The sequence below is a fragment of the Ambystoma mexicanum genome, chromosome 1p (genome assembly GCF_040938575.1).
Source record: "Ambystoma mexicanum isolate Mex_15411 chromosome 1p, UKY_AmexF1_1, whole genome shotgun sequence".
Lineage (NCBI taxonomy): Eukaryota > Metazoa > Chordata > Amphibia > Caudata > Ambystomatidae > Ambystoma > Ambystoma mexicanum.
This window is the reverse complement of record NC_090921.1, coordinates 1,416,865,693-1,417,009,871: the sequence shown is the minus strand read 5'-3', so window position 1 is coordinate 1,417,009,871 and position 144,179 is coordinate 1,416,865,693.

Below are 144,179 nucleotides of genomic sequence, written 5' to 3'. Positions count from 1 at the left end.
CTTTCAATACTGACTTTTGAAAAGCTTCCAATATGCAGTTTTTAACTGGAGGAAAAAAGTTGCTCTTCGATTTCATTTTGAGGAATTCGGATTGTTGTCTGGTTTCTGCTATTTCAATGGAGTCAAAAAATACCTTTAAGCTCAATTTTGCACATCATTTTCTTTCAGTAAGGTCCTTGTGTAATGAGGTACAAATGAAAGATCTTTTTGGAAGGTTTGTTGTTCGAATTTGCTCAATTTATATTTCGAAATGTTAACCACTAGGTCTTCTTCGCTGGTAGGTTCACTTTTGTTGGTGGATTTCTTTTTCTTGCCTCTTCGGACCTTAGTTGGTATAAAAAGGAGTATGATGTCATTGGAGCAGATGCAGATCCCTTCAAGGTGCTTGGGGTTTGGCTTCTGCCTGTAGGGTCTTTCTCTGTTTGCACCACGACAAAGAAACTTCACAAGCTCATCAGACATTTGTCTTTGCTCTAGCCTGGGACAATAGCAGGCTGAAACTCTCACCTGCCAAGTGTGACAGCAATAAAAACCTTCAATCAAGAGAGAGTCCCCTCCTCCTGCTTCAAAGGAAGTGACACTTGACAGCAGTTGGGGAAAAAAGAAAAAAAACTGATCAAGTGACACTGGACTTCCTTTTGGTTTTAAATGCTATTTTGTAACAGAACTTTAAAGACGTTTAACTTTGCACCAAGAATTAATAACAATATGAAGAGTGTGCAGTTCTAAATCTAATGTTACACTCTTTCGTTGCAAACTTGGTAGAAATCATTACTGCATAAGGAACAGAAGTTATAAAAAATGACAGATTACGGGCAAAGTATTGATGTTGCGAACACATTTTGTACATACATCCCTGGGGTAAATGCGCATCTGTGTACAAAATTGGAGAATTATATTCCAAATCTTTCATGTTTAGAATTAACAAAATGTGTCAGCTAGGCGAAACCAGGTCCACAGACTTGGGGTTTGGATTGAAATATGACGCACACAATATGCAAACTGTGTATCTGGTTTTCTCAGAGGTTGCAACTGCATACATATGTGTTTGTGGCAAAATTAGATTTTGGTTCCAGTAGCTAGGGGAAGTTTCTAGACATTGTAAAAATCACCCCATAAACATGACATCCATTTTCTGTGATCCAATCAGCGAAGAGCTAGGAGGAGACTTCTAACTTGCCCAATCTTGTTATTAGAGGTGGAAGTAGTAAGCCTGCCCCTGCCATATAATGTAGTGATGTCATCTGGCATGATAAAGAAGGGCCCCTGACAGCACACAGGGTACACTGATTCCTGACCTTCTTCCTGAATTCCTGTGTGGCGTCTGGTTCCTGATTTCTTCATCCTGTTTGATCATCATTCCAGATTTTCATCACAAAGCCAAGGCCTATGCATTGCTGACCCCAGTTTCAGCTAGGCCTCAAATAAAAAAAAAAATCCCAAACACCCAAGGGAAGCATCCTGATCCAGCCTGGCTTGCTGCTACTAGATGCATGCCTGCTGCAAACATAGTATCCAGTATCCAGAATTGTCAGTCCAGTGCAGTCCAGTGACCAGAACGGCCCAGCTGATCCTGTCCCGCCAGATTTGCCCAGCTGTCCTATGTTAAACCAGAGCTGTGTGGTGACCAGAAGCCTTGACTGTCCAAAATCCTAAATTAAAGTGGACTGTAAGTATTAATAGGAATCATAGAAAACCATAGTATACCTTGCCTTGACTTGTCCTATCCCAATCTCTAAACCACACTATCCTTACCCTAATACTTTTTAACATTGTCAGAATCCTTATTGCAATCCTGTCCCTGATTTATCTTGCTAAGTGCCATTTCTTTAGTAATTTTTATCTTGTGTAAATCCTAAACTGTCAATCCTATTTCGAGTGATCCAACTGGTTCCTCCAAGGACGGCGCTGGGGATCTGGGGTTGACGTCATGAATCAACTTTAGAGCTTACTATGTCCCTCTGTGGTATTCTAGCCGGATTGCTCTAGTATAGAAGAAAACTATTCTTGTCCATATTGAATTTCTTTTCTGTTTTCACTACCCGATTTTTCTAAAAACGCCTCTTATTCTACAGTGAATTTCACCCATTTTTATTGAAAACTGTTTGGTTAATTTTAGGCGGGAATCAACATTTTTGCAAAGTTTTACACGTGTTATTTTTATTCTAAATTATTTTCAACCTTCCATTCAAATTCAAATTATTTATTTTTGCTCAAACTATTGCTTATGACTGCTAGTATCTTTCCAATGTTGCTCCCAAAGAAATGTTTACTGATTTAGGGATTTTTGCACACTTTCAGTGTTTTATTCAGCTATTTTCAAGTGTCATTTTATCATTGTAAGGTTTCTAATCCGTTTTTCCCTCTTGTTTGAGGAGGGAAGGTTGGATTCGAGTTTTGCTTATTGTTCCTCATTCCTGGTTACCTGCTGCTTCCTTGTATCTCTTTAGAATTGATTATTTATGCGTTGAGGTATATTGCAGGGGGAAATTCTAACTTGAGTGTTATCTTTCCCAAACATTCAAAGTGTTCCTATTTCTCTGGTGTTTTTTTATTTTGTGTTGCTAAAGAGTGAATTTAAGTACATTACTTACCTTCCTTTTGGTTATTGTCACCACATTGGTGATTGCTGCCCCATATATTAAAAAGTATATATTTGATTTTAATTTTAAATACATAAATGAATATTACCTTTACCAACCAGCCTGATTCCTGGTCCATTGTGACCCTGGGTATTTGAAAGGGGTGTGATATGAGTGGTGTATCTCTCAAATATTGAACCTACGTATACAACAAAATAAGCATTCTGGTTGTGCGCCGCATACTAGGCTGAGACCAGGGTGTATCGCCTGATTGAAATCCCTAACAATGTAGATCTGTTCATTGAGCAGGACACTGTGCTTATTGAGCATTTTGTCCCACCTCAGATCAAACCTGATGTTGTTTTGGGAAATAAAATAAAATATGCCATAGACATTATGTAGAGGATGGCTACATCTCCTACTTTCCTATTCTTCTACTTTTTAGGAGTTGAATTATATTTTGGCAGTGAACAATAAACATCTTCTTATTGGTTCAATATATCTTACTGGTTAGTGAAGTGAACCTTTTGGTATCTAGTCAGTTACCATACATTTAAATAAATTCATTCTTACAATGATTTAATTTGTGAAAATTAACAAGTACAAACCGTAAATTAAAACCTTTCTATTTCTGTTAAAATTTCAGAAAGAATATCCACAATATCATTACCTGAAGAAGGGTGTAACGCCCGAAACTCATAGTATTAGACTGGTAGAGTATCCACAAATCCATGCATACAGTGAATCCCTGTCCAGATATTGTGATAAATCTCACAAATTAAAATCATGAGTCAATGATCCTTGTTTAGTTATTATTACAAAATGAGTGGTTATGAATTCTGTAATGCAAATGTTGTTCAATGTACTGCATATATTACATATTGTCTTTTTAGATATAATTTCTTGTATTATTCATTGCATTTAATAACTGTGTCAAGTAATACTGTATCACTATTTAATTTTGAAAATATATCCTGAATGTGACATTTCTTGAAATGTATATTTCTTCATTAACTTTATTTACAACTGTGTGTTGTATTGGTTGTGCCCCTATTTGTATCTCAATGTTTTTTGAGGTACCATTTATTTTCACGTGAGACATGGTATGGCCCATTTCCCTTTCATAAGGAATTAAATGTCTTCCAGGATTTCTATGGAGTATTGTCAATTCCTTGCCTATTGTGTGAACTATCTCCCAATACATACCACTTTGGTACTGAGACGAGGAAGAGAGCGTCTAGAAACCAACTTTGAAGGATTCTAACTGGGCGTCACACTGGATCAGGACTCTTGCCTAGGATGCAGCACTCAACTAGAATACTTTTCTTTATTTTCAACAAATTTCAATTGAGCTGATACCCAACCTGTCTCACACCCCCTTTTACAAAAACCCTGGGTCACAATGGACCATGAACCAGACCGGTTGGTGGGAATACAATATTTATTTATTTTAATTTCGAAGGAAATCACACAATTTTTATATGTGCAGCAATCACCAATGAGGTGATAATTACAATGAACCCCACTGAAATACACTGGGGTAACCTTCTACAAAAACACATCCAAGGTATAAATGAATAGGAGGACTTTTTCAATTAGGATAGATAGTACCAAAGTTAAGGTGTCCCCCTGCAAGGTTCCCTAAACCAACAATTACTCGAATTCTGAGTGGATAGAAAGAAGCAGCAGGTAGTCAGAGATATGAGGCAGCAAACAGAATCAAAATTTGAGAGGCAAACCCTTTGCAATTGCCTAAAATGACATTTGGATTTTAACAAATAACTAATTGTATATGTGGTTAAATAAGGATGTACATATGTTTTATCACAGTATCAGGGATGTTATATCACTAGCAACTATAAGGTAAGGTAGCGTAAAAGGCATACGGTTCACAAAGCAGGTTGAAATTGAGAAAACAGTGCAGTCAAATCCCACATGGAAAAGTTGAATTTTTCTCTTTTTCCACTATAAATGTCAAAATATTTTTCTTTTTTTAAACGGTTGAAATACATAGAATCGGAATGCGGTTTTTAGGCTGGATGATAGATGCATATCACAGGGATCATATAGAGGTGAAAGAGTGACTACAGCTGAAGAATTGAATGAGATTTTCAAGGTGGCATGAGGTTCGATTTTAGGAAAATAAAGCAGTTAAAAAGAAAATCGGTTTTAAAAAGGGAAGGCAAGTTTTACTTAAACTAAATTATCTAGACTATATGGTTAAAAAAAGACATGGTACGTTCCAAGATTGATTCGCGATGTCAACCTTTTCACCCAGCGTTCACCTTGATGTGGGAATTCATTTGATTATTCCAAATATGACTAAGGACTCATGATCTATGCAAGACAGAAATTAATAGAAAAGTGGCGCTAGCGCTTGGAGATCAATGACAAGATGCACAGAGGATTCTAACAGTTTTAACAAGGAATCAGAGTATGGATAGGATTACTTAAAAATTGAACAAAGACAAAGTATCAAGATGGGGTTGGCTATGTGTGGCTATGGGATGGGGAAATACTCACAATCCGCACTTGAGTTTGGGGATTTGGACCTGTTCTGGACTCAAAAGCTCTGATCACAGGATAGTGGCGGACACTCCTAACAGCAAGCAGCTGCGCAAGTCTGGTCACTGGCTGGCAAGGATACAGCAGGAATGCAGGTGGTGGGTAAAGAGCCGGTCTGGTCACAGGATGCTCCCAAAAGGGTCCACAGCTTTTCCCCTTTGTTATTGGGATTATAGTGGAATTTCTGGATCAATGGTCTTGCTGGGATAGGATAAGCTATGCTTTGGCCTTGCTGGGATAGGATCAGCTATGCTTTGGGCTTGCTGGGATAGGATCAGCTATGCTTTGGCCTTGCAGTAGAGTCTGGAATCTTGCAAAGGTGGATCTGGAATGTCAGGATACAGAGGCGCTGGAAATTCAGGAGAGAGTGTGTCCCTGTGAGCTCCCACCATTTATATAAAAGCGGGTGACATCAACAGGTTTATTGTTGGGCAGAACTGATCTGGACCTACCCCCACGAACTGGATTGGTCAGCCAATGTTGGCTGCTTCCTCTAGGAGGGGAATGAGTTTATGGGGTTGTGTTTTTATGAGGTGCAAAGCCTTCCCACAGTCCTTTTTGCCAAAATCAATCTTAACATAAATTACACAGTTGTACTGTTGAGGTACGTTTGCAAATTACATAAGCAGATTATATATATAATTTATATAGAGCATGGTGTTCCCACTCCCTGGTTTGTACGCCATTATTTCGCCCTTCAAATTGTTTTTTGGGGATTTTAGTGAGAACCGCTTCACCCAAAATCACAAAATCTTAGTTGTGTGCATATTTTCATAGGGCATATATCTATTAATTTTTAATGTTCCACCATATGTACTTTCCCCATGATTTATATTTTCCTGGTGTTTGTGTCCCATCCATGCTATGGACGGACGCAATATCTTGTTTAGAAGCCACGAAAATCACATTTAAACTGTACAACCTTTACATTTCTGCGCTGTCCGGTTACAAAATTAACAGTCTTAAAAGTTTATTCATCAAACAGTATTTTGAGACAGATGGGGTTGGCCTTTGTCCGTTAACCCGCCCCATTTTCTTTCCAGCTACAACTATTTCAGCCCAGGGTGGCCATGGGGGTTTCACAGTTTGATTGAATGTGTATTACCACTTCACACGTAGGTGTCCCATAATCTATTGTCTCAACCACTTTTCTGTCCTGGAGATTCCACAAGTCCAGCCACTGTATTTCATTCTTTATTTTATTTTATTTTGTTCTGAACCAGAAGCAAGTCTATTGAAATAAAACCCCCCATATATGTTTCCCAGCACAACCCCCTTTACATTGCTAGGCCAAGACAGGGCCTTCTTTCAAGATTACACTTTTAAAACAGGCATTTTTCCTTATTTGCAAAAGCACATTTTAACCCATGGTGAAGTTGCTGGGATGACCATTTCAAAAGGTTTTCTCTTCCTTCTGACTTCCCAACATTGTTTTACCCTAGTCAGTTTTACTTATACAGCAATCTGTTTAAGAGACAGGTTCACTGAAATTGACATATGCCCTTAGAGCTAGGGTTTCTTTAGAAGCAGTGATTTTGGACATTTTGTAACCCAAAAGTCAAGTGTTTTTCCATGCAGCTGAAAGTAAAGCTTCTGTTGATTTCCCAGACTTGGTCTGACAGAGCCTGCCATTCAGGAATAATGTTCTCTCCTGCTGGGGCACAATCTGAATATGGGTGGGCATGGCAGGGCCTCACTGATAAAAGCAGAGTAATGTAGCACAGATGAAAAGAGCATCAGAGCGGCATCATTTTAAAAGTAAAACATTTCCCTTTTTCAAAGGGAAACTTTGGGCGAACAGCAAAGAAGCAGAGATGAGTTGAAGATGACACCAATGTTTTTTGCCTCACAGGAGGGTGAGGGGAGGGGGGCCGTGGAGGGCAGCCAGAGTGTTGGGAGGCAAGAGGGAGCAGGGCTCCCAATGAGAAGGATGTCCGTCTTACTGGCATTAAGGCAGAGATCATGAGCCATGTACCATGCCTGAATAGCAGACAGAAATGACAGAGGAAGAGGAGGAGGCAGAGGATGAAAGCGTGAGGAGAGCTGCGTGTCAATCATATAACACTGGAGCTTTCAATCAATAACACAGGAAGTTAGGAGAGAACGTGGGGATCAAATGGGCTAGAGCAGCCAGGTAAATATTGAAACGCCAAGGTGAGAGGATAGAGCCCTGAGGGACACCCCAGATGGAGAGTGAGATGGAGGAAAGAAAAGGGCCCAGTTGAACCTGGGAAGGTCGTTCCAGGAGAAAGGAGGTCAACCAGTCCAGATATAGTTCTGCCAAGGTGATCACATAGCCTATTTATCAGGGTGGCATGATTGACCATGTCAAAGGCAGAAGAAAGGTCAAGAATGATGAGAACAGAAGGAGAGCCTGAATCACGATTAGAGAGCAAGTCTTGACTAGTGTTCAGCAGAAAAATGTCTGTGCCACTGGCAGCTCGGAAGCTAGACTGGTGGTCGTGGATACAACTAACAGATTCAGTTTGGTGGATAAGCTGAGAGATGGCCAGCTTATCTAAGAGTTTGCCCAGGAAGGGGGTAACAGACATATGGTGGTAGTTAGCTGGACAGGAAGGGTCAGCAGTAGGCTTTTTGAGAAGAGGGTGCACAAGGGAGTGTTTGAATAGAGAGGGGAAGGATCCAGTGGCAAAGAATTTATTGCAGAAATCACCCAAGGCTGGATCAAGGGAGACAATGTTGTTTTTGATAGTTTTGGAGGAGATGGGGAGTATCTGTTTGGATGAGACTTTCATAGAGCGGACTTGTCTGGAAACTGCATCAGGTGTTATGGGAGAGAAAGAGGAGAGAAGGAGGGGAGCAGAGAGGGTGGCCAACGGAGGACTTAGAGCAGGTAAGGGAGAAAGGTGAGAGTATAGAAGAGTGAGGACAAGATGTCCTGCATTTTAGAAATGAAGTGAAAGGCCAGAAAAGTGCAGTGGGCCAGGGAAGGCAGAGGAGAAGTGGAGACTGCAGAAGGGTTGGCAAGTTTCTTGCAGATTTTGAAAAGTCCAGCTGAGTAGTTAGAGGCCACGGAGATACAGGATTGGATATAGGCCCTTTTCTTAGAGCCGATGGAGAGTCTGTATTGCCTTTGGAGCAGGCAGCCGGCCAGTTTGTCAAAGGATGCGCTTGAAGCCTGCCACTTTCGGTCAGCAGCTCTGCATCTGTGTTTCAGAGTGGCCAGGTTGGAGTCATGCCAGAAGTTGTACTTGGAGGGAGCTTTCATGAGGATCCTCATGACAGGGTGAAGGATGTCCAGAGTGTTGGAGATGGTGAGTTGAAGGTTAGTAGGGACTGTGTCAGAGTGAGAATCAGTGGCAGGAGCAGGAGGGGGAGTAACTGTGGCCGCAAAAGCAGCAGCTGACACTCACTTCATTGGTCGATGATGGAGAAGCAGGCTGGTAATGAGGGTGGGAGCTTAGCCGAGAGTCCCAGGAGGTTCTGGTGAGAGGACAGGAGAGCCTGATCAGACCAGGAGAAAAGAGTAGTGAGAGGGCTGTAGATGGGGGGATTGAAGAGATGAGAACAACCAGGGTGTGTCTGGCTGGGTGTGTCAGACTGGAGGGAAGAATGTAGAGGGAAAGAGAGTCACAGAAGTTGCGGAAGAGACCAGAGATTGCATTAGGGGAGTCAAGAAGAACATTGAAGTCTCTGAGGAGGAGAAGCTTGGAGGAGGAGGCCAGGAGTGAAGAGGTGCGGTCAGCCGATTCTGAGAGGAAGTGGTAGACCTGGCCATGGAGCCTGTAGATGGTGGCCAGAGTCAGAGAGAGGCCAGGAGAGACACCAAGCCTGAAGACAAAGCATTTGAAAGAGGAGTAGGCCTGAGTAGGTATGATAGTAGCAGGGACTGTAAGGAACTCATGGTGGCAACAGTAAAGACACAAGTGATCACAATTCAAGGGTGTTTATTATACTTTGTAAATGGGTGAGAAAACGCTTAAACTAAACTTAAATCTAAGTTGGGAGCAAGCTAAAACCACCAAATAATAGTAAGGCAGTCCTAGTGGCATATTGTCACATAAACAAACATTGCCAATCCTTACCACTAAGTTACAAATTAGTGTGGAATAATGTTCACCAGAAAAGAAAGAAGTATTCACAAAATGTGTCCGGGTGGTATAGTGGGGGTCTCCCTTCCCCATGTTTTTAGCACGGGACAAGGCGGGACTCCTGAGGACAATACACAGCTGGGCTTCTCCAGCACAAGCTTATAGTTCTTTTTAGCGATATCAGGAGCTTGGGTGGCCAAGTCTCTTTCATACAAAGTCTCTTACCTTTGAGGGCCTGATGTATCATCGGGTTATGACTTTTCCCCCCGTGATCCGCCTTAACCGGGCTCTGATCCTTCTTGAATGTTAGCATCCCTCCGTCGGGTCCACTACAGCCTTTCACTCACAATATTTTCACCTGTAGTTTTAACGAGTCTCAATGTCTTTTTAAACAACCTTTCACTGTTGACATCCCTCAACTGGGTTCACTCTTGTCAATACAATGTTCACAGGGTTATTGTGGTTCACCCCAATTTTCAGGCCTCCCTCAGCCGGGTTCACATTTGCCAGATACACAGTTCATCAGAAAGCAGGGTCCTTTTTCCTTAGCTTTCTTTCGGCATCCCTCTGTTGGGTTCACATTTCCCTTAGTTCGCAATTTCACACTCTTATCAGAAAGTAGGGGATCCCTTCACCTAGCTTTCTCTTGACATCCCTCCATCGGGTTCACACTTGCAACAGTTCACTCTACCCCTTAGGTACTTCTCTTACCTAGGTCAGGCTTCACATACTTCTATTCACACAATGTTCTCGGGGTTGTAACTGGTCACCGTAATTCGTAGGCATCCCTCAGTCGGGTTCACATTTGCCCCAGTAACCAACGTTCAATTTGTTTTCTCAGCGTGTCCAAGACCTTCAATTGTACACAGGGTTTTGCTCGACCCTTGTAGGACCACTTTGACCCCTTACGCCAGCCTCTACTAGTGCCTGTTGGTATTTGCAGTTTCAACAACAGGGGTGGGACAGCCAGAGTCTTTCGAATGACCACCCCGGAGCACCAGACTACTTTTCAGCTGGTCTTTCCCTGGTGCTTTAAAAATTCAGTAACACACAAGTTCTTTGTTCGTAAATTCTCTCAATTCATATCTTGCTGCCGTTTGCAAACTTTGCTCAACGCAGTTCGATTTACTATCAGTTCTCCCTCCGACTCACCGGCTGTACTGAACCGCTTGGCGTTTCTTGTATCTGGAGTCAAGGATGGTATCATGGTAGCAAGTGTCTATCCCCACCTGCTTATCAGTCTAGGAGGGTCCCGTGAACCATTGACATCTGTTACACCATACGGTAGCTGTAGTTCCCGGTCTTATGATTCCTTTCACAGAGGCTTTGCGGTTCTGGGTCAAAAAGGCCAAGGACATTTCCCTCCTTGTCTTCCTTCCTGGTCTTTCCTCATTTCTCATCCTTTTGAACTGCTGACCTGGAATAGCTGTCTTCTTGTACGGTTTGCCTTGCTCAAAGTGTGCTCTCGTGCTCCATGTTTTACCATTGTGGGAAAGGGAAAGGGTCATCATGTGTGGCTAGTTATTGTCAATTGCCTGACTCTGCCTGGCCCTTGTGTTGGGACATGTCAGGTAAATTGCTCTGGTGTTAGCCCGTTGTCTTTTATGGTGTAAGAAAGTGTTTGTGTTGGAAAGGGGTCAGGTTGAAGCTTCTAAATATCCTATGAGGTAGGATGGGGTAAAGGTGTTACAAGGAAGGGGGTACTGCGTCTCACCCATCGGTGTCCTCCCACCACTCCCCAAGTACCCCTCATCCAGGCGAACCTCCCGCACTGGTCCACCCCCAGGAACTGGATCCAATAGCGATGACCATGTCCTGGTCACCTGGATCACAGATCCCTGGGGACTAGTTAGTTAGACACCTTTAGGTTTCTCACAGGACCCACTCAGGGAAGACCAGGGGCACTCTGCTCCTGGGCCGTTTAGGTCTGGGCTTAGAGAGAATCTTCTAATTCTCAGAGAGGAGAGTCTCAAAACACGTGACAGAGTTTGAAGTGAACCACGTCTCATGAGAGGGAGGACGTCTAGGTCAAGGTCCTCAAGGAGGTGGTAGATGTCAGAGGAGTGTTTGATGGCAGAGCAAGAATTCAGGGTAGCTAAGTGGAGCAGGTGGCCACTTTTGAAGGTCTTCTGAGGAAGTGGACGGGCATGTGGTACACCCGTCAGAGGTTCAGAGGAGCCAGAGGGGTGGCAGAAGGATGAATGGCAGAAGAGGGAAGGAGGTTGATGAGCGACAGAACACACCTATCAGGAGGGAGGTTGGACTGTGAGCCCTGGGCCATGACAGTGACATTAATGATGACCCTAGAGGACACGAAGGATGCCAAGAGTACCTCCCAATGGATGCCACCATGAATGGGATAGGAAGAGAAAGGGGAGCTCACAGAGACCACAAGTGGAATCCAAATGCCTGGAGAAGGAACAACAAAGAGGATGTTGGTGAAAATCTGCCTGGGTGAGGCATTGATATAGGTTATACAAACTGATGCCCATCTTTTACCAAGGACTGATGAACTTGAACTAGTGGATAAACTGGGTCCAGCTAAATTCCTCAGTACATTTCACTTGACAAATGTTTTTTGGCAAATTGCCATGACTGTCCAGGCCAAGGAGAAAGCAGATTTTTCTTCCCCAAAAGGCCTGTACCAGTTAAAGTTCATGCCTTTTGGTTTGAACAATGCACCTGCAACTATTCAAAGAATGGTAAGTCCTCTTCTGAATGGGTTAGAAAACTTCAGCATGTCATACTTGGATGACATAGCAGTGTTCAATCCTACCTGGGAAGATCATATTATTCATCTTGAACAACTGTTGCAGGCTATTCATTAGGCCAATCTGACCATCAAGGCAAGTAAATATCAAGTTGGGCAGAGTAAAGTGGTCTACCTTGGGAATGAGGGAGGAGGTGGTGAGATCAAACACTAACTCAAGTACAAGCAGTACAACACTGGGCCACCCCTGCTACTCAAACACAAGTGAGAGCCTTTTTAGGACTCACAGGATATTACATGAACTTCATTGGGAACTATGGGGCCATAGCTTCTCCTCTGAATGTGGTGTCTTCTCCTAAATACCTCAAGAGCTTGAAATGGAACACTGTGAGAAAGCATTTTAGAGGCTGAACGGTGCCTTCTGTAAGGCGCCGGTACTGAGAGCTTCAGATTATACTCAGTCTTTCTTAGTGCAGACTGACGCCTCCAATGCAGGTATTGGAGCAGTGTTGAGCCAAATTGATAGCAAATGCAGGGAGCCCCCATCTGCTTTTTCAGTAGCAATCTAAAAGAAAGGGAGACAAGGTGGAAAACTATTGAATGTATGTGCTTTGCCACAGTGTGGGCTTTGAGGAAGTTTAAACCATACTTTTATGGATCTACTTTCAGATTTCAAACAGAGCATGAGATGGTTAACGCAGATGAAGTCCAGAGTTTTGTGTGGGAGCCTCGCATCCTTTACTTCTCAGTACAAAACTCGGACCAGGTGCCTCCAGTAGTGGGTTCGCCCCTTGCCCTTATGCGATGTCGACTTTGGTTAACATTCGCATAGATGGGACCACTGAGCAGGACACAGGGCATCCATTTTTGTACCCCCTTTCAACTCCATCTTGGTAACTAGGCCTCACTGTGATAGTACAAAACGCTTCTCTTCCCTTTCTCGCAACGGCCAGATGCGCAGGGCACATGGCCCCCACCATCTTTCCCACTCTGACTGGAAAACTCCACGGCTTCATTCTCATGCCGCAGCCGAAGGTACTCGTAACAGATAATAAATGTAACACATCACTCTTCCTCTGAGATCACTGTCCTGCATGTGAACCAGCATGAACTAAGCACATAGCTCGTTCATCTCCACAAATGTGTCCTTGCCCCCGCACCCTCACAAGTGGAAACTTACTGCCATTGTGACCCTATGTCTATGCAAGGTATTCCTTTCATGTGCCAGACCACTGACCACACCATGATGCCCACCCAACAGATTCCCAACTAACATTAGACCCCTGCTGCAGTATATTGTTATCTACCACTAACAAAATGTCACATACCAGAGATTCTTATGAACACAGACCCTCACTTCAACTGGTGTATTATGGTGGTCAAGACCCTTAACCTAGGGCCTGTATAATCTGATGTTATTGATAGTATAGATACATGTGTGAAGTTTTATGGAGACATGATAAGTTGTTCAAAGACTTCGAACAATTATTATTTAGTGCATGCATTTTTGAGAATATATTATGTTAGCTTAGCTAGTGACCACCCTGCTTCACAGCGACCTGACCTTCACCCATTCGGAGTACAGATACCTGACGTCCATACTCCCAACAACCAAGCAGCCAACCCGGAGGAAGAGATGCCACCCACACCATGGACACCACATGGACTGTCCAATCCAGGACCAACGTAGTATCCTATGTTAGTTGCGTCATTTGCCCTATAAAATGTATTGTAACATTAATTTTGGTCAGAGCTCTCTCAGAGGCAACTGAGATCTTTGAATGCCAGTTACTTATATAAACCTTGCCTTGAACTCTCGCAGCCCGCTCTCTTTGCCTTATTCCCCGTCTGGTGTGTGTCAGTTTTATTCTTTTGCATGAGAAAGACGGGGAGGGCACAAACATTTGGTGACCCCCTGCAACGTGATTTGGAGAGGTGCCTCGAGGCCCGCACCGTGCGGTGAGATCCGGGACGCCCCCCAGCAAAACCATCGCCTCCGCGGCTGACCAGCCTGTGCGCACTACAAGAAAGGGTCAAGGGTTCCCGGTTGACGAATACCCAACTAAAAAAGCTGCTCGCCGAGGTGGGCCATGGCTTGGTTGGGGTGTGGACCTGACTGGGGTCAGACCGTGAACAGTGACCCTCGGATTACCTGACTGAACACGTGAGTGCCGGTTGTGAAAGTTCCCAAGGAAAAGTAAGGGGGAAAATAAGGGAACAGGGGAACAGGTGGTAGTGGGTTAAAGCCAAGAGTAGGGGCTGTGTGAGTGATGCTGAGGCTTTTCTGATCTATCCTTTATATGGCCATTAGGTTTTGTGAGAAATAAGCAAGAAGAGGAGAGGTATACTAGCCCAAACGGGGTAGAAGGCGGCGCCGTGTAGCATTGTCTCGTCCAGTGCAGATAAATAAGTGAAGATAAAGAGAAAATAGTAGGGGTCTCGTATATTGAGTAGACTTGGAGTAGTTATTAGAATATTCTTTTTCCGTGTGAGTAAGAATTCTTGGGCAAGAGTAAGAGGGTGTAAGAGGCAGGGATTGAATGACAAGAGTAGCCAGCGGGGGAGGATAAACAGTGTTCAGTAACAGGAACAAGGGAGAGATAAAAGCGTGCAGGTAGTACATGTTATGTGTTCTATGTCTTTTTGTTCATTATTGTCGCGTATGTCAAAATGTTGTAAGCGATTTGTTGGTAAGGGGATATATATATGCGAAAGAGAACTGTTGAAGGTGAAAATGCAATGATACAAAGGTAACGTTGAATATTGATGCATAATAACTGTCAGTGATTGAGAAACGCATAATATATTGCTGACCTATAAAAAGAACGGTGGTTGAAGGGAGTGATTAGAGAGAGGATCAAGCGAGAGCGCACACACAAAGCGAAGGGAGAAAGCGTCGTCATGGGGGGAATAACACCATTAGCTCACATTTGCCAACATCTCCCATTGTATAGTGACAGGATACAGAAGTACCACAATCAATGGGTGACAGAGATAAAAGGGGACAGCGTGACACCAATTTGGCCAGAGGGAGGGTCATTTGACAAAAGGGTGTTAGATTTAGTGTCCACACATTTATTGGCAAAATATAAGGGAAAACAGTTGCAGAACAGAAGAGAGGTATTCGACCTGTGGCAAATGTTCCAGATAAATACAGAAAAAACAATAGAAAAACAGAAAACACTTGGAGAGGTAAGCGGAACACCAAAGGGTGAATGCACAACAACCACAGTTGATAATAATACAACCAAAATATACCCCTTAATGACAAGACCAGCAGTAGGATACAGCGAGCCTCTGTATGTACCAGCGTGCCCCACCCCCACTCCCCCAAGTGGAGCGGTAGTCACTGCGCCACCGCCATATGACAAAGGAGGCCTTTAAGGCCCAACAAGTACATTTAGGGCAATTAACCAGAGATTTAGATCACCAGTTAGCGCATGCACAAATGGAAATAACACAGCCAAGAGCACTGTGTGATGGGGCCAAATGCTACCGGGGAAGGGGAAGTACCACCATTGTCCATAGCAGATCTCACACCCCCGCTAAGTGTAACAGGGGAATCAGCTCCAGCCACACCTGTACCAGTGCAGTCTGTATTGTCTCAGGGAACACCCACATCACAGGGGCGAGAGAAAGAATGGCGATCAGGAAAATTCCTGTTCCATCTGAACCATAAACCAGTGAGAATCATACGCCCAGCCACCCCAGAAAGTCAGCGAGGGGAAGAACAAGAGGAGAATGGCGAGCAAGAAGAAGAAATAGAGGAGGTGTGGAGTGATCTAGATGAATACGAGGAAGGAGTGGCAGATGTGGGATCCCCACTGCCACATCATTTCGATGACTTAGATCCACTATCACCCCCACGATGGCAGAGCAGATTAAGGCAGCGAGTAGGGAATAAGCTGGTAAGTAAGACAAAGAAAGGGACGGTAAGTAAAACAGGAAAGAAACATAACGTGCAGATGCCGTTGATACATAAGGGAGCAGGTAGGCCACACTATATTCCGTGGGCCCAGATGGACAAAAACAACCTGTTGAAACTCCTCCCCCCACTTGCGGGAGGGGCAGGGAAATGGATACATGCGTTCGAGAAGAACATGGCAGCAGTACCGTTGGCGATCGGTGATGTAAAAAGTTTGCTAGTGTCCGCCGTCGGTGATCAAGCAGATGCGGTGTGGGAAAAGGTGGGTTTCCCAGGATTAACAATGAGCTGTGACCGCCACGATGGATCACCCTTCAACAATGTTCGAGCACAAGTATGGGATGCATTGCGGTGCATCTTTCCACATATTCCAGACTTACATTTGGTAATGCAATGTACAATGGAGGAGAATCACGATCCTACGCAGTTCATACTGCGGGTGCAAGATTTGTGGAGAAGTGAAACTGGTACGGCGTGGAACCAATCCACCGAGTTGTTCTATTTTATAATCAAGAAAGGGCTCCTGAAGGAGGTACAGAAGGCCTTGGACAAGATAGCTGGCATAGAAGCCAAGGTTTGGCCTGAAATTCAGAGCATAATTGTGCACCACTGTAGGAGGATCAAAGAGAGAGAAAAGGAGATAGCACAAAAAAGGCTGGCACACGAAGCAAAACTGGTACAGAATAAATTAGTGAAGGTCGCTGCCATAAACGCCAGCGTAACATCAGATAGAGAGAACAAGGGGGATGAAAGTGCAGGAAGCAGGCCAGTTGGAATAGCAGCGCTGTGGGCAGCAGGAGAACAAGGACCGTGGAACGTAGAGGAGCAACACAGAGGACCACAGTGACAAGAAAGGCCAGCAAGAGGACGTTGTGGGTACCGTGGCCAGAAAGGGGGGCTTTGAGGCATGAGGAATAGAGGATTCGGTTGCCAAGGGATGAGAGGAGGGCATCAAAGGTCATGTTGGAACTGTGGGAGATGGGGACATTATTCAAGAGATTGCAGAATGCGGCCCTCAGGGTATTTCCAAGGACAACCACCCATGGACAATGAACAGGTATGGGGATGCCCACGCCCAGGTAGCCCCTATGGATTACCAATGGGTGTGGGAAGACCACAAGACCAGTGTTACAACGAACCTCAAATGCAGCAAAGACAACCACCCTCACAACCACATCACATTGCATCACAGCTCGTGACAAGACAAAAAACGTTAGGAAATGCCAGCAGCAACAGTTTCGCGACAGCTGCACATGGTGCACCTGCACCATTCCGTGGCGCAACAGCAGTTGCAGATAATGTTTTCTCAGAGCCCGGACAAGAAAGGTACGCAGATTAGGACAGCCCACAGGGAGCACTTGCGTGTCCAGTCCTATCCACCACCCTACGTGCAGAAGAGGAACCACTAGTGGGGGCAGAAATAGGAAATAAGCAGTTTATCTTTATGGTAGACTCAGGAGCGGAAAAATCATGTCTTATGGAAGGGTGGTTTCCGCTCTCAGGCAGGAATTTGGAAACGCAGGGGTTCTCTGGGGCTATTTTAAAAGTTCCTTACACCAAAGATCTTGATATAACTGTAGGGGGAAAACAATGCGCGCACCCTTACTGTAACACGAAGACGCGCCAATCAACTTGCTGGGTAGAGATTTGCTAAGTAAATTGAACATGACCATTTTGTTTACCAAGCAGGGAATAGTGTGTTCCACCCCAGGAGTATGTCCAGTGCGAGCAATGTTAATGATTAGCACGATGATGAATGAAGTTGTGGTGCGAGGGATACCCATTGACATAGACATGTTTATCTGTGGCATCAAAGTGTTAGCCCAAGTAGTACCTGAGAGAACGAGAAAAGAATGGAGGACACCATCAGACTTTATATTCCGCCCAATTGCGAATACGGACGTCGTGCCAGGCACTATAATGTCCATAGACATCGAGGCAGTTCAGGTATCAAGTAAACATATTGTGGTCATAGGCTTGGACACGCATGGATGCGAGTGGAGGACTGTGTTATGCATAGAACCAAACATAATGCTCAAAGAGCTAACTGACAAAGAACTATTCACTGACAACGAAGATGATGGAGAGATAATAATGGAAATAAGCATACCGTGTGATATTATGATCCAGTACAGAGAGGTACACAACCCACTTATGGCCATTGTTAATGCCCCACCAACAATATTTGAGGAAGACTTGGCAAAAATAGCACCAGAAATTTGGACTACAGGCCCACATGATGTAGGGTTATTACATGAAGTAACACCAATAAAGATAAAACTCAAACCAGGTGCCATACCGCCTAGAGTGAAACAATACCCAATATCCAAAGAAGCAGAGGACGGAATTAGGGAGACAATAAATGCACTCCTGATCCAAGGTATAATAGTGCCATCAAACTCCCCATGTAACACAGCCATCTTTCCGATTAAAAAAGCAAAAGGAGGGGCGTGGCGGATGAGCCAAGATCTCCGCCCACTTAATGACATCATTCAAAAAGAATTCCCGCTAGTGCCTAACCCGGCATCAATACTGTGCAGTATACCCAAATAATATACATGATTTACTTTGGTTGACTTGAAGAATGCCTTCTTCTCCATACCACTTGACCCAGGATCACAGTACCTCACAGCGTTCACACTTGGAAATAACAGATATGAGCATCGCAGACTCCCACAGGGATATTGCGAAAGCCCAAGTATCCTTAACAGAGTATTACGAGAGGACATTGGAAATATAGATATAGAGAGCACCATTATACAATACGTAGACAATTTACTCGTCTGTAGCAAAACAGAAGAAAAGTGTAGAGAAGACTCTATAACACTGTTAAACGTGTTAGCTACCAAAGGATTCAAAGTTGATAAAGGGAAACTACAATATTGCCTTGCTGACGTTGTATACCTTAATATCGAAAGATGGAAAACAAATACTCCCTGACAGGGCAGCTGCTACACGTAACATAATAATACCAAAGACAGTGAAGGACATGCAGAAATTTCTTGGCATATGTAGCTATTGCCGAGCATGGATCCTTGATTATGCAGCATACACACACCCATTATTGCAAGCATTAAAAGAAGCACAAAAAAGTAGAGCCCCAATAAAATGGACACATGACATGATGGCTCAGTACTTCAGACTGAAAGACCTTATCGCTGAGGCTCCAGTCCTCGCGAACCCAGATTACGAGAGGGATTTTTTCTTGTTCTCACACTGCAATGGAACACTGATGACAGCAGTGTTGACACAGAAAACATCATTAGGCCACAAGCCACTGGCTTACTACAGAGGAACACTGGATGCAGTGATGCAGGGCAATGTCGCGTGCGAACAGGCCCTTGCAGCCGCAGCCTTCACCATTGAAAAAAGTGCCACAATTGTAATGGGATGGTCAGTAACATTGTATGCAGAACATTCATTATTTGCGATTCTTGAGCGGACAAAATCAACACTGACAACACAGAGGGTTAACCGCATATGAGATAATAATTTCAAGCCCCAACGTGCATGTGGTCAGGTGTAAAACAGTAAACCCAGCAACATTCATTACAGAGCCATGTACTATGGAGGATATGCAGGAACACGACTGTGCAACCTACGAGGGGGAAGGTGATGATATTCCTAAGGCGAGTGAAAACGGCCTGACAGATGGAGAAATATACTTCATAGATGGTTCAGTGTCAATAAGCCCAGAAACAGGAGAGAAGCATGTAGGGATGGCAGTAGTATGAATGGAGGAAGATAGCTATGAAACAATCATCCAAAAGCGTCTTCTGTCCAATTACTCCGCACAAGCGGCTGATCTAACTGCATTAATTGAAGCATTACGTACAGCCAAAGGATGCACAGTGACTATATACTCAGATTCAGCATATGCAACTACCACTGTCCATTCAGGACTATCACGCTGGCGCAGAAGAGGGTTCAGACGAGCAGATGGCTCACCAGTGCAGCACGCCACACTATTGAATGAATTAATAGAGGCGTTGGCAGAGCCATCGGTAGTGGCAGTGGTGAAATGCCAAGCCCATACCAACAACACAGATGCGATCTCATTGGGAAACGCGGCAGCCGACACGGCAGCAAAGGAGTCCTTGTATTTCAATATAACACCAGCGGCTGAGTGCATTGTTAAAACCGCCGCCGTAGAACCACTAGAAGAAGCCTATAGTAACACGCCCATAACACAACTGATAGAGTTACAGAGGAGAGCACCATTAGAAGAACAAGAATTATGGAGCAAGCAGGGATGTAAACAATCGGCCACAGACCTCATTTGGAGGCAGGAGATAATGGTGAAAGTAGTGATGCCGGTAGAATTATTAGAGCTAGCATTCCAACAGCTGCACTTTCCAGCCTATACAAACAACACATCGCCACAGACATTCAGGAACATTGGTTTGTCCCCAATTTACAGGAACATCTGTCAAAATTTATCATAGACTGTACAACATGTCAAACATACAATTCAGGGATGACATTGAGAACATTGCGAGGTACTTTGCCACAACCGGCAGGGCACTTCAGAGAGCTCCACATAGATTATGCAGATATGGGGGAGAGATGTAACGGGGCAAGATATCTAATTGTGGTAGTATGTCCTTTCTCAAGGTGGGTGAAGGCGGGTCCATGCCCCCACCCAAACGTGAAGTGCGCAGTGAAGTTTCTGGTGAGAGAAGTGTTTTCCCGGTGGGGAAATATGTGATGTGATATGGTCGGACGATGGCACGCACTTTGTGAATGACCTCTTCAAAGAAGTAACATCACTCTTAGGGGTGAAGCACAAACTGTGTTCCATTTATCATCCGATGGTCAATGGAGTGGTGGAAAAGATCAATGGCCTGTTCAAGAGTAAACTATCGAAATTGTGTAACACACTGAAGAAAAACTGGGTGTATTGCTTGCCCCTAGCACTGTTCCAACTCAGAACGCAACCATGCAAGGACCACCATTTGAGCCCCCATGAAATTGTGACTGGGAGGCGAATACACACACCACTCTCCCTGATTAGGAGAGCATCAGAGGCACACAGGGCTGCCACAGTGCTGGGGGAAGAATTCAAGGAATACTTCACTCAGCTGACGCGCGCAGTTCGCAGCATAGCATGACAAATAGCACAGCCTTTTACTGAAAAGGTGGCAACTGATACTACCATGCCAGCTACAGATAGCTCAACTGGGCCACTGATGCCAGGACAACAGGTATATGTGAGGCGTTTTGTCAGGAGATGGAATTCACAAAGCTTTCATGGCCCATATGAAGTGATTTACAGTACGCCGACTGCAGTGAAAGTAAAGGGACTGAAATATTGAGTGCACCTCTCAGATGTGAGGAGGGCACGCGATAGTACACTCCCTCAGAATGAACAGGAATGTGCAAGTGGTACTACAAGTGAGTTTGGGAAGCAATGACAACCTGATCAAATGAAACAAGGAACTTGTGAGGAGCAAAAACAATGATGTGCCTTCTGATCTGCCTTGCCCTACTTCTCTATCTTTCTCCTTTTCACTCTCCTTTCATCACTGTATCTTTCCCCCTGCTATAAAAATGCACAGTAAAAAAGAGAATATAAGTGAAGCGAATAACAGGAAAATGTATAACTACAGCAACCATAAAAGAAACAATGAGTAAACATGATGTGCAAATATATATATAATGTACATATTCAGGTGACTTAACAAATTTGTATCGTCCCTCCAGGTGACAAAATAGCCCAGCGAAGTGAACTCGCAGAGAACACGCTAATGTTAGATAGCAATAGGGATGCCATCAGGGCTAATAAGTTTAGTAATGTTGAATGTGTTTTGAAATGCGCTGCTGTTTTGCTTTCTGTGATGTTGTTCTTCATGACCCGGTATTACGTTCTCTTATCTCTGGTTAATGACATGCATAAAGGGGAGAGCGGGGCTAAGATGATACGAGAAGAGTCAACCCTAATATGGACTGGAGTAAAGACAATATGGGGAGAAACATATATCATTGGTATTAACGATACAAATGTAACACAAACTTCAGAACACGCTCCTGCTGATCCAACAATTGTCTCCTTGTCACATCCTGGCATAAGTATGAGTAATGATTATGAATTAAATGAATATGATGGCGACTATTATTGGCCGAGTAACTTAGCCAACTCAAGTATGCATGCACAGACAACCATAGAACCTACCTCATATTATACTGCTGCTACCAACGAGTATACATATGCCATATTCAACAGCAATGATACTGCCTGGGTCGGAATGTTCCCAATACATTATCAAAAGGTGAGAAGTTATAAGGAGGGAGGGAAAAGGAGAGATAAAAGGGGGGCAGGAAGGAAAAGATACGACTTTTATCATGACCTGGGATTACATGAAATAGAAGACCCCCGCCACCCTCATCATTCTAACAAATGGTATTCAGACATGAGTGCTACGGCAAAGCAAGCAACAAATGAAAGCTGCTATGTCTGTTCACTCATATCGCATGCATCAGGGACACCCAAAATGTTGGTACCACAGGAAGTGCCCTTGTCGGAGGCTCAATGTTTGATTCACTTAGTTCTGTGTAGGATAAAAAACACCTTGCAGGCACACACCGTCAGCCAGGAAAGACTGGAAAATGAGAGAACATGCACAAGCCGGAGTCAAGGAGTAATTTGCATCAGAGAGCCATTTCTTGTCATAAAAGGAACGAGGTACGCAGAGAACAAATGGCACAATGAAACCATTGAGTACAAAGCAGAAGCACTCCAGGGACTATCTGAGAACAACTTCCAATGGATAAAGGAAGTGTGTGCCCCTATTTGGTCGCAACACGTCACTAAGCTAACATGGATCACAGCACTGGAAAAGCCTATAAAAATACAGAAAGAAGTACAGCACAAACTATGCTTCCATGGGGAAGGGAAAGTGAGCTTGGGGGAAGCAAGGAAATGAAACAAGACAGTGATGATACCTGATATGAAGAAAGGCACCGCGGCACTCATGGACATGTACTGGATTTGCGGCAAACAAGCCTACCTGCATCTACCTGCATCCTGGAAAGGTACTTTAGCCACCCTCCATACGGCCCTGATGGTAATACCCGAAAGCCATATCCAAGGGGCAGCAGGAGAATCGGCTGGAAAATCGGCAGCAGGGCAATCGGCTGACCCATCGACAGCGCCCCAAAAAGTAAAGACAGAACCTCCAGCTTATGAACTGTTGTCAGAACACGAGTTGAAAACAAAGTTATCGCGAAGAAAAAGATCATCCAACTATATTTCGTCTGAATCATCAAAACTCCTTGACGAGATCCCACAAAAATACAAGCTCTTCTCATCCGCAGAGACATTTTTTGCATCACTCCTAGCGCCAGGGCTCTAAGCACGAGCAAATGGCAAATGGTTACAAATAGTGCACTGGGAGCTAATCCAACTGGCCAACGACACTGAAGAAGGATTCAACATTATAAAAATAGAGCTCTGTTCCTTGCGCCTAATGACAATGCAAAACCAATATGTTCTAGATCTCCTCACGGCGATGGACGGTGGTGTTTGCCGAAAAATAGGGGGAGCCTGTTGCACATTCGTGCCATCTGAAGATGCAGATAACGGGACACTCTCACATGTGATAACAGCAGTTCACAATTTAGGAGAGATGATGAGAACAGAGGGCGGAGCAGAAGAAAGCACATGGTTTGACAACTTGTTCAGCTGGATACCATCATGGGTAAAAGTGATGATGAAAATAATTGTTCCTGTCATCGTTTTTGTGTTGCTGTTCTTCTGCGTGTGCCAATTAGGACTCCGGTGTTGTGCAAAAAGTATGCCTACCTCAACTATGATGATGGTAACAATGGGCTGACCGACAACGGTAGCAACTATGATAGATGCACAAATACAAACAGGGGAACATAACACTCCAAAATACAGGATGACTGCCATCTATAGGCAATATGCGGACAGGGTTGATAATTTATACCACCCCACCATCAAGGAGAATTGTAATTGTACAAAGAGTTTTGGGTAGACCTGGATGGGGATGGTGGGATATATCTAACATGCACTCCAGATGAATATGCAAGAAGAGGTAATAGCTTGAGAAGTGTATGCAGAGCATGGATGCCAATAAAGGGTACCCTAGCCTGGGAAGAAGCAGTTGCTGAAGCTGAGTACTACCGAAGGGAGAATGAAAGAAAACAAGTGTCATAATTCGTTACTTAGATGTAACGAAAGGGGGGAATGTGTGGGAGCGAGGGGCCAGCAGGCCCCTCGCATCCTTTACTTCTCAGTACAAAACTCAGACCAAGTGCCTCCAGTAGTGGGTTCACCCCTTGCCCTTATGGGATGTTGACTCTGGTTAACATTTGCGTAGATGGGACCACTGAGCAGGACACAGGGCATCCATTTTTGTACCCCTTTCGACTCCATCTTGGTAACTAGGCCTCACTGCGATAGTACAAAATGCTTCTCTTCTCTTTCTTGCAACGGCCAGATGCGCAGGGCACATGGCCCCCACCATCTTTCCCACTCTGACTGGAAAACTCCACAGCTTCATTCTCACGCCACAACCGGAGGTACTTGCAACAGATAATAAATGTAACACATCACTCTTCCTCTGAGATCACTGTCCTGCATGTGAACCAGCATGAGTTAAGCACATAGCTCGTTCATCTCCACAAACGTGTACTTGCCCCCGCACCCTCGCCAGTGGAAACTTACTGCCATTGTGACCCTATGCCCCTGCAAGGTATTCCTTTCATGTGCCAGACCACTGACCACACCATGATGCCCACCCAACAGACCCCAACTAACATTAGACCCCTGCTGCAGTATATCATTGTCTACCACTAACAAAATGTCACATACCAGAGATTCTTATGAACACAGACCCTCACTTCAACTGGTGTATTATGGTGGTCAAGACCCTTAACCTAGGGCCTTTATAATCCAATGTTATTGATAGTATAGATAAACGTGTGAAGTTTTATGGAGACATGATAAGTTGTTCAAAGACTTTGAACAATTATTATTTAGTGCATGCATTTTTGAGAATATATTATGTTAGCTTAGCTAGTGACCACCCTGCTTTACAGCAACCTGACCTTCACCCATTCGGAGCACAGATGCCTGACGTCCATCTTCCCGCCAACCAAGCAGCCAACCCGGAGGAAGAGATGCCACCCACACCATGGGCACCACATGGACTGTCCAATCCGGGACCAATGTAGTATCCTATGTTAGTTGCATCATTTACCCTATAAAATGTATTGTAACATTAATTTTGGTCAGAGCGCTCTCAGAGGCAACAGAGATCTTTGAATGCCAGTTACTTATATAAACCTTGCCTTGAACTCTCGCAGCCTGCTCTCTTTGCCTCATTCCCCATCTAGGGTGTGTCCATTTTATTCTTTTGCATGAGAAAGACAGGGATGGCACAAACAGTTTCTCAGTTGGTCCATTAGTCTTTAAGGCTTTGACTGCATCATTGAGCATTGGTCAGGTACCCAATGTGACTGACTGAAACCAGAGATCCATCCAGGAGTGGATTACATGCTCCTATCCCTTAGTCTGGGGGGGACAAGTGTTAGGGAGATTTATCAGTTTTATGCTTAATCCCCTCGCCTAGTGAGACCCCAACAATTTTTGCTGGACTTCTGGACCTTTTTTCTTGTTCTCCCGAATGAGGGAAGTCTTTTGGCCCACATTCATTCTTACTGCTCTATCCATGGGGACATTTGTTCTTTATGTTTTTACTTTTTGTATGGAGTCAGTATGTCTCCATACAACTTAAAGGCATCTGGGTTACACTTTTGCAGCACACAGCATGCTCTGTGCAATGTTGCTGCGAGAAACTGTGTGTTCTCCTCTTATATTCTTTCATTTTCCCTAAGAACTACTGTTCTTGAGGATAGTGGTATACTTTATATCTTCCCTAAAATGTTGACTTATGATATAAAAGCACACACCACCTTCTGTGGAGTGCTAAGGGGATACCTAGTATCCTCCTTCTCTCTGCTCCTGTGCCTGTTTAGTCACAGTGACAACCCTATAGTATTGGTTGATGACAGTGGACATGTTCTACCAATTTTGGTGCTATTGTTTACCGCAGACTAAATTCTCAGCCTCAGTTATGCACCAAAGGCACACCTATGTTCCAACATGGTGGCTCCTGTCTTTGTTTTGCTATTTCTTGTGTGGTTGTCCTTTGCTAGGCATTCTTCTACCATTCGGTGAGAGGGAGGTCTGAATGTGAGTGTTGCCTTTGTTGGGAACCCTTGGGTGTCCCTGCCTAGACTCCAGTGTGTCTGTGAGGACAAGAAGCAGGGGAGGAGTTTAACACTCCCATGTGCTTTGTCTGCTAGAGTGCCTGAATGGAACCAATTCCCATTGGGGGGCTGGCTGTCCTGGTTGGAAAACCACCCACCTCTTTCTGTAAATTGCAGGAAGTGTTTGCAGAGGAGTGAATGGGAAATCTGAATAAAAAGTGAGGTTACTGAGGCTGAAGGCAAGTTGACTACTGAAACAAAAGAATGAAGCTGAAGAATGACCAGAGATGCCTGCAGACCCTTTGACTAACCGTGAAGTGACCACTGATGTCCTGACCCTCTTTTCTTATCAACAGAGGAGCTCCAAAGAGGACAACTCCTTCCCTATGGCTAGTGGGACTAATCAGCCTCAAGATGAACTGCAGATCAAGCCATCCCCCACAGTGCTGCAACCTTCCAGTGCTGTACACCATAAATACAAGGGGACCTCTGACCCCTTTGAGTGCAACGTCTTTGTCTGAACTAATCCTCCCAGAACTTTGGTGAGCTCCTGATGGACCTCCAGATGCATGATCCCACTCATCCAAGTCCCCTCATCAAAGTGTAGGGCTTCAGAATGGAGGAAAATCGACCGGGTGATAACTCTTCATTGTTGGACCTGATAAAAAGGCATCACTATCGCAGATTGATGTGTGAGACTGAAGAAATCAGTGCTAAGGGTCCTTTCTCATGACTGCTGCTGTGACATCCCATTCAGAGTCCTTCCTGTTATCACCAGACTGAGGAATCAGAAGACCAGTGTGGGGGCAAATCTGATGCTGATGGGGAGGAGATTCCATAGTCATGGGGCATAGGCAGCAAAGACTTGTTTTCAGGTCCTTTGCTTTTTGCAGCAGTGGATTTCAAGTCTGCACGTGTCCTGGATTCTGCGGGTGCCATGTCTGCCAGAGGTGCTGGGCGACTTGAGGGTCACTGCCGTATAGATGATGCAGCAAGACATGTAGGTGATTTGTGCATGCAGTGGGACCCAGTATAGGTCGATGAGGCCCGGGGTGATGTGGTCGTATCTGCATAGACCCTTGATGAGGCATGCAGCCGCATGTATGACACTTCCCAGGGGCACATGGATGAACGACGGTAGGCCTCTGAGGGGTGCATTGCCTCATCCAGATTTGATAGGACCAGTGCTTGAACGGTGGATATAAAGATGTCCAGAGGGAGGACAGGCTTGACTTTTCACAGGAGGGAGAGCTGATGCCAAGCTGCCTGAGTTTTCTTAGCTATGTGTGTCTTGAAGGAGAGCAGGTTGTTGATGCAGAACCTGATCGACTTGGTGCAGGAGGTTAGCTCAGGTGTGTAGCTCTCAGAGTTCCTGGTTGATAGCCAGGTCTTTATGTCTGGGTGTTTGGTGTTGTTGGTGAAGAATAGGAATTCGCTCTTGGAGAGGATGAGCTTCAAGTATGCACTGGACATACAAGACTGGATCAGCGAGAGGCATGTTTTAAGCCTTTGAATGTCCTTGATGGAGTCAATTTTGAGGCATACCTATGTGTTGTCGGTGTATTGGTGAATGTGGACGTTGTGTGTGGCTAGGAGGGCTCCCAGCAGCTCCATGTATAGATTGAGGATCACTGGGTAGAGGATTGGACCCTGCAGTGCTCCACAGGTGACAGGTAGCATTCGTAATCCAATCCCATAGCTTCCTCTTATCCCAGAACCTCATATCAGGATCGGGAATCTTTGTGAAATGGGATATTCATTTTTCTCAAATCATCCCTTCAAAAAACTCTCAGTGCTAATATCTCTTTAGTCATGGTCTGTTGAAATCTTGCAGGTATGTGAACCCACATTTCTGAGTATGTAGTGTAGCAACAGATGCAAATATAAGCCTCTTTCCATCCATTTACTCACACGACCCCTCTAGATGTACGTTACTGTGAACAAAACACTCTCTGTTATCTTGTCTTCCTCTCCATCCCTGCTATGACTCTGTATCAGGTGGTCTGTGCATAAGCAAGATGGCACAGCTCACCACAACTTTGAAGCACTGCTCACAGGGGTGGACTGGCCTATCAGGAACTCTGGATATTTCCCAGTTGGCATCTGCACCCTGGGCCTTTTTTGTGTGGTATTTCCACAGTTTCTCATAGGAAAATGGTTCGACTTGCTGGAAATGTGTAATTGGCACAACTTTAAACATTATTTCCAGGGCCTCTTTTGGTTCCCAGTCCACCCCTGACTGCTCAGTGTTAGTTGCCACCCCAGATTGAGTTTTCCGTATGCAGTGGGGTTTATGGCAGCCTCATGACTGCATCCACCGTCTTATAAGAGGTTCCTCTAAGCAGCTACCGCGCCATGATGCATTTGTCCCCTGCCTCTTTCCTCCGAACATCCAAGCGAAGATTACAAAACCCATCAATCAAAGACTCCCAATCCAGTTATTATGTTATAACATCAACTTTTAATCCACCCTCATATCTCACACCACATATGGAAAGCAGATCCTGCAGATACCATGGTGGTCGTCAGACATGTGGTCTTTAGATGGCACCTGCCTCTCAACTAATTCACTAGTGCAGAATCTTGCAGATTTCCAAATAACCCCTTAAGTGCCAGGCTATTAGGCAAGCCTATGCAATACTCGTCCGTTAGTGTAGAGATCATTCACTTTTACTGAGTAGAAAATAATGGCGGCTTTCAAAAAGATATTTAAATTCTGAAGAAACCTCCTTCACTTGTGAGCTGAATATTGCTCCTTGAATTTTTGAGTCTGCCTTTGGTCTGGTCTGTATATTGAAGTCTGCAGAATATGTTTATATGCTGGACATAATGGCGAGGTGGATGTGAAAAGGGTGATGGCATAAAGATGAGAAAAAGATAGTATGGTAAACATAACGTTTTTGACACACCAAACAGATACAAAAAAACACTGACGGCCTTTAGCGTGGCATTTCATTAATGTGCAGTCTGGACCAGTGGAAGGAGGTGGCAATAAGATTAAAAGAAAAGAAGCCCGCCTCTTCAGCAGAAAAAGCCGGCAGCCATTTTCCGCAACTGCCCCGTAGGTGTGGTGTGGCCGCCCTGTTCCCCCTCCATCCCTAAGAGACGGTAGTCTTACTGACACTTACTGGAAGTGTGTGATGCTAACACAACAGACAATACAATAATCTTCTAACATTCGCAATTGTCTGTACAGAAATTGGACCTGCCTATCCACAAGGGCTTATTATTTCAAATTAAAAACAAAGCACGTTTGTATGATGGTGACACTTATTCGCAAACAAATATGTGTTTGTCGTAGGTTGTGGTGCCAAAGCAAGGTTTGCATTATATGTGCATTGCCCTGCTCTTTACTGTGACAGCATCCCTTCTTTATTGCCAGGCTGTGGGAGCCCTGGAAGCAGACCCCATGCTACAGCTCGGTGATCGCTCCCATTAATCTGTCCCTGGCTATTTTAGACTTCCGGGGACTCGAGGAACCTATTATGGCAGGGGATGGCATGCATTAATCACTGGCTTTTAGCTCCTAGACATAGATCAGTAACATTAGTTGTGACAGACCTAAACACGGCGACGTGGCTGCGTCCTCACCCTGGCCGTTCCCTTGTCCCCATTGACTGGTCGTCTGTCATTTTGTTATTTGACTGGCTACTCGCCTGTAACGTGCCTATTTGGCTGTCACTTGGTTTCTAGATTGCCACCTATCTAGTATAATTCCACTTACTTTTCTTTTTCAGAAAATAAACACAAGAAGCATTACATATTTAAAAAGAATGATTTTTACAATGTCAAGTGTTGCAGCATACTTGCACATGACATTCGGGAGACACGCACGAGACGTTAAGCGAAGAGGGAAACAAAGGCTATTAAAAGTATATCCCACACTGTATCTCGAGGTGAGAATTGATATGAGGTATTTGAAAGAGGCAATTATAATATAACTGAAAACATTGTTTGCTAACCAGTCTGACAACCAGGAAACAGATGGAGAAAGTCATACCCGGGTACTATACATAGTAAATGGCGCATGAAAAAGACTGTACATTCGGACATAAAACTGATCTGGTTCCAAGGATTTCTAGAAAAAATAATGATTTGCTGTCAATTCAGCCAGTGGCTACTTGTTTGATTGACTAAATACAGGAGGAGCAAGCCTCAACAAACAAAGCACGTTTTCAGCTTATTGTTTATTTTTTTATAACCTGCTCAGCAATTACTGAATGTTTTCAGGGGCGGAGCCAGCCACAAAATGTTGCGGGGGGGGGGGGGGGGGGCTGGATTGTAGTTTTGAAAGCTGGCAGTAGGTGGGGCCATGAAACCTATTGCACTGTTGACCCCGCCCTCACCCCGCAGTCCAGGACGCTGAATAGATATAAAGCCCTTCTTTATCGCATTAGATGCATCTTTCACCAAGGGCATAGCCAGGATTGTGTAACAAGTGAGTCCTTGAGCTAATGTAATAGGGTGAGTGGGAGCACATACTGGGAACTAAGCTTGCTTTGCCCCCCCGGCTGAATCCACAGGAGCTTCCCACAGTAGCAAGGGAGAGCAAACCACTCAATGTGGGTTTAGAGGGGTTCTAAACATGGGGTTAGTATTGTGCACTTTACAGTCCACTTGCTGTAATACATTAGGTACAAAGCCACACAGTTTAGTATCGGTTTTGTAGGGCAAGACATGAAAGAAAAGCTATCAGAACCCTAGTCACAACAATGCACAGCAGTATTTTCAAACACATTGTCATTATGCATTTGCCCACTATATGTCAGTACTCTGCAAGTGTAAAAAAACATGTTCATACTGATTGTGCCTAAACATGTCCATTCTGTTGCTCCTATATATACCAGTATTCCGATTTAAGAAAATATACTCATGTTTGCTTTGCCCATAATGCCAGTAATGATACTATAAAAAACATGCTCATGCTGGCTCTGCCACAAGTTGTCATACTCCACTGCCCCCTCCCTGGGCACCAGCCTCAAATATACACTCACACAGATGCAGGAGATACACATACACACACAGACACAGACACACGAAAGATACATACACACTGATAGACACAGAGTCAGACTCCCATACAACTTAAGTCAGTCACATGCATGTATGACTCAAAGTGAGTATGAATGTTCAGGGTTCCAGAACATTCGCACTCACTTCATTGTCACACGCACATTAGCCCCCATATAGACTATTCACACTGTATTCATTTGTATGCATGCACTTACAGACACCCCTTCGCATACTAACACACTCCCTGGCATGCATGCACTCACAAAAACCCTTTCTTTGCTTGTTACCTGTTTCCCTCTGGACCAGCTGAGCCCCTACCCTGTTTACCCTTCTGAGATCACAGACTATTTGTTAAACAAAGCATAGTCAATCATTGACGGCATGCACCAACTAAAAGTTGAGCCCAGCCGTTAAGCCATTAACATCCACACAGGGGATCTAGTGGTATCATCTCCTGGGTAGGCTTTTGATCTCCACACGTTTGCTGATGTCACAGTTATGTTAACAAATGTTTTCTCAGCTCAGAGCGTCGTGTATTTTCTTACTTTTTAAATAAGTAAATACGAAGTTTAAAAGTAAAGTAAATACACCGCTCTCTGAGGTGAGAAACATGACGGCTTCTTGCCGTCTGATCCCCGGGCTGGGTATCACAGCACAGTGATGACTGTGGGAAGGCTTTAGCTCCCCCAAGCCCATGCCTGGCGCCGCAACATTATGTTTGGTGAACGATTACATTAAACTATCAAAGTGGTGCTGGCGAGATCACATTATCTATTTTCACCCATGCAAAATGTTTGGTTGTCGGCTTGTAAGGGTTCTGAGAGACTTTGTGGGTCAATCCGAATGATGAATTTGCGATTCAACCTACTCGTTGGACCTTGATAGATCCAACTGAAGCCCACAATCGTGTTCTAATTCCAGCAAGTGTTTGCCATGTGGTCACACTTCAAGAGTGCAACACAACTGTGCAGCCTCTGGCAGAGATCCAGTCAGCCAATCAGAGCTCTAGATCGTCTAGGCAGGTTTGTTAGCCATATAAAGGCTAAGCTAATGTCTTGGTTCTCTGTGATTCAAGCTTTCTGTCCGAGGGAGGAGTGTGTCTAGTCAGCATGGGAGTCAGCAGGAGAGTTCTTGTTGTCAGCATTGAGAACAATATTTCTGCATCTTTTTCACAGTTCATTATCTCTTGGATTCGCTCTTTGGGAAGCTATTTATGAATATGTGTTTGTTTTTTAATTACTTCGCTCATTTCATCCCAAAAAAGAAAAACATAAAAGAAAGCCTTTATTGAGACCCTCCGTGAAACCTTTTTATCTATTGTTTTTTTTGGAATGCCCGAAATTTAATTCTGATCCTCACAAAAAAAAAAAAAAAAAAACCTGCTTTAACACCCTTTTCCCTAACCTTCCTCGTTCCAGAGGACAAAAACAATTCAATTGTAAAACTATTTGTAGAAAGCCCTGTGCAAATATTTCCTGCAGAGTCCCAAACAACTTCTATTATGAATATTGAAAAGGAACACTTGAATCTCTTTGGCAACATATAATTTTCATAGGAGAAGTAAATGATGGTTGATGGGGTAAATGTAGTCACCATTTGGGAGTAACGCTGACACCTCGTGGTAGGACCTAGATGTGCAAGCTTTGGAGGATTAAAAAAGTGGAAAACCATGAAATGTTGGACAGGAAGAGTAAGAGGAAGAGGTGAAAAGGGGGAGACATAGAACAATAGCATTCAAACATTCTGACCATCATCCTACGACTCTGTATGTATTTCCAGACGTACTTACCCACACCAACCTTCCCCAACATATGCAACACCATCCACGCATGCACACTATCACCTTATACCAACAGATGAACTCTGGTTCCATATATATATATATATATATATATATATATATATATATATATATATATATATATATATATATATGTTATACCCTTCCCCCCCCATCTGTACTCTACTCTGGCATCCCAAAAGCAACACGATGCCCCATTCCAATCTGCACATGTCTCCACAAAACATACCCTCTACCATCATCCATAACCTATTCCTTTGCCATTATACACACCAACATCCACACATACACTGCATGGCCCAATACACACCTTATGCCAGCACCCACACCACGCCACACATCCACCCAGAACATCACACCTCTTTGTCACAATCAGCTCCCTTTGCAGCAATTCACAAACATACACAAAGTCCATACTCTTTGCGACAGCACACTACTCCACAATAAACATGCTCCAGGACATGTCACAACCTCCACCACAATGTGCTAATTAGCACGTTTGCAGTGACCTCGAAAAGTAATAATAGAAATCAGTGGCTACTATTCATTGAAAAAAAAGTCTACACACGTTGGAAATACCAATGGTAATATTAATGTATACATACGTCAAGGAGTGTTTATTGAGGCAAACAAGTGTTTTTATAGATTTCACCTGGCTCTTTCTTTCCAATAGACTTCTCAGCCGAGGAATCAAAACGGTGACTGGAGCGCGAGGCTCCTCTTAAACCAGTAAAGAATGTTAAAGCGTCACGTCAGCGGTGTGGCAGCGACGCGTGTTGCACACGTGAAGCAACCAAAACGCGTCGCCATCACGCAATCAGATGGTGTAATGGAGACGGGAGGTGACCAGGCTGTAGAAAACCGTAATGTTCTCGTAGTGTCTGCTACATAGCTCTTTGAAGATGAATAGCCAGTCGGAATTGTTGAAAATACTAAGTAGATGGAATCTGTGGAAAGTATGTACTCATTAAGACATCCTAGAACTTACATGCTGAAAACTATCCGGGTATCTGATGTTCAAAACAAGACAAAGGGCTGTGCCAAAATCACTAGGTTTTTCTCCCCCACGTGAAGATGGAGTAAACTGAGGTTTCCCTAGAGACATTTGTTGGTGGGCCTACCCGATAAGTCAAAGGGCCCACCAACCAATTTACTTTAATCGCGCCGGTAATCAATAACAGGCAGAGACTGAGCAAGGTCTCACATGTTTTTATTCATCTGCCGGATCACACTACCTGCTTCTTCCCTCCTACGTCACTTCCCACCCGGCTCCCTCTCCCACCCGTTTGCCCTGGAATGGTATCTGTTAACATGACACCCTCCTCCCCCAAAATAAACAGTTACGTGAGTCTTGTACAATGCTCTCACACCATCTCTTCGATGAGTCATCGTGGTTTGTTTCTGGCCCTCTGCAGCCGTTCTCTCGCCTTTTCTCCCAGCTCCAGCAATTCTGTAGAGGAGCAGCTGAATGCCTCTGCAGGAAGTCTCGCCCCCATCCTTCCGATATGCTGGAAGTCAGAAATAGCGAAATCCACAACACCAGTGATGGTGCCTATTCCACAGAGAGCCTTCGAGAAAAGGTTTCCATTGAGAAAACCCTGCATGATGTATCCCAGTAGAGATGATGATCTCTTGAAGGAGATCCCCGAAGGAATATGAAGAGGAGAGAAAGAGAAGTGGTGACATCACAAGAAGCAAGCGTGACACACTGAGAAGAGTTGCTGAAGAAAAGTATAGACTTTATGGAATCTGATGACAAAATAAAGAATCAAGTAAACTTTCATATGCCGAATGAAGATTGCACGTGTGAAGAGCACTGCAGAAAATGCAAGTCATTTTATAACTGTACAGATGCAGCAAGGCAAGATGACTAAGTGATCTTAAAGGCTAGCTATATGTAGTGAATAGACTGCAGGCAGTGCTGCCATTATATAGAATTCTGGACATTGCTGTCACATATTTAGTAAGCTCAGACCCACGCACAGGGAAGGAACGGAAAGCAATGTTGCAGCAGCATGAAGCTAAGAGCATGGAAAGGCCTGGAAGAGCTCTCTGACCTGGTGTCAAAGGATGAAGTAGCCAATAACTGGTTATCTATCTATAAAGAAAAGGAACTGTGAGACGCTGAATCTTCTTTTTTCAAGGTGCAAGGAAAGAACACCATGAGTGTCAAATGTGTTAACTGAAGACAATGAAATGCTGCAAAACATGCCAAAATATGGTCTCCTGTCACGTGAGCCAAGGATGGAAGTAGGAGTTGGGCGTGCAGACCAGAACTGTGATAAGAGTGTGCCTATACTCCCTTATATTCCCATGAGCAAGGATACTTTGCAAGGCAAATTTCAAAGACAATCTGAATGGCACAAGGCATGAGCGTTGAGAGATGTTGGGCTAATTGGGTGTGGAGACATGGTCAAAGTCCACCCACTGGCACCTGGGGTACCATCTTACGCGCTGCTAGTGAGCCGAATGTTCCAGAAAATTACGAGCTTGCCAACCAATTATAGAGGGCCATATAACAAAGGGCCATTTCGTTTGAGAGCCAATAATATACGGTGCATCTAATAACTGTTGAAGATAACTTGTACAAGCAGTGGGCATAAGTAGTCTACCTGACTGTAGAGACCCAATCACAACCTGTCCCTATATAGAAAGTATACTTAGATGTTCCCCTTGAACGTATCACAACCCCTTTTAGGTTTTTCTTGTTTGCCACGTAGTATGACATCACGTATGACACATTTTTAGTATATACATGTGTTTTTTATGCAAAATAATTGAGAGCTCGAGCGAACGTCCATCGATGTCCATTTTAACTCCCTGTTTTAGATAATTGATAATAAAACAGTTAAACAACACTTTTTGCCAACTTCCTGAGTTGGTCTTATTATTAGTGTAAGAGTTATTCTGCATCCCATCCATGCAAGAGTTGTTACTGATTCAAGGACCTCCTGGGTTCAGTTCGGTATTCATCAGATCACCCCCTTCAGCGGCATCAGACTCTTCTCCATCCCCTTGATAGGAGTCATCCACGGAGTAGTAGTCTTCATGCTTGTGACTAGGATGTGACCAGGGTTGTTCATTCAGTGGTAGTCTTTTGAAATGTGATGAGTTTCTTGTTGTGTGTCAATTATCCCCTTCTCCTGTGATCATCAACCTGTTTTGGGCTGTTATAATAAGCAGGTCTTCACAGAAGGTGGCCAGGTGTTTGCTGGTCTGAGGCTGCTTGACTACTATCACTTCTTCCATCACCAGTGATGATTCCTTGGATCTTCCTCTTGTGTCTGCAAAGTCCTTCATCTTCTGATTTGCATGCATGTCATTACTTCCTATTTCTTCATCCCCAGTCTCTCCCTGGATTAAGGGCTCATAATGTGGCAGCCCTATGCGAACGATCCTTCTGAACATTACTTCTGCGGGGCATTTCCCAGTGGAGCTATGCAGGGTGCTCCTATAATTCCACAGCAACTGTTGGAGCACTTGCTCGTAAGGTTGTCCGGTGAGGTGTGCTACCTGGAGCGCTCAATTTAGGTTGACCATATAACGTTTGATCATCCCGTTGGCATGAGGCCAGAGGGGAGTTATCTTTTGATGTTGGAATCCCATGTATTCACTGAACATCTTGAAGTCTTTACCCATGAATGGCAGTCCATTGTCTGTCTTCACTTGTCTTGGTATTGTGTATGCAGTAAATATGTGATCCAACTCCGGGATGACATGTTGGTTGGCCGTGGAGGACACTAGTTGTGCTTTAGGAAAGCAAGAGTATTCACCCATAATTGCGAGCATGCATTATCACCCCTCGATGGCTCGAAGAAATCATCTGCCACTACTTCACAGACTCCTCCTGGCAGTTCTGACATATTCATGGTTCAGGGTGTCTATTGGGTGTAATGAGGCAACATGTGCACATTCGCGTAACATCTCTTCTACTAGAGAGTCCAACTTCGGGAAACAGAACTTTTGCCTCAACATCCGTTTGGTGGAGACAGTATCCCTATGTCCTTCATGTGCAATCTCCACAACCTTCTTTTGCAACGTGGTTGGTATCACAATCTTGTGTCCCTTCAGTAGTATATTTTCTTCTGAGAGGGCCAGTTCTTTCTTTACCTGTAGTAGTCTTTCCACATCCTTTCTCGCAGCCACACTCTCCAGTTTGCTCCTTTAATTTGCTCTCCACCACTGTCCTGTTCGTAGAACTTTACTGATGATTTGGCAGGCAATCTCATTCTCGACCACTTGGGTCAACTTGGCAGGGTCTATTCCTGAGGGACGACATGCTGGACTAGAAATTTAATGTATCAGTCTGACACCGATGGCTCGGTCGAGTTCCCTGTTCTCAGGTGTCTGGATAGAAAGTCTGCCGGGTTTTCTTCTTTTGTCGGGTCTGTGAATAATGTCGATTGCATAGTCTTGCAATCTGAGTGCCCACCAGGCGATGCAGGAGGTATTTTGGCCTGGGGGTTGCCGTATAGGAAAAGCAGGGCCTGGTGATCAGTGATTATTTTGAAAGGTTTACCATATAAAAACAGGTGTTAATGTTTGCAAGCCCATACAACCGCTAGGCTCTCCTTTTCAGCCTGTGAGTAGGCCTGCTCCATTATCGACAGGCTCCTGCTTGTATATGCCACTATGTGTCTCTGGGCTGAGTTGTCCATATCTTTTTGTGCAAGGATTGCCAGAGCCTGACCGGGCTCGCATGCACCGTCAATTCCGATTAGCGCTCAGCATAAAAGTAGGCCATGTTGTCCACCTGTGCAATGTGACTGCGGATGGTCATGAAGGCTTGCTGGCATTCCCCTGGCCAGTGGAATGTTGCGTACTGTTTCATCAGAACTCGCAGTGGTTCACTAGCAGTGGCACAATCCTTGATGTACCGGGTGCAGTAGCTTGCAAGCCCTAGGAAAGATCGGAGCTCCGAGACACTTGATGGTGGTGGTGGCGTCTCGTTGAGCGGGCTATCTTTGTCTGGATCTGGAGTCATGCTGTTCTCTGAAAAAATATGGCCAAAGGACCTAAGTGTTCTTTTCCTAAATTTGCATTGGTCCTTGTTTAAGGTGAGGTTGGCTGCTTCTAGGGCCATGCACACTCTTGATAGGGTGTTGTCATGTTTTTTGACATTCATGCTAAATACTAGGATGTTGTTGCTGTAAATGATACAGTTCAGAGTATGTTTGATCACATTGTGTATTTACGCCTGCAATATTTCTGCCATGGACGACACCCCAAAGCTTTACCTCTTATATCTTTACAATCCCATATTCGTTATGAAGGTAGTTATGTTCCTGATCTCTAAACTCAGTACTAGTTGATGATATCCTTTTTGTAAATCCAGTTGGGAGAAAACCTTAGCCCCATTGAGAAGGTGTATCATGTCCATGATGCATGGAGCCGTGTGTCTCACCCTTTTAATGGCCTGATTAGACCACCTCATGCCAACACACAGGCGAATGGTGTCCACCCCTTTAAAATCCGCACTTGTAGCAGAACGTTTCCCCTTGAGCTCTCTGCTCATTCTGTAACCTGTGAATTGTCTCTGAGTGTGTCATCGATCACTTTGGGGTGTTGAAACTCTCCACTTGTATACCCACCACCAACTCTGCTCTGGCTGGCATCAGAATTTCGTCTAGTGTCCTAGACGTTTGTGTCAGTTTGCGTCGAAATGCTTGGGATTTGCACCCTGCTATGATTTGAGACTGTAACGCCTCTGTGTTTTAGAAATTTCCAAAATCGCAAAGCTTCATTTTTAAGTGCAATCTTATGACAAAGGCATCCGTAGTTTGCATGCATGCATGCCTAATACTTCAAAGGGGCCCACCGTCTGATTTACTTCAATCACGCCAGGTGAGAATAACAGGCAGAGAGAGAGCAAGGTCTCACACGTCTTTATTAATCACACTAACTGCCTGTTCCCTCCCACGTCACTTCCTGGCCCGCTCCTGCTCCCACCTCTTTTCCCTGGAACTGTATCTGTCAACATGACAACATGTCAAGTCTCTCTACATCTTTAGCAAGTCTGGGGTCCAAAATGCCTGAGAGAATTATTAATAGTCTCAGATGTGAGGAGCTCTCATTACTTTTGGGCCTGGTGGTGGGTAATGATATAGTGATTAGTTATTTAATAGATGTGCCTGTAAATGGACCCAAACTGAATATTCTTCATTTGAATGAGAAGTCTATTGCTCCTAGCTCTGAGGGAAGGGGGAAGGCTGTAATTGATAAACAGCCTAACTGTATGCATGAAGTTACTGGTTCAATTGGTAGATTTCCATGATATCAACAGACTTTAGTCTGTGCTTACATCAGAGCGGGTCCTAACTAGTTAATTGCCTCATGAAGTGGATGAAAACATGTCCGACATAGCTGAGACTGTTGGTAATTCATGGTTGGCTAATGGTAGCGCATATAGCCATACCCCTACTTCTATCTTCTTGGCCATAGAAAACCTTTTAACAAGCTTAATCTCCAGATGTGATGATATCAAGGTTAAACTAGAAAAAATCTGAATTATTGTCGGATAGACGTGTCTTGGAAGCTGATAAGCAAAAGCATGTTAATGGAGAAGGTGGGATTGGTGGGGAAAATAATTTTGATTTTGTGCAGGCTACAGCCACTGATTTAATAGCAGTGGAAGAAGCAGCCAAATCCACATCGGAGATGGGTGGCTCTTCCACACAGAAGTGATGACAATTGTGTGGGAACAGATGAAAAGTCATTGATATTGGGAGAAGGTGTTCGTACCACACCCAAAGTATGCATAGTTAAGGGTTTTATGTATGCCACTAGTAAAGCACATAAGAAAAAGGCTCATTATGCACACAGAAAAAGTAAGCTTTTTGAGAATGTTGAGGGAGTGTTTGAGCCTAAAGGATTAATAGAACTGAACAAAAAAGACAATAAGAGATGTAGAATTAATTCTAATGACTCTCAAAGGGTTAGAGATATCTGAGTGCTTCTTACCAAGCAGGGTAAAACGGGTGATGGACAGGATATGTGTATCCAGGTGGGATGCCCGCTATAATGAATAACCAATAGAAGTGTGAAGGGTTGGGATTGTTGAGGATTTATATGATGGGTTACACTTTGTGTTTTCATAATCACGGGAAAATACGGCACAATCGTGTGTACCCCCTAGTGCTACTGTATCTAGGTCAACAATTTCATGTCAGAGTGTGTTGGAAGCAAGGCCTGAGGGTAGGCATAGAGAATCAGAGGAGATGTTAAAGGCCTTGCCGATTCAGGTGTTTGTAAATCGCCCGGGTCATCCACCTTTAAATGGTGCTACCTTTGTGAGTATATTGCACAGTGTTTTCCACTTAGAAGCATTACTTCAGGTCATATCCTGATAGTTGACCAAGTTGAGGAATTCAGACAACGTTAGACTAATTTACTTTTCACTGCAGATACCATCATTGGGTTTATAATGATGTATGTAGGTCAGCTCCACAAACAGGGGTATCAATGTCAAGCTGTATTAATCACTAAGATTAAACATGGTACCAGACGCCCAATGCCACATCAGGTGAAATTAAGAGGACCTAAAGGACATAAAGAGGACCTAAAGCATAATCTGAGTCTATTACTACGGGCATCAGTAGGACTTGCACATCAAGGAGTAAAGGATGTCACACACTAATCTAGAGGGGAACTGCATGATGCTAATACTACTCAAATAGAATTGGGGGGGTATTGGCAATGGCTCCCAAAAGTGTTCAGGCAACATTTTATGAAAACATTGTGAAACGTTTAAAGAGACTTGTAAGTTGTGCTCTTGGAACACTCAGGGTTTCTCACATTATGGTGATACAGATGGGCTACTTACAAATGTAGTCTTGTTTACTATTCTCTCACTACAGGAAACCTGGATGGTTAAAACTCCAGCGTTAGATGGCCATTACCATATTTGCACCTGCACTAAAGGGGCCTTTGGACTGACCTATAGGTGGACTTTTAATATCTATGATATGATAGAAAATGATATGGCATCTATAACGCACCTATACACAAGTGTTTCAATGTATTAATAGCCATGTATGTGTAAGCTTGATTGCAGTACTAACACAGTGCTGGTGGGACGGATATCAAGAACATCAGATGTGACCAATGATATGTTAGTCATTAATAAATACGACCCGCCAGGTATGACCATGCACAGAGAAAATGTTTAAAGTATTATGCATTTTTATTAGAATCAGTTGTAGAGAATATACCTATATTTATAGATGGAGATTTTAATGCACGTTTACCAGCTGGCATGTAGACTTTTGTCCTTGATGTATGTTCTTCTCTGGTTACAAAAAAAAACAATACAATAATTAAGTGCTATCTTGGGTGGCTGCCTTATACCAGCAATCGTTTAAGATGTTGAATGGCTCATTTTCAGGTGATTACCATAGTGGGTTCACAGGGATTGGGACTGTCAATGCAAGTATAATTGAACATATATTTGCAAACACAGCTGCCTTCACTCTGAAAATGATTTGGGAATAATAAATCAGGAAGAGAGTGATCATTTGCCTTTGTTTGCTCAATTGGGGATGGGTGTAGGCCGGCAGACATGTGGGAGAAATTTTTTTAATAGGCTGTGCTGGGCTCCCACAAGGCCCGACAAGGTCAACCAATGCGCTTCTGATATTATGGCACAAATGTGTAGCAAGCACTGACTCCGGAGGAAGCATTTCTCCTAGATTAGTTATTGTGGGTTTTGTGAAATGTTTGATAACAATTAGGCCCATGTTAGGCAAAGCAGTTCTAAGAAGGGAGGGAGAGAAGTCACCTCCTCTGGTGTTCTACGAAAAAGACTGTTTGATAGAACTGTCCAGGAAAAGAAAAAACACTTAGGCAATCTATTGGTAAAATTCTTCAGAGCGCTAGAGGAGGCTATGAGACATCACTGATTTGTGTAAGTGGTATGATTAGAGAATTTAGACTAGACTTTCAGCGATGGCTGGGCAGGTATTTTTGACAACAGGAGAAGGCTATTTGGATGCTGTTGGTTACTTATAAAACCAGTAACGATAACAGAGGCTTTTGGCAAATGGTGAATTAAAAAAGGAATGGGTTGGTCGCTCCGAACTGTGTGGCAGCAGAATATTGGATGATTTATGTGGGACCAACCATTGGTGCCCCTGTTGAGAATGTAGGTTATCTGATGTTGGCAGTGCAGGTGTACTTTACTAGAGTTAGAGAACATCATTAAGTCACTTAATGTTGTTCTTCTTGTGCTGCTGGCCCTGATGGGACTTGAGATGCCTTGTTGAAGCTGAACCTGTGGGGAAATGCATTGCTTGTTTTTCATAAGGTTGTTAGTGTCAGTTCCTTTATCTTGGAGAGATAGTAAAATCGTTCCTATCAAGAAGACAAGCTTCCATAAGGATCTGAGGAATTACCATATTCAACATGTTAGATGTATCTGCAAATATACTGGCTCGAGTAATATTAGATGAGTTGAGAAAACGGATGGTTCAAGAGGATATTTTGCTTTTTAATCGGATGGGCATCCGTTCTAAGTCTGGTACACTTGATAATCTTCTATCTTTGGTCACCCTTGCACAGCTAACTTGGTCACGTAGACAGCAGACAAGATTGCCTACATTGTCTTTAGCGCTGCTTTTGATACTGTGATAAGGGAATGATTATTGCAGAAACTTGTGGCCTGGAATTTGGCAGCAGGGCTATTGAGGCTTATCCTTGTTTTTCATACTAACACATGTATGAGGGTTGGGTTGGACATATTTGGTGGGGTCACGGGTTGGATCCCCACTGGTAGGGGTTGTCGGGGGGAAATTCTGCCGGGGTCGGCCGGGCCGTCCGCACACCTACAGGCAGGGAGGCCCCAACTCCTCCCGTGTATCCCAGATGAGATAGAGTATGAGACACACACAAGGAGCAAGGTGACTCTGCTGTTTATTAGACAAAACGGCAGGGATGGGTCAAGGAGCGTACGCGTCCGTCCTGACACACACACAATCGTGGGGCTCGCAGGCCCTTTTTACTGTATTATGACGCGCTACTTGCGTCACTTCAGAAAGTTAACAAAAAACCTATCGCCACTCTTAATTGGTTGCTCGAGTGGTAGGGTTAGTATAGCACACATATAGAGGACAATGTTAGTGGACAAAGGGTAGTCAGGTGATATATCTGGGTTGTCCCTACAATTAGATACATGAGAATTGATACATGAAGACTCCTGAGGATTGGTTAATATTACTGGCGTCAGTGATAAGAGCCCCATGTTCTGATTGGTGCGCCCGTGAGCTTCCCAGCCTGGGACCACCACTGTTCCCAGCTCTCGGTGTACCTGCAATTTGCAACAATGTTTCACTATGGGTACGTGCAGACAATGTGAGGATTTATTCATAGCTGGAAGGCTGACCGCTCCCACTGTCGCAGATGTCCATTGAGCCTTTCAAGTGTATCTGCCTGTGTCTCGTAGCGAGGGATCCAGACGCCTCTTCTCTCCTGGGTTTGGCATCTCGTCAGGTTCGGCTTGGTCACGTGGGGAGGGACCGTGTTTGAGGCAGAATTCTGCACAATTAATATTGCTTTTCCACTGTGTGTCTGGTTTAATTTGCAGGTGTGACCTTAACGTTGGTGCGCGGAGTGCGAGGTTGCAACATCGTGCCTTTGATGATTTGTTCTTGGAATGTGGGTTTGCAACATTGCGACCTTGGCTGGTTGTTTCACCGGGCACATTCTGCAGGATCAGCAACCTGACTCTTGCTTTGTTAATGTCCATGGGAGCTCTTGTTTGAGGCCTACTTGGGCCTGGTGCATAAGTGGTCCGTTTGGTGCATAGGTGCTTTAGGTTATAGTAGCATATAGTTCCATGACCAGTATCGTGTCTTCATTATACTTCTCATGGTGGTAACTGGTTTCAAGAGAAGCGTGAGCAAGCTCTGTAGATGAGTTCATGACGCGTCTTGCGTTTCTGCATTCTGAAAGCCTATGTAAAAATAATAAAGATGCACGTCCGTGAATATGCCTGTCGCCTACGTCATAGCACTGAGTATATTCTTCGTGTAGATCGGTGTGGGAATGTCCAGTGTGTATATTTGTACAGATGTGCTTCCCGTTGTCTAGGTCGTCATGGCATCTCTAACGACGTGTAGATTTTAGTCTAGTTGGTCCGTGCCGCAGGTGTCGGCATGGCCAGTGCGGGCTGCTGGGCAGGCAGATGGACACATCCGTATGTTCCTGTACCAGGGTATCTGGTCGTCTGGTAAATGGACAAACTCTTCTCGTGGCGGGTGTCTGGGTCGTGACCCTTTAGGCCAAGCGCGAGAGGTGAAGGACGGGAGCCTGGTCTTCCATTCTCCCACTTCAGGGTGTAAAGCAGGCATGTATCCTGGCACCAATTCTGTTTAACCTGTACCTGGCAGACTTGGGCAATGCACTGAATCTTCCCAACACTTACCGTGTCAGGTATGGCAGTACATCAGTAGCATAGTTGTTCTATGCTGACAACCTGGTCATACTTGACTGTACCCCGTGGGGTTTGCAGATAGGTTTGGAAGCTCTGGGAAATGATGCAACCTTAAAAGGGTTGAGGATAAAATCAGAAAATTAAAAACCCAGGTCTTTGCAGCCTCCCATACTAAGCCTAAAAGCTTCAAATGGAAGATAAATCAAATGCCTTTGGAGAAAGTTTTGATATACAAATATCTTGGAGTATTGGTTGATGATAGGTGGAAATGGAAAATGCAATGACATTCACCATATTATAAAACATTGCTGCAGCTTGGTGCCCTTAATATATTTGTAGGTAGGCAGGGTGGGTGCACTGTGAAGACAGTGCTGACACTGTATAGATCTTAGCTGCTTTCTTACATGACCTATGGCACAGAAATTTGGATGGACAATTCTGTCGATGCTTTGAAGAAATTAGAGGGTAAGTTATTCAGATCACTTTTGAGACTGGCTAAATAATTTCCCCTTGAGTATGTGCAGTTTGAATTTAATCTTACGTGAACACCTACTTTGATTGTGCGCAAAAAGCTATTACTCCATAGGAAACTTGTATGTTCTGCTCTGAGCTCGCGGGTATATAGCCTCACACAGTCCTGTGTGAATATAGTGATCGCTGCATGGAATTCTAGTCTGAATCACATTTTTCAGACACATAAATGGGCTATGGTGTTGGTTGTAGATCCCATGCAGACAGAAATCTGATTTAATATATACATGAGCGGTAAAAAGGACTTTTTTGATTTATGATATGTTAATGTTAATGTTAATGTTAAAGGATATTTGTACCGTGCACTATCACCACCGGAGTGGTCCCCTGGCGCTCTGGTGGCTCTGAAAGAGGGAGGATGGGTGAGTTGGAATAAGCTGGAAAAGTGCAAGAGAGCAGTGATGTGCTGATGGCAGCCTCAGCCCGGTGGGTCCGTTGTCTGGGCTTGGGGTGTTTTACGGTCAGTAGTCGTCGTGTGCTGTTGTGCAAGTCTATGTGGGGTTTTTTTTGTTGTTGCAGTGTAGTGAAGTTAGCGCGTATTGCTGCGTTTTAGGCTTGTGGTTGTGTTTGGTTAGAGTTTGAGAAGTGTATGCAGAGGGATGAAATTGTTAGTGGATTGGTTGGTTGGCATTGCTGTCCTTGCAGTTATGTCTATGTCTGATGTTTGCTATCATTCACTATTCCATCGTTGCTAATTTTCAATATTCTGTCTAGATGTGAGGCAGGCTAGTGATCACAATTCCAATCAAGTGTTGCACTTACCATCATTCACAGTGTGGCTAACCATCTAAGTGTGGCTAACATTCACATTTCTATCTAGATGCGACGCAGGCTAAAGTCAAGAATTCCATCTAAGTGTGGCGCAAGCTAACATTCACATTTCTATCTAGATGTGACACAGGCTAAAGTTAAGAATTCCATCTAAGCGTGGTGCATGATAACATTCACATTTCTATCTAGATGCGACGCAGGCTAAAGTCAAGAATTCCATATAAGTGTGGCGCAAGCTAACATTCACATTTCTATCTAGATGTGACGCAGGCTAAAGTTAAGAATTTCATCTAAGTGTGGCGCATGCTAACATTGTTACACCTGTCTAAAGATGACGCAGGCTAATCTTAACATTTCTTTATAGGTGTGGCACTAGTTAACAAGTGTGGTTCATGCTATCATTCACAATTCCATCTAAGTGAGGGATATGCTACAGTCATAATTCTATCTAGCCGGGGCACATGCTATCATTCACAATTCTATCTAAGTGAGGGATATGCTACAGTCATAATTCTATCTAACTGAGGCACATGCTATCATTCACAATTCCATCTAAGTGTGGGACATGATATCATTCACGATTCCAACTAAGTGAGCTATATGCTACCAATCATAATTTTATCTAGATAAAATGACTTTTTTGATTTATGATATGTTAATGTTAATGTTAAAGGATATTTGTACCATGCACTATCACCACTGGAGTGGTCCCCTGGCGCTCTGGTGGCTCTGAAAGAGGGAGGGGGGGTGAGTTAGTGGGAATAAGCTGGAAAAGTGCAAGAGAGCAGTGATGCGCTGATGGCAGCCTCAGCCCGGTGGGTCCGTTGGCTGGGCTTGGGGTGTTTTACGGTCAGTAGTCGTCGTGTGCTGTTGTGCAAGTCTATGTGGGGTTTGTTTTGTTGTTGCAGTGTAGTGAAGTTAGCGCGTATTGCTGCGTTTTAGGCTTGTGGTTGTGTTTGGTTAGAGTTTGAGAAGTGTATGCAGAGGGATGAAATTGTTAGTGGATTGGTTGGTTGGCATTGCTGTCCTTGCAGTTATGTCTATGTCTGATGTTTGCTATCATTCACTATTCCATCGTTGCTAATTTTCAATATTCTGTCTAGATGTGAGGCAGGCTAGTGATCATGATTCCAATCAAGTGTTGCACTTACCATCATTCACAGTTTCATCCAAGTGTGGCACATGCTAACATTCACATTTCTATCTAGATGCGACGCAGGCTAAAGTTAGGAATTCCATCTAAGTGTGGTACATGCTAATATTCATAATCCCGTCTAGATTTGACGTAAGCTAGCATTAAGAATTCCATCTAAGTGTGGCGCAAGCTAACATTGACATTTATATCTAGATGCGACACAAGCTAAAGTTAAGAATTCCATCTAAGTGTGGCGTATGCTAACATTCACATTTATATCTAGATGCGACGCAGGCTAAAGTCAAGAATTCCATCTAAGTGTGGTTTACATTCACATTTCTAACTAGATGTGACGCAGACTAAAGTAAAGAATTCCATCTAAGTGTGGCTAACATTCACATTTCTATCTAGATGCGACACAGGCTAAAGTCAAGAATTCCATCTAAGTGTGGCGCAAGCTAACATTCACATTTCTGTCTAGATGTGACGCAGGCTAAAGTTAAGAATTCCATCTAAGCGTGGTGCATGATAACATTCACATTTATATCTAGATGCGACGCAGGCTAAAGTCAAGAATTCATGCTAACATTGTTACACCTGTCTAAAGATGACGGAGGCTAATCTTAACATTTCTAACATTGTTACACCTGTCTAAAGATGTTGGTGCTCGGAGATGTGTTTGTGCATGGTTTACAACAGTATGCTCAATGCAGGCATGTTGCAAAGAACTTTGATGTGAAAGGAGTGGAGGTGGTGTGGAGCACTGTGCCTGATTGCAATGTACAGGGAATTGTACAAGTTTGTGAGGATATGGCCACGATGAACAGTCCGCATGTGGTAGTTTTGCATTATGGTGCTTTCCATTTGGGCAACGTCAGTGCCCCTACTTTGTTGGCTGATTTGGAACGCTTGGTTCAAGCCGTAATGAAGATCCTTGCAAATGCGAAAGTAATTTTTTCGAGATTACTACCTAGGGCAATATGGGACAATAGTTCAGTTTTTTGTCCTCAGCAAAACATTGCTAGGTGTGTCGTCAACCGAGGCATGTGTGCCTTCATGCTTAGAGCTGGAATGTTCTTCTGTAACAATGAGAATATTGATGCCAGTAATGCTGTTAATTTTAAAGAAGATAGCATTTCTTTATCTTTTACGGGAAATGCCTTTCTATTTTGGAATGTAAGGGTTGCTTTGGAGAAGGTTGTGTAAAGATTTTAGGAGTAAAGTAAGAAAAAAAAACAAGAAAAAAATACAAAATAACAGGTGTCTGTCAAGCATCTGTAAAAAAAAAAAAAAAAAAAACAACGGCTCTTTTCAGAGCCAACCTCAAAGGGGAAATGGGGCACAATATTTAAATTTACATTCACCACGCTCAGATTTTCGATGTGTCCGCGGACACCGCGGCTGTTTGTGGACAGGGCGTGCTACATCCGGGTTTTTCCAGGAAATCCAACATGGAAAGAAGGCTGTACGGATCAGCCAATCAGATGTCGAGGTTGTGGATTTGTGTTGAAAGAGACTGTGTGTGGTGAAGATGGCAGAAGTGGAGAAAGTCAGGGTGTTGGTGCTCGGAGATATGTTTGTGCATGGTTTACAGCAGTACGCTGAATGCAGGCATGTTGCAAAGAACTTTGATGTGAAAGGAGTGGAGGTGGTGTGGAGCACTGTGCCAGATTGCAATGTACAGGGAATTGTACAAGTTTGTGAGGATATGGCCGCGATGAACAGTCCGCATGTGGTAGTTTTGCACTATGGTGCTTTCCATTTGGGCAACGTCAGTGCCCCTACTTTGTTGGCTGATTTGGTACGCTTGGTTCAAGACATAATGAAGATCCTTCCAAATGCGAAAGTAATTTTTTCTGGATTACTACCTAGGGCAATATGGGACAATAGTTCAGTTTTTTGTCCTCAGCAAAACATTGCTAGGTATGTCAACCGAGGCATGTGTGCCTTCATGCTTAGAGCTGGTATGTTCTTCTGTAACAATGAGAATATTGATGCCAGTAATGCTGTTAATTTTAAAGAAGATGGCATTTCTTTATCTATTACGGGAAATGCCTTTCTATTTTGGAATGTAAAGGTTGCTTTGGAGAACGTTATGTAAAGATTTTAGGAGTAAAGTAAGAAAAAAAACAAGAAAAAAAATACAAAATAACAGGTGTCTATCAAGCATCTGTAAAAAAAAAAAAAACAACAGCTCTTTCCAGAGCCAACTTCAAAGGGGAAATGGGGCACAATATTTAAATTTACATTCACCACGCCCAGATTTTCGATGTGTCCGCGGACATGGCGGTAGTCCGCGGACATGAAAATCACTACGAGGGGGCTAGTATGTTCTATGTTACATGTATATGAAGTCAGGGATATTATGGTTAAGTTATGCTACTAAAAACCTTTGAAATTCAGTGAAAAAACTTTGTTAAAGGGACGTTATGGTTTAGTTGCGCTACTAAAAAGCTATGAAATTCAGTAAAAAAAACTTTGTTAAAGGGACTTAATGGTTAAGTTGCGCTACTAAAAACCTATGAAATTCAGTGAAAAAACTTTGTTAAAGGGACGTTATGGTTCAAAGTAAAACCGAAAAAACCCTGAAATTCGGCAGTTATGGTAAGATAAGCAACCATAACTTGCGCCGCCACCGTGCACTGCTAAGACTAACACCCAGGACATCAAAGATGACATCACAAATGTCATTGATGACATCACTGATGACATCACATGTGCATTTACTTTTCATGAAAACTCTGTAGAAGGGACTCTTATTGTAATATTGACAAAAAAGTGTCAACAAAGTTTTTTCTGCACCTTCAACCAATATATCCATGAATCTCCCAAAATCCATACAATCTTTTTCCTAAAATACACAGACATAGCTATCTGTTGTTCTCTCAGCAAAAACAGTATATGAGAAACTCTCTTCTGGCACAACATTTCTGTACCTAAAAATAGAGATTGTGTACCATTTTGTCCAAAAATCTCCATGTCTTAAACAGCGATTTACAGCCAGAATGGCCCACAAATTCCTATTTTTGGACACACAAATTACCCAACTGAACCGCTACAATTTTCATATTATAGAAAAAAGAACTGTTTTAATTGTATACATTAGATTTACTATTTGTACTTTTCCACACCACTAGCTTACTTTTTTTTGTCATCTGAACCCCAGTTTAGTAACACATACATTCAAGAATACCTATCCCTACTAGTTGTAGTTCCCAATGCACAATCACACACCATTACATACATCTTTATCATCTTACTCAAACCCTCATGCACACAGCCCACATACATTCCAGAACACCCCAACCCATACCTTCTTTAGTCCGTAGAAAGCAACGCCAAAGTAGAGCAAATGAAAATAAGTGTCCAACATAAGCATCCATCTCTAGCAGAATTTGTAACAAAAGTTGAAACAAAACAGCTAATACAGTCATTTAGTGAAACACAAGAAGTTTCAAGTACAAAAACTTTGCCTCCTCTATCAAAATGTAAAACAAACCAAAAAACAATTAACAGAAAATCAGCTATCACTACAGATAAAACTACTTCTTCAAATTTTAATATAGTGCAAAGTAAGCATACCAAGAAAAGTATTTTAGCCAAAATGTACCGTCACAAAGTCCTTCAAAATCTTATAAAAACAGTAGAGAAATCAGGTTCAATGGTTAAAACCTATCGTAGGAAATTAATCTTAGAAGCGTTGATGGATAGTGCAATTCTCAAAAGAAAGTTATTTATTTTACTGTTAAACAAAATGAAACCACTAACAAAACTAATAACTAAATTACAAAAAAGACTTCTCAATAAGCGAAATGTCAACTTCTTAAGTATCTGCAGAGGTGAATGGAATCACACTACGAGCACAGAACCATATTTCAATGAAGAAGCGTACAAACAAAAGCAAAAAAATACAATTGCCATAAATAGCAGTGGTCGAGGTTATGAAAAAGTGAATAATACCATAATGGAACAAGAAGTACTCCTTACAAAAATATGCCCTGAAAACTTAGAATTACCCCTCCATTCAACTCAATCAGAGCGTCTAGTGTACAAATGGCCATGCACGTCAATGTGTAACATTCCCAAACAATGTTTCAAATCTTTACACCAATTCCTCAATAAATATGTAAAAAGCAAAGACAAAATCAAAATTAAATTACTGCAAAATATGGATACCTGTCCAGTGTGCAAGTACACAGGACTACAAGAACATTCATTGGCCTGCATTACAGGACCTACTTGTAAAACCACTTTCCATGATATGAAAAGGATATCAACACATCATTCAACTATAAGAAATCTAGTCTATAAACTGTACTATGCTAAAAGTCCTGCTTTAGCACTAGCAAAGGTAAATAACATCCTTCTACATGAAACAGCAAAAGACCTACTTGAAGAAATTCACTATATCCAGAAAAAATATTTTGGAAGTGAAACCCATTTACAGAATGAAATAGCTTTAAACCAATTAAGCAACAATTCTACACATGGCAAACTTTTGCTAAACACATACACAAAAGAAATACTAAAATTTAAAAGTACATCAGCTGAAGTACCAAACCATGTATGTGTATGTTGCCGTAGAACTTTTTTATAAAAGTAACACAAAAACTGTAGACCTATCATACAAAATAGAAGTCAATGAAGATTCTAAATGGTTTGAATTAACTCTCTACCTTGTAGCAGAAAACAAATACGAAATAACTGAGCCCTTAATACTTTGCAGTTACTGCACTACAAAACTTGACAACAACCAAACTCCTTCACGTGCTATCACAAATAATTTGGAATTATACCCAGTACCAAAACCCCTACAACAACTTAATTTATATGAGAGCATCATAATTCAAACAGTACACCCATTTCAAGCAATAATTCACCATCAACCAAAAACAGCAAAATTACCTCCCTCTGAATTGGTAAAAGGCATTTGTGAAAAAGTAGTTTATTTACCATTAGATCTAAAAGAAAATGTGCATACTCTAGGAGTGCAACGTCCATTGCAGCAATCGTTAATTATCTTAGTAAATGGAGTACCTACAAAAGACAAAAAAATATGGCAACAGCTGGTAGATTTATATAAAGTTAGACAAGCCTTCCAATATCTTAAAGAGAATAATGAATATTACAAAGAAATTAATATTGAAGAAAACTTGAAAAATACAACTGAAATAATTCAAGAAACACAAGAAGCTGGTCAATTTGAGTTACTAGATCCTGCTACAATATCAAATACTTTAGACCATTATACAATTCATCCTTTGCACTGTAATGACACTGTAGAAGATGAACTGGAAACGTACCAAATGCGTCAAACAAAAGGATCGCCAATCAGCATATGGGAAAAAAGTATAGAAGCACATGCCTTTCCTCTACTCTATCCTACTGGCAAAGGGGGAAGGTATGATGATAGACCTATTCAAATATCAGCTTCAGAATACCACTCATTACGGATGTATTCTGAAGATCCCAGATTTAGACAAAATGTGGAATACATATTCCACCTACTCTTTGAAAGTGAACTAGCAACTTTATGTTACGGAGTCGCACACATATTAAAATCAGGATCACACTTTCAAAATATGACAGCTACACAATTATTAGAAAAAGTGCAACAAAAGGATGAGGTTTTACAATCAAATATTACAAATCTATTAGCAAATATGCATGGTACTAAAGAGTACTGGTTTCGATGTCATGGAGATGTACGTTGTATGATCAGAAACCTTGGCCCACCCACTTGGTTTGTTACATTAAGTTGTGCAGAATATGCATGGGAAGATTTACATGATTTCCTACGCATATCAAATAAAAACAAAACAAACATAGATATACTAACACCTGGAGAACTTTGTTCTTTGGATCCTGTTAATGTTTCAAGATATTTTCACCATTGCTTCATTGCTATGCTACATTTTATTTGTAATAAAACTGTTCCTCCCCTTGGAGAAGTGCAACACTTCTTTTGGAGAAATGAATACCAAGCCAGAGGAGCACCAAATATCCACATGCTTTTAAGGATTAAAGATGGTCCTAAATTTGGTCAAGACAGTGATGCCACTGTTTTACAGTTTATTGAAAAATATGTCACTTGTGAAATTCCATCAGAAGCCACAAATAGTGATCTTCATGCACAAATTTTACAATTTCAACGACACAAATGTGGAAAATATTGTTGTCGCAAATACAAAAACAAAGGGAAATACTACACCAAAAGCCGATTTGGTTTTCCTAGACCAGTTACAAATACAGGTCAAGTGAACAACCTCATGTCTTCAGTTAGACATAGTGTTAAAGGTAAGTCACCTAAAAATACATATTACATAAAAAGAAAAGAAGAAGAAAAATATATCAATGATTATAATGCAATCATTGCCCACTTATGAAATGCAAACATAGATGTGCAGTACATTGCAGACAATTCTACTGCAGTTGCACGATATGTCACAACTACTTAACTAAAGCAGAAAAGACAGAGCTCCAAGACCTCTGGAATGACCTGTCATAAGATAAAACAGTGTCTCAGAAATTATACAGCTTGGGCATAAAAATGCTCACCCATAGAGAATGTGGATCATATGAAGCAGCTGATTGTTTAACTGGTACTGCATTGTATAGTAAATCTGAAAATATAGTATGGCTAAGTCTTGGTCCAGCTAAATCTAGAAAAAGAGTTCTAAAATCATATGAAGATATAGAAACAATAGCCAAACATGATCCCAACAGCCAAGACATTTTAAAAAACAATTTATTGGACACATACTACCCAAACAGAAGTAATACTTTGGAAAACATGTGTCTATACCACAAAGCCCAAAACTACACATATAAACATAATATGAAACCTGATGAAAAAAAAGGTAAATATAGAGTGACAAACTGTGAAGGCAGCTTAGTTAAACTCACTAAACCAAATTTAATTAATCATATCAAATTGTCATTAAAGACTCCTCAACATAAAGAGGTATTTTACATGTCCCTGCTACAACTCTTCAAACCATGGAGAAAAGAAGAACAATTACTAGATAACTATGACTCATCTGAGGATGGTTTCAAAGCAAATGAAAGCACTATAACTGATGTAAACATTACACAGTACAAAACAATGTTGCACAATGAACATCAACACAAAGAAGAACTTCAAGCCCAACTAGATAAGGACACTCCTGACAGTAGTCAACCTTCTGTAACAGGAAGCCAAGAACCACTGGGAGAACCACTAATAAAAATGAGGCAGAATTAGCTATGAGAGAAGTAGAAAACACCATGTGTCAGTATGAAGATAAAGAAGACTTAACTATACTACAATCAAAACTAAACAATGAGCAAAGTAGCATTTTTCAAGAAGTAACAAAACAAATTGCACATGGTGTAAAACATGAAAATAAAGAATGTTCCTACCATAATTATAAACCTATACTACTGTACGTCAGTGGTGAAGCTGGTTCTGGCAAAACATTCCTAATCAAAATCATTAGTAAGTTCCTTCAACAATTGACAAATAACAAACTGTCAGCTGTTGTCACTGCCCCCACAGGTTTAGCGGCCTACAACATAGGTGGTGTTACATCACACCGATTACTACTATTACCAGTAGAACACCAGAACAAATTAGACTATTACAAACTTTCTGCAGAAGCTGCAATGGAATTACAGAGAGTATTGAAACAAATGAAAATGCTACTAATAGATGAAGTGAGCATGGTCTCCAACCTGATGTTTGCTTTGATTCACCTCAGATTACAAGAAGTACTCAAAACAGACTATGAAGAGCTCTTTGCAGGAAAACACATTATTGTTTTTGGAGATCTGCTTCCATTAACTCCAGTAAAAGGTGAGCCTATTTTTAAAACATTAGGACACAAACTCTGCCGTAAAACTGTTGGCAGCATTGGAAATGTCAACCTTTGGCAACATTTCCAATACAGAGAATTAAGAGAAAACATGCGGCAAGCTGCAGATCTCACTTATGCCAACATTTTAAAAAGTATCAGAGTTGGTATACTTTCTAAAGAAGCAGAAGCAATATTGAAATCCCGGCACATTAATGCACTTTATGGCGATAATGCATGCGCTACAGATGTTATGGAACAATTAGCCCACAAAAATGTCAATTGTATGGCCTCAATGCCAACTCTTGCAAGCTGTTTCAAATTCAATGAAATCATGCTAAGTAAAGAAATGCAACCAATCATGGAAATTAGCGCCACAGAAAAACTATATGTACATGGTATGACACTACCCATGTGTGACCAAGCCACAACAAGACTAAATAGTTTAGAAAAATCAATCTCAAACACAGCAGGCTTAGAAAAGATATTAAAATTATCCTTAAATTGCAGAGTAATGCTTAAACGTAACCTTGACGTGGACCAAGGACTAGTTAATGGAGCACTGGGTACAGTTGTTGGCTTTCAAACATACCCACGCGACAACAAAATTCAGTTTGTCAATAAACTCTTTGACAAACTTTCAGAAGTAAAAAGGATAGGACGCTCAACAGCTAGATTCCTTCTCTTCAAAGATATGTATGTAAGCAGAGAACAATTTTCTCTAACTCTTGCATACGCAGTCACGATTCATAAATCACAAGGTCTTACCCTAGACAAAGCAATGATAGATATTGGTAACACAGTCTTTAAAGAAGGCATGAGCTACGTAGCACTATCACGCTTGCGTACACTTGACGGTCTATATCTAATCAACTTTGATGCAAGTAAAATAAACGCTGATATTCCTTGCATTTTAAAATACAATAGACTTCGCTCACTATACACCCCTCACCTAAACACATATTCTGTTCCACAAAAAGTAAAACGTTATAAAAGAAAAATAAATCAAACAGAAATGCAACAGGATGTCACTGCAAATCCTCCAAAGAAAGTAACATAAACTAATACTTCATCAAGTACCACAAGCAAAAAAGAATCAATTATGTAAAATAAACCAGGTACTTCTTCAAAGAAGGAAGACAAACTCCAAAAAAAGCAGTTAGATACAGAACTACCTGGACCATTTAAATTCTCAAATATAGTTGGTGTAAGTTGCTACGCAAATGTAGCAATGAATATTCTATTTCAATTACCACCAATTGTTGACAACATTTACTTACACAGTAGAGACCCATTGTGTTTGCAAATGTTAGTACTTCACAGAAATGCAGCAAACAATCCTGACAACACGTATAGTGTTTATGGAATAAGACAACAATTGGACTACTGTTCTGGAATGGTGAAATTCACTATAAACTCACAGGAAGATCCACAAGAATGTCTAATGTACTTACTACAAGTACTGGAAAACAAAAACATACCTATAGATGAAGTATTTCAGATTTCATGCATGTGGAAACATACATGCACTCTCTGCAACAATGTAACACAAGAAGAAATCTCCAATGAACGCCTCATAGATATATATCAATACCAAATTGTGAATCCATTCCATTTCAGCGACTTGTACAAAATGCAAACCATGGTAGATTATGCTCTACCTGCAATTCAGATAATCTCCCCACGTTAGTAATACAAACACATAGTAAATACGTAATACTAATGCTTCTATGTTACAATGCAGATGGTACCAAAAACAACTGCAAGCTGACTAGATTCACACATGGTAATATCACTTGGTAAGAAAACCTTCACAACAATAGGTATAATCTACCACGCAGAGCCACAACCAATTCAGCGCACTACACTGCATATATAAAAAAGAAATGTGGATGGTTTGAATGTAATGATAGTACCATTACTCTAAAGCAGAGATTACCAGGAAATCGTACAAACGCTTATTTGATGTTCTTAAAACCAAAATTTGATAACTAAACTGTATTTAAACCCTAAGTAAACTTGTGTTAAACAAATATAAACTGTTAGAATACTCCAAAAGCTATCTAACTGCTCAAAGATTCTACAACAACTAATCAGATAAATGAATACCACTAAATTAGTCCAACAAATAGTTAGAATACGCCAATTGGTATCTAACTGTCCCAAAATTTTACAATATCCAAATAGATAAATCAATACCACTAAAATATATAAAAAAAAATAGACAGTTAGAATACGCCAATTGGTATCTAACTGCTCCAAAATTTTATAATATCCAAACAAATAAATTATATGTTACTGCTCCAAAAAAATGCAACAAGCCAAAGTATAAAGCATTAGCCAGAAACAACAAGTGAACACTGAAAACAAACAAACAAATAAACTGTAGCATAACAGAAAAAGTTTTTTTTTAATCCAACATGGATTTTTTTTCTCCCACAGACCCAATGATTTTAGCAACAAATACAGAAACTGAGAAAATTGCACAGTACTCTGATTTGTAATCTACTAAATATGAGGGTCCAAAAAAAAAAAAAGTATGTTGATTATACAATGTAATAAGTCATTACAAAATACTAATACTAACATGCTATTTTCTTTTATCACAGAAATTGACAAGAAATACATGCACTCCGGTTACTAGACCCAACAGTATGTATACAATAATAAGGAGAACCATAGCAGCATATCACATCCATAGTATCTAATACCTTTGTTCCTTATACATTTGTTTTTCACCCAAAGTTATCAGCAAATATGAATGTGATATGCTGCGGTGGTTGTTGCCAGGGCATAGAATCTTGGGTGCATGGCCAAGCGGCCATGCACCCAAGACTCTATGCCCTGGCAACAACCACCGCAGCATATCACATCCATAGAGTCCAACATTTCAACTATGGTCTATGGAAACTTTTAATGTCCACGGACATTATGAGTGTTCTTAGAACACTTTCAACTTGCCAGCGAACAATACGGACAGCGTTTTCAGAACACCCCCTACGAACATTTCAGAACAACGCAATAGTTCTTAGAACACTTTCAACTTGACAACGAACAATACGGACAGTGTCCTCAGAACACCCCCATTTAGTTTATTTGCGAACATTTCACAACACCATGAGTGTTCTAAGAACACATTCAACTAGCCATCGAACAATACAAACAGCATCTTCAGGACACCCCCTACGAACATTTCAGAACAACGCGAGAGTTCTCAGAACACATTCAACTTGACAAAGAGCAATCCGGACAGCGTCCTCAGGACACCCCCATTTTGTTTATTTGCAAACATTTCAGGACACTGCGAGTGTTCTTAGAACACATTCAACTTGCCAGCAAACAATATGGACTACGCCTTCAGGACACCCCCTACGAACATTCCAGGACACCGCGAGTGTTCTTAGAACACATTCAACTTGGCATCGAACAATGCGAACAGCATCTTCAGGACACCCCCTACGAACATTTCAGAACAACGCGAGAGTTCTTAGAACACATTCAACTTGACAAAGAGCAATCCGGACAGCGTCCTCAGGACACCCCCATTTTGTTTATTTGCGAACATTTCAGGACACCGCGAGTGTTCTTAGAACACATTCAACTTGCCAGCAAACAATATGGACTACGCCTTCAGGACACCCCCTACGAACATTCCAGGACACAGCAAGTGTTCTTAGAAACGTCTTCAGAACACCCCCATTTTGTTTATTTGCGAACATTTCAGGACACCGCAAGTGTTCTTAGAACACATTCAACTTGACAGAGAACAATACGGACAGCGTCCTCAGGACACCCCCATTTTGTTTATTTGCGAACAATTCAGGACACCGCAAGAGTTCTTAGAACACATTCAACTTGCCAGCCACAACCCCCATTCATATTTGCGAACATTTCAGGACACAGCGAGTGGTCGACAACGTCTTCAGAACACCACCAATTTGTGTATTTGCGAACATTTCAGGACACCGCGAGTGTTCTTAGAACACATTCAACTTGACAGAGAACAATACGGACAGCGTCCTCAGGACACCCCCTACGAACATTCCTCAGACACCGCAAGTGTTCTTAGAAACGTCTTAATGACACCCCCATTTTGTTTATTTGCGAACATTTCAGGACACCGCAAGTGTTCTTAGAAAACATTCAACTTCCTAGCCACAACCCCCATTCATATTTGCGAACATTTCAGGACACAGCGAGTGTTCGACAACGTCTTCAGAACACCCCCATTTTGTCTATTTGCGAACATTTCAGGACACAGCGAGTGTTCTTAGAACACATTCAACTTGACAGAGAACAATACGGACATCGTCCTCAGGACACCCCCTATGAACATTCCCCGGACACCGCAAGTGTTCTTAGAAGCATCTTCAGAACTCCACCATCTTGTTTATTTGCGAACATTTCAGGACACTGCGAGTGTTCTTAGAACACATTCAACTTGACAGAGAACAATACGGACAGTGTCCTCAGGACACCCCCATTTTGTTTATTTGCGAACATTTCAGGACACCGCAAGTGTTCTTAGAGCACATTCAACTTGCCAGCCACAACCCCCATTTATATTTGCGAACATTTCACGACACAGCGAGTGTTCTTAGAACACATTCAACTTGCCAGCCACAACCCCAATTCATATTTGCGAACATTTCAGGACACAGTGAGTGTTCAACAACCTCTTCAGAACACCCCCATTTTGTGTATTTGCGAACATTTCAGGACATGGTGAGTGTTCTTAGAACACATTCAACTTGACAGAGAACAATACGGACAGCGTCCTCAGGACACCCCCATTTTGTTTATTTGTGAACATTTCAGGACACAGCGAGTGTTCAACAACGTCTTCAGAACACCCCCATTTTGTGTATTTGCGAACATTTCAGGACACCGCGTGTGTTCTTAGAACACATTCAACTTGAAAACAAACAATACAGACAGCGTCCTCAGGACACCCCCATGTTGTCTATTTGCAAACATTTCAGGACACCGCGAATCTTCTTAGAACAGTTTCAGTTTGCTTGCGAACAAAACAGACACATATTGAGTCCTCAGAACACCCCCATTCAGTTTATTTAGAACATTTCAGAACACTTGTGATGTCCGCAGACAAATTGAACACAAAAAGAACATCTAACACATAAAAAAACACAACTTTCATCCTATCTCATATACTCCCACCCTCCCAAACACTCCTACACACCAACACACACTACTAAATACAAATTTTGAACAAAGTTTCACCGCGTTGTCCGCGGATGACCGCAAATCCAAGATGGCGGGCGCTACCGAAAATCTGACGCGCTCCACGCCGTCCAATCAGCGAACACATTGCATGTCCACGGATATCACGCAAGCCGATTGGCCAATCAGGACATTGTCCGCGGAGCGAACAGGAAAGTGTGTCCACGGACCGAACACAGATATCAGTAATTTTTTTTTTACCTACTTTTTGGTCATTTTAAAAAAATTACTGGATGGATTTTCACCAAATTTGCAAAAGCACGCTTTCGAGACCAAGCCGCTGCTCCTGGTCCAAATTTGGTGAAAATCCGTCCAGCGGTTTGGGCTGTAGACGCAAGCAACATTTTTTTCCATTCAGTCTATGGGAAAAAAAAAAGTTTTGGGACCCCCCTATAACTTTGCCCCCCCTGGACGAATCCTCACCAAACATCGCAAAAATACTCAGAGTGACCCAAATACTTTTTTTGCAAAGATTGGTGAGGATTCGTCCAGGGAGGAGAGCGAAGTTATAAGCCGCCCAAAAAGTGCTCTTCCTATGGAAACACCAACTTAACCATAACTACATGGCCACTACCGTGGCCATGTAATCATGTAATATATATATATATATATATATATATATATATATATATATATATATATATATATATATATATATATATATAACGTTGTTAAAGGGACGTTATGGTTCAAAGTAAAACCGAAAAACCCCTGAAATTCGGCAGTTATGGTAAGATAAGCAACCATAACTCGCACCGCCACCGTGCACTGCTAACACTAACACCCAGGACATCAATGATGACATCACAAATGTCATTGATGACATCACTGATGACATCATATGTGCATTTACCTTTCATGAAAAGTCTGTACAAGGGATTCTTAGTGTAATGTTAATAAAAAAAGTGTCAGAGATTATTGGAATAAATATCAAGTGCTAATCAGTGCATTAAGCTATGCATTGATATAAATAGCATTCTATTATTAACTTCAATCCAGTATACTAAGGTACTCATGTAGAAACATAGGAATTGTGTGCAGCATACATGATGGAGGTGCAATATTCATAAGCTTGCCATGTTGAATATTGAAATGATAACTGTTTTCATATTAAAGTTTTGCGTACAGTGAAACTTGTGATAAGTAGGTAATAAAACCCACTTACTACATAATTGCATTATAATACACAAATCACAAAGAGAAAACACCACATACAAATATGAATATATACAAGGGAATTGAAGTAGGAAAAAGAAACAGAATTAGATAGCAGAAAGTGTTCATAACCTAACTGATTACCTTTATGCAGAGAAATGATTGCTCTGTTTCAAAGCTGCTCCTTACCCTATCTATATATATCACATGATGTGTGTGGACCCTAAAGAAAATAGTGTGAGTACAACATATAAAAATATGAGCATATACAGGGAAAGTACAGTAATAAAAAAACATCAAAGGTATCAGAAAGTGCGGATAAATCTACTGATAATTTTAATGCACAAAAAGGATTTCTGTCTTTCAAGGTTGTGACTTCTCCTATGTATATGTTTCATATGATATGACTGGACCATAAGGGAATTATTCTAAGAACATACTTGAAGGATAAGTCTACGAATATAGTAATTTACAATTTTTAGTTCCTGACTGTTACTGAATAAAATCATGTAGCCTAGATATGTCAGGAAAGGAAAAAAGGGGGTGTCAGACATATGATGTCATCAGTGATGTCATCAATGACATTTGTGATGTCATCTTTGATGTCCTGGGTGTTAGTGTTAGCAGTGCACGGTGGCGGCGCGAGTTATGGTTGCTTATCTTTCCATAACTGCCGAATTTCAGGGGTTTTTCGGTTTTACTTTGAACCATAACGTCCCTTTAACAACGTTTTTTCACTGAATTTCATAGGTTTTTAGTAGCGCAACTTAACCATAACGTCCCTTTAACAAAGTTTTTTTATTGAATTTCATAGGTTTTTAGTTGCGCAACTTAACCATTACGTCCCTTTAACAAAGTTTTTTTACTGAATTTCATAGTTTTTTAGTAGCACAACTTAACACTAATAACTTTGACTTTATGTACATATAATATGGAACATACTGAACCCTTTTTACTGAATTTGACGGTCCGCAGACATGTTTGGACAACAGTACCACCAACTAAAAACTCTGGGGAGGTATGTGTAATAGTTATACCATAACATAGGAACATTTAATAAATTCTCAAAGCAGCACACATACAAAGTATATGTAGTAATACTTAAAACATATTACCCATATATGTAACACACTAACCATTCATGTAAATACAATATGTTTTAAAATGGAATATACCAAAAGAAGTTAAAGTGGCTTCCACCATAATTACCTCACAGATGCTCCACAACCAACAGCAAGACCAGACGTATACACTACTGATTACAGATCTCACCAGACATAGTAAGTGCACTTCTTTTTACTCATATTTATCAACTTTCTATATTAGAAAAAAAAACATATTACTTTTTTGTTTTCTCACAGAAATGTGTAGTACTCTCGACTGGCTAGAGGAGCATTTCCCACGAGAGGAAATGTTAGAAAATAGTCCACCTAATGGTACACACTTTACTATATAAACCAATTAATAAATATTATTTTGTATACATTTAACATATACATTTTTTTTATTACAGACCATACAAAAATTCCAAGCATCTCACAAGAACAATCAGAGGATATCACTCTACAGCAGATTCATCAAAAAATGGACGACCTTATGCAAAATTTTATGGATTTGAAAAACTTTGTGGAAAATTATGTGAAACCCCCAACAGCACACCATTGTCCAACCTGCACTTGTCCCCCCTCACCCTATCCCACACAGTTAACCCCAAACCCTGTCTATGGACCAAAACGTTTCAATGCGCTTTCCTTCCCTTCTTCACCTGATCCCAGTTATTTAGAAATCCCTAATTCTCCTGTTTTTGTTTCCGTTTCTGCCCCACCTTCCCAGTCATAATTGTATATATATATGAAATAAAGTTACTTTTCTTATATTGTGTTGTAATTACTTTCACTTCCTTGTGATAAAACCAATTTAGGTGTCCACCGCGGTTGTTCGGAAATGTTCGTAAAGAAACGAAAATGTGACTGTCCTGAGGACACTACATCTGTCCGTAATGTTCTCATGCAAGTTGAAAATGTTCTAAGAACACTCGTAGTGTCCTGAAATGTTCGTAAATAAACGAAAATGGAGTTGTCCTTAAGAACACTATCCCTATTCGTAGTGTTCGATAGCAAGCAGAAACTGTTCTAAGAACACTCGTGGTGTCCTGAATTGTTCGTAAATAAACGAAAATGGAGGTGTGCATGAAACGATATGTCTGTCTGTATTGTTGGCAAATAAATTAAACTGTGCTAAGAACAAACGGCTGTCCCTAACTGTTTGTTTTACATGTAAAGCACTTTTAATTAGTTCAGAACCCGAACACTGTCCGCAGAACATCAACACGCATGTGCAAAACAATGTCCGTACATTGGTGTCCTGCGGACGACCGCTACCTTAGCGAACATGCTCACAAAACAATCATGTGACCGCGCCCACACTCATCTCGTGCTCTAAATGTGGACACTGTTTGTGTCCCCGACCAGTTTAAAAGTACATTTCCAAGTAATCCACAATATTTCTCATTAAAAAATCACCATACCACAAATCCCACATACTAATCCTAACTTTCCACATAGTTTTTGTAACTTTTTGAACCTTTTTTGATGTTCGATCTGTCTTGCGGACGGCGCGCATGTCCGCCACCCGCGCACAAGCACCCCGACATAAAACCACGCCCTAGAGCGCATTCTCATTGTGTTTCTGACTATTCCACAGAGCACACTGCATTTTGCTGCATACTTTGCAGATTTTGAGATTTCCATCTCCAAGCCTATGACATCCATGGCTCGACTATTACCACATGGTGCTACATCTGTCTCAGCACCACCCCCACCCCCTCCACCACCACCATTTCCCCAAGGGCCTGAAGAGGGGAACAGGAGTGAGGATACAGAGGAGGAAGAAGAGGATGACGAGAATGAGGTAGAGGAAATCCCTACTACCCGGCGTCGGAGTGAATCTTGGGTGTGGCGGTTGTTTACCGTTCATGGAAACGGTCCTAAGTCTCATGCGAACCGTGTCACCTGTAATGAGTGCAAAATGGTACTCAGTCACGGGAAGCATGGTTCGTATAGCTTTGGGACCACTACCATGAAGCGACACCTGCGCTCATTCCACACGGGGGCCATTCGCAAGGTTGTACCTTGCGAGAAGCGTAGTAGGTTGATTGCCTCTACTTCATCCTCCGTTCCTGATCCTGTCACCACAAGGAACACCTCTGTGGGACAGCATCTTCCTGAAGCTGCCTCACAGGCCATACAGAATTCTGATGACCCTTACCTTTCGAGGGTCACAGTTGTATGTGTGTACTGTGACCCAGTACCTTGCAGGGGGGAGAGACTTTGGAGTGCTTTTGAGACGATCCTCTCAGAGCACCAGAAGACCTGCTCACTACCCAAATAAAACCCACTCTACATCTTCCTCTCTCAGCTCGCCCTTTCTTATCCCTTTGGTTGGTGTCCCCCTCCCTTTACCCTCCTTTCTCTCCTCTCCAAGTGTGTCGTGTATAAAAAAGAACAAAAAAAATACAAAATAACAAAAATCAAAAAAAAAAAATAAGGCTCTTTTCAGAGCCGCCTTTCACAGTTAAAAAATAGAAGTGAAGATACATAAAGCATAGCCATTTCCATTTCGTGAAAGTCCGCGGACGGTCCGCGAACAAAAAAACAATTGCATTGCTACCCTATTGAAACCAATGCATTTTTCTCTAACAGGAAGTGGTGGCTCTGAAAAGAGCCCTTGGGAGGTGTTTGAATGTAAAACATTTTAACTACGTAAGACGTACTTCAAAACAAATGCTGTATTTCTAAAAAAGGACGCAATGCATTTTGTACATTTCACAGAAAAATCTGATTGCCAGCATAAGTAAGATGGAATCCATCTTTGCGAAAAATGTATGTACTACGAAACAAAATATTTTCATTGTTAAAAGAGGACATGCCAAAATCTCTTAGGAAGGCACAAACACCCTTATTAACATTACGCCTTGCTTTCTCCATTTGTGGACCACATGAGAAAGAACGAAGCCACACTTGTCTCTGCGCAATCCCTGAAAAAATTATTTTAGAGTTTGGAAACATGTCTATTACCTTCTTTCATTGCAAATTGCAAAGAAATTCCAGACACATGTCCTAAACTGTTCCCTCCACAATGAATTACAATTATGTCTGGATGTTCCTCTATCTTCAAAGTTGCACAGAGTGGTAGTAAGTCCAACCACTTCATTCCACGCACTCCATGCCAGTGCACTTCCACATGTGGGAATCCAAGATCTATAGATACTCCACAGCTTTCTGCATGCACCTTCAACCAATGAATCCATGAGTCTCCCAAAATCCAGAACAATCTGTGTTTTGAAACACTCAGCTCTAGCTATCTGTTCTTCTCTCTGCAAAAACAATATCTGAGAAAACCTCTCCTAGCACAACACACTCACTAAACTTTACTGACCAATCCCTTGCTTCATCCAATCTCATTTCCATACCTCCCCTCCCCAAATTCCCCTGATGTAATACGCGGTGTCCTAGAACTACCGCCATGTCCGCGAACGTATCGTAACATGTACAGCCCTTCTACCATTTCGATTTCACTCTCTGTGCCATTCCCTCATTAGATGTAGCTAAGCAATCACATGACCATCCACCAATCAAATCCAATAACTCTACATGTAACTGCATCATCATAGAGCAGCACTACAAATGTACGGTGTATCTCTCAGAGTACAAGTCTCATACCATTGACAACCACGATCTACGACAAATACTATACTATTTCTACTTGCAGCTTGGTACATATCCATATACATGAACAGAAAGTAAAGGTATGCATATTTTCTACACAGTACATGAACACATTTTCTAACCGACTTTTACCTTCTATAATCTGAAAAATGAATGGACGATCAGTGTTTCATTGTCCTAAAATGACCTGTCACTTACAAACCTTTATATCGTTTCATTTCTTCATACACACACACACACACATGCAAATACTATTAAACTAACATTTTTGAAATAATATATATACACAACATATAATCACACAAAATAACATACACACTCTATGATCAAATCTCAAACAATAATATTTGTACAAACACATAATTGGTTTTAATTTTTTTGGTTTATATAAGTACTTACATACATTTATATAGGACAAGCAGACTATGACATTCACTCACTGTTACATGCAAAAGCAGGCTATGACACATAGCTCTCAACTCACACGCTTTTGGCGGGTGTCAACCGCCTTGTAAAGGACTGACTCACCCGCCAAGGCTCCTGCACGCCCATTCATTCCAATGGGTATCTCACCCGCCAAAAACAAAATCAGGTGATTTCACCCGCCTTTGCAACACACATGGTTGAGAGCTATGATGATAATGACTCAATATTACGTTGAAAAGCTTAGTTACAAGAATAGTGGTATACGTTGGTAGATTATGAATTCCACAAACCATAGTAAAGATATTTTCTTTCCTACTCTTAGTCATAATATAGTTTTAATGGTTTTCAGGAAGGCGCTGAGCATTTCAATTTAAAAAAATCTATTTCTAAAATGAAAACAGTGCTATATAGCAACCAAATTACTAATTTCTTTCTTTTACAATTGCAGTGAAGCCCATTCTCCTGAATAGAAGCAGCCATTTTTGATTTACAAAGAACAACTAAGAAGCAAACTACTCATTTTTAAAAAAAAAGTAAGTAGATTGTTAACATAATATTTGATTTATAACTCACACGCACTGTACGGTGCATTCATGGCATTTCTGTGCCTAAAAATAGAGATTCTGCACATTCTGACCAAAAATCCCCCACGTTTTAAACAGTGATCTCCTGTCAGAATGGCCCTCAAATTCCTATTTTTCGGCACACAAATTACCCAACTCAGCCGCTAGAATGTAGATGTTGTAGAACAAACAACTGTTTTAATTGTATAGCTTTACCTATATTATTTATTCTTCTCCACACCACTGGCCTACTTTTCTCTGTCATCTGAACCCCAGTTTAGTAACACATTAATTGAAGAATACCCATCCCTAGTAGTTCAACTTCCCAATACACAATCACACACCATTACATGCATCTTTATCATCTTACTCAAACAATCCTGCACACAACACACATGCATTGCAGAAAACCCCAACCCATACCTTCTGTATTTTTTTCAACAGACGCTAAAGAATGCCCAACAAAAAGCAACTCCGTAGAAAGGGACGCAGAAGTAGAGCAAATGAAAAGAAAAGTCTCCAACATAAACACCCATCTATAGTAGAATTTGTACAAAACACAAGAGCTAATACAGTCATGTTGTGAAACAGAAGAAGTTTCTAGTGCAAAAACTTTGCCTACTCTATCACAAAGTAAAACGACCCAAAAACTGTTAACAGAAAATCAACTATCACTACAAATTAAACGTCTTCTATAAATCTTGATATAGTACAAAGTAAGCATACCAAGAAAAGTATATTAGCCAAAATGTTCCGTCACAAAGTCTTTCAAAATCTGATAAAAACAGGAGAGAACCAGGTTCAACACTTCAAACCTATCTTAGGAAAGTAATCTTAGAAGCGTTGATAGACAGTGCAATTCTTCTCAAAAGAAACTTATTTATTGTTGTGTTAAACAGAACTAAACCACTAACAAAACTAATAACTACATTTCAAAAAAGACTTCTCAATAAACGAAATGTGAACAGAAATAACTTCTTAAATATCTGTGGAGGTGAATGGAGTCACACTACAACCACAGAACCATACTTTAATGACGAAGAGTACAAACAAAAGCAAACAAATACAATTGCCATACATAGCAGTGGTCGAAGTTATGAAAAAGTTAATAATACCATGATGGAACAAGAAGTACTCCTTACAAAAATATGCCCTGAAAACTTAGATTTACCCCTCCATTACACTGAATCAGAACATCTAATTTACACATGGCCATGCACGTCAATGTGTAACATTCCCAAAAAAATGTTCAAATCTTTACTCCTATTCCTCAATCAATATATGAAAAGCAAAGACAAAATCAAAATTAAAATACTGCAAAGTATGGATGCTTGTCCAGTACGCCAGCACACAGGACTGCAAGGACATTCGTTGGCCTGCATATCAGGAGCTATTTGCAAAACAACCTTCCATGATATCAAAAGGATATCAACACATCATGCACGTATAAGAAATCTAGTTTATAAACTGTATTATGCAAAAAGTCCTGCTTTAGCACTAGCCAATTTAAATAACATTCTTCTACATGGTACTCCAAAAGACCTACTAGAAGAAATCGAGTATATACAGAAAAAATATTTTGGAAATGAAACCCACTTTCAAGATGAATTAGCTGTCAACCAACTTCGTAACAAATCTGCACATGGCAACCTTTCACTACACACATACAAAAAAGAAATACTAAAATTTCAAAGCACATCTGCTGAAGTACCAAACCACGTGTGTGTATGTTGCTGCAGAACGTGTTATAAAAGTAACACAAAAACTATAGACCTTTCATACAAAATAGAAGACAATGAAGATTCTAAATGGTTTGAATTAGCTCTCTACCTTATAGCAGAAAACAAATACGAAATAACTGACCCAATAATACTTTGCATTTACTGCACTACCAAACTTGACAACGACCAAACTCCTTCACGTGCTATCTCAAATAACTTGGAATTACATCCACTACCAAAACTCCTTCAAAAACTTAATTTATATGAGAGCATCATAATTCAAACAGTTCATCCATTTCAAGCAATAATACGCCTTCAACCAAAAACTGCAAAATTACCTCCCTCTGAATTAGTGAAAGGTATTCGTGGAAAAGTAGTGTATTTACCAATAGATCTAAAGGAAAATGTGCACACTCTATGAGTGCAACGTCCAATGCAACAATCTTTAATTATCTTGGTAAATGGAGTACCTACAAAAGACAAAAGAAATTGGCAACAACTGGTAGATTTACATAAAGTTAGAGAAGCCCTGCAATATCTCAAAGAGAATAATGATTATTACAAAGAAATTAATATCAAAGAAAGATACAACTGAAATAATTCAAGAGACACAAGAAAGTGGTCAATTTGAGCTCCTAGATCCTGCTACAATAGCAAACACTTTAGACCATTATACAATTCACCTATTGCACTCTAATGACACCATAGAAGATGCACTGGAAATGTACCAAATGCGTCAAACAAAAGGATCACCAATCAGCATATGGGAAAAAGTATAGAAGCACGTGCTTTTCCTCTACTCTTTCCTACTGGCAAAGGAGGAAGATACGATGATAGACCTGTTCAAATATCAGCATCAGAATATTGCTCATTACGAATGTATTCTGAAGATCCCAGATTTCGACAACATGTGGAATACATATTCCATCTACTCTTTGAAAGTGAACTAGCAACTTTATGTTACGGAGTTGCACACATATTAAAATCAGGTTCACACTTTCAAAATATGACAGCCACACAATTATTACAAAAAGTTCAACAAAAAGATGAGGTTTTACAGGCAAATCTTACAGATCTATTAGCAAATATGCGAGGTACTAAAGAGTACTGGTTTCAACGCCATGGAGATGTACGTTGTATGATCAGAAACCTTGGCCCACCCACTTGGTTTGTTACATTAAGTTGCGCAGAATATGCATGGGAAGATTTACATGCTTTCCTACCATATCAAACAAAAACAAAACAAACATAGATATACTAACACTGGAGAACTTTGTTTTCAGGATCCTGTTAATGTTTCTAGATATTTTCACCATCGCTTCATTGCTATGCTACATTTTATTTGTAATAAAACTGTTCCTCCCCTTGGAGAAGTGCAACACTTCTTTTGGAGAAAAGAATACCAAGCCAGAGGAGCGCCACATGTCCACATGCTTTTATGGATTAAAGATGCTCCTAAATTTGGTCAAGACAGTGATGCCACTGTTTTACAGTTTATTGAAAAATATGTCACTTGTGAAATTACGTCAGAATCCACACATAGTGATCTTCATGCAAAAATCTTACAATTCCAAAGACACAAATGTGGCAAATATTGTCGTCGCAAATACAAAAACAAAGGAAAATACTACACCAAATGCCGATTTGGTTTCCCTAGACCAGTTACAAATACAGGTCAAGTGAACAACCTCATATCTTCAGTTAGGCATAGTGTTAAAGGTAAGTCACCTAAAAATACATATTGCATAAAAAGAAAAGAATAAGAAAAATATATCAATGATTACAATGCAATCATTGCCCACTTGTGGAATGCAAACATAGATGTGCAGTACATTGCAGACAATTCTCCTGCAGTTCCACAATATGTCACAGCATACTTAACCAAATCAGAAAAGACAGTGCTCCAAGACCTCTGGAATGACCTGTCATCAGATAAAACAGTGTCTCAGAAATTATACAGCTTGGGCATAAAAATGCTGTCCCATAGAGAATGTTGATCCTATGAAGCAGCTGATCGATTAACTGGTAGAAGACTTAACTACACTACAATCAAAACTAAACAAAGAGCAACGTAGCATTTTTCAAGAAATAACAAAAGAAATTGCACATGGTGTGCAACATGAAAACAAAGAATGCACCTGCCAAAATTACAAACCTATACTATTGTATGTCAGTGGTGAAGCTGGTTCTGGCAAAAATTCCTAATCAAAATCATCAGTACGTTCCTTCAACAATTGACAAACAACAAACTGTCAGCTGTTGTCACTGCCCCCACAGGTTTAGCTGCCTACAACATAGGTGGTGTCACTTTACACCGATTACTACTCCTGCCAGTAGAACACCAAAACAAGTTAGATTATTACAAACTTTCTGCAGAAGCTGCAATGGAAGTACGCAGAGTATTGAAACAAATGAAAATGCTACTAATAGATGAAGTGAGCATGGTGTCCAACCTAATGTTGGCTTTGATTCACCTCAGATTACAAGAAGTAATCAAAACAAACTATGAAGAGCTCTTTGCAGGAAAACACATCATTGTTTTCGGAGATCTTCTTCAATTGACACCTGTAAAATGTGAGCCTATTTTTAAAACATTAGGACACAAACTCTGCCGTAAAACTGCAACCTTTGGCAACATTTCCAATACAGAGAATTAACAGAAAACATGCACCAATCTACAGATCTCACTTATGCCAACATCTTAAAAAGTATCAGAGTTGGTATACTTTCTAGAGAAGCAGAAGCAATATTGAAAACCCGGCACATTCATGCACTTTATGGTGATAATGCATGTGCTACAGATGTTATGGAACAATTAGCCCACAAAGATGTCAATTGTATGGCCTTAATGTCAACTCTTGCAAGCTGTTTCAAATTCAATGAAATAATGTTAAGCAAAGAAATGCAACCAATTATGGAAATTAGTGCCACAGACAAACTAGATGTACATGGAATGACACTACCCATGTGTGACCAAGCCACAGCAAGACTAAATAGTTTAGAAAAATCAATCTCAAACACAGCAGGCTTGGAAAAAAGATATTAAAATTATCCTTAAATTGCAGAGTAATGCTTAAACGTAACCTTTACGTGGACCAAGGACTAGTTAATGCAGCACTGGGTACAGTTGTTGGCTTTCAAACATACCCACGTGACAACAAAATTCAGTTTGTCAATATTCTCTTTGACAAACTTTCAGAAGTAAAAAGAATAGGACGCTCAACAGCTGCATTCCTTCTCTTCAAAGACATGTATGTACGCAGAGAACAATTTTCTCTAACTCTTGCATACGCAGTCACCCTTCATAAATCACAAGGTCTTACTCTAGACAAAGCAATGATAGACTTTGGTAACACAGTCTTTAAAGAAGGCATGAGCTACGTAGCACTGTCACGCCTACGTACAATTGACAGTCTATTTCTAATAAACTTTGATGCAAGTAAAGTAAACGCTGATATTCCTTGCATTTTAGAATACAATAGACTTTGTTCACTATACAACCCCACATCTACAAACATATCCTGTTCCACAAAAAGGAAAATGTTCTAAAAGAAAACTAAATCAAACAGAAATGCAACAGGATGTCACTGCAAATCCTCCAAAGAGACTAAAAGAAACTAAAACTTAGTACCACAAGCAAAAAAGAATCAATTAGGGAAAGTAAACCAGGTACTTCTTTAAAGAAGGAAGACAAACTCCAAAAAAAGCAGTTAGATACAGAACTACCTGGACCATTTAAATTCTCAAATATAGTTGGTGTAAGTTGCTACGCAAATGTAGCAATGAATATTCTATTTCAATTACCACCAATTGTTGACAACATTTACTTACACAGTACAGACCCATTGTGTTTGCAAATGTTAGTACTTCACAGAAATGCAGCAAACAATCCTGACATCACGTATAGTGTTTATGGAATAAGACAACAATTGGACTACTGTGCTGGAATGGTGAAATTCACTATAAACTCACAGGAAGATCCACAAGAATTTCTAATGTACTTACTATTAGTACTGGAAAACAAAAACATACCTATAAAAGAAATCTTCCAGATTTCATACATGTGGAAACATACATGCACTCTCTGCAACAATGTGACACAAGAACAAATCCCCAATGAGCGCTTTGTCTATATATCAATACCTAATTGTGAATCCGTTCCATTTCAGCAACTTGTACAAAATGCAAACCACGGTAGATTATCTTCTACCTGCAATTCGGATAATCGCTACACGTTACTAATACAAACACATAGTAAATACGTAATACTAATGCTTCTACACAACAATGCAGATGGTACGAAAAACAACTGCAAGCTGACTGGATTCACACATGGTCAAATATCACTTGGCAGGAAAACCTTCACAACAATAGGTATAATCTACCACGCAGGAGCCACAACCAACTCAGGGCACTACACTGCATAAATAAAAAAAAAATGTGGATGGTTTGAATGTAATGATAGTACCGTTACTCTAAAGCAGAGATTACCAGCTAATCTTACAAACGCGTATTTAATGTTCTTAAAACCAAAATTTGATAACTGAACTGTACTTAAACCTTAAGTACACTTTTAGTAAAAAAATATAAACTGTCACAATATTTCAAAACCTATCTAACTGCCCAAAGATTCTACAACAACTAATCAGATAAATTAATACCACTCAAATAGAGCAAAAAATAGACAGTTAGAATACGCCAATTGGTATCTAACTGTCCCAAAATTTACAAATATGCAAACAGATAAATCAATACCACGAAATTATATCAAAACATAAACAGTTAGAATACGCCTACTGGTATCTAACTGGGCCAAAATTGTACAATATCCAAACAAATACCTAATATCTTACTGCTCTCAATAACTGGAACAATCCAATGCATAAAGCATTAGGCAGAAAGAACAAGTAAACACGGAAAACAAGCAAATAAATAAACTGTAGCATAACAGAAACAGGGATTTTTTTTAATCCAACATGGATTTTTTTTCTCCCACAGAGCCAATGATTTTAGCAACAAACACAGAAACTTTGCACATTGCACAGTACTCTCGTTTGTAATCTACTAAGTAGGGTTAATAAAAAGAAGAAAATGTTAATTGTACAATGTAATAAGTCATTATAAAATACCAATACTAACATGCTATTTTCTTTTATTACAGAAATGAACAAGAAAAACATGGACTCCTGTTACTAAACCAAATAATATGTATAACAAGATAAATACAACCATCGCAGCATATCACACCCATACAAGCTTATAACAATGTTCCTTATAAATTAGTTTTTGACCCAAAGTTAAAAGCCACTCTGGGTGTGACATGCTGCGGTGGTTGTGGCCAGGGCATACACTCTTGGGTGCATGGCCAAAAGGCCATGCACCCAACATTCTATACCCTGGCCACAACCACCGCAGCATATCACACCCATAGATGCAAGCATTGCAACCATTTTTATGTCCGTGTACAGGGGGAAGGTCCTAGCACACATTCAACTTGCCAGAGGACAATACAAACAGCATCCTCAGGACACCCCCATTTTCTTTATGTACGAACATTTCTGGACACCGCGATTGTTCTTTAAACATTTTCACCTTGCCAACGAACAATACAGACGACGTCTCCAGGACACCCCCTGCAAACATTCCAAGACCCCACGAGTGTTTTCGAACACTTTCAAGTTGACATCGAATCCGTTCTGTTTATTTACGAACATTCCAGAACAGTCGTGTTGTCCGCAGACAAATCGAACACAACAAAAGCATCTAGCACATGAATAAAATACAACTTTGAACCTATCTCATACTCCCCCATCCTCCCCAAAGACTTCTACACACCAACACACTCTACTAAATACACATTTTGAACAAACTTTCACCGCGCTGTCCGCGGACGTCCACAAATGCAAGATGGCGGGCGCGACAGAAAATCTGACGCGCATCACGCACCACGCCGCCCAATCAGCGAACACGTCGCATGTCTGCGGACATGACGCAAGCCGCTGGGCCAATCAGGGTGCTGTCCACGGAGCGAACAGGGAAGTCCGTCCGTGAAGCGAACACAGATATCACACATTTTTTTGCCTTACATTTTGGTCATTTCCTTAAAAACTACTGGACGGATTTACACCAAATTTGCAAAAGCATGCTTTCGGGACCAGGCCACCGCTCCTGCCGCAAATTTGGTGTAAATCCGTCCAGCGGTTCGGGCTGTAGCCGTGCGCAAAGTTTTTTCCCATTCAGTCTATGGGAAAAAAAAAGTTTTGGGACCCCCTATAACTTTTCCCCCCCTGGACGAATCCTCACCAAACTTTGCAAAAACATTCAGAGTGGGCCATATACTTTTTTTGCAAGGTTTGGTGAGGATTCGTCCAGGGGGAGCAAAGTTATAAGCCACCCAAAAAGTGCTCTTCCTATGGAAACACCAACTTAACCATAACTACATGGCCGCTACCGCGGCCATGTAATATATATATATGTATATATATATATTAGTTATGGTTAAGTTGCTGTTTCCATAGGAAGAGCACTTTTTGGGCGGCTTATGAATCGGCCCCCCCTGGGCGAATCCTCACCAAACTTTGCAAAAAAAAAGTGTATGAGCCACTCTGAATTTTTTCAGGAAAGTTTGGAGATGTTTGGGCCACGGGGGGCAAAGCTATAGGGGGGTCCCAAAACGTCTTTTTTTCCCATAGGCTGAATGGGGGGGAAAACTTTGCGCACGGCTATAGGTGAAACCGCTGGATGGATTTTGAAAAAATCTTTGGCAGGTGTAGGGGCTTGGTCCAGAAAGCGTGCTTTTGTAAATTTGGTCACCATACGTGCAGTATGTTTCTTTATAATTATGAAAAAGTATGTCTAAAATAATTAGTGATATCTATGTTTGCTCCGCGGTCACACTTCCCTGTTCGGTCGACGAACAAGATACTGATTGGCTAAGGGGCTGGCGTCATGAGCACGGAAACACAACGTCTCTGTTCATTGGCTGCTGTGAGACGTGTTCTGCGTCAGATGGTTTGGATGCGCCCGACATCTTGGATACGCGGAAAGCGCAGCAACAACCAGCATAAAATGCTTTTTTCATTAAACTATTTTGCTGTGTCACAGAGCATTGGGAAAGGTTCAGACAGTAAGAAATGGGTGATCTATGCATTTGTTCTTCGGTCATCATGATGCAATTTCTTTGGACACCTTGTATGTACAGTAAATGTGGGGTGTAATAAGGATAGCACTTTAGTCCATGTAGTGGGCAGGAAATTTGTATCACTTGAGTCCATGTAGTGGACAGGAAATTTGTAACTGTTGAAAGTACACGCGTATAGGTAGGCAACATTGAAATTGACAACATGCCGTGAATGCATTATTTTTTCCAATGGCTATTATTGTATTCATTAGTATGCCGCCATGGGTGGCACATGCTACGGTGATTGTGGCCAGCGGCTACAGTCTTAAGATATGGGTGACCAATGCATTTGTTCTTGGGGTCGGTCGTCATGATGTAATTTCTATGGACATCTTGTACGCACAGTACACTTATATCTACTTAATGACGTATGTTCTATGGCCTCCTTGTATGCACAGAAAATGAGGACTCCAATAAGGCCAGTATTTCAGCCCGTGCAGTGCACAGGGGAGTTGTGACATTTGTAAGGACACGTGTGGTGTTAGGGAACATTGAAATTGGCAACCTGCCGTGAATGCATTATTTTTTCCAATGGCTATTATTATATTCATTAGTACGCCGCCCTGGGTGGCACATGCTACGGTGGTTGTGGCCAGGGCCTAGAGTCTTGGATGCATGGCCGTCGGCCGAAGGCCAAAGGCCTTACTTCCAAGACTGTAGTCCCTGGCCACAACCACCTCTGTATGTGCCACCGATGCATACACCCGTAGTGTTGCGTTTTGATTGGCATGTTGTGGGGAGTGTGTGCAGTCTTGGGTGCATGGCCGAAGCCCATGAAACCAAGAACAAAGTGGTAAGTACTAGACTTGGAAGACACTGCACACCCATCCCATGTAAAATCTACAGACATACAGCTAGGAGGGACACCTCTGGGCAGAGGTACTGAAGGATAACACACCTATAGAATAACCCCCACTACACACATCACCAAGGTGGTTGTGGGGAGACCCTGCACTCTTGGGTGCATGGCTAAAGCCCATTCACGCAAGACTGAAGTCATAAGCAGTGGAGTTACAAGTAAATATTGGTGTGGTGGAATGTGGTGGTTGTGTTGATGCCCTAGTGTCTTAACTTCATGGCTGCAGATGATGGTCCGAAAAGTAAATTTATAAGCAGCTAATTCACAATGACCATGGTTTCCATATGCAGCAATGGTTGTGGATAGGAACTATACTCCTTGTACCTTGGTTGTAAGGCGTAGGTGGTAGGTTAATCACCGAAGATGGAAGGGCAGCCTACAGGCACTGCAGCATATTAGTACCATAGATTAGACGAGTACATTCCCATACGTAGAAAATGCCTGCTTACTTACTCCTTACTTTGTTCAGAATCCACATACTTTTTTTTAGTTGGATATGCTACCTGGCGGAAGTATCACTTTTTCTATGTCTGTGATGAAAGAAAAAGGTGTGTTAGTGTTTGCATTTTTTAAAAATCTACTACATTGCATAATAGACAGTTAACTTTTTTTTTTTTTAGACCCTCATATTTAGTTTACAAACCAGTGTACTGTTCATTGCGCTCAGTTTCTGTGTTTGCTTTTCTAATCCTTGGGTCTGGGGAAAAAAATCCTTCTCAGATTAAAAAAAAACCTTCATTTCTTATGGTAGTAAGTACTTAATTTTTTCCTTTCAGTGTTTTCTTTATTTTTCAGATCAATGTTATGTTTGTTGCCTTCCTGCCCATTTTTAACAACAGTAAGATACCTGTAGGCGTATTCTAACTGTGCATTTGTTCCTACAGATTTATGATACTCATTCATTTGTGTCGTTGTTATATCCTGTTTCCTTCATCTTTCCCATTAATGTTTTCTTTGTTGCCTTCCTGCTGATTTTTAGCAACAGTTAGATATCTATAGGCGTATTCTACCTGTGCATTTTTTTCCAACGATCTGTGATAATCATTTATTTCTGTTATTCTTCCATCCTGTTGGGTAGTTAGATACCTGTGGGCGTATTCTAACTGTTTGCAGTCTTTCACATACTTTGTTGACAAGCTTGAAGTACACATTATTTCGTAAATTTTGGCTTCAAGAACATTAAATACGCATTTGTTAGGTTAGCTAGCAACCTCTGCTTTAGAGTAATGGTGGTATCATTACATTCAAACCATCTAGAATTCCTTTTAATGTATGCAGTGCAGTGACATGCATTGGTTGTAGCTCCTGCATGACAGATTATTCCTACTGTTGTAAAGGTTTCTTTCCAAGTGACACTAGACTGTGTGTGAATCCAGTCAGTTTGCAGTTGTTCTTGGTGCCATCTACAGTAGCGTGACAGTACATAACGTAGAAGCATAAGAATTATGTAGGCACTATGTGATTGTATCAGTAAGTTGGAGTGATTGTCTGAATTGCAAATACTACATAATCTGCCATGGTTTGCATTTTGTACAAGTTGCTGAAATGGAATGCTGTCACTATTTAGTATGGAAACATACACAAATCGCTCATTTGGGATGTCTTCCTGTATCACTTTGCTACAGAGAGTGCATGTATGTTTCCACATGTACGCTATTTGGAAGATTTCATTTAAAGGTATGCTTTTGTTTTCCAATACTAATAGTATGCACATTAGAAATTCTTGTGGATCTTCTTGTGAGTTCATAGTGAATCTCATCATTCCAGCAGTCGTCCAATTGTTGCCTTACTCCATGAACACTGTATGTGTTGTCAGGATTGCTTGTTGCATTTCTATGCAGCATTAACATTTGCAAACACAAGTGGTCTGTACTGTGCAGGTAAATATTGTTAACAATTGGTGGCAATTGAAATAGAATATTCATTGCTACATTTGCATAGCAACCTACCCCACTTTCATTTGTAAATTTGAATGGGCCAGCAAGTTCTGCATCTGAGTGCATTTTACGGTTTTTCTGTTGCTTCTTTGCCGACGTGCCTGGTTTACATTCCCTAATAGGTTCTTCTACGTTTGAAGCAATTGATGAAACTTTAGCTTCTTTTCTTTGCTTTGCAGAATTTTCTGTTGCATTCTGTTGCATTTCTGTTTCATTTACTTTTCTTTTACCACGTTTCACTTTATCTGGAACAGGGTATTGTTTCAGATGAGGGGTGTACAGTGAACGCAATCTATTGTATTCTAGAATGCAAGGAATATCAGCTTTGAATTTACTTGAATCAAAGTTTATTAGCAATAGACTGTCAAGTGTACGTAAGCGTGATAATGCTACGTAGCTCATGCCTTCCTTAAACACTGTGTTTCATATATATATCAATGCTTTCTCTAGGGTAAGCCCCTGGGATTTATGAATGGTAACTGCATATGCAAGAGTTAGAGAAAATTGCTCTCTACGTACATGCATGTCTTTGAAGAGAAGGAATCAAGCAATTGAGCGTCCTATCCTTTTCACTTCTGAAATGTTATCAAAGCAATCATTTACAAACTGAATGTTGCTATCACGTGGTTATGATTGAACGCCAACAACTGTGCCCAGTGCTCCATTAACTAGCCCTTTCTCTACATCAAGGTTACGTTTAAGCATTACTCTACAATTTAATGATAATTTCAATATTTTTTCCAACCCAGCTGTGTTGGAGATTGAATTTTCTAAACTATTTAGTCTTGTTGTGGCTTGTTCACACATGGGTACTGTCATACCATATACGTCTAGTTTGTATGTGGCGCTAATTTCTATTATTGCTTGCATTTCTTTCTTTAACATTGTTTCATTGACTTTGAAACAGCTTGCAAGAGTTGGCATTAATGCCATACAATTGACATTTTTGTGCGCTATTTGCTCTATAACATCAGTTGCACATGCATTATCGCCATAAAGTGCATGTATATGTCGGTTTTTCAATACAGCTTGTGCTTCTTGCGATAATACACCAACTCTAATACTTTTTAAGATGTTGGCATAAATGCGATCTGCATATTGCTGCATGTTTTCAGTTAATTCTCTGTATTGGAAATGTTACCAAAGGTTAACATTACCTATGCTAAAAACAGATTTCCGGCAGAGTTTGTGGCCTAAAGTTTTAAAAATCGGTTCACCTTTCACTGGTGTCAATTGTAGAAGATATCCGAAAACGATAATGTGTTTCCCTGCAAAGAGTTCTTTGTTATTATTTTTAAGTACTTCTTGCAATCTGAGATGAATCAAAGTCAACATTAGGTTGGAGACCATGCTCACTTAATCTATTAGTAGCATTTTCATTTGTTTCAATACTCTACGTAATTCCATTGCAGCTTCTACAGAAGGTTTATAGTAGTCTAATTTATTTTGATGCTCTACTGGAAGCAGTAGTATCGGTGTAAAGTCACACCGCCAATGTTGTAGGCAGCTAAACCTGTGGGGGCTGTTAGAACAGCTGACAGTTTGTTGTTTGTCAATTGTTGAAGGAACTTGCTGATGATTTTGATTAAGAATGTTTCCCTGATCCAGCTTCACTACTGACGTACAGCAGTATAGGTTTGTAATTTTGTCAGGTAAATTCTTTATTTTCGTGTTCTACACCATGTACAATATGTTTTGTTACATCTTCAAAAATGGTGCGCTGATCGTTGTTACGTTTTGCTTATTGTACAGTTAAGTCTTCTGTGTCTTCTTGATACTGGTACATGGTGTTTTCTACTTCTGCCATAGCTACTTCAGCCTCATTTGCTATTAGTGGTTGTCCTAATTGATCTTGGCTTCCTGTTACAGAAGGTTGACTACTGTCGGAAGAGTCTTTATCTAGTTGGGCCTGAAGTTCTTCTTCCTGTTGCTGCTCATTATGTAACATTGTTTTGTACTGCGTAAAGTTCACATCGATGATAGTGCTTTCATTTGCTTTGAAAGCATCTTCATACCATTCATAATTATCTTTTATGTCTTCCTCCTTTCTCCATGGTTTGAAAAGTTGTAACAGAGACATGTAATATAAATCTTTTTGTTGAGCAGTTTTTAATGACAATTTCACATTATTAATTAAGCTTTGTTTGTTAAGTTTCACTAAGCTCCCTTCACAATCGGTCACTCTATGTCTGCATTTGCTTTCATCGGGTTTTACTTTATTTTGTATGCAAAGTTTTACGCGATGTGGTATAGACACATGCTTTCCAGAGTGGTACTCCTGTTCGGATAGTATGTGTCCAGTAAATCGTTTTTTAGAATGCCTTGGATGTTGGGATCATTTTTGGCAATTGTTTCTATGTCCTATGATTTTAGCACTCTTTTTCTAGATTTTGCAGGACCAAGACTGAGTCTTACTATGTTGTCTGATTTTCCATACAAAGCAGTGCCGGTTAAACGATCTGCTGCTTCATAGGCCCCACATTCTCTATGAGAGAGCATTTTTATGCCTAGGCTGTACAATTTCTGTGATAATGTTTTGTCTGATGCTAGGTCATCCCAGAGGACTTGAAGCTCTGTTTTTTCTGCCTTTGTTAAGTAGGCTGTAACATATCGTGCAACAGCCGTTGAATTGTCTGCAATGTACTGCACATCTATGCTTGCATTCCATAATAGGGCAATGATTGCATTGTAATCATTGATATATTTTGATTCTTCCCTTCTTTTTATGTAATTCGTGTTTTTAGGTGATTTACCTTTAACACTATGTCAAACCGAAGACATGAAGTTGTTTACTTCACCTGTTTCTGTAACTGGTCTAGGGAAACCAAAGCAGTATTTGGTGCAGTATTTATCTTTCTTTTTGTATTTGCGGCAACAATATTTGCCACATTTGTGTCTTTGAAATTGTAAAATCTGCCCATGCAGCTCACTATGTGTCTGTTGTGAAGGGATTTCACATGTAACATATTTTTGGATAAACTGCAAAACAGTGCTATCACTGTCGTGCCCAAATTTCGGTGCACCTTTGATCCATAACAGCATGTGAATATGTGTTGCTCCTCTCGCTTGATATTCTTTTCTCCAAAAGAAGTGTTGCACTTCTCCAAGGGGAGGAACAGTTTTATTGCAAATAAAGTGTAGCATTGCAATGGAACGATGATGGAAATATCTTGAGACATTAACGGGATCTAGAGAGCAAAGTTCTCCAGGTATTAATATATCTATGTTGTTTTTGTTGCTGTTTGCTATACGTAGGAACTCATGTAAATCTTCCCATGCATATTCTGCACAACTTAGCGTAACAAACCAAGTTGGTGGTCCAAGGTTCCTTATCCTGCAATGCACATCTCTGTGCCGTCTGAACTAGTATTCCTTTGTACCACGCATATTTGCAAACAAATTTGTTATACTTGATTGTAACACCTCATCTTTTTCGTGTACTTTTTGTATTAACGACGTGGCTGACATATTTTGAAAGTGCGTTCCAGATTTAAGAATGTGTGCAACTCCATAACATAGTGTTGCTAATTCACTTTCATAGAGTAGGTGGAATATGTATTCAACATTTTGTCTAAATCTGGGATCTTGCGAATACATTCGTAATGAGCAGTATTCTGATGCCCCAATCTGAGTGGGTCGATCATCGTATCTTCCACCTTTGCCAGTAGGAAATAGCAGTGGAAAAGCATGTGCTTCTATACTTTTTTCCCAAATACTCATTGGTGACCCTTTGGTTTGTCGCATTTGGTAAGTTTCTAGTGCATCATCTATGCTTTCATTGGAATGCAATGGATGATTTGTGTAATGGTCCAAAAGAGTGGATACTGTAGCTGGATCCAGAAGTTCGAATTGTCCAGTTTCTGATGGCTCTTGAATTATTTCAGTTGTTTGCCTTAAACTTTCATCAATATTTATTTCCATGTAGTACTCATTATTGTCTTTAAGATATTGCAATGCTTGTCTAACTTTGTGTAAATCCACTAATTGTTGCCACATTATTTTGTCCTTTGTTGGTAGTCCATTTACCAAGACTATTAAAGAATGCTCTATTGAACGTTCCACTCCTAGAGTGTGTACATTTTCCGTTAGATCTAATGGCAGGTAAACTACTTTGCCACAAATGCCTTTCACCAATTCAGAGGAAGGTAATTTTGCTGTTTTTGGATGAAGGTGTATAATTGCTTGAAATTGGTGAACTGTTTGAATTATTATGCTCTCATACAAATTGAGCTGTTGCAGGATTTTTGGTAATGGAAACAATTCCAAATTATTTGTAATAGCATGTGAAAGAGTGTGGTTGTTGTCTAATTTTGCAGTACAGTAACTGCAATATATTAGGAGTTCAGTTATTTCATATTTGTTTTCAGCTAAAAGGTACAAAGCTAATTCAAACCATAGGCAGCCTGATTCATGGAATTATTTGCGTGAAAAACGCAGATTTGCGCACCATTCTGCCCGAAAATCCCTGTTTGAAGTATGGGGATTTTCAGGCAGAAATGCGCGCAAATCTGCGTTTTTCACGCAAATAATTCCATGAATCAGGCAGTTAGAGTCTTCATTGTTTTCTATTTCGTATGCTATGTCCACATTTTTTGTGTTCCTTTTGTAAAACGTTCTGCGGCACAAATGACTTGGTACTTCAGCTGATGACCTTTTAAATTTTACTATTTCTTTTCTGTATGTGTGTAATAGAAGGTTGCTATGTGCAGAATTGTTGCTACTATGTTCCAAAACTGTTGCATTTTCTACGTGGCTCTCACTTCCAAAATACTTTTTCTGAATACAGTCCATTTCTTCTTGTAAGTATTTGGGTGTACCATGCAGAAGAGTGGTATTTAAATGGACTAATTCTGAAGCTGGACTTTTTGCATAGTATACTTTATACACTACATTTCTTACTTTGGAATGATGTACTGATATTCTTTTGATATCATGGAAGTACTTTTGCAAATAGGCCCAGAAATGCAGGCTAATGAATGTCCTTTTAGTCCTGTGTCTTCCCGCACTGCACAAATATCCATATTTTGCAGCACTTTCCTTTTACTTTTGTCTTTACCTTTTACATATTGTTTGAGGAACTGACGTAAAGATTTGAAAGCTTTATTTAGAATGGCACACATTAATGTGAACGGCCATTTGTATACTGGACGGTGTAGTCCTGCTGAATCGAGAGGTAATTCTGAGTTTTAAGGAGATCGTTTTGTAAGCAGTGTTTCTTGTTCCATGATGGTAGTATTGATTTTCTCATACCCTCGTCCACTTTTGTGGATGGCAATTGTATTTGTTTGATTTTGTTTGTATGCTTCTTCATTAAAATATGGCTCTGTGGTTGTTTTGTGACTCCATTCACCAGCACAAACATGCAAGAAATTATTTTTGTTCACATTCCGTTTATTGCTGAGTTTCTTTTGTAGTTTGATACTTAGTTTTGTTAGTGCTTTCATCCTCTTTAACACTAATATAAACAACTTCCTTTTGAGAATGATTGCACTGTCCACGAGTGCTTGTAGAATTAACTTTCTACGGTACGTTTTAAGGGGTGAGGATGATTTTGGTCCTCTTCTTAGTAGATTCTGAAGGACTCTGTGATGACTTTTTTTGCTAAAATACTTTTTTTATTATGGGTTCTTCTTACACTATCAGGATTATTAGGAACATTGTTAGCTGCACTGGCAGCCATTTTTTTGACATTTCTATGTTTTGTGACACTTTTTTATGGAGGAGGTACAGTTTCGGTAGTTGAGACTTCCTTTATTATGTTACCCAACTGCATTAGCTGGTTTGTACCAAGATTCTCTACAAACTCTACACACAGGTGCATGCTTACATTGAGCTACTTTATTTTTATTTGCTCTAATTCTGCGTTCCTTTCTATGGAGGTGCTTTTTGGTAGGCATTCTTTGGTGTGTGTTGGGAAAAAAATATATACTTTGCTCTGTTGTCCAATGTATGTGTGCAGTGTGCATGTGTGCATAAGTTTGATGGGGAAGCTCTTTGGCATGGTGTATCAACGTACAGTAAACTGTAACAATTATTTGGTAAGGCTACTTTACTGTTTGTATACTACCACAAAGTGCTTCAGATGAGAGTACAAAGTGGCCTACTTGTGACGAGAACCATTATTAATAACCAAAATGCCAAAACTTGGTACAGTAACATCTTTTCACAATCTAATCTTCTAAGCATTACCTATGTTATTTCAGTACCAAACACATAGGGATTTGTCAGCCATTCTGCCTGTTATTCTTTGTTCAATAAATGGATATTTGTAGGTAGAATGGTTTACACATCAATGCTTGCTTTGGTTCCCAAAATAAAGAAATAACCCAGGCAGCCTCTTTAAGGAATAGTTACAATATAAAGGTTGTACTGTATTTTCTTTTTTGTGCAAGATGACCAGGTTTCTTCGGATATGTCATCTGCAGTGTAGATGCTGTTGATTCTCAGGAGAGTAGTCTTCACTGCGAGTTAAAAAAACAATATCAATTACTTTGTGTGTTTGCAGCAGTGATGATACTGCAGACATTACTTGTGCTTCTTTCGTCAGAGGATTGAACTTTCGTATTTCAACCCAGTGCATGTGCACATTTCACTTCACTCTGTGCAGTCTTTGCCTAGTACTTTCAATATGGTACTTGAAAGTCCTTCAAAATAACTAAATCTTTAAGGGTATGGAAATGCCTTGTTCTTTACAAAGTGTACTATGCATAGGAGAGAGGTTTGTAAGCGATAGGGCAAAGTACTAGATGGGGGAAATATTTTGTACTTGTTAATGAAAAGCACAATGTCGAAAAATCGGTAAACCCACAGAAGGACATGTTAGCACTACAATCGGGAGCGCTTACTATTCTCATACGATCACATTGTAAGTAGCATTACTGTAGGCAGTACAGAGTACAGAACTCCAACATTTTCACATACAAAATTGAGGTCTGCCCTAAATAGGCATGCTTGCAACGTATGTACAGGTTATGTGGAAGACAGAAAGCAGTCGTGCGATTTGTGAATGACAAATTGGCAATCTTGCACTTTAAAGGGGGAACATTGTTATGTATTCCCTATGGACATTTAGCGGCAATTATTTTGTCTATTTTAAATCATAAGGCTTCCACATGTTCTCTGATTCAAATATACATACCTGTACTCTATACTGATACATCTGGACATGTATGGAGCTGTACATAGAAATTTGCAATCCTTGCACAGTAGCTTGTAATTTAGGTGCTTTGCAATCGTATGCGATTTCTATTAAGAATCATCGACAGTAATTTTGAAGTGCGCAATGTTGATGACGGAGTTGAAATTAATGATGTTTTATGTGATTGGTGGATGATTGTGCAATCGCTTAGTTGTGTCCAATGAGGGACTCGCTTTGGTACCGCTGTAGAAAGGGTGGAAGGACTGGGTAAGAGTTACGTGCCGCACGTAGCCAACGCTTGTCTGCTGGTAGCGCGTGTCACATACAGGTTTCTACAGCAAATCCTGTATGGAAAGGCAACTGTAGGCATCAGTCAATCAGATGTTCACATTACTCTTTTGTGTCGAAAGACAGTGCGCACACTGAAGATGGCAGAGGTGGAGAGGGTCAGGGTTTTGATGCTTGGAGACATTTTTGTACTAGGCTTACAACACTAGGAGGAGAGTAGGCATCGATGTGCGAGGAGTAGAGGTGGTGTGGAGTGCTGACACTGATGCCAATGCTGTGGCAGTTCTGCAAGTTTGTAGAGATATGCGTAGAATAACCACTCCTCATGTGGTAATTTTGCACTACGGTGCTTGCCATTTGGGATACCTGACTTCACGTACTTTGTTGGCAGATTTGGCACAGTTGGTTGAAGCACTCATGACCATCTTCCCAATAATGAAAGTAATTTTTTCTGCTTTACTCCCGAGAGTACAATGGAACAACACTTCTGTTTTCTGTCCAGATCAAAGCATCGGGAGGTGTATCATCAATCGCAGCATGCGTGCATTCATGCTACGCATTGGTATTTTTTTGTAGCCACGATAACATTGTTCCAGGCAATGCGCTTTACTTTGAAGGAGATGGTGTTGCGCTATCTTCTTTTGGAAATGCAATGTTCTTTTGGAACGTAAGGCTTGCTTTATAGAAGGTTCTGTAATGTTTGCAAGAGTAAAGCAAGGACAAAAAATACAAAAAAATACATAAAATACCAGATGTCTGTATGGTATCTGGCCAAAAATAAAAAAAAAATGCTCTTTTCAGAGCCTACCTTAAAGGGGAAAAAGGGAAATAGTACTTTAATGTACCGTTGTCACGCTCTGATCCTGTACATGTCCGCGAACATGGCGGTAGTTAGCAGCCATCACATATGACCACTGGGTACTCAAGGGTGGATTCGCATGTAAATGAGAATGAGCGGAGCTAGGGATTGGTCCATAAAGTTCAGTAGGTGTGTTCTGACCGACGTACTTTAAGAAGACCGTCTTCTCCTTCACAGGAGACCACACAGCCATGGCTTTCCATGCTCAAAAACAGATTATCTAGATTTTGGGAGACTCATGGATACATTGGTTGAAGGTGCATGCAGAAAGCTGCAGTTTATCTACAAATCTCGGATTTCCACATTCGGAAGTGTGCTGGCATGGCGTGCATGGCATGAGATGGCTGGACTTGGTGCCTCTTTGTGTTACTTTACTGACAGAGCGTCCTCCAGATATACTAATCATTCACTGTGGAGGAAACAGTTTAGACCATGTGTCTGGAATTTCTTTGCAATTTGCAATGAAGTAAGGACTCGCGAAGCTCATGGACATGTTTCCAAATTGTCAAATACTTTTTTCCTGTATTGCCCAAAGACAAATATGGCTGTGTTCTTCTGCATTTGGTCCACAAATGGAGAAAGCGAGACGCAATGTGAATAAGGCTGTTTGTGCATTTTTAAGAGATGTTGGCATGTCCTCTTTCCACAATGAAAACATTTCATTTCGCAGCACTTTCATTTTCCGCAGAGATGGAGTCCACCTCACATATGCTGGCAATCAGATTTTCTTTCCAAAATGCATTGCAACCTCTTTTGCAATCACACCAACCTATCTGACAATCCGTTTTCCACCAATCCACTTTTTTTGACCAACACACCACCGAAAGGCTCTTTTCAGAGCCGCCACTTACTCCCAACGTACACTTTATTGCATTTGCTCCGCTTGCACCCTCACTTTTTTCCTCCACGACTGTCTGCAAACTTTTTCAGAACTCTGCAGGGGTCTACAGCCAGCACTTCATAGTTCTATTGTTATTCCAGTCCCTGGAATGGGGATGAACGGTACAATATCCCCATTTGCATAACACAAAATGTTAATGAAAATGTTGGAAAATCTTATTGAGTCTATGTACTTTACTGAGAAATGTAAAGTCGATGGAGGCTTTATGATTTTTTTTGTTAGTTCAATTCTTTTACTGTGAAAGGTGGTTCCTAAAGGAACCTTTTTTGTTGTTTTTTCATTATTAAATTTTTTTTTCAGGATAGGTTAGAACGTAATGTGGGGAGGGAAATGAGGGAAGAGGCACCAAGTACCTACATGGAGGGGCAGGTGTAAAGGGAAATATGTTGCACGTGTGTTACATCTAAGGTGGGGAGAAATCTTTCTCATGCTCCTTGATTACAGCTTCAAAAGCACATCGGAATTGCTCTCCCCTGAAGAGTGGTGTGTTGCAGTATATAGAGAGGATGGTTGTCTTCGAAAGATATGGCTCAACAGCCCATTTTATTGCTTGCCAGGTAGGGGGTGGGATTTTGTGTCCCACAGAAGTAGGCTGTGTGGTTACAGAACTGGTTGAGAAAGATGTGGTGGAGGAAGACAGCCTACTACTTGATTAGAAAGGAAAAGCCTTTCTGAGAGCATTGCAGTGGTTAGATTGGGTGTGGCGGCACATGGAGGTGGTCCCGTAGGAGTACTGTCTAGGTAGTCCGCGGCTGAGTACAACATTGCACTCAGTGCATTTCACTTTGGTATGTTTAGCCTTTGGTATATTCCAAACAGTGTTAAAGAACTGCCACACCCTTGATTCTCTCTTGTTACTAAAGGTAAGCACTTCCTCTAACGCATCTTCGTGGCACTCTTCATTGTCTTTGGAAGTACTGCACTTTTTTGTTGTGTACGTCCTCCAGCTGGTGGTGGTGGTGGTGGCTCTTGGGGAGGAAGGATGGCAACAGCTGATGCCATGTTTAAGATAAAAAGCAGTTTGCTAATATTCTTGCAAGTATGTGCTCTGTACTAGATTGTTGATGAATAATGAGTCAGAATAGGTGTAGGAGCTGTGCAAGGGTACATCCTGAGCTTGAAAGTTCCTAGATCAGTAGAAAATGCATTTCCAAACTGTCTGTGAAGCACAAACCCAAACGTGAAGTGCGCACGCATTCACAAATATGTCATCATGCCGTTTAAGAACGGTACCTGGAGTGCCCATCCCTCTTTCAAATTACTTGAATTCTTTCCCTGCCCCCAGCATCTACCCCCACTCCCTGTACTCCTCTGCACCTACCTCCCTGATCTCTTTCTGAAACCAAACCACAGATCGTTGGTGACAGGTGGGAATAGTGGGTGAAGGTTAGAGAGAGAGGATGCAGCTGGAGTACGGGACATTGGTGATAGGAGAGAACAGTAGATGTGAGAGAGAAAGAGAGAGAGAGCAAGAGAGAGATAGTGAGAGAGAGAGATAGAGATAGAGAGAGAGAGAGAGAGAGAGAGAGAGAGAGAGAGAGAGAGAGAGAGAGAGAAAGAGAGAGAGAGAGAGAGGGCGGAGAGAGAGAGAGAGAGAGGGAGAGAGAGATTGAGAGGGAAAGGATACAGTGGGAGTAGGGGATGTTGGCGACACAAAGGATTAGTTGGTGGAGGACAGGCGAGAGAGCTTGCGAAAGGCCAGAGGCACAGAGTAAGAAGTGGAGAGAGAGAGAGAGAGAGAGAGAGAGAGAGAGAGACAGACAGACAGACAGACAGACAGACAGACAGACAGACAGAGAGAGAGAGATGGTCTATGAAGAGCAGCAGTTTGTAGAGAAAAGGAGGGAGCAGGAGGAGAATGAAAAAGGGTGAAAGGAATAAAAAAAGAGAGAGAACTTCTGATAGAGTCACCATATGGTACCACATGGATAGACTTCTGGGAGAACTTTACAGTAGGGAAGTCACACCTTTTTGCAGAAATATGCTTTTTAAATGTTGCATCTCTCTTACTTCAACATGTGATCCGATGTACCAGTGATGTCACTATGGTGCCTAGGTGATGTCATTTGTGATGTCATTTGTGATTCATCAGAGTTAAAACCATTTTAATATACCAGTCCAGTAATACCATTTTTCAACATTACTTTTAAATATTTCTTACTGTGATGGTACAGTCTGAGATAAACACAAGGCATTGACAAAGTTTCCAGATAGGGTATGATGTCTTTCTCTATCCCTCACCTAGATAGGCGGCTCATCACCATTGGCTAGGGTGAGATGAGACACCCACACTTAAGGGCAGTTAGAGTCTTTTTACAGGGACAGATATCTAGGCAGAGGTGATATAAATAGATCAATATGCTCTCTTTTCTATGTTTTTCCTTATTTTGATTGGGAGTTAGAGAGGACAATATGAGCTTTGTCCAATACGCCTATAGTGTTAAGGCAAACAAAACCGAGATACTAGCCAACCTGCAGAATGTCTACTTAATATTGCTTAAACACAAATTCAATTATTACAATATACAAGTGCATACTTCCTTTATGCCACCGAGTACCTAACTAATTTAAAACATAAAGTAATAGACAAAATAAACAAAGTACAAAAAAATCCATTAAATAATAACTGTTAAATTATATATAAAATATATTACTTAAACAAATAACTGTTAAAATATGCCATCAGCTATCTAACTATTTTAAAATGTACTAACAGTCACAATAAACTATGGGGTTTTTCAATGAACCTTTACTATGGCTCAGTGATTAGAAATATATTAAAACAATTGTGCACTCGACACAAATATTGTACGCCTCTAATAGGTCCTAAATCAAGGGTTACATGTGATTACGTGGAATCACAAAATAACTAATCCAATGACAACTAATACCAAAATAACTAATTCCAAAATAACAAATTCCTTTTTTGTTGTTTTGTGGGGGAGGGGGTTCTTTATTTTGGAATTCGTTATTTTGGATTTGTAATTGGATTAGTTATGTTGTGATTCCACATAATCACTGCATACCAAGCCATTTGCCCCATTACCCCTATTATTCCCTCCTACATGTCCTCCAAGATGTGACTCTGGAGATGGTGGTGGCCCATGAAAGGGAGCACGACCATCACTGTTGCCATGATAGTAGTTGCTCCACAAACGTCTTTGTCCTCTTCGTGTTTAGAATCGGTTTTAAAATTAATAGAATAAATGGATAGGACCACTGGATGCACTGTCCACAGTCTCTTCCATTTTCACAAACGTCAAAGGCCTGAAAAAGGAAGGACAAGCTGAACAAAGTGGAGAGATTAAACTAAAGGTGGAAGTAGCACTTGAATGTTAATGTTCATAGTAAGCAACCATTACAGCAATGCCATTTTCAACAAATGTAAAAAGACTGTAAGCAAAATATATTTTTTTTCAGTTCACCTCAGATACTTCTATGATGGCCCAATGATTAGGAATCTGTTAATATATCAACAGTGTACTGTACACAAATGTTGTACAAAAACACAGTACATACAATGTGCTACCTATGAGTGTAAAAACAAACTTAATGTAACTATATTTTTCCATGACATGTTCTGCTACTAACTATATTTTATTTTCTTTGCAGATGAACACATCTTTCCATGACCTGACCAAAATTATCATGTACACTCTCCACAATCCCTGGGGTTTAGCCTTCAGACATTTTGCAAACCCCACTAAGCATCTCAAATTAGATATTTCCCATTCAGCAGGACAGTGCCAGTGCCAACCTCAATCCCATATATCATACAGTAAAATGGTCAATTGGTAAGTAGTGCTATTGGACATCTCCATGGATGAGGTAAGGTATTCGATTTATGCCTACGTTAAATTGTTCCCATCTGACTGATAAATTAATGTTTTCATGGTGAGGAGGCGGGTCTTGGTGCAACTGGTAGTTTCATTTATATTCCAATAATCTTCCTTCAGGTATAGTGGTGTTATTATAATCCATTGTTTTTCTCTCTGTCAATGCAACTTGGCACTGGATTTCTTTGTGTTTTCCATGTGTTTCTAATTGATTTGGGAGTCCCTTCCCAATGTTCTCAATTTCTTACAGAATGGTCTATCAAAAGGACACATCCCGAATATTTGATTTCAAGATATTTCATCCAGTATTTGTTTCGGTTTGTCTGGTTCATTTCAGTCTTTTTTCCCACAAACATCCTCATGTCTCGGGTATCTTTAAGCCCAGTGCATGTGTGCTAGGTGTCTGGGGATGTATGTGAATGTGTGTTGTTATACTTGTCATATTTTTGCACGGTCTGAGCTTGATAGGGAATTGTTCCTGTTTCAGTTTAGAGCAAACCACTATTCACATTCTGGTGCCATTTTCTCCTCATGTCATCAATTGTATTGCTTTTGGCAGATTGTGCCTTTTTATTTTTTATTTTTTATTTTTTATTTTTTATTTTTTATTTATGATCATTTATAATTGTTTTATTATTGCATTATGTTGAATTACATTACTGTGAGTGTTGATGCTCTCATACTACTTGCTACATAATATAAATACTTGCATTTGACTCTGCTCTCTGAGTTGTGGTAGGCCTCCTCCGTCATTGTTTCTTTTTTTTTTTTTTTAAATATTTATTTACAATTTAACCAACAATACAACAGTCACATATCAAATACCATGAATGAAAAACGAGAAGAAAGAAGAAAGAAAAAAAAAAAAAAAAACCCAACCACCCCTGTAATACATTTAACTCTCAGGCCAATGTAAGTACACATATAGGCCACTTGCTAATACAGGTCTAAGAATGAATCCCACACCTTAGCATGTATCTGCAATTTCCTCAATCGCCTATATATTACCCTCTCAACATTCGCCAATGAAATCATCTCATCAATCCAACTTTCCGCAGTCGGAGGAATCCGGGATTTCCAACCCCTCAAGATCAATCTTTTAGACTCTGAAGCTCTCCTAAACAAAAAATTTTTTTCAGACACCGAAAGATCTTCAAGTAATTCACCACATCCCAAAACCATCGTCTTAAAGTCCAGGTCAATCGTGCAATCCAGGACTCGCAAGCACATACTGCAAACCTCATGCCAGAAGCTCCGTACCCTGACACAATCCCAGAGCATATATTCAAGAGTCCCAACATCCAAACCACAGCACCAGCACGCATCAGAATCAATCATGCCCCTCTTCCTGAGCTTCTCCGGACACCAAAACACCCTGTTGAGAACTTTAATTTGCCTTGAACGTTCACACAGATTGACTGAGCAAAGCTGTACATTCGCACACATCTCGTTCCACATATCAACAGTAATCTCGCAACCTAAACGCCTACTCCATTCCTCCACCAATCCAGTATTATCTTTATAGCTTGCAACCATTCTGCGATATAATCTGCTCGCCACCGACCGAGAATCCATCGCCAAATTCTCCAAAGTTTCAAGTTCACACACATCAATCTCACCAACGCACCTTTTTAATTTCCTGTAATCCGCCATGGACACATTCTCAATATCAAAATTAGCACATAAAAGATCAAAATTAATGTTTTTCCGTCTCTGTAAATGTCTCTAATCCATTGAACACCACCAAGAAACCACTCCGGCCAAAAAATAGGCTTACCAGCCTCAGTGATGGATTTATTAAACCAGATCGATGCCGAAGGAGATCTCTGAGCCGATGAGCCACACATTTCATGAACTTCTCTCCACACATATCACAAAAACCCAGTCAAGGGAAGCGTCCTACCCCTATTGCTAACCGACGTAAGTATCGCTCTTGGTGCAAGAGGACCTAAAGCACCCGCCACCGCCCAAGCACTCGGAGACACATCCAGGAAAGGAATCAAAAATTGACAAGAGAAAGCAAGATGATATGCCCTAAAATTGGGGACCCCAAGACCCCCTCTGTCAGCAGGGAGCTGTAGCTTCCATAACTTAAGCATCGGCGGTTTCCCATCCCAAAGGAAGGTTTGCATGGAAACATCAATCAATCATCAATAACTTGTGCTAATCTTCATAGGAAGCATACCCAGAATGTAGTTTATTTTGGGGGCCGCCACCATCTTCAAAGCGTTTACCTTGCCCCATAACGACAGACGCAAAGCCGACCATCGTAGCAAGGATGACTTTAGTTCACGACAAGCCTCCCCCAAATTTGCCTCCACCATATCATGCACAATCGGAGTAAGCCAGAGCCCCAAATATTTCATTTTTCGAGTGCACCATTGGAATCCAAACCCCGTCGCCACAGATTGTTTCTGATGCCTGCACCACTGCTTCTCAGCACTCGGAAGGATGTGAGGATTGACAAACAGCATGCAGGTATCACTGGGTTGCAGACAGGAGTGAATGGTGGTGAGATAGTGGCGGGAAAGTGGAGATGGGGCGAGTAAAGGGCAAAGATAAGCATGTTGAGTGAGGGCAAATATTGATGGATACAAAATGAGGATTGGTACTGTCCAAATAAGGTTAGTTTGTTGTTGATCCCATACATTCATGCACAGGAGAACTGTCAGTGATCAGCATTTACTGCTTAATCCCTAGTAATTACTGTTGGTTTCAATTTGAACCTTATCTTGGCTACCTTGGGCTATTGATGGATGTTGCTACCCCATTTAGTGGCAGTTGTGCTTGAAAAAGGGGTAACATCTTCTCGACGAAAGCCGCAGCGAGTGTGGATTATTGTTGCCCACTCCCTGATCCTTGTGCGCTGTCATTCTGTGTTGATGCCTTATGTAACTTTATTGGCCTTCTGAGGTTGTGGGCAGAGGTTGAATTGGGAAGGAGTGGTTGGCAGGTGTGTTTGTTTGGAGTTTAGGATTGCGTGTGGGATGTGGTCTGGTGATGGGGTTTGTGGGGAACGTGGGCAGGCCAGCAGGGAACATAATTCCTCTCCTTCTTTTCGTACACTTCGACCACTGTTATTGGGGGTCTTTCTGGTGTGGTGTTGTTGATTTTTAATCTGAAAGCACACAGTTCTCAGCAGGCATCCTACATTTTACTTTGCTGTTTAGCCAATCATACGTCTTATGCCACAAGATATGTGTCTGAACCCTACCAACAGATAGCTTTCCTTGAAATTGATTAGCTTTCACTTGAAAACACATGTTGACCAGCTACTGGTAAATGATTTTCGCTTAATCTACCTTTGAAAACCATACAATATAAAGGGAAAGAAATAGCCTACTGATCCCCTTAGTGCTTTTCATTGCGCTTTTATAAAAATAAAGCTCAAACTGCATAGACTCAAAACAATCCTATACTCCTTTGCATATAACAGCACAATTCAAACTCTGTGGCCATATTCGTCTTATGGTTGCACCCTTTGAGGTGACAACCCGTATGAAAAATAAAAAATAAAATACAAAAAAAACCGAGGCTGGATCTCCAGTGACCTAAGGGATATTCCTTTCTAACCCTGCACCCCCTCCTTTAGAGCCTGAAAAAGGACTCTGAACAAACTGAGGGGGGCAGCGGGATTAGAACCAAGTGGTGAGACCTCTCAGTCGGCAAATATGAACTGTATTCTTCTTTCAAGTGACATTCCTAATCCAAAACATTAATGAGATGCACAGTAGTGTCCATCCATCTTTTATTTCCATCTTGTATTCACTCACTTATGCAGATTAACTAGCTGAGGTGACATCATTGATTATAGGGAGGTTATGAAAAATCATTGCCTGTTACCAGTTGTGCCATTAAATGCTACATGTTAAACATAACCAAAAGAGGTACCCACGCAGTTGACAGTCCTGATTTCTGTCAATTATTTAGGTTAAATCTCCATAATAATGCAAGGAATGTGCTTTCAGAGAAAGTCACGAAGGGTAAACCAAAGAAAAAAGTCAAAAGAGTACAGAAAATAGATTTATCATTCAGAACACATTTTTGGTTATTCAAAATTTTCACAAACGTTAAATGAAAGTATTGGAAAGAAGAAATAACATGAAAACATAACATTCATCATATATACATACATTCACAAAGTACAATATATTCATCAAAGAGCAATTTGGATAATGTAAGTAACTTGGATTGCTGAAATTATCCTAGCAGGATGCAAAGTATTCCTACAACATAGATACTACCAGGGTGTGTTAAAAATTACTCTGGTAGGTAAAAAGAGAAATTATTCAACTGACTAAGTTTGTGTGATGTTGTATGTTGTGGCCTGGTCCAGGAAGCATGCTTTGCAAATTTGGTGTAAATTCATCGACTGGATTTTTAAATATGCCAAAAAGGTAGGATACAAGAAAACATCTGTGATGTCTTTGTCCAGTCTTCAGACTTACTTCCTTATTCAATGATGCCTCTTGACAAGACAGGTAGCTGCATAACACACCCTAACATCATAAGAGGGCTCCAATTGGTCAATATTCTTGCCCCAGTCATGAGGATCCGCCTGAAACACCCCTCCAAGTGTAACACCTGGTACGCCTCTGAACTTGGAGCCCTGAAATGCAAGTGCAGAGCTGCGGAACGGAAGTGGCAGACCGCAGGCTCACCCTCTTTCAAACTGGCCTGTCACCTTCTCCTTAGGCAATACCGACTCGCTATTCACTTCAGAAAATGGGCCCACATTCAGGCTCGCATCTCTGGTTCATCCAACAACACAGCTGATCTCTTTAAAATCTGTAAGGAACTAGCCAACCCTGCCACAGTCTCCACTTCACCTCTTCCCTCCCAGGCACTCTGTAATTCACCGGTCACTCACTTCACTGCAACAAGTGAGGACATCCTGATCACTCTCCCTCCTTTTCCCCCTATGCCCTGCCAGCTATGGGGCCACATCCACCCTCTGCCTCTCTCTTCTCTCTTGTCCTTCTCTCCTCTCACACCTGAGGAGGTCACCAGAGTTGTCTGCTCTATGAAGGTTTACTACAAACAGGTCTCCACCTGTTATTCCAGAACTATTAAGAACAATATTTGCTCCCTTGCCCCTGCACATGCTGATTTCTGCAATCACGCTCTTGCTCCTGGGTATTTTCCCTCAAGTACTCTCTTGTGCACCACCTCCTGAAAAAACCTTCTGCAGACCCGTCTTGTCCGGCTAACTTACACGCCATCTCTACTACCCCCTTCCTTGGGAAACTCTTGGAGAAGCTTCCCCCAACCGACTCAGCATACTGAGCTTGTTGGCTGCCTAACCAACCGTTAATCTGGATTCCGAGCATCTGGAGGCACGGAAACTGATCTTCTGAGCAACCGTGAAGAACTGCTTCCATCTCTTGATTCGAACTTTCCAGCTGTTCTCATTCTACTTGATCTCTCCTCTGCATTTGGCATGGTCAATCAATCCATCCTCATAAAACGGCCCCACAATCCCCTAAATATCTTGGAGTGGGCACTGGTCTGGCTGACCTCATTCCTCTATGACCATCCCTCCCAAGTTATCCTGGGCTCTTTCTCCTCTCCCACCTCTATCTCCACCCGTGGCGTCCCCCACGGTTCCAACCTTTCTCCCTGGCTCTTTAACATCTATCTTGGTCCTTTTACACACCTAATGTCCACCTTCTCCCCTTACTTCCAGTGTAATGAGATGACTAACAGCTCTTCTTCAACCTTCCCTCTGATCCTTGCTATACTCTCTCCATCATTCCTGACTGCCTATCTGCCATCCATGTCCTGGTGTGCCTCCACTCTTCCTCAATGCCATTAGGGCACCTGCTCCTTCTTTCTTCCCTTCACTCTGGTCACCATCCATGGGTTCTCCCCCTTCTCCTTCATCAGAAGCCAAAAACCTTTGAGTCATCTTCAACTTTTCCCTTTCCTTCCTCCCTAGAACTTGCCAAGAAGGCCCACATTCAACTCCACCTCCTCAAAGGCATCCTTCCTTTCCTCACTTTCCCCCAGAAGCTCAAAGTCTCCAGAGCTCTGGAACTCTCTATGTAAGACTACTGCAACAGCCTCTTCCTTAATCTACCCTCTTCCTCTCTACATCCCCTGCAGCTAATCCAGAATAGGGCTGCAATACTTATCGTTGGCTTTGAAGCACAATTTACTTGATGTATAATACAAATGCACAATAAATAAATAAATAAATAGATAAATAAATAAATAAATAGATAAATAAATAAATAAATAAAGGTGAGGCGCGTCAAATATTCTGAAATGGCACATGTTGAGTTCACATTCTGTGGCCATGATCTGTGGGGTGACAGGGCCAGTGATAACGACCCATTAGCTATGGTTAAGTTGGCTTTTCGATGGGAAGAACACTTTTTGGGGCGGCTTATAACTTGGGCGCAATTCGATGGATCGGCACAAACCTTTACCCAACAAATATAGCTATGAATGATTCTGGAAAGTCTGTTTTTGTTTTGTTAAGGGGAGAGTTTTAATGGTGACCCAACATGTTTACAATCCAGATAGACTTAAATGGGAACAAATGCTGCTTGCAGCTACAACCCAAACCAAAGGATGCATTTGCACTGAACGTGCACGAGAAGTGGCATTCTGGTCTCAAAAGCAAGCTTTTTCAAATTGGTGTTAATCCAAAGAGTGGAATTTGTAAAATTTGAACAGTTAGGTTGGAAAAAAAAGATTTCATACCTTGGTCTGGTCTTTGGACTTATTTCTTGATTGGGTGTCTGTGGATGCCTCTGGTCAAATCAGGGAGGCTTTACTTAGGTGTGAATCATGGCTGAAGGTCATGCCACAGTAACTGTATCCACTAGACATTGTCGCAAGCCATAGCCAGTGTTCATATGTCCGAATGTTGGGGCATAGTTCACACTGGAAGAAGCTGTAGCAAAGTCCAGTGGATATTGATGGCATATTAGTTGGGATGGGGTCATGTTGTGAGCGTCACACCATAGGGAAGGGCCCATTTTGTTTGGATTGTGAGAGTTTGTTTACATTGTGGTAGTTGGCATTATTTAATATTTTTGTTGTTGGTAAGGATTTTGTTATTATTAGGGCCAGGGAAAACTGAGTGTGGGGGACGCAGAAAGTTGGCCTGTGGCTATGGCCAGTGGTCTTATTGTCTGGAGCATGGCCTTTGGCCACAATCTGGCCACTTTCCATGGTCACCAGGAATCGACTATAGGGGTTTAAGATGGCATTAGTGCTGGCCTGCTGCAAGGACTATTGACTACTCCAAGATGCTTAGCGGGCCCTACAACATTGCTGAAAGACATGTATCAGGGATTGTGGACACTGATCATGGATGCCAGCGATGGACAGTGGTAAATGAAAAATCCATGGGGTTATAGAGGACAGTGGAGCATGTCACAGGCTAGGTCAAATGGATATTTTGGGGGTTTGGTGGGACTGGATCATAGTCCAGTCTCATGAAACACAACATTTACTTTTTTCAAATATCATATTATGAGGGTATTGAATAGCGAATTTGGGGTGTAGTCGGGGGGAAGCTGCTGGGATCTCTTTACCGATGCTGTTGTTGATGTGAGTGTAGTGCAGGTGTGCATTTCATGTTTGGAAGGTTCAACACAGATGATGTTGCAATTTCTGTTGTAGTCTCAATGTTGCCTTAGAGTGATAACTGTGGAACAGTAATATGCTTTTTTGTACGTCTGTAAAGAAAAGAAAATATAATTAGTAGTAGAACATGATATGGAAAGTCAAACACATTTTTTATTTACTCTCATAGGTAGTACATTGTATGTACCATGTTTTGTGCAAAATGTATGTTATATTGACATATTTCTAATCATTGGATCAAGGAAAAAAAATCTGGGGTTGATTTTTTACTTTGAGATATAACATTTTAATTATTTTGTTAGATTCAGATTTCTCCATTAACAATTGAATGACAAAATCAAACACGCAATTCAACAAACCACATACGTTAAAAGGATTACACACTATGCAGAACAATGACCTGCCTTAAAAGAGATCTATATACAAAGGCATGTAAACAATACAGAAAAGAGGTTTCATTACAATACATTATTAAATAAGGGCATTGTAAAGACTGGTAGGGGGTATCTGTACTTCCGCCCTCTATATGGTAGAGGAGAGGCACAGAGGACCCCAGCCAAGATTCTCTATTATTGGTACGTGGTCGAGCAATCAAGGCCTAGCTTCTCAGGATGTGATGCAGGCTGGTTCTTAAGTACAGTGTAGTCCCCGAACCCCCAAAAAGGAATGTCCACACACTGTATTACTGAAAACACAGTCTTTATCTAATTAATATTCAAAGGTATGTACACGATCACAGTAGCACACTTTGTACTTGGAAGTCAATAATGATAAATATATACAATTCTAAAGTGGTACCACCAATGTTATCGATTCTCATTGAAGTGCATCAACTTTACGGTTAAAATGTCACACAGATCAATAACGAAGAAACCAGCAATAGAGATAGGAAGGAACGCAAGATGGTTGAAACCGTAGGCAGAATGCTGACCCCTACCACTAGGCACAGTTCTGTGTGGAGATCCCCCCACCTGGGCAACCTGTAAATAAAGATATATAGCACAAGCCCAGCCCATATAATGTTCAATGGTCTTACTTCCTCCTATTAAGGTTTTACCCACCCAATGTACCTGGTGGAGTAGAGTTCTCCGACGATGCGTAGACCAATCCTTCTTGAGTGACTCCCTTTAAGGCAGGAGCCACGGATCGTTGATAGGTGTCGAGGAACTCGGCGTTCAGTGTCGGGGAATCGACATCCCTTCTTGAGCGCCCTCCCCTTAAGGCAGGAGTCACGGGTCATCGAACGTCCGACGGTGAACAGGTTGAACTACGGCAAAATGTCACACAGATCAATAACGAAGAAACCAGCAATAGAGATAGGAAGGAACGCAAGATGGTTGAAACCGTAGGCAGAATGCTGACCCCTACCACTAGGCACAGTTCTGTGTGGAGATCCCCCCACCCTGTAAATAAAGATATATAGCACAAGCCCAGCCCTTATGATGTTCAATAGTCTTACTTCCTCCTATTAAGGTTTTACCCACCCAATGTACCTGGTGGAGTAGAGTTCTCCGACGATGCGTAGACCAATCCTTCTTGAGTGACTCCCTTTAAGGCAGGAGCCACGGATCGTTGATAGGTGTCGAGGAACTCGGCGTTCAGTGTCGGGGAATCGACAGCCCTTCTTGAGTGCCCTCCCCTTAAGGCAGGAGTCACGGGTCGTCGAACGTCCGACGGTGAACAGGTTGAACTACGGCAGTGAAGTGACAGCTTCGTTCCTAGCGGTGCTCAACGACAACAGAGCGTTGGCGTCCAGCAAGGAAGAGGCGTGCGGGGCACCTCAGTGACGATAGTTCTAGACCTAGATGAAGAACTGTGGCCCAGCAAGGGCGTCGAGTTGTCGGCGTCTCTGTGGTCTTTAGGTGGTGGGAAACCCACCGGTGGATGCTCCTCGGCGCGTCGAAGGTCGGGCCTTCTCCAGTGGGAGACAAGTGGATGCAGAAGAGAGCGTCCGATGATTAATTGAAGTTCTTAGGCAAACGGGAGCACGGCGGCTCCGGTCGGCGACGGCGGTCGTCGACAGTGGTGGACAACAGTCCGAGTGCTTCTCCTTGGAGTTCCACAGCAGTCCCCGTATCGGGTCGGCAGCCTGTCGAAGGTCTGTCTACCAGGGAGCGTTGGCAAAGATCAGCTGTCCACGATGGTCCCTCATAGCTCGGGTATAGGGTGCCTTACCAGGTCCTCTCTGGGACAATCCTTGGAGGCACAGCAGCTTTCAGATTGTGAAGGAGAGCAACAGCAATTCTTCTCGTCCAGCAGGGCTTCAAGGTCAAGCTCCAGTTACTCATCGTAGTGGACTTCAGCTTCTGAACACGATTCCTAGCAGTGAGAGGTCCCCAGATATGCTGTTGATCTCCCATTCATTCCACTGGGTCACACTCAAGCATCCAATCACGACTAAGGGCATTCATGCAGGCAGGCAGCCAATCAGGCACACAAGGTATTCAGGCCATTCACTTCTCTCCAGACACTCACAACAAGTTATGTGTATTGGGACAAGTACTGAGCCATTCAACACTCCAAGCTGCATTCATACCGGTTTCGGGCAGGGCTGTCTCAGTCATTGTGTCAACCACCAGATACTAGACATCCCCAACACAGAATGCATATTCGTCACACACTCTATTCACCCAGGTCCCACCCACAGGAGGTACCCACAACATACATCACCGGGAAGGCTCCAGCTAGTCTGGCCGGGCCTTCACAACAACACCATATAGGGTATTTCCACCCAACAGCCAGTCAGGGGGAAGGGACAGAGTCAGGGCTTCCCAGGACTTTGGGAAAACAAGGTAATGGGTAATAGAAAGCAAGAGGCCACAGGGGCCATCTTGTTTTCCATCAGGAATCAACTGATCCCAATGGCAGGGCCGGGGTATCCCAAAATGGAGGATACTCTGCGCACCTGTCAACTTCAGCATGGAGCTGCCACCAGCCCATACCCTGCTCTGTGGGCCACCCACAGGTGCCCAAAAACATACTCTAGGGGCACAGGTTTGTACCACCACCCGTGGGTGCCATAAGGGTATCCCACGGGTCCATTCACCAAACCAAAAGAGAGAAAGCTGCACCGCCAGGAGTCCCACATGAACGCCTTCACAGAAAACACAACAGAAAACACAATAAAAAGCAGTAAGGGACAAAGATACGGAGGCCCTGTCCCTCCGATGCATTTCCAGCATCACAGTTGCCCCCCCCCAGACTGAGGTGGAGGGTGCCTAATCTCCCACGGGATAGACACCCTCATCCAGATGGTCAACATACATTCTGGAAAGGCCATCTGCATTATCGTGACTCTTCCCTAGTCTGTGCTCTATGGTGAAGTCTAGCCCTTGTAGGCTAATGGACCACCTGAGCAGTTTCGGGTTCTCACCCTTCATCTGCATAAGCCACTTCAGGGGCTTATGAGCTGTTTGGACCTTGAAGGTAGACCCCGTAAGGTGGGTCCTAAAAAGCTTAAGGCTCCAAACTATACTAAAACATATTTTCAAAGGTAGCCCACCTAAGTTCTCTACCCTTGAGTTGTCTACTGATGAATATGATAGGATGTTCCCTCCCTTTGTCACCTAACTGGGACAAGACAGCTCCAATTTCGGTGTCGCAGGCATTCGTCTGGACGATAAAGGGTCGGCTGTAGTCAGGCGCACACAACACGGGTGCTCGACACAGACTTTCCTTCAAGCCATCAAATGCCCTCTGACAGTCTTCAGTCCAATTAACCTTCCTAGGTTGTTTGGGTGAAGTCAGAGCTGTCAGGGGTGCAGCTATGGTCCCATAGTCTGCCATGAAATTGCGATAATACCCAATGAGGCCCAAAAAGGCTCTCACCTGGGTTTGAGTAGTGGGAGTCTCCCAGTCCTGTACATCCTGTTCCTTACTGGGGAGAGGTTGGATTTGATCCCCTCCTACCTCATGACCAAGATACGTGACTTTCCCCTGAGCTATCTGGCACTTGGTGGCCTTGATAGTGAGGTTAGCCCTTTTCAAGGCTTGCAACACTCTACCCAGTTGTGTCAAGTGCTCTTCCCAAGTGGAACTGTAGACGGCAATGTCATCTAAATAAGCCACACAAAAGGCTTCCAGTCCACTGAGAGCATGATTGACCAATCTCTGTAAGGTGGCAGGGGCATTCTTCAACCTAAAAGGCATGACCCTAAACTGGTAGAGTCCCTCTGGTGTTGAGAACGCTGTCTTTTCCTTGCCATGGTCCGTCAGAGCTATTTGCCAATAGCCTGAGGTGAGGTCAAAGGTGCTCACAAATTTGGCAGCACCTATGGTGTCCACGAGCACATCAGCCCTGGGCAATGGGTGCGTGTCAGTTTTAGTGACGGCATTGACTCCTCGGTAGTCCACACAGAACCTCCAATCCTTGGTACTTGCCTGGGAACTTGCCTTGGGGACAAGGACCACGGGACTGGACCAGGGACTGGTTGAGGGTTCAATAACACCCAGATCCAACATCTTGGCGACCTCAGCCTGGATGTGGTTCTTAACCATATCTGACATTCGGTAGCTCCTGCTCTTGACAGGCACACGGTCACCAGTGTGAATTTCGTGCTCACACCACAGTGTAAGGCCTGGCATCAGCGAAAACAGAGAGGCATACTGCTGGAGCAAAGTCCTGCAGGCCTTCAGCTGCTCGGTTGTCAATTCTTGAGAGAGCTGAACTCCCTCCACTGAGCCATCCTGAGGGTTGCTATGCAGAAAATCAGGAAGGGGCTCACTCTCATCCTCTTCTTGCTCGGAAGCTAGCAAGAGACATGAGACTTCGGCCCGCCTATGGAAAGGCTTGAGCCTATTGACATGGAAGACCTGAGGGGCTACCCCTGGGATTCCCATGTCAACCAGATAGTTGACCCTGCCCATCTTTGAGATTATACTGAAGGGTCCAGTCCATTTATTTGCCAATGCCCGAGGCTTGGTAGGCTCCATCACGAGGACCTCCTGTCCCGGAGTCCAATCCACTTGCGATGCTTTAAGGTCATGCCAGTATTTGTTCAATTCCTGGCTGGCCTTGAGATTCGCTGTTGCTTGACCCATCATTTGTGTCATCCTCTGTCTGAGGCCTAACACATAGTCCCCCACTTGCTTGGCGGGAACGGGAGGGGCGGCTTCCAAACCTTCTCTGATCAAGGCAAGGGGCCCCCTCACGGGATGTCCAAAGAGTAACTCAAAGGGGCTGAAACCAACACCCTCTTGAGGTACCTCCCTGTAAGCAAACAGCAGGCATGGCAGGAGGAGATCCCATTTCATCCTTAGGGGCTCTTCCAAAGCACCTAGCATGCCCTTGAGAGTTTTATTAGATCTCTCAACCAGACCATTGGTCTGGGGTGGTAAGAGCTGAAGAACTTGTAGGTTACCCCGCATTCTTTTCACATGGTTTTCATGTAACTAGACATGAAGTTGGATCCTCTGTCAGAGACAACCTCCTTGGGGAATCCAACATGGGTGAAAATACCCAGGAGAGCCCTGGCAACCACCTTGGCAGTAATAGTACAAAGGGGTATAGCCTCAGGATACCGGGTGGCATGACCTACCAAAACCAGGATGAACCGATGTCCACCTGACGTGGGAGTGTCAAGGGGACCGACAATGTCGATGCCCACCATCTCAAACGGTGTGCCAACCACTGGCAATGGCTGCAGTGGGGCAATGACATTGCCTCCAGTCTTGCCAGACAACTGACAAGTTGGGCAGGTCCTGCAGTGGGACTCCACTTCTACTCCCATCCGAGGCCAGTAGAAATGGGCAGAGAGCCTCTGCTTAGTCTTCTTGGTACCAAGATGACCAGCCAAGGGCACCTCATGCGCCAACTGCAGTAGGAAGGGCCTGTAAACCTGGGGTACCACCAACCTCTTGAGGGCACCAGGTTCAGGCTTAGTGGGCTCACTAACAGGAGCTCACCCTCCCAATAAATCCGGAATGTCCTAGGCACTTCTCCTTGTGCCTGGGACAGGGCCTGTTTCCTTAGACCCTCATGAGAGGGACACTCTCTCTGTCCTTTACAGAAGTCTGCCCGGGAGGGTCCCCCTTCAGCTAACAAGCATTGAAGATCGTTATATGATCCTCCGGGTTGAGAACCTCTCCCACAGGAGAGTCTTCTGGCTCTTCTCCCACAGGAGTTGAGACGGGGTTTAACACTGGACCCAGCCTGTCAGGAGCATGGATCCCAATGGGTGCTGTAGGAACAGCAGGAAGAGCAGGAGCTCCCTCCACAGAGGTGGCCTTCTTGCTCTTCCTTCATCTTGCCATAGGCCGCGCCTTTGGCTCGATTACCTGACTCACAGCCAGACCCGGTGTCACCTGTGATCTAGTGACCGCAGCAGCAGTCATGGGAAGACCATCTGCGATCAATCCCAACTGCACTAGATCGTTACCTAACAGAATGTTAGCATGGACATTCTCCTGAACCAGGACAGGAAGTTTTGCTCTCTTGTCTCCAATTACGAGTGTGACTCGGGCTACAGGCGATAATTTGGGAGGCCCACCAGCTAACCTGGTGGTTCTCAGAGGAGCATCTACATAGTCCTCTGGCTTGAGCAGGGTCCTGTCCACCACTGTCATGCCCGCCCCAGTATCTCTCAAACCAGTATAAGGCCATTCAGGAGGACACTTCTCAAAATCCTACGGGTGTTCTGTGGGATAGTCACCAGTACTTCCGCGTACTGGTCCCAGGCCCCAAGGGACACTAAGGAAATCTCTACGGGAGCACCAAATGTGATCCCGGTAGAGGAGGGGAGGACAGTGGCTTCCACCTCAGAAATGGGGTAAGGGTAGGTCAGGCTGACAGCCTGTACTCCGAGTGCCTTACCTTTACACTTGTGTCCCCCCTTTTGTGATCCAGAGCCCCCAGTCCCAACAAGTGCCGGGAGTGTGGGGTACAGTACTGGAACCACCGGGAGCCTGCTTTGCAGCAGGTGGACCACTACTCTTATTCCCACCCACAGATGACTTATCCCCACTAGAGTTTTGGGTTTTAGGAGAGGAGGGTTTAGGTTTATTTGACTGTGACTGCTTTTGGGACTCCTCAGCTTTCTGAGAGGACCCCTTTTCTTTGTCCTTGTCCTTCCCACTGGAGTCGTTAGGGGACACCCGGTGGGAGACCCACTTGTCAGCCAACCTAGCCAGCTTAAAGGGATCCAGAATGTTCTCGTCAGCAACATACTGACAAAGCTCCGGTGAACAGGCTTCAGAAAAATGCTCAAAGAACAACAGGTGGGACAATTCAACAAAAGCTTTCACCTTGTAACCATCAATCCACCCCATCATATTCATGCGCGCAGCACTCACCCAGTCAACCCAAGACACATTCTCTCTTTCTTGAAATCCCTGAACCTTTTAAGGTATTGGGTAGGTGTCTTGCCAAACTTGTCAATCAAAGCAGATTGCATACACTCATACTGACCCCTTTCTTCCAAACTCAGCTTCAGAATACAGTCATATCCAGTTTGAGGCACTCTGCTTAGCAAACACTTATGCCCAGTCTCTTTTGTCAACATCATGAATTGCACAAGCCATTTCAAACACTTCAATCCATTGGAGGATATCAGAACCCTCCACAAACACACCAACCAAATCCTTCATAAATTTAGTTGCTGGGGTCCTGCCACTCTCACTGTGGTTTGCTGAAGTCTCCACTCAAGCTTTCTCTAGCTGGATTCTCTGACATTCAGTGTCCTTGTCTTTGAGTTCAAGATCCCTATTCTTGAGTTCAACTTGTTGAGCCAGCTCCTCTTTCTTAAGCTCAGCATCTATTTCCAACTCGCGATATTCAAAGGCCAATTTCATCCTTAATAACTCAAGCTCCAAGGAATTGCTGGGGTTCGAAACAGAGGCAGCAGGATTGGCGGCATTCCCAGAAACAGATTCAGTCGAAACCCCAGGGGCAGAGTCCTCATTGGTTGAATTCCCCCCTTCATCAAGAGTTTCACCATAGGTCTGTTAGTCCACCAGGGCAGCTATCAGCTCAGCCCTAGACTTATCCACAAAGTCTAACTCCCTGGCTTCACAAGCACTCTGGAGAGCCTACAAACTCATCCGAGTCAATTTACCATTCGCAATAGACTCCATTGCTTGTAATGCAGTTATTTTGTACACACCCAAACCTTAATCTAATAAAGTGCAGATATTTTGTAAGTGGCACAGTTATACACTGATTCTTAAAACCATAAGCATCCCACCGCTGCCACCAGTGTAAAGACTGGTAGGGGGTGTGTGTACTTCCGCTCTCTATATGGTAGAGGAGAGGCACATAGGACCCCAGCCAAGATTCTCTATCATTGGAACGTGGTCGAGCAATCAAGGCCTAGCTTCTCAGGAGGTGATGCAGGCTGGTTCTTAAGTACTGTGTAGTCTCCAAACCCCCACAAAGGAATGTCCACACACTGTATTACTGAAAAAACAATCTTTATATAATTAATATTCAAAGGTATGTACACGATCACAATAACGCACTTTGTACTCGGAAGTCAATAATGATAAATATATACAATTCTAAAGTTGTACCACCAATGTTATCGATTCTCATTAAAGTGCATCAACTGTACGGTTAAAATGTCACACAGATCAATAACGAGGAAACCAGCAATAGAGATAGGAAGGAACGCAAGATGGTTGAAACCGTAGGCAGAATGCTGACCCCTACCACTAGACACAGTTCTGTGTGGAGATCCCCCCACCTGGGCAACCTGTAAATAAAGATATATAGCACAAGCCCAGTCCATATAATGTTCAATAGTCTTACTTCCTCCTATTAAGGTTTTACCCCCCCCCAATGTACCTGGTGGAGTAGAGTTCTCCGACGATGTGTCGACCGATCCTTCTTGAGTGACTCCCTTTAAGGCAGGTGCCACGGATCGTCGAGAGGTGTCGAGGAACTCAGCGTTTGGTGTCAGGGAATCGATGGCCCTTCTTGAGTGCCCTCCCCTTAAGGCAGGAGTCACGGGTCGTCGAACGTCCGACGGTGAACAGGTTGAACTACGACAGAGCTTTGGCATCCGGCAATGAAGAGGCGTGCGGGGCACCTCGCTGACGATAGTTTTGGACCGCAAAGAGATGATGAAGAACTGTGGCCCAGCAAGGGCGTCGAGTCGTCGGCGTCTCTGTGGTCTTTAGGTGGCGGGAAACCCACCGGATGCTCCTCGGCGTGTCGACGGTCGGGCCTTCTCCAGTGGGAGACAAGCGGGTGACGATGCAGACGAGAGCGTCCAATGATCAATTGAAGTTCTTAGGCAAACAGGAGCACGGCGGCTCCGGTTGGCGACGGCGGTCGTCGACAGTGGCAGACAACAGTCTGAGTGCTTCTCATTGGAGTTCCGCAGCAGTCCCCGTATCGGGTCGGCAGCCTGTTGAAGGTCTGTCTACCAGGGAGAGTTGGCAAAGATCAGCTGTGCACGATGGTCCCTCGTAGCTCGGGAAGGGGGCGCCTTACCAGGTCCTCTCTGGGTCAGTCCTTGGAGGCACAGCAGCTTTCAAATTCCGAAACAGAGCAACAGCAATTCTTCTCGTCCAGCAGGGCTTCAAGGTCAAGCTTCAGTTACTCCAGTTACTCGTCGTAGTGGACTTCAGCTTCTGAACACGATTCCTAGCAGTGAGAGGTCCCCAGATATACTGTTGATCTCCCATTCATTCCGCTGGGTCACACTCAAGCATCCAATCACGACTAAGGGCATTCATGCAGGCAGGCAGCCAATCAGGCACACAAGGTATTCAGGCCATTCACTTCTCTCCAGACACTCACAACAAATTATGTGTATTGGGACAAGTGCCGAGCCATTCAACACTTCAAGCTGCATTCATACCGGTTTCGGGCAGGGCTGTCTCAGTCATTGTGTCAACCACCAGATACTAGACATCCCCAACACAGACTGCATATTCGTCACACACTCTATTCACCCAGGTCCCACCCACAGGAGGTACCCACAACATACATCACCGGGAAGGCTCCAGCTAGTCTGGCCGGGCCTTCACAACAACACCATATAGGGCATTTCCACCCAACAGCTAGTCAGGGGGAAGGGACAGAGTCAGGGCTTCCCAGGACTTTGGGAAAACAAGGTAATTGGTAATAGAAAGCAAGAGGCCACAGGGGCCATCTTGTTTTCCATCAGGAATCAACTGATCCCAATGGCAGGGTCGGGGTATCCCAAAATGGAGGATACTCCGCGCACCTGTCAACTTCAGCATGGAGCTGCCACCAGCCCATACCCTGCTCTGTGGGCCACCCACAGGTGCCCAAAAACATACACTAGGGGCAGAGGTTTGTACCCCTACCCATGAGTGCCATAAGGGTATCCCACAGGTCCGTTCACCAAACCAAAAGAGAGAGAGCTGCACCTCCAGGAGTCCCACATGAACTCCTGCACGGAAAACACGACAGAACACACGATAAAAAGCAGTAAAGGACAAGGATACAGAGGCCCTGTCCCTCCAATGCATTTCCAGCATCACAGGCAGCACGATTAAACCTGATCATATAATCCTTAAAAAACTAGTTTAAAAGTTCCCTACATTAATCTGAATAATATGTGCAAAACAGTAAACAAATGGATCTAATTCTCAACCACTTCTGCTTTCGATTGCCATTTCCTATCTATCACAGTCCTTTCCCACATTCGTCTTTCCTTTAAATGAAGCAAGTTTAGTCTGGACATTAGCACCAATCTCCTGCATTTGGCTGATTTAATAAAACGTATTTCGCGACCACAAAATGAGGTTGCGTGTAAACCAGCATAAAGGTTGAGCGAGGGGAGTGTTCCCCTTGTTCTCAGACTCTGCTCCTGATCCATCCTTTGAGCTCTTTGCTTCACAGTTGCTTTAAAGTGAGACAGAGGGAAGTAATGAGAGTTGTCTGTATATAGAATTCTCCAAATATCCAAGCAAGTATGCCCCTCCCTATACCATATGTATTTATTGGATGCATGATACCCCTCAATTTCCCCCACCGCCTCCTTTATGTTCGGATTTTCCAAGTGGCCCAGGGAAACTTTCAAGACCTAGCAGGCAAATTCAATTTTCACCTGTCTCTCAATACTTGAAATTCCTAATTCCTGATGCAACTGGCAATTGGGGGTGTTTTGGCAGGAGACCTACTAATATTTTCAAAATTCTCTTTGGATTGTCTCCAAAGTGGAACAGTTAGAAAGCCCCAGATATCCCTCCTGTATAACAGCAATGTGCAAAGCGTAGCCTTGTAAACTACGAGACATTTGTCAAGCATGTGACCGCCAGACATTTGGTAGAACCTAAACAACCCCTTCAGGGCTGTTACCTTTATATGTCTTGAGGAATTCCCCTTTTTGGTCAAAAGTAAACTAAAGTAGCAGGAATGATGTACTACCTGAATTTGTTTGCCTTTAAGTTCCCATGAGGATTGGTTTCTGCCTTTCCCGAAGGCCAAGACCTTGGTCTTTGCCCTACTCAATTTCAGACCATGATCTGTAAAGTATTCCTCAGCATAAAAATGGCCATATTGCAAATCTCCCTGAGACAAATCGAGTAACACTTTATCATCATCATAAATAACCGCTCCAAAGTGAGTTCCATTCAACGAGGGAGGAATAACACTGGATCCCGTTGTCCATTGTTCAAATCGGAAAGAAATATAATAAATAACAACAGGGCTAGGGGACATCCGTGCTTTGTCTTTATTTGTTGGAAAGTCTCCCGACAGCCTTCTGGAACACGTGGTCCGTACTAAAGTAAAAGTGTCCTTATAACTTTATTGTAATAGGTTCAGGAGCCCTGCGGGTATCTTTAGTGTGGCTAACTTTTCCCATAACCTTTGTCTCAGAATAGAATCAAAGGCCTTTTTAAAATAAATAAAAGCCATTTACTGCTTCTCTTTGCACAATATGTGTTAATGAATGTGTTTAGATGCAGACAGCGGTCGACTGTGGAGTAACCTCTTCTGAATCCTGCTTGGGCTTGAGCAGGTCCAACCAAATTTACGGAAATGGCTGATTCTTTTAATCTAGTCAACAGACATTTAGAGAAGACTTTACCTGGTATATCTAGCAGTGAAACTGGCTGATAACAATTAGGGTGATTATGAGCCCCTTTCCTAATGATGGAGACTATAAAACTCTTGTGTCCAGAATGGCTAATTGCATTAACAAGCTTGCAGAAAATCACTTTGAGGAACCCTTAATGATGTCTGAGTGCATTCCATCACGGGTAGTAGACTTACAGGAAGGTAGAGTTTACAAAATGAAATAGATCTCCTTCAAGCTGAACATGATTTCTTAGGCACTTTGGTCCTGGGTGCATCACTTGCTCGGGTGGGGTTCAGTTCTATTAATAGATTCACATTTTAAATGGATATTTTCTATCAATGTATCATGCGACAGTCCATGGCTAAAATATAGTCTGTCAGATTTATAATAACAGAAGAATGAGTAGACCCATCAAATTCCTCCATATACAGTCTTTTTGAATGTCTGGTGCCGTTATGGGGTACTAGAGGTTCGAATAAGTGGTTTGTCAAGTGTGGGTGTTGCACCCTAGGAGTTAGTGTGAAGTGGTCGCTTTCGACCCAATTTAATATTGCAAAATAGGCTGTTTGAGGGAAGAATTAGCAATCCACTATGTAATAATCAATAATTGAGGACAACCCTCCACTTATGAATGTGTATCTTGAGGGTCGATCATAGGGACAACTGCCATGGCACTCTATTAAGGTTTGAGCCCTAAGAAGAAATGCAGTGCTTGTCCGCGTTCATCTGAATAGGAATCCCACATGTTCCTGCCAAAAGTCTACTCTTTTCCCCAAGATTGGGCCCCTCGCATAATTTAGTTATAAGATTGTCCATTATAATAATATGCTCCCTAGCATCCAGGGTTAGTAGATGTTCAAACAAATTCAGCAGCTGTCTTTAACATTGGGTCTGCTTTTTGGAGCAAGTAAATATCAACTAATCTAAGGCTCTGGAAAAAACCCTAGCCCGTCAGCCGTAAAACAATAGTTTATTGGAAACCTAATTATGCTAAATGGCACTGTTGAACTGATCCACGTTATCAATCCTCCATTCGAGTGACTCTTTTTACATTTCTTAGCCAGAATGTAGAAGCCAATGTAGCCTGCTAGCGTGAGTTCTTCCGTCATTGATGTTTCCTGGAGAGAAATAATGTCAAATTGTATAATGAAGCTCAGCCACTCCCCATCTAACATTTGATCTCGAAGTCCTATGATATTCCATAAAATTAAACTCAGACCACAGTAGTTGAACAGTGCCCTGTCAGGGACAACTGCTTGGTTGCGGGAACATGGCTTACACAGCTAAAGGTAGGATAACAAGCTTGCCTAGATATGGTCATATTATTTTCACCATGTTGTAATAGTGATTCAAGAAGTGGAGGGATTAGCTCAAGTATGGGGAGCATAGGGGGCGGTGCATTCAAATTGCTTAGAAGAAACCAAGGTGTCATGATGTTGGCACTGTACCAAACAGCCTCTATGCCTCCCTGCATTGTATCAAACATGACCTTAAGTAGGATTTTGTAAACCCAAATTGCACATTGCATCGCCCACAGTAAATACAGTCTGAGAGGATGCAAACGGATAAAAACACATTAAAAGAAATATTGACAATCCCCAAAATTGTGTGTAATGCACCAAGAAGTGTATGAACTTACCATGAGTTTTCCCCTTAAAGGTACAGATCAAATTTAACTGTCTCCAGTCTTCAATTGGATCAGGGAATGTAATCTCTGCCAGTCTCCTCAGCTTCAATTTGGGTGGCATTAACTGGATCCATAGGCTGCATACTCTGTTGGTGAGGGTCAAGGCAATGTTTCTCCATCCCTTTGTGGTTCCTGGCCTTTGCTTGCCCATGCATTGCCTTTAGTTCCATTTTCGGTCTCTCTGTCACCCTCTTACTTGTAGCCACCATGGAGAGGCCCTCAGGAGAAGTGGACTCACAGCATCCCACCCTCCTTTCTGTGGAAATACCTACCGAGGGCCACATTTCAGCTGCCCTACCAGTGATATCAAGCCTAGGGTTAGGGGCGTCAACGGCTGGAAGCCTGGTCAGTTTATCTATTGAGTTAACCTTGGGGGGCCTTACAGTATGGTAAATGTGTTCAATTATGTTATGTTAATTACTCTATGCAGGAGGGATGCCAGCCTACCCATCCAAGTGGCTTGAAAAAGGCCTGGCGAGGGAGATGATGGAAAATCCGCACTGAAGGACGGGTGGGAAATAATTTATCCATGATTCTCAATGAGCGGTCCAATAATAGATACACTTTAATGCTTCCTTCAGCAGAGACTAATACCCAAAGCAGGGCCATCATTTCTGTGAGTCTTGCGCCACAAGTGCCATAACAGTAGCAGTACAGTTGTGGTTCACTGCATTAACATAGGAGGAAGTGAAGGCTGGGGCTGGGTATGAGTGGATACACCTTCTGTCATATGGCCCTGTGCAGTTGAACTGTGATTCATCACTCTTGATGGCCTTGGATGCTTTCGAATGTATATTTATTAATGACAGACTTTCCTTAATAGGACTTGCCAAAACAAATCCTGAGGCACCCTGTCAAATGCAGTCTTAAGGTCTACAAATATGGCTTACAGTTTTCATTCTTTAATACAGTGTATTTTTTTCACCAGGAGGAGTAATCAAAACCCCTGGTCCAGACAGAAAGCCAGCTTGTTGACTACTAAATGACCTGACCTTCATCCATCCACTGCTGGAGATGTTCAATATTGCCTTGGCAAATATTTTGCCTGAACTGTCCAGCAGTGAGATTGGGCGATAGTTCCCTGGGGCATTCCTTTGCCGTTTCTTAAGCACAGCAACAATTTCGGCCTTATGCCAGGACTCAGGGACAGTTTTATCTTGAATAGAAGTGTTAAACAATCATAAAGAAATCAGTGCCCATACTCACAGTACATCTTTGTAAAGATCTATGGGTATCCTGGAGGTTTCCTGCTCGTCTGTGAGTTGGTGGCCACAAATACTTGTCAAATATTCATTCAAAAATGTCTCCCTGCTCTCACTGGACTCTAGTCAAAGGGGGGCTTGCATTAGACATGCCACCAGAGCCAAAAACTGTTAAACCAGGCACTAGCAGTGGTGCTAAATTGAAAAGTATTGTTGCGTTAACCTCTTTACCGGCTACCAACTTCCAAAACTTGATTTGATCCCTACTTGCCACATACTTAACTCATTCCACTCTGATTGTAGAAAATGTGCCATTTATTATCTGTATAACATTCTTACACAGTGCTCTTTTGGATTGAAGGAGATTCCTATCAACCAGGAAACCGGCTTGTAAGCAAGAGACCAACTCTTGCTTTGCGAGTCTACATGTGTTATCATACCAAATTTCCCAGACCAATGCTCTGTTCTTAATCTCTGTCTTGGGGATGTTAGAAGAGGTTGGAAAACCCCCACCAGTGTTTCAAATTCAATCCTAACTTCAAAGCCAATGCATCCACGTGCTCACATATTCTCTATGTGGATTAGGTGCAGTTCTATTTATGAGGATTATATGGAGGTGTGAGGGAGTTTCATTCCATACTAGTTACCTTGAAGGTTTTACACATCTAATTATTGAGTGTAGAATGCACATTGATATATACAAGGATGGACGAGATGTCTGTTTGACTTTGTTTTCATCAAAATTTGGTCAAATAGAACTGTGAGTGTACGACCATATGAGAGTGCTACATAATTCATAGCTACTTTGAAGACTTTAGGGCCATTATCTACAAAAGCATGATTGAGCGTTAGACCTTGGGAATTGATACAGTGTGTGCAAGAGACAGAGAGAATTGTTCTCTGTGTACGTTCATGTCTTTAAAAAGAAGGACATGTGCAGTATTGAGGGGATTTTTTGTTGTATCTTCAGGTTTGACAAACTTGACAACAAATTGGATTTTTTGTTTTATTTGGATATGGTTTTAACCAAACACTGTTCCCCTTGCTCCATTAACTAAACCCAATCTATGTCAAGGTTGTGCCTTCAAATTACTTTGCATTTGAGGAAGAGAGTTCACACTTTATAATCCAGCAGTGTTTGATACAGATTTCCCTAGGGTATCTGGGCAAGCAGTGACCTTTTGAAACATAGTGAGTGTCATGCCATGGACTTCCAATGTTCCCTTGCAATTGAGGTGAACTATGTTTTGCCTTTCGTTTTGAAGCATTGTCTCATTAAGTTCATACAGTCCACAATGATGTAGATTAAAAACAGACATTGTTGATTTTTCTAAGTTTAATCACTCCATTACTTGAGTTCCTGATGTGGTTTGTCCATACAGTTCACGTAAAAGTCTCCCATTTAGCGATGTGTTTGCATGTTCAGTAAGTACACCTATTCTTATGCTCTTTAGAATTTGGGCATATGTTTGATCTACTGAATGATGCATATGTTGGGCAAGTTCTCTGTAACGAAAGTGACATCATAGATTAACATTCCCTTATCTGCTCAGTGTGGTACGTCATTGCTTGTGAACACATGTTTTGAAATTAAATGGGCCATATACTATTGTCAACTATATGAGATCACCAAACACAATTACATGTTTTCCACCAAACAATTCATCATATCTATTCTTAAGGACTGTGTGCATTCTTTGGTGAATTAAGGCTAGCATTACGTTAGAAAGCATGCATTTTCACCAGGGTCCACCTGCCATCCCACCTCACCTGTCATAGAAATGAAAGACATGCTCCTCCAAGCCCAGCTTCCATTTCTCTTCTAGTCTCTGTCTCTGTGACCTGCATTCATGCCTTGGATGCCTTTTTTCTTGAAAATACTATTAGCACCTCTGGAATTCACCCACAGTGCTAATAAGAATAATACCCACAGTGGAGGGCATGAGCAGTCGTTACCAGCATTAGGTGCCCGGCTTTAAGGCACTTGCTTCATTCTAGCCTGTGCCTATATTAATAGTGTGTAGGCAATGTTCTTACAGCTGTTCAGACCTTTAAAAGTCTGAACCTTCACATAAGCACCATGCTGTGCTTAGGCCTGACAACCCTGGCTGGTGGTATGGTCCTCAGAACATTTCATTGTCACCTTAGTATGGCAATGCTATGCAAGATCTTGCTTACTGTCCGAGTCTGATGTAAATGAAAATTAAATATAAAAATAAAAGGTAATTTGAGAAGAGATGAAACGATATTTCCTGCAAGGGTTTCAAAACACCCAACAGGATACACACTTCAAATACACAGATGTAGTAATTCTAGGGCCTCAGTATGGGGCTTGGGTTATTGATAGAAATAAGGTATTTAAATACTGACTTTCTTTAAGATACCACAACATTATGAGCTGGATTGAATGGGATATGTAATGCATGGGATGCATAGAGGGGACTGCCTCGGGTGAATAACTTATTTTCAGAGAGTACCTTCTGGATAAATAACTCATATATATTCCAGTCAGTACTCTATATGTAGTACATACCTCTTCCGCGTAATGAGGTGCTTTTGTAGGCTCCAATCACAAACAACTGTTTGCAAATTCATAGCAATGTTTATCAGTCCTTAGAAGTGGACGACCAACATGTTGGGCAGTTTTCCAGACTGTATGGTTATGAAATCACTACTGACCTGTAGGAGTATAAGGATGAGTATTGGTTAAACCGCCTACTCAGCCCTCACACTACTACAAACCAACAGTGATCCCAATCATAAAGGCTCAGTCAATGGCATACCTCCTTTGCCTTTTGTGGTAAAATGGGCCAAGGGCATTCCATACAGTTAAGAGGGGTTTGAATGTTGAGTGTATGGCCGTTGGAATGTGCATTTATGGCTGGATTACACCAGAATAATTCTGGGTCCAAATAACCAGACATACTCAAGAAATCGGCAAGTTGCTGTTTTATTAACAATTATCTAAAACAGGGAGGTTACAATGAACATCAATGGACGTATGCTCAGTCTCTCAGCAATTTCGACAAAATATACAATGATATACTTCTTTATGTGTCAGAGTGACGTCATACTATGTGGCAATAGTGAAAAAAACATATGAAGGGATGGGATTGGTTAAGGGACACATCTAGATATACAATCATATAGGAGCTATGTTTGTTATGGGCGGCCTTATATATGGTGGGCAACCTATGCCCACCTCTTTTCAAACGTTTCATTTAAGAAAAATCAATTACACAGTGTTTCAATGGTTTCATAAACTATAAGGTCCTTCATTATACGGACTAATACAATTGGTTTGGCACGCTTGTACCATGTCTGGAACATTTGGTTCAATTAGCAGCATGTAAGCCAAGACCCAGGTGCAAGTAGATAGGACATGAGACTCCCCTAACACCCAATTAGCACAGCATCTCCCATCACCCATGCCGTCTGCCATGAAATTCTCTTTGTACTTGGCCTTGCAGAGTATTCTCATCCTTGGAATGCAACCGGAATGAGAAACGTCACTATCATGGCTGGAACTTCAAGTTCAGTCACTATTTGTATTCTAGATGCACATGACAAGAGACCACGATTCTGTTCACTCTGCAAGCTTTTAAATGGTCTAATGAATTAAAACTTGTCATCTTCTGTGTTCTTTCTTGAACCTTAATGTGAGAGGATTCATCCTCCAGACACACGTTCAGAGCAGCCACCTGATCTCAACTTCTCAGTTGATGACTTCAGGCCAGACAGCCTCTCCACACAGCTCCAGTAACCTGCTATTCTACAGCAACACAGCCGTTCATTCTTTCTTAGTGATTTTCTAGCTTATTATTTCATGATATCAATGTCCAGTTTCTATGCAATGGTGACTTTGCCTGCATTCTAGTCACTACTTGTAGCTAGTCTATACGATGACATGAACTATCTTGCGTTTCAGTGTCTGTTCATTCATTAAATTTCTGATTTCTACAGCAGTTTGATAACTTGTATTGTTTTTTATATATACTTTACGGTCCATTCAATTCTTTACTTTGTCATTTGTCCTCTAGGATCCACACATTGTCTTCATTCAGTGTTTCTGGACGTTGTGCACACTTTCCTATAACATCATTAGTTCGATTTTAGCCCTTTCTCATATTCCATTAAGGAATTCCTCCTGCAGGTTGTCATCAACTCGAGGATACATTCTATATGGTCGTCTCAATGGATACTGTCTTCCATATGCTCAATGCTACATTGGTACAGTAGCTGAGGTTAGATAGCGCATGGTCTCATGGCTCCAGTACAGGGTGGGTAGGGGATAGGATCTCCTGCAGATATGTACATCTGCTCCTCTACAATGTGATAACAATAGCAGCCCAAACAGTACTAGTAAAGCAATCCAAACTAATGGGACGTCCAATCAAGTTTCTATAAAAATATCAATACTTTAATGGAACACACCAAATGCAACAACCATACTATAAAAACAGTAACAACCCCCCACCCCCTCTGTGGAAAGAACACAGAATATGCAGTGTTAGATGATGCAAACACTCTGGGTAATGTAGCAGGGACAAAGTCAATTAAATCACATAGAGCCTAATGACCAGACACGTTTTATACTGGTGCAACCACATTGGAAAGCCCTCTGTGAATAAGGGCCTTAATGTCTCTAAAAAAGGGTGTGTCTTGATTAAAAAGGCTTGCAATGGTTTGGCTCTAGGGTGCCAAATAGTGAGCCAAGGGAGCTTAGGCCTTTCAGCAGTACCTTTCTCAGTTCTTTGCAGTGCAACAGCATTGAACTAGTATTCTGGATGCTGAGGATGCGATGTGAATAAGGTTCAGATGCAGCGAGTCATGCTGTTGAGATGGGCATCGAGTTGGCTCGAATTTAAGCTCTGTGCATTTGAAGGTGGCATTTGATGTTGCATTTTGAAAGGCCCACCAGGGTTTGTTCGAAGGATGGGGGTTATTCCAAACATTAATAACCACTGACTCGCATTGAAAGTGATGCCATGCTTCCATAGGTTTTAGAATATCTGGTCAGTTTGAAGCTGTGGCCCTGATAACCTGATGAGAGACTCAAAGAGACAGTGCTTCGATGTCTTCTGCAGTGGTGAGCTGGGGTTTGAGGAGAGTTGCTATTGTTCTCTGTGAACATGATGTGGTATTTGCACAGGTTCAATTAATGCAGCAATAGTGATTTGAAGAAAGTTCAAAGTGAAAAAAGCAGCACCACAGTCCTGGTGTGTGTTTGAACGTAGTTCAAACTTGTTTCGATGATGGCTTGCAGATGGAAAATGCAGAAATCCTGCTGCTTTCTTTCTTCTGGTGCTGTGAGTCCTAATCGTGGTCTCAGAGACAAGCTAAATCCTTGTTCTCATCACGCCAAACACAGAGGAGGCTAGCTACCACCTTCAGGAGTTCTTGACATCCAGTGATGGGCCTGGGTACGAGTGCAGCTGCCAAAGAGAGGCAGGTCTGGTCCAAGAGCAGTTCACCCAGCCTTGGGGATGGTTAGGGAACACTCATCCTTCACCGCACTGGTGGAGGACTTTGGAATGGTTTGGTCTCCCAATAAATTCTGCCTGATGTCCTTAATGGTCCAATAGTGAATCAAAGAATGAATGGGCAACACATTCCTTATAAAGGAAAAAGGCCACACCTTCTGGCAACATACCTAAAGTGCTTTGCTGTGCCGGAAGTGTAGGACTTTGGAAAGAAACAAAATCCCAACTATTTGTTTAGGGTGTGCTCTTTGAAGCCTTTTTGCCTGGGTAACTCCTGCCGAGAGAAGACCAGCTGGAGAGAGGTGTTACCTGGCCTCACAAAGGATCATAGAGAAGCACAGTCTTCCTGCCCATTGTTCTGCTGCCTGAACATATAGATGTCAGTGTGACTGGAATACACACACACCTTTCCTGGCTAGCCTTGGCTCACAGTGTTGATATGTCTATGCTACAAATCATATGTTGCATTAACAATTATGTGAACTACCAGCAACCATACATAAAACCTATATGTGGCTTATTTTGCAATATTACCCTGCCACCAGGCAGTAGTTTACATAAATATAATGGTTTTGCTGAAGATTTCCTGAATTAAATGCAGTGATTTTGCAGTTAGCTGCACCTTTGACCATGGGACCACTTGATCTATGCCACTGAAGATCATGTGTCACTATGCTTTTGGCTTGTAGCATATTGAAAAGGGGGTCTGCTTAGCTGACCACCCTTTTGGATTTGGAATGGCCTATTATTTTATTATTTTATTGAAATAAAAAGCCAGGGCTTGCATACGCTTACCAGGTCGAAATCAATCACAGGATAACATTAAGCATTAGCCGTTGCAGATTTATACCCTCTATCAGTTACTGTGAGTGACAACACTTGTCTTGTGTTGGCAAATGAGGTGAAAACATACCATTGACAATATCCTACCCTAGGAATGTTTGTGTGTTTGTTTTCAGTTCACCTCTGCAGGCAACTTGCTGGTTCATGTTGTTTCCTTTGAATTCCCTCTAGCTTTAAGCGCTCGAGTGGCCATGGTTATATTCAGAATGTGTATGTCTAAACCACTAAATACAGTTCATAAATGAATATAACATTCTTTCCTTTTAACGATATGAAAGGACTCGCCATATTTTTATGTTTGCAATACACGAGTAGAACACACATTTTGGCAGTTCCCCCCTTCCTGATCTTGCAGAAAACACCAAGGTGGTCCCATATAGCATGAATGGCCTAATTCTGTTTACATTACCCTCTTGATGCTTATTTTAAGTGCGGAAGGGGGTGTTAGATCAATTGACTCTTTCTAATGTTTCTCTTTCAGACGAGAGAAAAATGAGCTTTCTCCAAAACTGTCGATGCTTACTAAAGCACGCAGAGACACGAACGCTGTTCATGAGGATAGTATTGTTTTTTAATGCGGACTTTTGACTCCTTGACCCGCTTATGAAGCAATGGCCTGACCACTTGACCACTTTCTCATTTTACCGGCTGGCCACCCTTTACCTACTACCTATCCTGAGCTGCTAGTAACCGATGTATGGGCAGAATTTCCAGAGTGATAGTTTATTCCAACGCTCTGGGAGGTTGCACCACTAGGTAAAATCACTGGCCTCTGGCGGGCCTACTAGTCGCAAGTCCGAATCCTGGCCTGGCTGACTCAGACCTTCATCCTTCCAAGTTCAATAAACTGTGTTCCATTACATTGGATACCAATAACAGCTATTATTATAGCGCATAGAAGCGACACGTTGTCCCATATGAAGCGCTATAAAAAAAAAAGATACAATTGATATCTTCTATGTTTCTTTAAACACGTAGCGTGGATCAAAGGTAACGGGCATCTATCTGGTCCTACCAATAACCCTAAGGGATGAGGATACTTACTGCAGTAATAATAATAATAATGTTATTATTATTATTATTATTATTATTATTATTATTATTATTATTATTATTATTATATAACGATGAAAAAGAGTACTGTTATTATTCTTATGATGATTACTATGAGTATGATTGGGATGATGTTGATTGTTATTTTACTGATCAAAAGAGAGAGGTTGAATATACAAAGTAATCAATTATGAACAGGTAAACTCTTAAATGAGAAATAGAAAAATTCAGTAACAACATAATGGATGGTGCTCTCACCGATACATAATTTAGAATCTTTACTTGAGCCATGTATAATACTAATTCTAATACATACATCATTGTTTTTACTGGGGAATAGGTAGGTTAAGTTTACATCTGATGAATTCACCAAACTAGTGTTGAAGTAGAAGATAGAAGATAACTCACAAGAAACTCACTAAGCCCTGACATGGTGGAAGACTGCATGGTGCAGCAGGGCCATCCCATCCCTTTATCTTTCAGATGTTGATAAATTCGGACATGCCCCGGTCTGTAACTACCCGCTGGTCTGCGGATGTGAGCTGGGTCCCTGGTCCATCAGCTTGAGCTTGGGTCTAAGAATCAGGCTTCACCCACTAAGCAACCATCGTTTAGCCTGTGTTAAGGGTTGCAAAGGCGGCTGCGATTTGTTTGTTTTGAAAAATGTGCAGCAGAGTCTTTAGGAACCATCACAATTCTGAAATGGTGGCTGTTTTTAAAAATGTATTTAAGCCCAAAACCAGATGTGTTTCAAAGAGCGACCTCAATGACATTGACTACAGTTCACAGACCCATAGCAACTCTAAAAATAGAAACTGGCCAATGAGGTCCAAGAAATTGTCACTATAGGTCTTTGAACTGCTCAGGTATACCCAATTATCACTAGCAGGATGTTGGCCACTTTTCGATGTATTTAAAACACACCGCTGAATGGATTTGCACCAAACAAGGGAAAGCACTGTTTTGGGAACTGACACCCCTCCTCATGGAAGTCTGGCACAAATTCATCAAGCCGGATTGGGCTGTGAGAGCAACATTTGCACTACGTGAAACATAATCGCAGTGACACTTTTGGCTCTTACATTTTTGAGGAAAATTTCATGACGATTTGTCGAATGGTGTTAAAATTATAAGTACATCAAAAAGTGTTCCTCATGTGAGGAGTCTAACTGAAAGATTATTATAGGGTCACTCTCCTCAATTTTCTAATATTTATCATTGTGTTCCTGTAAAGCCTTTTCCAGTCCCTTGATTTTGATTGCCAGGTCGGAGAACATGGGCCGGCGTTTCATGCCAGCGGTTGAAGGCACATCAGATTACACTGGGCCTCATTACAAGTTTGGCGGTTGCTTTGCTGATAAAACCAGCAGGCTGCCACCAAACTTTGCGGATCTTACCGGCACCCACAAATGGGCAATTACCAGGTCATTACAGCCCTGCCTGACCCGGTAATTGCTCCTTTGCGGGTGCCGGAATAAAATGCTCCCCATTCCCATTTGAGCCCCATAGCACCCAATGGGGAGGTTGGATGCACCGGCACCATTCGTGAATGGTGCCGGTGCATGCAGAGACGTTTTTATGGGAGGGCAAAAGGGACACTTGCCCAGGGCCCCCACCTTGGAGGGGGGCCCCACAAGGCTGCCTGATCTGAAGAAGTAAGATTCCATTGTTCACCAGTCTTAAATAGCACACGTCAGGATATTTTATGGCGTGCTGCTGAGGCTCCAAACCCATTGCCTTCCTGTTTTGACAAGCACATACTGCCTTGATCAATTATCATGTATTGCTTTCTGTGTTCACTGTGGTGTACATAGTTTGTGTGTTCCTTACAGCACAACTCCGTAGCATTATTTACTTCCTGTGGGAATTATGTTGATCATGTGCAGTAGGCAATGGTGAAATGCATATTGATAAATTGAGTGCCAGAATGGTTCAGAAGTTAGCTCATTGTGTGATGCATCCATTGCAGAGATATGTGCAAATATGCAAAATTAGAATATCCCATTCCAGCAAGGCTGGCTGAGCCTTTCCTATGTCTGAAGTTTATAAAACTGCCTGAATATGTACTTGGTTTAGCAGAACAACATCTGCTGTTATCAGCAATGTACCAGCACCAGATAGGGGTTGCCATAAAAACTAACATATCATCCGTATGGTGAAGGTCTAGAAATTGGTTTGTGCAGATTGGCTGTTGTAAAACCTAGGCAATCGCCTCCAACGATGGCATAAACTGTCAGTCCAAGAGGTGAATAAGTATGCACATTCAAGACTATGGAACTAAAGCGTTTATGCTTGTATCCTGGCTTTACCAGCAGATGATACAGTGATCCTGGTCAAATCATCTAATATATCTTACATTACTTTGCTGTCTTCTGTGAGGTTTGCCTTCTTGCATGCTTCTGGCATCGTTTAGCCCATTACTTGATCTTTCTTCTTATGTAGGCCATTTGAGTGGAAGGGGTGGTAGACAGAAGAGAGAGGACCAGATGTTGCAGGCCTTAGGCAATCATACTCCAAGGTCTGCTTATTTGACACAAAAAACGGTTAGCCTTTTGGTAAAAGTTAAAGGTTTTTATACACGTTTATAAATGAAAATGTCACAAGCCATTGTTTTGGAAGTATTTAAAGCTTTAAAATACAAAAGACAACCCCAGATTACATTTGTTAATCACATCGATTTGCATGTTTATATACTTACCTTGATGATGGAGAGAATGAAGCTAGAACCATTCCCATTTTGCATAACACCCTTCTATAATATTGTGTTAAAACATTATCATGTTTGGTATTGTGATTTGTGTACTTTCCAAGTCCGTTTCCATACAATGAGATTGTTTTAGTTCATGGTAAGAACTGGAAAAGAAAGTGTTCAAATGCAGAAATTGCAGAATTGGCACAAATCACATCTTCACTCCTTCAGACCTTAACCAATGTGGGATCCTGGGCATCTCATTAAATCTTATATTGCCAGTCCCTAAACCTTTCAAAATTGTCAGCCCTTCAGAGTGATTTCCTTCTCATGGTTATGATCTCTATAAAAGACTTAGGGCCTCATTACGACCCTGGCGGAGGACCATGGTGCCATTAGCACCATGGTCCATGGCGCTAAGCTGCCAATTCCGCCATGGTGGTTGGCGGACTTACCGCCCCATCCCGACCTTGGCGGGGCGGTAAGTCCCCAATCCCCATTTTACCCTTCCCCATTCCCATTCTTGCCCCATAGGGCATAATGGGAGTGGGGAAGGCGTTAATTACGCCACCGTAAATTACGGTGGCGTAATTAACTCCATGGTCCCTTAGCGCCATGGATTTTACCGCCTGCAAAAAGCAGGCGTTAAAATCGCCATGGCGGTAAGGGACCTCGTAGTAAGGCGGAAGGGGTCGGCGCTGTTAGCGCTGGCGTAAACCCCTTTCCGCCAGGGTCGTAATGAGGCCCTTATTCATGGTTTCACTGGCTATAGGATTGCTTCCACTTTATTAGTGAGCATATTTATATTGCACACCACATTCATTTGTTCCTTTGATATCTAATGGCAACACTATTTGAAAACCATAATCCCACTTTAATCTCAGTCTGTCTGGATAAAGACACCTTCCTGGTAGCTTGTAATCTGCATCCACTATCATTCTATAGGATGTGCATCTTTCCCTTTCTTTCAATTGGTCTCCTCTATCCATGCATGAGCACTTTTGCATGTTGTGAGGCAGCTAATCTGAGTTATGTGTCTATTATGGGTTACATGTACTTTTTACATACGGTCCTGCATTAATACTACAGGCTGCATACCTTCATGGATGTTATTGAAAAAATTATCCTGTATGCATGAGAACAGTAACCTCTTCGAAGACTGCTAATGTTGGTCTTCAAATGCTACTTGTTTTATCATTCGGATTAGAGCAAGAATTAAGAAGTTAAGGGTACTTTAGAGGTAAAATTGCTTATTATGCTGTGAAACAGCATATCAACCTATAGGTGATGATTGGGGGTGGAGGAAACGACAAGTATTCTTGATCCCTTAATTCCTTTGGTTTGGTGGAGAGGAGCCCCAATGATGTCTGTGCCCAGGGTCCCAAAAGTGCATAAGATGGCCCTGGGTGCATGCGACATGCACTGCTCGTGGGTGCCAGTACGCCCATCAGGAAGGCACCCGCGAGCAGAGCGCGTAGTTTGCCGGTCCGGTAACAACGGTACTGGCACGCTTACCGGTACCATTGTTGCCGGACCGGCAAACTTGTAATGAGGCCCACTCTTTGGAAAAAGCTATTGTGCACTTTCAATAGTGATCCAAATACACTTCTCATTGACCTTGTGCCACAAGCTAAGAGAAACAACAAGACATGTTGTATGGCTTCAAATGCACACAGGAGACAGTAGCATCTATTAGAAGAGTGGCATTCTCCCTCAGGTCAGCAGCTTCGTACTATGATGGAAAATGGATGTTGAGTGTTATCCAATTCAGTGACACTTATTTCAGTCGTCTTTGAAGAGAATTGCAGGAATGGGATCAAAGAGAGATCCCAAAAACGACTGCACTAACACACTGAGCCAGAGGCCCAGGATCTGAAAAACCTGTGATTTTGGCAGTTATTAAATTGACTTTCTGTAGAAAAGCTGCTACAGATGCAGAACCTTTATACAAAGTAATTGTCACTGCCCACACATTAGAAATGTAGCAGAGTCTGCAATTCTCTTACATCTTGAATACTTGCCTCCCCTCTAGCTTCCACCGTGACTCTTATAAGCCCCATGTCTGCACTCTCCGGTCCCTTTGAACCTTAGTGCAAGAAATAACGATGCATTGAACTGTTTTGATAGATAGTTATTGAAAAAAGAAAATTGACCTTAGAATGCTGAACTGGATCCCAAAGAAGTACTGGGAAAAAGAGCTCAATTCACGTCCATCGATCAATGCCACCCAAGTAGACTGCTAGCATCAGCCTCAATGATGAAAATCAGAGCACGTCAAAATAACTGCACTAACACCAGAAGCAAACTCACATCATGCATGGATACAATCTTCGACGAGCCATCAAAGTGGGACAAAATGCAAGGAAATGTTGACAAAATCTTAAAATAAATCTCCTGAAGAATGACAGGGGCCTGAATTTCTGTAGACAAAAAAAGGGGAGCTTGGCCTCCTAATAGAGTTTAATTTAGGCAATTGCAGCAGGAACACACTATGTCATCCTAGGTCGGTTCAAGTGTTTCACTTCTAGTTGGTATGCTGCGAGACTTGTCCTTGGCCTCAAGCACAGGGATCATATTTCTCCAGGACTGAAATCCCTGCACTGGCTCCCAGTGGCGGCAAGGATTAAGTTCAAAACCCTCTGCATTGTCCACAAGCCCAACTGGGCCCAGGGGCCTCAGTACCTTCAACTCAATCTTCCTAAATATCTTCCTTCTCAAGTTCTTCGCTCATGTGCCTCCAACTCCCTCAGGGTCAGTTGCTTCTCCAAGCAACAAGATGGTGGTAGATCTTGTTCTTCTGCTGGGGCCTCCCTCTGGAACAGCCTCCCTGCCTCTGAGAAACTTGAGGAGAACCATCTGAAGTGGGAGAATGGGAGAACAAGCTCCCCCCAATCTCATCGCGACCATGGCCTAGAGGATCGCGGCCCAGGCACCCACCACGAGACGAGTTCGCCTATCTACCAGATGACAAAATACCCTGCTTCAAGAACATAAGGATATGCCCACCAGCCTGTCCAACTCAAGCCGACACCTGGAGCATGGATGAACTCGACTAAGACAAAAGCAATGAGCGCCCACATCGTTAGAGATGCCACAACGACCTAGCCAACTGCCAAGAACACATGTGCCACCATGCACACTGGTCACTCACGCACCAGCCTACACGAAGAACATATTCAGTGCTATGACGTAGGTAACAGACACACCCACTGATTCGCATCTTTCTTATTTTTCACATAGGCCCTTTATAGTAATGCAGAAACGCAAGACGCCTGAAGAACTCGCGTATACGCTTGCTGACGCTTCTCCCACCTCTCGCCTCGTGATGACACTATAATGTAGACATAATATTGCTTATGACGCCATGTCAAACAGCGACATAGGTACCATGGATTATGCATCCCTACTCATGAACTAGGCCCAAGTAGGCCACAAGCAAGAGCCACCATGAACACTGTATGAGCAAGAATACAAGTTCTAATCACGCAGAACGAGCCCAGCGAGAGCTCGTAGCCAAGGGCGCGATGTTGCAACTCGTATGCTACCAGCCGGCGCCAAGGTCACACCTGTAAGCAAAGCCACGCACACAGAAGCGAAATACAACTTTAAATGTGCAGAATTCCGCTCCAGCTACGGTCTCTCCACACGTGACCAAGCCGATCTGACAAGGTGCCAGACCCACGAGACAGAAGTCGCCTGGGTCCCACGTCTGGGACACAGGTTGCAACAGTGAAATGGCAAGATGGACACCTATGGCGATGGGAATGGCCTGCTCTCAAGCCTATGAGCAAACCCGCACATTGTCTGCACAAACACATAGTTACACATTGTTGCTAGTGACAGGTACACCGCGAGCTGGGAACGACGATGGTCCCAGGCTTGGGGGCTCGCGAGAGGACCAATCAGAACATGGGGGGACTCATCACTGATGCCACTAACATTAGCCAATCATCAGGGGTCTTTGTGTATACCACCTGACTCATCCTTAACCACTAATATTCTTCTCTATATGTATCCTATACTAACCCTATCACTTGAGGAACCAATCCGAAGTGGCAATAGGTTTTTTCGCTAACTTTCCCAGGTGACGCAAGTAGCGCCTCATACTGCTGTAAAAAGGGCCGGCGAGCCCCACTAAGTTTGAAAGTCTGGACGGATGCGTACGATCCTAGACCCATCCCTGCCGTTGTTATAATAAACAGCAAAACCACCTTGCGTCTTGTGTGTGTCTCATACTCATTTTTGGGAAGCACGGGAGGAGTTGGGGCCTCCCAGCCCGGAGGTCCGCGGACGGCTCAGCCGACCCCGGGATAATCAACCCGACAAGTTGGAGGCACTGCTGAGATCTGTTTAAGGTCTACCTTTTCAGTTTTTATTTTTCCAAGGCCTCCCGTTGCGAGGAGGCCCGGCGGCGCGGCCCCCTCTGCTGCTGTCCCCTTTTTGAGGACTACAGGACCATCGCGGAACTGCGAGAAGACCGGACAGCACAATCCAGATATTGGCCCTCGGGAGCCGGTTGAGAAGTATCCCGCCCGCGGTTGGCGAGTGTCCAGACGTGGTCCAGACGAGGGGAGGTGGCGAGCCGCTTGGAGGGGTGCACGCAGTCGAGCGGCCCCGCATAAAGAGAACTTGGTGAGTATGTCACACCCATCAAGCAATGTGAGATTGTGAGGTAGGGGGGAGGAGTTGTAATAAGGGCAGCGGGAGGTGTTATTAAGGTGTGCAGTGAAGAATTGATCAATTAGTGTTGATGGAGAAGTGAGTGGTAACGGGACAGGCACGAGAGCTGTCCGCTACCACGTCACAGAAGAAGGGTGGGTGGAGCCAGAAGGCACCACGTGTGGTTGCTCGTAGACACTGATTGGCCTAGGTCGTGGCCACCTGTAAAGGGGGTGTGTGTGTGTGTGTGTGTGGCTTTCCTACGAATTGGCGTTTTCGATCAATGAGTAGATGAGGATCCCTATTGATCGAGCAGTGAAACTCGATAGATAGATGACGTTTTCCTGTAGGAGGTAGCTAGATTGTTGCCAAGTACGGAAGATAATTGGCTGGTTAAGCCCTCCCGGCGAGGGGCATGTCACACGCGAAGCGACGCAGCGTGCGCAGTCCAATTATAAGAGTGTATTGTTGGTTACCTTGTTCCGGGCGTAACAAGAGGACAGCTGTGGGGATAACGGGGACAAGCAGTTAAAACTTATTGTGCGCTCTCTTGAAGTGTAAAAGATCTTACCGGTAGTTGTTGAAAGAGGTTGGTGACGTCACCCGTAGGGCCTTCATAGGACACCTTGACCACATCGCGTTGTTGAAGGGTGGTGGGGAAGTAAACCGAGAACAAGGGCAGTGAAAGGGAGGTGAGGGAAGTGGACAGGGGGGGTGCGCGCGGAGACCGCTGGCCACCCCAAATACAGGACAGGTGGAAAGGGGGAAGTGACCGCGCACGGAGAACGCTGGCACACTGAGTGAGGTGGAAGGAGAAGGGGAGGAGACAAAGTGGGATGGCTGTATAAGCACGTCACACAGGGCACGCAGCCGCAGGGGGCTTTGTGCGCCATGGCCGCAGACTGCCGTAATGGTATTAAGGAAGAAAACAAACACAGGAAAAAGACTGTATATTTGCAATTGTTATATTTGGTTGTTTTTCTTTTAGCGGACGGTCAAAAGTCCCCAAACTACGGGGCCAGGTAACGACAGCTGTACTGAAGGGAGCTAAAAACACAGTGTAACCATGTCATACGGGTTAGGATCGGGAGGGTGGGGGAATACCCTGACTACCCCACTCCAGCATATTTGTAAAACACTCTCACCCCATAGGGTAAAACTCATCAAATATAGCATAGAATGGACACAAGGGACAGACAACAAAATGACAACATCCTGGCTGCCTAACGGCAGTTTCGACCCATACGTCCAACACTCACTACTGACACACATACATAAAACGTACAAAGGGAAGAAGTTGGCGCATCACGTGGAGGTGTTTAACTTATGGAGGATGTTCCAGGGGTCCCGACCAGGGCCAACCGGGATGTTCACTGTGGAAGGGACGGCAGAAGAAAAGGGGAGTGAGGAAACAAAGGAGGGGAAGAAGATTAAGGAGGAAGAGGGGAATGGGGAAAAGGAGACCAGTAGCGCACAGAGCGCGGGAAGAGACAGAAAGGGGGACGAAAGGCCTGGCACTGTACATGAAGTAGAAGTAAAGAAGGAAGGGACCAACGACATGCCCCTAGCGAAAGTAGTGAAGAAGGAGCAAGGTGGGTTATACCCTGTGATGGAGCTACAAGAAGCAGCAATGCAACAACTAACGGCAGCTGAGGGATATTCAAACCCCACGTACAGCCCACCACCATATACAGCTACAGGTAGCTACCCGGGGTAGTGGAGGTGACAAGCACGGTAGGCCCAACTTGCACGAAGGTGCGCGCAAGGGAAGGGAAGAACAGCGAAGAACCCATCCCAAATATAGGACACGACGAGTGGGTAGCAGCGCAGGGGCTCTTAAAGTTGCGGGGGACATTAACGGGAGTAGAAAAAGAGGTGGTAAGGAGAATGAACAAGGACAACGAGGGTAGCACTGGAATAAGAGGCGAGGAAGGTAACACGAGAGAAGGGAAGCTGTCACAAGAAGAGGAGGAGATGTTGGAGGAACGATTGGCTGAATTAAGGGATGAGCGGAAATGCACTGATCAAACAGCTCGAGAAAGAGGCACGAGGAAGAAGGAGGGAAAGGAAGGAAAGTAAGGATGAGTTAGAGAGAATGAAGGAGCAAACTGAAGAAAGGAAGAGGGAAGCTGAGAGACTGAAGGCAATAGCAGAAAGGGTATCCCGAGCAGAACAGCGTGACAGGAAAAGAGAGGAAGAAGAGAAAGAAAAGGAAATGGAACTATGGAAGAAGAAAATACTCTCCGAGAGCACCAGGAAATACGAAGAAGGTAAAGTAATAGAAAGTACATTGGGGAGAGAAAGGGAGAGATGGGAAAAGAGGAGAGAGGAAAAAAGGATATTAGAGAAGGTAAGTAATGAGGTGATGGAGGAATTGAAAAAGAAAAGAGTGGAAATAGGTCGTGAAATAGTGGAGAAGAGGGAAGAGGAAAGAAGAGAAAGGAAAGGGTGGAGTGGGATAAGAACATATGTACGTCGGGATGCAGAAGTAGCTACAACATCAGCACAAAGGGGAGCAATTGGTAAAGGAGAACAGGAAGGAACGGATTTAATAGACTTAAAAATGGTGACGATCAGGGGGAAAAGGACAGATTGGGGGTTGTCACTCCTGGATGAATTTTGCAGCGAAGAAGAAGAGGGACCGGGGGGATTAGGAAGAAGCGGCGGTAGGGAAAGCTTAGACAAATTGTACATCACACGCACAAACAGGGAATCACCATGGGCATGCAGAAAGAAGGAAGAAGTGAAGGGAAGTGAGGAGCAAGAACAAGAAGTGGCGGGAGGGCAAACACGTGCAGTTACACCCGCATCATTCCGCCCAACATGCCCACCCACACCCGATCCTGAACACACCCCACACGCCGGCAGGCTTAGAGACCTCCCAGGACGCAGGCAGGAAGAACGGATACACACACCTGCAGTAAACAAAGAAATCAATAGGAGAAGGGGGAGAAATGAAGGAGAAGCTACAACAAGCAGCAGTAATATGGACATGGCAGATGATCTAGTTGACACAGAGGAAGAGGATGAGTATACGGACTCCACCCCGCGACAACTGGGGGGACAGATGGGGCACAATTTAATGCCACTATTGGAGAGGGGAGGGGTTAGACCACAATACGTCCCTTGGAAGCATGCCGATAAGGAAAATATAAAGTGCAGGCTCCCATCACTAAGTGGAGGAGCGGGAAAATGGATATACGAGATGGAAAAACACACCGCAGGACAGAAACTAGCAGTAGGAGACGTGAAGGGACTATTAATATCAATATTAGGGGATGCGGCAGACGACATCTGGAAGAGGGCAGGATTTCCTGGGGTTACAATAACGAACACATCACATGAAGGGGCGCCATTTGCGAACTGCAGGCATGCATTATGGCAAGCCCTGAGGGTACAGTATCCAGACACATCAGATATAGGAGCAATTACGTCACGCAAGATGCGTGAGAACGAAGATCCTGTTCATTATATCCAGGAGATTCAGGAGAAGTGGCGCATGGAAACTAGAGAGCAATGGGACAAGACACCGGCAATCTTTTACCACATACTAATACAAGGGCTTCCGGAGGCAGTACAAAAACAACTGAAGATGATAGTGGGGATGGAAGCTAAGGCCTGGCCGGAAATACAATTAACAATAGTACACCATTGTAGGATGTGGCAAGAAAAGATGAAACAAAAGGAAGAAGATAGGAAAGCATAAGAGGCAAAATTAGTGCAGAAAAAACTAACTAAGTATACAATGGAAGGAGCACTAATAACTACACCAACAACAATGACACCAAACCCCACGCAAGTAGTGGCTGCATAGGATCCCTCACAACTACAAATAGCACCACTAACACAACCACCACGACTTATAACACAACAGATGCCACCACCCCCACCATACACGGCTCCCATAGTAGGAGGGTATATGCTACCGGGAAATGGATATTATAACAACACCAGGGGAAGGGGCGGAATGATGAGAGGGAGGGGATATGGCCAACCTGCACAACAGCAAGGGGGAGGATTTCGGAGTTACTACCCCAATGGGCAACCAGGGTACCAAGACAATGCAGGGAGTTTCCCATGGCAGACCAGGGAACCACCTGTATGCTGGGTTTGTGGAATGTTAGGACACATGTCGCGTACGTGTAGAATGAGACCCTCCCCACCAGCATGAGGGGAACAAGGACCACAAGGGCCTATGAGGGAGCAGCAAGGTTACCAACAACCACAGGGAACACAACAGAGCAGCACACAGCAGCAATTAGCAACACAACAACAGTTGCAGACATACTCACCACCGCAGCAACAGGTGGCAATAACACAACAACACCAAGTACAACCAGTGCAACAGCTCACTCAAATACAGGACCATAAATTAACCCCCATCGATACACAGCTACAACAAACACAGTTGGGGAGGGTGACTATCTTGGGACACAACCCTTACACAGGAAGCAGTCAGTCACTGTACCCACAATAGGACAGCCCACAGACGTCCTTGGTGTGTCTCATCCTGTCGATAACGCCTAATAGTGGGGAGGAACCATGCATTGAGGTAGCGATAGGTGACAAAAAATTCTCCTTCCTCGTTGACACTGGGGCAACCAGGTCTTGCATAAGGGAGGGTAGATTTAAACTGTCAGGTGAGGCCATGAATACCCAAGGATTTTCTGGGACTAGAGGGTTGGTTCCCTTTACTGATAACATCTCCTTATCTATAGGAGAATATGACATGTCTGTCCCACTCCTGTATTCAAGGGAGTCGCCAGTGAACATACTTGGAAGGGACATAATGAGTAGGTTAAATATGACAATATCCTTCACGGAGAATGGCATAATTTGCTCCACACCAGGAATAAACATGCTTACTGCACGGCAAATACTACCAGCGTACTGTGGCTAAACAGTAGCTCGAGCTGAGCCTGTGGATGGCGAGCTGTTCCAGTACGGAACAGACATGGCATTTGCATGGATGCCAGGAATAGAAGGAAAGATTGGGAGGAGACCAGCAGCATATTTGTTCAGGTCTGAGACACCAGCTAGTGAACCAGAGGGGAAGGTGATTTCAGTGAGCATCGAGAGTATCATAGCAACTGCTGATTACATCGCAGTATATGCCCAAGACAGAGAAGGGAGAGCATGGAGAGCAGTGATAGCCCTGGCTGAGGGATGAAGGCTCACCCAGGTGTCTGATGAAGAGCTCTTTTCAGAAGACAGGGGATAAGGAGAGATGGTATTTATGATGAGTGTAGCCATCTGGCTAAGAGTGACATACAAGCAAGTGGCACAGAAAATGGCCATGGCACTAGAGGCACCTGCATCTACTCCAGTACCATTTTACGAGGAAGATATGGCTAAGGTTCGCGCATCACTGTGGACCACCAGTCCCTATGACGTGGGCTGCATAAAGAGTATCAGAGGAGTAAAAATAAAGCTGAAAAAGGGTGCAATACTACCTAGAGTGAAGCAATACCCGCTATCAAAAGAGGCAGATGAGGGCATATACGAAACCATAACGGCCCTGATAAATAATGGCATATTGGTACCATCAGAATCAACATGTAACATGGCCGTGTACCCAATGCGCAAGGCTAAAGGAGGGTCTTGGCGTTTTATCCAGGACCTCAGGCCCTTGAATCACATTGTAGAGGCAGAATACCCCATAGCAGCAAACCCAGCCACAATGCTATGTGGAATTCCGCCAGAGGCATCAAAAATGCCTTTTTCTCAATACCTCTGCACCCAGATTCACAAGACTTGACAAGCTTCACATACAGGCACACAAAATGGAAACACACAAGGTTACCACAAGGGTACTGCGAGTCACCCTCAATTTTCAACAGAGTAATACCGATGGATTTGGGGAATATTGAATTGGAAAGTACGATGCTGCAATATGTTGACGATATAATAATTTGCAGCACAACTGAGGAGAGGTGCAGGGAGGACATGCTAACAGTGTTGGCTGAAAAGGGGTACAAGGTAGACAAGGAAAAGTTACAGTACTGTCAGGAACAGGTACTATACATTGGTCAACTAATATCCCAGCACGGAAGAAAGATTGCACCACAAAGAGCACAAGCCATATCCAACACACCAATACCACAAATGGTGAGGGAACTGCAGCAGTTCCTGGGCTTATGCAACTACTGTAGTGCATGGGTTTTTGACTACAGCTCATAGATAGGGCCCCTGCTCGAGTCATTGAGAGAAGCACACAAAGGGGACAAGACATTGGGTTGGACAAGAGAAATGAAGGAGGCGTTTGATGAGTTGAAACATGCCATATCTTTGGCATAGCTCCCGTACTAGCCACCCCAGATTACGAACGGCAATTTTTCATCTTCTCACATTGCGACTCAGCAGTAATGAAAGCAGTATTGACTCAGAAAACTAGCATGGGACACAAGCCAATAGCGTTCTACAGCGGTCACTTGGACCCTGTTATGCTAGGACATTTTCCTTGCGAACAGGGTCTCGCCGCAGCTGCATTTGTGGTGGAGAAATGATCATCGATTACAATGGGGTGCCCCACCACACTATTTGTGGTGCATGCGCTGTTTGCAATTTTGAATCAGCCTAAGTCCACACTAACCACACAGAGGGCATCAGGTTATGAGATCATCTTATCTAGACCCGAGTTGTCAATTGTTAGATGCAGTACCGTAAACCCAGCCAGATTTATAGCAGAAGTTGTTGAGGAAGGTGATTATGCTCACGATTGCACACAGACTATTGAAACATACTCATGCACAAGAAAAGTTGAGGAGGATGCACTTAAAGGGGGGGGAATTTTGTACATTGATGGTTCGTCAACAATAGACCAAAGTGATGGGATAAGGAGAACTGGGGCAGCAGTTGTAAAAATGACAGAAGATTTGATGTATGTCCCGGTGAAATGCGTGCAATTACCACAGCATTATTCGGCTCAAGCAGCGGAATTGATTGCGCTGATTTTGGCGTTGAAGGAAAGTGTTGACAAAAGAGTTACCATAAATTCTTATAGCGCATATGTCACATCAACCGTCCACTCAGGGCTGATAAAATGGCAGAGAAGAGGGTTTAGCAGAGCTGATGGCACCCCAGTACAACATGCCCTCTTACTAGCAGAATTAATTGAAGTAATTAATGACCCCAAGAGATAGCTTTGGTTAAATGCCCGGCACACACTAATGGAGATGACTATATCTCGAAAGGAAATGAAACAGCAGACGCGCATGCCAAGCATGCGGCATACTTTGGTGAACTATGAAACTATGAAGAGAGAGGGAGAGGGAGGGGAATGGCAAGACAGATGATGATGAAGGAAGGGTACACGCATCTCCCTGCAACACAGATAATGGAATTACAGGCAGCCGCACCAATGACAGAAAAGGAACTATGGGTAAAAAGAGGATGTACGATGTCCCCAACAGACACATTGTGGCATCAAAATAATACCGGAAAAGTGGTCATGCCATTGGCACTGTTGAACACCGCCTTGGCCCAGCTCCATCATCCACACATACAGGAAAGGAAGTGATTGCAGCACGAATTAGGGAAGATTGGTTCTGCCCTGAGTTAAATTCTCATGTCACCAATTTCATCAGCAACTGCCTCACATGCCAACAGTTTATGGCCGGTCACACGCTGCAAGTGATAAAAGGTACTATACCCCGACCCGAGGGACCCTTCCTACACCTTCATATTGACTATGTTGATATGATCAATGTATGTCAAGGACATAGGTATATGATTGTAGTGGTATGTCCATTCTCCAGGTGGATTGAGGCCGGACCCTGCTCACATGCGGATGTGTTCAGAGCAGCTACATTTTTAGTGAGAGAGGTCTTCCCCAGGTGGGGTGTTTGCAAAGTGCTGCGGTCGGACAACGGCCCACACTTTGCTAATTAAATGTTTCAACACATCACGTCCTTGCTGGGTATTAAACATAAATTTGCATGTGCATACCACCCGCAGGCCAACGGTAGATGTGAACGCCTGAACAGCCTATTGAAAGAAGAGATTGCAAAAATTCAGCAGACAACTAAGAAGAGCTGGTTGTACTGCCTTCCGCTGGCTCTGTTTGAGCTGAAGAATAGGCCAGTATCTGATCACCACCTCACTCCCCATGAGGTGGTGACAGGACATCAAATGCGCCTTCCTTTAACGCCACCATCAAGAGAATTTACGGACTATGAAAACACTGCAACTGTTCTTGGTGACGAAATGTATCAATATGTGTCTTCTTTGATTACTAGTGTCACCTTTGTATCTCAACAGCTCGAGGGCACGCAGGGCGGTTCGAAGAGTTCTCAACAAGAAGACACCAGCAAGGAACTGGAAAAGGAAGGACTATGCACTATTGCTGAAGGTGACCATGTGCTTCTCCTCAACTTCAATAGAAAGTGGAACGGCCCACGCTTTACCAGACCACACTTGGTAGAGGAGGTGGCTCCCAGAGCGGTGAAACTGCAAGATAAGCGCACCTGGAATCACCTACACGACGTAAAGATCTGCAAACTCCAGGCCCGCCCTAGCGTTAACGACAGGGCCATTGGAAGAACAACAACATCAACAGCGTTGGCTACAGAGAAGGATACATCGACCACCGCTGAGGACAATAGTGTCACTACACTTGACCACCCCCCAGATTCCCCAGACACAACCACTGCCATAGACATTGAACGCTTGCCCACAGCCCACCCCATGGTCACGAGATCACAAAGTAAACAAACTTCTGCCCAATCGAGCCCCGCCCCCCCCTCCAAGGCCACCACCGATTGAAGGACATTGTATAACAAACTTGGATGTTACACACACATAAAACACTTGTATGTTTTCTCTATTTTTTCTCTCGCACATGCAGGTACTGCATATAATTGTACTGTTTCGAAAATAAAGTAACTAACAGTGTGCTCTGCCCAGGAGTAGAGGCTGCCCACGGATGATAACACCCCTGAAGCCCTATCACACCAATTTGTATATCATATAAGAAGGCCAAAGTACCTAAAAAGAAGAAGGGTACGCGTATATTACACAGCATTTGTCTTGGCCATAGAACAATCATTTCTCCATCTTCACGAGCACTTACCGGCTCTAAGAGACAGATCTCTAAGATTAGCGTGGGAACAGCTCTTCGCCTGGGCACTGAACGATTACTTGATAGGGAGAGCTTAATAACAAAAACTAACAATAATAACCAGCATATTGAGGATTTTCAGGCGGGCACCTTTAACGTCGCAAGAATAAGCTGCCAGACTGCAGCAAGGTAAGAGCAAAATGCCGGTGAGACTAGCTCTTGTAATAAAACTGATAGGAGTGTTGGTCATCACTGGTCTGTTGGCTGCCTCTGTATGGCAGAAAAGTTATGCTATCAATATTATGGCTGCACCCAAAACTAACATGCCCCCTCCTACGGCTGCAACAGGTGTGACGTGAGGTGGTACTAGCAACCCTAAGGGTAAGGGAAGTAGAGTTAAACGCAGCACATATACTGACAACAAAGGTATCGATAATTACATAACAGATTCAGCACACGTCTCAAACAACATGTGGTACCAGCACATGACCCAAATTGGTAAGCAGACAACAGAAGATAGCTGTTATGTGTGCTCATTGATCCCATACGCCATGAGCGCTTCAAGGACATTAGTTTCCACAGAAATACAGGAAAAGACAGCGCGATGTATAGTATATCTGGCACTATTCCAAACGAGAGGACGATTCCAAGGAACGGTGGTGAGGATGCAGTGGGAGACAAGGGACACATACCCATACGAAAACAACTTCCTCAAGTCATATTTGAGCTACCATAAAAGAGCAGTTTACACGCTGAGGCATTCAGATACATGACGAGTGGCCCTGATAAAGGAGAAACAAAGAAAGTAACGCTAAAATACCTGCCATGTGATTGGTACGCCACTGAAGTTCCTGGTGTACAGGGATGTTGGGAAAGGCCAGTGATAACAATAACAGGGAAGATATAGATGAACAATGAATGGGAAATAGGAGAGGTTGGGAGCAACATGATAACAAGAGAAAATATTACCACCATACAGGAACACAACGGCAGATGCTGGACGTCATGGGGCAAATATGTACTGATGCTGACATGGATGGAGAAGGATGAAGACCCAATAAGCATACTACCGCTGACCACACCCAAGCTATGCTACCAACACAAAGGAGATGTGGAGGTGGGATACAACACAAACTGCGGAAGCATGTTAGAACTACCAGAGGGGGGTGCTGGAACGGCAGTAATAACGGATCACTTTTGGGCCTGCGGAGATAAGGCATACCACACCCTGCCTCCATTGTGAAATGGTATATGCACCATGGTACACATCAATGTACCATCACTAGTGGTGCCCAAAAAACATGTGAACATGGCCAATTTCCCCAAAATAGACGAAGGAAACAAGAGGAAGAGAAGGTCCGTACAATCACAAAAGGGAGAGAACAACAACAACAACAATAACATCCTAACGAGAATGAAAAGACAAGGAGAACGCCTAACAGGAAACTACCTGTGGGGAAGGTCGGAAACAGCACTCACCTCCATCCCACCAGAACATAGATTATTCAGCAGAGCTGTAATGTTCTTCTCGTCAATAATACACCCAGGACTACAAGCATATGCAAATGCAAACTGGCTTCAGATCACCCAATGGGAACTAATGATGAGGATTAATTCAACAGTAAACGGATTCAACGCCATAAAAGAGGAGCTGCGAGCGGTAAGAATGGTAGCACTACAGAACAGATATGTATTGGATCTTCTCACAGCCATGGAAGGAGGAGTTTGTGCAAAAATAGGACAATCATGCTGCACATTTATTTCTGCTAACAATGCAGATAATGGAACACTTACTGAAGCAGTATCACAACTGGCCCAGATGCACTCCAAAATGATGGAAGAAAGCAAAGGAGTGAAGAAGGATACTAGCTGGTTTTCATTGTAATGGTCATGGATGCCATCATGGCTGTCAGACGGCTGAAAGCGATAGTTGGATGCATAATATTAGCTGCTGCAGTGTTGATTATAATAAGGTCCTTGAAGGGCGGGAAGGCACGCACTACAGACGAAATGATCAAAATGGTTGGCATGCATCCCTTGATGCCAACTGATGATGAACAGCACACGGATGTGATAATAAAGGAAAGAGAGAAACTGCGTAAACAGATCATTACCAACCACTTGGATCCACCATCTGTAAAGTTGGAGAATCCAAGAAACCCGAGGAGCTATGTTGGAAGATGGGTATACTGCAAACCAGGAGGGAGCTGTGTTTATATGAACTGGTCATTTGAAGACCTTGTCAACCACTATGGACACTTGGGTGGAATAACTAAAATATGGAGAGTAAGAGGAGATAAAGAAAAGGATATGTTTGTGGTTGACAAGTCGACCAGAGGGGGGACTGAAGTGGGAGAATGGGAGAACAAGCTCCCCCCAATCTCATCGCGACCATGGCCTAGAGGATCGAGGCCCAGGCACCCACCACGAGACGAGTTCGCCTATCTACCAGATGACAAAATACTGTGATTCAGGAACATAAGGATATGCCCACCAGCCTGTCTGACTCAAGCCGACACCTGCGGCATGGATGAACTCGACCAAGACAAAAGCAACGAGCGCCCACATCGTTAGAGATGCCACAATGACCTAGCCAACTGCCAAGAACACACGTGCCACCATGCTCACTGGTCACTCACGCACCAGCCTACACGAAGAACATATTCAGTGCTATGACATAGGTAACATACACGCCCACTGACGCGCATCTTTCTTATTTTTCACATAGGCCCTTTATAGTAATGCAGAAACGCAAGACACCTGAAGAACTCGCGTATACGCTTGCTGACGCTTCTCCCACCTCTCGCCTCGTGATGACACTATAATGGAGACATAATAGTGCTTATGAGGCCATGTGAAACAGCGACATAGGTACCATGGATTATGCATCCCTACTCATGAACTAGGCCCAAGCAGGCCGCAAGCAAGAGCCACCATGAACACTGTATGAGCAAGAATACAAGTGCTAATCACGCAGAACGAGCCCAGCGAAAGCATGTAGCCAAGGGCGCGATGTTGCAACTCGTATGCTACCAGCCGGCGCCAAGGTCACACCTGTAAGCAAAGCCAAGCACACAGAAGCGAAATACAACTTTAAATGTGCTGAATTCCGCTCCAGCTAAGGTCTCTCCACACGTGACCAAGCCGATCTGACAAGGTGCCAGACCCACGAGACAGAAGTCGCCTGGGTCCTACGTCTGGGACACAGGTTGCAACAGCGAAATGGCAAGATGGACACCTACGGCGATGGGAATGGCCTGCTCTCAACCACTGGCTGCACAAACACATAGTTACACATTGTTGCTAGTGACAGGTACACCGCGAGCTGGGAACGACGATGGTCCCAGGCTTGGGGGCTCGCGAGAGGACCAATCAGAACATGGGGGGACTCATCACTGATGCACCTAACATTAGCCAATCATCAGGGGTCTTCGTGTAACAATTTTCAAGTATCTAATAGAAGGGACAGCCCAAGTATACCTCCTGACTCATCCTTAACCACTAATATTCTTCTCTATATGTATCCTATACTAACCCTACCACTCGAGGAACCAATCCGAAGTGGCAATAGGTTTTTTCGCTAACTTTCCCAGGTGACGCAAGTAGCGCGTAATACTGCTGTAAAAAGTGCTGGCGAGCCCCACTAAGTTTGAGAGTCTGGACGGACGCGTACAATCCTAGACCCATCCCTGCCTTTGTTATAGTAAACAGCAGAACCACCTTGCTCCTTGTGTGTGTCTCATACTCATTTTTGGGAAGCATGGGAGGAGTTGGGGCCTCCCAGCCCAGAGGTCCGCGGACGGCTCAGCCGACCCCGGGATAATCACCCCGACAAGTCTCTGGTTCCGGAAGCACCTCAAGACCTTCCTTGTTGCTTCTGCTTTCTCTCCTCCCCTCCCCTGCTCATCTGGATGAAACTGTACTGGCTACCTAGCTACCCTCTGATCTCGGGCCCAGGTCCCCTCCCCACCAGCTGCACACCTGCACTGCCCCCCGGGAAACGCTTGCATTCAGGGTCTGTTTCCGTATCCCTACAGTCCCTTACCAGCACTTGCCACCCGCTGGCCGCAATTTAATTTATTGTCTTATTTATTCACTGTTATCCTATGTACCACACTTCCCACTCCCCTTCCCCCTGCACTTTTCCCTTCCCCCCTCTCCTGCACTTGCGCAATATCAATGTCACCTGGCCTAGTAGGATCGTTGTCTCTGTCTTCCCTCTGTTCCCACTCCCTGCCTTGTCACGCCTTGAAACACTTGTGTATAGGCGCGTTATAAATGCCATATCATGTCATATCATATCACATCATATCATATGCAAACTGTAAGCAGTGCTTCTCATACCTGCGATTGCTTTTCTCACTCCATACTCTCTTTCCCTTTTCATATTTTTGTCACCTTGAGGTGGACATTTTTCTTCAGGGCATGCCCTGCATAATTAAAATAAATAAATCAATAAATATGCATACACTTAAAAATATGAGTGGCATTGTGAAGTTACATGTTTCCAAGACACACTCCCATTGTAGAGGTGTCAGCAATTAACATTTCCAACACTGCAGATGCCCCTGACCATGGTAACTCTGCACCAAGTTTTACCAAGATAATACTGCTTACCCATAGCAGATATTTAGATTCACTTTAAAACATGATAAACCATTTGTGGTGTGAGGCAGACCTCCTGACAATTAGACACAAAATACATGCAACCCTCTAGGGAAAAAAGCTTGGAACAACTTTTGCAAGGATAATAAAGTTTTACTTCCAAAAGGAAAAATACATGCCAGCAAGGGAATTCAAACCCTACTGCCACAGAGCACCCTAGTTAGTTCAAGGCAGACAAAGCATGTTAAGGAAAAACAACAGAATTCATGATGCAAACAGTATACCGTATCATTTGAGCATTGTCATTGGTGGGGCCCCTATATACATAATATCAGCCCCTTATTGGCCACCAGATGATTGGCTACAGTTGTCGATCTTCTTCCACGTGATCAATGGCCTCGATGAGTTCACACCCTAGCAACACAAGCAATCGATCGCTGAGGGATTTCGAGTGTAAATAGTGGGCCTCTGGTAGTTCAAATAAAATGACTGGGGTTTTGGGAGCTGAGTGCTATAAATCTGGGATACATGTTTTGGCAGTTCCAGAGCTCTGCCCTACCTCTCGTGAGATTGTCTGTCAGAACCAGTCACACCCTACCCGTGCTTTGCTGTGCACATTCATTTCAGATTACATGGGCCTCCAGTATGAGGCAAGAAAAGGGGATCTGTTTTAATTGATAGAATGACCTTCTAGGCTATCGCCGGGCATGGGAGCAGGGACAGGGATGGGCCTTAAGGCGGAGGCCTACATCTATTATGCTCTAGTACTGGGTCCTGGCCTTAATGGGCCTAACTTCCAAAATAACGGTGGTCCAGTATACATTCACTGTATGCGATGTCTACTGTCTACGACTCTACATTTCCTACATGTGTCTACATCCTATTGTCCCCTGTCATACACCTCCCCCTTTCCCCTTACCCCTTCCACCATGGGCAATTAAGTGTGTGCACTCTTAGCGTAATGCTCTCTGTCCAAAACGCTTGGGGGGACAGGGGAGCTGGGCATGCATCCCAACAGTGACACTATTGCCACAAAATGGACAACTCAAATCTGCCCATTGTAGCACAGTGCAAACATGTTAAACGTGGGATATGACTGCAACAACTATATACCAGGAGAGAAATAACAACATGACCCCCATAGTAGGGCCAATTAGCCACTGATTCATTCCACAATGCACCATAGATGCAGCAGGCCACCCTCTGCATGCCCTGAGGAAATACCTATTCCCCTGACATCAGTGCTGCTCAAGGGAAATAAGATTATCAGGCATCCGGCCGAGCAGAGGAGAATTGCAGCAAGTGTATTTAGTCCACGTGGCAGCCATTTATAGGAGGCCATCCAGGTCATCGTTTGGGGCATCCCAGCTGACCTGTAGTTAAATAATACATTAGGTACAGGCATTTCCGCCAACAAATGCTCACAGCAGCCCTCCATCTTTGTTACTAATGTCTCTCAGATCTATCACATTACCTAAACAAATTTTCATAGTCATGAGCCAGGTCCACGGGACCATGCTGTAAAGGGTGGGGAACCGTATATGGTTTCCAGCAGACCAACACTCCATCAACATTGTAAAGGAGGAGTTAGTAGCCATTGCAGTCTTCTCCAATGCTTTCAGTGTGCTAGTCTGCAGCAGCGTGTCCCTCACACACCAAATTCCTGTGGGGAAGGTAGATCAGAAAGGAGGGTTTCCATGCGCTTCAGCTTCCAGATGGTGTGCAGTGTAGACCACTGTTCAATGCTTGCTTCACCCATTTATCTGACTGGATGATCCTGGATAACAGCTAGCTGCCCTGCTCATCAAGAACTGCCATTCTGAACCTGGCCTCCAGGCATGCGTTGTAAGATGCACATCACATACACCCAAAACATACACAACACACACACACACACAT